Source organism: Clarias gariepinus, chromosome 8 (genome assembly GCF_024256425.1).
Source record: "Clarias gariepinus isolate MV-2021 ecotype Netherlands chromosome 8, CGAR_prim_01v2, whole genome shotgun sequence".
Taxonomy (NCBI): domain Eukaryota; kingdom Metazoa; phylum Chordata; class Actinopteri; order Siluriformes; family Clariidae; genus Clarias; species Clarias gariepinus.
Window position 1 is genome coordinate 10,097,249 of NC_071107.1, and position 114,419 is coordinate 10,211,667.

Consider the following 114,419-nt stretch of genomic DNA (forward strand, 5'->3'; position numbering starts at 1 on the left):
TCACCTGACATGTTTCAAGGACTGTTAACTGCTCTCCAAGGTGCTAAGGAATTTCTATGTCTGCATTACTGAGAACATCGTAATAGGATTTGGAAAGAGCAGGCGGGCTTTACAGAGGGTGGTGCCATCAGCTAAGCGCACCATCTTTGCTGAGGTCCCAGATCTGCACTCCATCTACAGCAAGTGGCGCAGGACCAAAGGATAGGAAGATAGTGAAAGACCTCAGCCATTCAAATAATGGAATTCTCTCTCTGTTGTGGTCAGGGAAGTCCTTCTAATCCCTGAAGGCCAACACAGCAAGAATGGCCAACTTACTGCAGGCTATTCAAACCCTGAACACTGATAACACCCTGTACCACTCGATTTGATCTCTCACACAACACACAAGTTTTACCCGATACGCATGAATATTTATTCATTACACAAGTGTAAGAAATTTACCACAACTACATCAGCCTAATGTTGCACACTTCTTATCTATTTGCACACATAAAATATGGACATATGGACATATTTGTATTTCATACTTTCTTTGCAATTGTATTCTTATTTAAATTTCCATGCATTGTATTACTTTTATTAGTTATCCTTGGTTCAAATTTTACTTTAATGCAATCCTCATATTTTGTTACATTTTACTTTAGTGTGGATTTATTTAACTGAATTGGTATTTTATTTCTTTTGGAGGAGATAGTCATAAAACGCATGTCATACTGTATGTGTTTGTCTTATTGAGGTCTTTTGGAGCCCATGTCTCAACAGGGCGAACCTGTGTTTTGGTGACACAAAAGGGGACACACAGTAAACAATATTAAGCAGTTGGTAATAAAGTTATGACAGATTAGTTCATAAGCATAAATATAGCACTGCCACACAATACTTTACTACCTGCAAGAAAACAACATCTATTGCACACATTTTGCACATTTGCACAAACAATGCTCAATTGCATACTTCAGACATTTTTAATTCATTCCATGTATTATTTGCATTTAATTTTCGTCTGTACAGATAGGTTTATATTTTTTACATATTTTGAAAACTTGCACATTTTGTTCTACTTTCTTATAGTTAAGATATTTATTTATTTATTGCCTATTTCTCGTTATTATTTCTTGTTAAACTTTTTTTTTTTATCTTTTGAGCTCACTGGCGGTCGTGTAAGCATTTCACTGCATATCGTACTGTGTATGAGTCAAATAAAAGTTAAAAAAAGTTTCAGGATTTCCCAGTGCTAGCTGTCTAGAGTAAAAATCACAAAATTTAAATCACTTGGAAAAAAATTATGTCAAATACAATAAATAGGGCATTACAACTAATTAAAGAACAATTTAAAACGTAAACTATTTTATATATTAAGTACAGTTAACTGTTGGAGGCCAGGTCTGGACAATGAATAACTTTACCTCTCTTTAATCTCCTTAATCACATCCTGTTCTAGATATCCATTCCATGAGGGAAACTTCAACAGTTCTGGTTGATAATAGACATACATTCCTTTTCGGGAGTAAACAAGGAAATTTGTCAAGACAACTGATTGGAAATGACTCAAACCGGTTACCAATCACAGCCTCGGATGTTACAAAGAGAATATGTCACGCATATTCTACCAATTTAATGAGGGTAATATATTTATCACATTTGGGTTCAATGCTATAAAGTGAGTGAATTGTGTGTACAATTATTTGTTTACTTTAAAATTCCAAACGCAGGAATGCAACAGATTAACAGATTACATACTATGCTGAAGAACTTCATAAAGAATATCCTACAGTACAATGAATTATACATTGCTGTTGCTGGAGACAAAAAAATCCTTTCACATAATTTATCACAACACACACTTCTTTGGTAAATATGAAACATACAAAAAAAGAGAAAACACTTAATCAAATTTCAGGAGCAGAACTAAAGCAAAAAGTTTTATCATCAAGTTATAACAAATGAAAGAATGTGACGGTGTTTGGGTGCAAATGCACACACACGCACTTATCTAGAGCAAATATTAATCCTAATCAATGATGCTAAATTTTTTGTCAAAGGTGTGAATTTATTGTCTAAACTAAGTGTATATCCTGTAGCTTTTCACAGGCCTGCATCTGCTCTTTTAGTTTAGCTTAAAAGAGTCAAGCATACATATATGGCGTGGTTACATTCAGATATCTCTGTAAACTTTTATTCATGCGGACTAAGAACTGAAACCATATGATGTCATTTCTATTTGTGTATAATGGGTCTTCATACAAAGCAGAATTTTATCAATGTCCAAAACTTTCATATTTTTTCACGAGTTCAGTAAATGTCTACATATTTTGAAGCAATTTTAAGCACATTTGCCAAGAATGATTATGTCTGGAATCGAAGGTGCAGACAGATACAGTTGCAGATATTTAAAAAGCATCCTGCAGACAAACTATATACAAAAATGCGGGGATAGGGAACAAGAACTGTGTGTGTGACTGTGGCAAGACTAAAAATGATACTAGGGCAAGCATGATAATATTCACAACAAACAGTAAAACAAACAGGCTAAAATATCATAAAAATAGCATCAATATTCCTTTTAATATTTTGTTACAGGGCAAAGCTAAAATCATACTGTATATAAAAATATAAACCAGCACCACCCTGTTACAAGGAAAACCGAATAAAAATAAAATAATTCAACATTTTCCAGATTCAGTAATTAGTTTGCTTAAACAAGTTGTAGGCAGAACACATTATTAAATTAAAATATAAATATATCTAATATAATCTCAAATAAATGTAATACTCATCCAAGGTTTAAAAATTGAGAACCATTTTTCACCTATGTGAAAAAATTGAAAAGGAAAATGTGATAAGCTAACATGTACAGTAGTGTAATGGACTGCACTTAACATAGGTCATAAAGTCAAGAAAAAAAGAGACAGGGAAAAAAAAGAACAAAGGAAAACACAACCCTACCTAGGAATAAATTCATTAATTAATTTATATATATTCTATGCAACTTCTCCTGTATAGGGTTGTGGGAAGCCTGGACCGTATACCAGGAGACTGGGCACAGGGGGCTAGTCTAAGGCAGGTCACACACACACACACGCACACATGCACACACACGGGAATTTGGAAATGCCGATTTACTTAATCAGCATGTCTTGACTGTGGGAGGAAACCCACCAAGCATGGGGAACAAACATAAACTCCATGCATACAGACCAGAGGTGGGATTTAAACCTTCGACTACGAAGGTGCGAGGCCACAGTGCTAACTGCTACGCCACCGAAGCACCTGCCAAAGATATTAGTGTTCCATCATATTTTGTGTAATTCTGTAGAACAAACATGAATAGTAAACTGTCATTGACTAAAGTGACTGTGTTTGGAATGGATCAAAGAGTCTAATGTGAATATGGGGGATGGAGGTAGAAAGACAAATTTTAACACAAAGCCAACATAGGTTAACTCTCTAACATCTTATCATAATAATGTCACATCTTACAGGCTATTTTTGGGTTGAGAGAGTGAATACGGTGTGCTACATTAGAAACCTTTTCATAAAGGGATAATAATTATAGACAGCTTTATTTCTTTAGTCTGTATTAAGGTGTATATGTGTATATATCGACTTTGCTATTGTATTACACTAATCACCCATAACATTATGACCACTGACAGGTAAACTGATCAACAATGACCCCGACTATACAGTACACCAGCAAACTAGTTACAAGATTATTGGCACCCACGATGCCCACAGGGACCTAATGCCATACCATCTTGTCCAATCCCACTGCTGAAAAAAGTCAATGCTGGCCACAGTAGAAAAAGCACCAAAACAATCAGTGCACCACAACCTGTCACTCACAGGGCTCAGCAGGGCTTTCAATCTGATCGAGGATCCATGGAATGCGCTGGACAAAGCTCTGCAGAGCTGCCCGGGTGGCACAATGTTATCCCAAAAATGAGGTGGTTATACTGTAATGTTAATGTTCTGGCTGATTGGTGTATATTAATTTCCACTTTTTGAGCTGAGTCAGTATTCTTGGTCACAGAAGCCTGGGACTGGGTGGGACACTGCCCTATTTACTGTTCTGGTGGAATAGCTAAGAAATATATGTTTTTTCCACAACTATATGGGTACTAAAATTAAGAGAAGGAATTTGATCATTTATGATTTTTGTGTAAATCTGACATGTGTCACATACTGCGAGGGAAGATTATCATTCATTAAAATACAGTTGTCGTAATACTGAGAGTCATCTCCAGTCAGCATAAAGATAGAAATATTTAAAAATTAACAGTCGTCATGTATTTACAAGTAAATTTTGATTCATTATAATTTGGAACATGACTTATTGTCCTTTGGTTTGTGGTATATAAGTCATGTTGCAGATTATCATTAGTCAAAGTTCAATTGTCTTTAACGTCATGTCATCAACATTCATCAGAAAAAAAATTAGACTTTCAAGATTACACTCATATGTTCACAACATGAGTCCATCACTACAAGTAAAACTAGAGGAGATGTGAAGACTGTGGTTTGTGCTTCAGACTAAAGTGACATGAGAAGAGAGTCCAGCTCCTTTTGTGCATCCTCGTCCTGTGGCAGACAACACAATAGCAGACAACAGAAAACAATTTGTTTTAAATTTGAGGCAGAAATATAGAACCGATATATACACAACCAGAAATATATAGACTGGACTGTATGCACTTTATTAACTCACTTCTTTAGTTACTGTTTTCATTTCAGATGCAGAATCACACATCATCTTGGCTTGGTTTCTCTTGCCCAGGTCTTTATAGCACTAAAAATCAACAAAGAAATACACATCACCATTGAGGGATCAAAAGCATTAAAAGCCACCTACATACATAGAGATGCGTATCTGTAATCGTTTACCTTTGCTAAAAACACATAATTGGATTTAGAGTACTTGGGACACATCTCCTCTGCCTGTAAAAGCAAGCACAACAAAAAAAGAGCATTAACAGAATCCTACTACATATTATTGAAGAGCTGATGATATGATTAAATCCTGTTGCTTTTGGAGCTTTGGACTGTTCATGCACAGATTCAGTATTTGCAAATCAGTGTTTTATTTTTCCTGTGTCTTGTTTTTGTTTGATAAGATAAAGCAGTGTAATAGTAATGGAAAAAAAACACACTTGCCTTAGCAGAGTTTAAGAGTTATAAACACCCTGAGGATATGGTGATTAACGAGACAAACCAATGCTTGCCCATTCATCAAAATAAACAATCACCTTATCTATATTTGCATCAATTTAACCATGGCACAAAAAGGAAATAGCAAAGCACTGAAGTGTGTTCCACCAATTAAACTTGAAATGTTTCCCTGATGCTTCAAATCACAGTCATTCAAACAATCAGTTAAGCCGTTAAAACGTTAGGTTTGTCCAACATACAGTACAACACTGCCTCTGTTGGCTGAAGAAAGACTGAAGCCGATCTTTATGGATGTTGATGAAAAGGATCTCCTCCTTTAGCCCAGTCTTACAAAGGATCTTCTCATTCAGACTGAGTCTTAAAAATAATCTTCTCATTCACTTCAGGTTTAAACAGACTGAGTAGCTGTGAGCAAGAATGATGGGATTAACTGACATTTCAAATGAATGGAGGCTGGTCTGCAACTTTTTTTTTTTTTTTTTTAAGTTACATTGGAAGAATATCACCCTGAACCTGTTTCTCGATGCTGAAGCTCTGTTTTTCTAGCTAACTACAGCCAAGGGATGTGGTATAACTCTACAGGACGTGCTTGTTAGAAAGTGAGACAGCTCCTGGCTTCCAGGCGAGATGCAACAAGTTGCAACACATGCTGCTTAAATAAAAATTGAAGGGAGAGATACACAAGATGAAGAAGAGTCATGCAAGTGAGAGTCCTGGCCAGGAGTGATTTTATTTCTTTATATAAACATATGAAATATGCGAACAAAGATTAAATCCTGTTAAATACCTGGGGTTTGTTCTTTAACTCGCTGCAGGCACAATTCAGGTGCAAATACCTACTCATCACTACACAAACAGGCCTCTGTACTCCTGCACAAGGCAGATGGTGGGAAGATCCAAAAATTCAACAAGCTACACTACTGAGACCAGGCTTTACTGTTAAATTGTTTTTTATAATGATGGCTTATGATTTTACATTTTAGTTCATTTTACATTATTAGTAAACAGCTTTTTAGCTGAATTTTAACAGCATTGCTCTGCTCTGTACATAAGCAGCTCTGTTTAGTGTATTTTACCCGTAGTTCATTATTTTTGTATTTTGTATATAATGGTATCCAAATATGATGACTGACTTTTTTATGCTTATTTTTTTTAACCATGCACAAACCTGCATTAAGTCTTAAGCAATAAGCCTCATCTTTAGGGTTGCAGAGTTTTTCCACTCTGAGACTGAGGCCTACCTTCAGGAAGTTCTGCAAGGCATCCTGGACTGTTGCGCTCGGAGGCTCTCCAAACAATGTAGCAGCAATTTTCCTTTCAATCCATGTACACTGGGCCACCTGCATGCGCACACACATGCACAGAAAGACATAAACACCCGTCCACATATACACAGAACATACACATGCATGGTTTGGAAGGAATTTACAACAGACTTTAATCAGATTTTTAAGATCACATTACAGGACTGTATGCCTGGAAGAGATGCCTATAGTACTGTATATTCTACTCTGTACATATGACAAGAAGGAGAGAGACAAGTTCGTAAGCAGAGAGAGAAGAGGAAAGGCAAGAGTTTAGGAGTGATAGTAGGGACTTTGAATGTGGGGACCATGACAGGGAAGGGAAGAGAGTTAGTTGATATGATGCAGAGAAGAAAGGTGGATATACTGTGTGTACAGGAGACCAGGTGGAAAGGTAGCAAGGCTAGAAGCTTAGGATCAGGGTTCAAATTGTTTTACCATGGTGTGGATAGGAAAAGAAATAGAGTAGGAGTTATCCTAAAAGAGGAGTTTGTAAGGAATGTTCTAGAGGTGAAGAGAGTATCAGATAGGGTGATGAGTCTGAAGCTGGAAATTGAAGGGATAATGTTCAATGTTGTTAGTGGTTATGCCCCACAGGTAGGATGTGAGTTAAAAGAGAAGGAGAAATTCTGGAGTGAGTTAGATGAAGTGATGCAGAGCATCCCCAGAGGTGAAAGAGTGGTGATTGGTGCAGACTGCAATGGACATGTTGGGGAAGGGAACAGAGGTGATGAAAATGTGATGGGCAGGTTTGGTCTTCAGGACAGGAATGTAGAAGGACAGATGGTGGTGGACTTTGCAAAGAGGATGGAAATGGCAGTAGTAAATACTTTCTTCCAGAAGAGGCAGGAACATAGGGTGACATATAAGAGTGGAGGCAGAAGCACTCAGGTCGACTACATCTTGTGTCGACGTTGTAACCTGAAAGAGATCAGTGACTGCAAAGTGTTGGTAGGGGAGAGTGTAGCCAGACAACACAGAATGGTGGTGTGTAAAATAACCCTGGTGGTGAGGAAGGCGAAGAGGACAAAGGCAGAGCAGAGGACAAAGTGGTGGAAGCTGAGAAAGGAAGAATGTTGTGAAGTCTTTAGGGAGGAGTTGAGACAGGCTATGGGTGGTCAGAAGGTGCTTTCAGTTGACTGGACAACTACAGCCAATGTGATCAGGGAGACAGGTAGGAGGGTACTTGGTGTATCATCAGGTAAGGGGAAAGTGGACAAGGAGACTTGGTGGTGGAATGAGGAAGTCCAGGAGTGTATACAGGGAAAGAGGCTAGCTAAGAAGAAGTGGGACACTGAGAGGACTGAAGAGAGTAGACAGGAATACAGGGAGATGCAGAGTAAGGTGAAGGTAGAGGTGGCAAAGGCCAAACAAAGAGCATATGAGGACTTGTATGCTAGGCTAGACAGTAAGGAGGGAGAGGGGGATCTGTACAGGTTGGCAAGGCAGAGAGATAGAAATGGGAAGGATGTGCAGCAGGTTAGAGTGATTAAAGATAGAGATGGAAATGTACTGACAGATGCCAGGAGGGTGATGGGAAGATGGAAGGAGTACTTTAAGGAGTTGATGAATGAGGAAAACGAAAGAGAACAAAGAGTAGAAGAGGTGACTGTTGTGGAACAGGAAGTAGCAAATATTGGTAGAAGTGAGGTGAGAAGGGCATTGAAGAGGATGAAGAGTGGAAAGGCTGTTGGTCCTGATGACATACCTGTGGAGGTATGGAAGTGCTTAGGAGAGGTGGCAGTAGAGTTTTTGACAAGTTTGTTTAACAAGATCTTGGAGAGTGAGAGGATTTCAGAGGAATGGAGGAGAAGTGTATTGGTGCCAATTTTTAAGAACAAGGGAGATGTGCAGAGCTGTGGCAATTATAGAGGTATAAAGCTAATGAGCCAGACAATGAAGCTGTGGGAAAGAGTAGTGGAAGCTAGGTTAAGGGCAGAGGTGAGCATTTGTGAGCAGCAATATGGTTTTATGCCTAGAAAGAGTACATCAGATGCAGTATTTGCTTTGAGGATGCTGGCGGAGAAGTACAGAGAAGGTAACAGGGAGTTGCATTGTGTCTTTTTAAATTTAGAGAAAGCGTATGACAGGGTGCCAAGAGAGGAGCTGTGGAATTGTATGAGTAAGTCTGGAGTGGCAGAGAAGTATGTTAGAGTGGTGCAGGACATGTATGAGAGCTGTAAGACAGTGGTAAGATGTGCTGTAGGTGTGACAGAAGAGTTTAAGGTGGAGGTGGGTCTGCATCAAGGATCGGCTCTAAGCCCCTTTTTGTTTGCTCTGGTGATGGACAGGATGACAGATGAGGTTAGACAGGAGTCCCCATGGACTATGATGTTTGCAGATGACATTGTGCTCTGTAGCGAGAGCAGGGAACAGGTGGAGGAAAATTTGGAGAGGTGGAGGTATGCTCTGGAAAGCAGAGGAATGAAGGTTAGCCGCAGCAAGACAGAATACATGTGTGTAAATGAGAGGGACCCAGGAGGATCAGTGAGGCTACAGGGAGCAGAGGTAAAGAAGGTGCAGGATTTTAAGTACTTGGGGTCAACGGTCCAGAGCAACGGAGAGTGTGGAAAGGAGGTGAAGAGGCGGGTACAGGCAGGTTGGAATGGGTGGAGAAAAGTGTCAGGTGTGTTGTGCGATAAAAGAGTATCAGCGAGAATGAAAGGAAAGGTGTACAGGACAGTGGTGAGACCAGCGATGCTCTACGGCTTAGAGACAGTGGCGCTGAAGAAAAGACAGGAGGCAGAGTTTGAGGTAGCAGAGCTGAAGATGTTGAGGTTCTCTTTGGGAGTGACAAGGATGGATAGGATTAAGAATGAGTTTATCAGAGGGACAACCCATGTTAGATGTTTTGGAGATAAAGTCAGAGAGGCCAGATTGAGGTGGTTTGGGCATGTTCAGAGGAGAGATTGTGAATATATCGGTAGAAGGATGCTAAGGTTGGAACTGCCAGGCAGGAGGTCTAGAGGAAGACCAAAGAGGAGATTTATGGATGCAGTGAGAGAGGACATGAAGTTAGTTGGTGTGAGAGAAGAGGATGCAGAGGATAGGGTTAGATGGAGGCAGATGATTCGCTGTGGCGACCCCTGAAAGGGAACAGCCGAAAGACAAAGAAGACATATGACAAGAAGGAAAAGTCATTTCTTATCTCTAATTGACATAGGAGTCCTTAGACAACACTTCAAATAATGCCAGTTTAAAAAAAAAGATCATTATTATATATTGTATTAAACAATACACAAGCATTATGCTGCAGCAAGATATACTATTAAAATAATAGAGAAACATATCTGCATAAGCTGAAGTGAATAAGAACAATTATAGAAATTAAAACATGGAAAACACTCATAGAAGCACAGCAGAAGCATATATTCATCAACACCAGAGACAGTAATAAAAACTTTTAAATATTTCAAACTCTGAACAATAAAACTGTTGCTTAAACAGAATTGCACATGCATGCACAAATACAAAGACACACACACAGACAGACAGACTAGGTTTAAGTTCATTTCCAGGAAAAATCCAGCGCTGGAACAGTTGTCTTTGTTCTCTGTAAGAAGGTGCAATACAAGGTGTACAGATGTATGTCAGGCTTAACACTAGAGCTTTGTGCAGCAATAATAATACTGTGCAAATTGGTGTTAGACATCAGTAATGACAAGTCATCTCCAGCTACTCCCCATATGCTTACTGGATTAAAAAAAAATCTGTACAGCCTTGTAAAATTGCAGGTTTTGATGATAAATCATGTCAGATCTTTTACCAACTTAAATGCAATAAGATGTGTAGACGCAAACAGAAATGTTTGTGAAAAATCAGAAAATGTATATTTTTAATAACCTGATTGTTTTTTTTAAATAACCTGGTTGTAAAATAGGACACACCCTTTTATAATGGGGCCTGTGTCTGTTCAAAATGAACAAATTACATTCAAAGCCATGTTTTAAAGTAATTATTATACATATGTAATTATTATACATTATGGTTAACTCAAAATAAAGATCAGCTGTTCTATCAGGATTTTCTGACTGCTGAAGCCATGGTCCAAAAGGAGTTATAAGGATGTATATACCCCCAAATCAGGACAGGGTTATGGGGGGCCAAATTGCATAGGACATTGTGAAGGCCATCATTAACAAGTGAAAAAAATAGGGAGCTACGATGACACTACCAAGACCAGGACATCCCTTCAAAATAGACAAAATTACAAAATGAAAAACTTGATAGGGTGGCAGGCTACAAGGAAACCTACTGCAGCATTAGAGGAAATACTGGATGATCTGCCATGTGCAGGACTGGTCATTCCCTTCATGTGACAACCTCTCAAATTCTTCACATGTCTGGACTATATTTGTTTAAGTGCATGGGGCCTGAAGTTACAATACTCACACAATGATTTGTCAAAGATTACATTTTGTCAATTATTAATAAATGACTTAATGTTGGAGAATATCTGCAAGACATGCTGGGTCTTGTTAATGCTCATAAGAGATGTAAACAGTCATTTGCTCTTGAGGTTAATAACACAAAAAGAAGCAGCTTATCATGTTAATAAAAAAAAAAAAAAGAGAAACCAAAACTGTGGTCCTGAAGACTGAAGAAAACCTACAAACTGTTACGAAGCACTGAAGCTGATAGACTCCTTTCTAAATATAGCATAACATTGTCTTACCAAAATCCTTTATCACATCAAAGATTATACATTTATCTTTGTTAATCATTTACTTTCTTCCTGGAACTCCCATAAGAGCTGCAAATACAAAAAAATAAATGCAGCCCTTCTGATTTCTAAATGCTTTGTCATTTTAAACAAAAATGATACTCAAAAGAGTGAATTTATTTCTAAAACCCAGGATATAAAATAGGAAGAAGTGGAAAAATCCTGTCCTGGCACCATAAAAAAAAATGAACAAAATGATCAAGTGGATAAACTGTCTTTACTCACAGCATAGCACCAGCGGCCCAGCAGGTAATAAGACAGCGGATCCTGTGGCTTCAGTTCAATGGCTATATCCAAATGATCCTGATATTTGGGAGAAACAAAGAAAGTACAAGAATTCATTACATTACATAACATAACATGACCTGTTAATTCTTGCTCTAAAGTACCAAAACAAAATGTTAATATTTAGGGAAGTATTAAACCACACACTCCGGCCTATAACTCAAATTCTATCTAGTTTTTACCGAGTCCTGTCCTGGCTTATTTGTCTCTGTGTCACTGTGCTTATAAAACATGTCTTTTTTTGTTATGCAATCCTCAACAAGTGATGCTTTTATGCGCATAGAACAGTGGTTTAGCAACCCAGAGCCTCAACTACTCAAAGTTAATCTGGTATAGTAGTAGTACAGTACTAGCAAAAAGGTAATTAAATGAATGTTTATTAGACTTACTTTGAAGAGATAGCCATTCTTTATTTTATTCTGGATAGATTCATATTCTGACAGAAGTCCACACAGAATAGCATACCTTGGGAAGCAAAAAGAAAAGGCAAATGCTTAGTAATCTCTCCCCCCACTTACATTCACACACAATCACTTATAAAGCAAATGACATTAATCGTAATGTTTCCTCACATGAAATGGCTATACACCATGAGTTTTTTTACTGCATAGCTTGAAAGAGCACGGCTGCCTAGTCAGAATTTGGCATACTGTACGTGTGCATGCACATGCTCAATAGCATGGTTATAGAACATTTTGAGAGGGAGGTATAAGGTGATCAAAGCTTTACCACCACAGCAAAGATTATCCTGCTGGTAGTCCCCTTCAAGCAGTACATCCTGAGCACAAACAGTTTTTAAACACAGGATCAAGAGATGAAAACACTGTCAGTCACAGAATTGGAGGTGGCAAGCATAGGGGACTCAATTTCTATGATTATACTTATGTGCACGTGTGTACATGTGAGAGAAAGAGTATTTGATGGCGGAGGTGGTCTTGTTGCAGAGCTCAGATTTCTGCAACGAGGGAAGGAAATCTTTTTTTGTTGGCAGAAAGCTCTGTTGGGGTAATTACTACAGCACTGTACTAACCTTTCTGATTCAATATCCCATTTCTGAAAACAGTAAAAACTAAATTGGTGTATCAACTGGGTTCAAGTTTAAAATGTTCAACTTGCAGCAAAATGTTGCAGAGTAGTTAAATGTCCTACTCAGAAATTGCATGCAGAAAATTATGATTTTTTTTAACAAGAGCTACATAAGTCATTGGCTCGGCTCACTTGGAACCTTGTCAGTATTACATGAGTTAGAGAAATTTGAAAAAAAGGGACTGTGATATAATTGATTCATTTACTTCCAAAGAAAACATTTAATAGTGTAGTGTCTCATTTTGGCACATCTCCTTTTACCTGTGATGATGCCAATGCGTAAATAATGATTATTATTATTCTTTTTAATAAACTGAAGTTCTAACATCTACCATGACAGACACTATAAAAGGTAACAGACACAGGTTTACAGAATTTGATTTGGCCAATCTAAAATCTAAGACACTAAGATCTGTCTTTATTTAAACCTAATTAAAATGCCTCTGCACATTACGGTAAGAAATTCTCAGCCATATTCTTAACTAAATGTGCAAGCGACTTCGCTCGCGTGGAATTTAATTTAAACACCATCTGCTGAATTTTTTAATTCACTTAAAATTTCTAAGGTGTGATCGCATTTATTAGTAGATTTTAACTGTACTGTATACACTTTTGAACCTATAAAAATAAAGAGACTAAAAAAAATGGCTGTATTTTCTAAACAATTAATGCAACATGTTAAACCACTAGAATTTAAGCCTACATTTTAATACCACCTTGATTGCTAAACGTTAAAGCCATTGTGGTGGTGTACAGAGGCAAAACTGCAAAAACCATCACTGTTTAAATACTTATGAACCTAACTTGTGAACACCTTTCCAAATGGAATAAGTAAGAAAAGACTGTGAATTAAATTTTAAGTCTGAGTTGCTTATTTAGAGTTATTTTCCTATATACTGTATAAGTTCCTACAGTATATGCTAACATACATCCCAACACACCCTTACACAAGCGCATGCTCATACTCAAGCTCCCATGAAAACACAGCACAAAAGGTACAGAGATCGACATGAACGACGAAGCGTGTGAACTAGTAATAAAAACGGATGAATGACACTGGAGTTGTTTCTGCCAACACGTTATGCAAGCCCGTATCCTTCAAGCCAGCAAGTGATAACAAAGGGGATTAAAAAAAATCTGGTGAATGGGGAGAGAAGGATTCATTACACATCTACTTCAAGAACAGAGAACCTCAGTTAGACATGCAGGAACGGTTTCTAACTCTTAACTTTCTGTGTACACAAGTCTTTCCCCGTACTGCCTGAGGCTCAACTTGCGCCAGCTCACACACAAGTAGGATCGAACACTTCCGTTCAATTACATACATTTGTGAGGGGACAAATATGTCATGCAAGTTGGTAGTCAGGTGTAGCACTAACACTATTTCCCTTCTTTTGAATGAAAATTTAAAGAGTCGTAAGTCACAATAAAGCATAATTAATAAAAGCTGCCCACAGCTAGGGCTCCTCTAAAGCTAAACATACACCATACACATGCAGACAAGATGTTAAAAACAAAAGAAAAAATTAATCTCCTATTACCCTTGAGGATTTTGAAGACTTCTTGTTAATCCTAGGCTAAGAAGGGAATGGAGGAGCGCAATGCCAAGGGAATTAGATGGACTAAATAAAGTTACAGGGATAAGAGAAAATTATTATAACTTATATTATAACTTTTCTAAAATACCAAGAGAGGATAATAATGAACATGCAATCATACAAATAATACATAAATCTCTCACACACAGTTGCTCCAGGACCAGCCAGTGCAAACCAGCACTCAGCACTGCCAATATCTTAAGGGCAGTACATGCAATGATAATCAAAATCATGTGCAATACAGAAAATCATGCAGATACAGGTGAAGATATTCAGTCAATGTTCACATTCCAAAAATAGAGAAAATGTGATCGCTGTGATCTCTATTGTCTTTGTCAGTATCTGCTGATCTCCTGTGATATTAACACACCAAATGTGCAAAATGGTTCTGTGTATTGCTCATTTAAGAGGTTAGAGGATAAAGGACATACTAGTTGAGCTAACTGGATACTATAACAAGTCGTCGGATAACCACTCTTTATAATCATGGTTAGCAGAAAAGCATCAGATTTCATAACACACTGAACCTTGATGCAGATAGAATACCTTGACAGAATATACCATCTGGTTTCACTTCCGTCATTAAAGAACAGGAACGTAAGGTGTGTACCTAATTTTTTATATAAAACAATCAGCCAAAACAACAATTCCACTGAGAGGTGAAGTGAACAGTGAATTACTGTTACTGTGGAGTAACAGTGATTATCTTGCTACAGTTGCACCTATCAAGGAGTGGAATATATCTGGCAAGAAGTGAACAGTCAGTTCTCAAAGTTAATTTGTTAAGAAGTAGAAAAAATGGGCAAGTATAAAACTCCATCTGACCTATGCGGTTTGACTTATGGTGAGACGCGGTGTTTGGCAATGCGAGCCACCGCGAGTGAGTGCCTGCCGTTCCGTGAGATTCTGCAGGGTCCGCGAGAAACATGTTTAATTTTTCATGCGGAAAGATAGGAAACGGTCACTATGCCAAAACTTGCTGTGAATTGCGATAAACTGCACTTATGGCCGCCGCGTAGGTGAGATAGGGGTACAGTATAAGGATGTAAGTGACTCTGACAAATGACTAAACGACTGGGTCAGAGGACCCCCAAAACAGCAGGTCTTGTGGGGTGTCCGGCGTATTTAGTGGTTAGTACCTACCCAAAAGTATGAGAAAGGACAACTGGTGAACAGGGTCATGAGCGCGTAAGCCTCATTGATGTGCATAGTGAGTAAAGGCTGGCTGCAGCATAAATTGCTGAAAATGTTGGCAAAGAGAAAAAGGTGCGTGACCCTGAACCATTGCGAAAAGCATCTACAATGGGCATGTGAGCATGGCACAATGGCAGAAGGTGGCCTGCTACAATGAATCACATTTTCTTTTACATCATGTGGACACCTTCATATATTCTGCTTACCTGAAAAAGAAATTGCACCAAGATGGACTATGGGGAAAAAGGCAAGCCAGCTTATGCAGTGTGATGTTTTGGACATTGTTTTGCTCAGAACGCTTGGGTCCTGCAATTCATGTGGATATACATTACTTTTTACCACTCACTAAAACAATATGTGCAAACCAAGAACAATACTTCATGGGAAGGGAATTTTCTAATGGCAGTGCCTTCTTTGAGCAAGATAATATGCCCTGCTACATTAAACAGATTATTCAGGAATGGTTTTAAAAACATGACCAAACTGAAGGCCTCTAAACTCTTCAGATCTCAATCCAAATGAGCATCTCTAAGATGTGCTAAAAAAAAGAAGTCTGATCCATAGAGCTCCAACCATACAACTTACAGAACTTGAGCAGCTAACAGCACACCTTCAGCGGTCTTGTAGAGCCCATGCAACAGGTCAGAGATGATTTTCTGGCACAAGAGGCACCTACACAATATTAGACATACTGATCTATTGATAATATTTCAATGATATACCTTTGTAATTAACAGTTTCTTTGAGTAGTGTTTAGTCAAAATATATAGACAAATACTATTAGAATGTCCACAAAACACCCTTAACACAGTTTCAATTACTACTAGACACAACATGAACACACGAAACATTAGGACAGCATGGAAACAAAAAGTTGTGGCATTTTTTCTAGGTGTATTAACTATAGTCACTATATTACCAATAGACATTTGTCTTTATGTGCTAAATGTCTTTGTCATCTGTAGGTTTTAAACAAACCACTAACCTCCTCCTGTCTCACCCTCAACAATGGATACACATTTAATCTAACATCTAATATAAAGCAATACATAATTCAATTAGGTCTATATTGGTAATTTTCTCAAGTTGGAATCTATTATTTTGGTCTTGAGAGTGACTAGGTTTAATCACTGTATTCTCTATATTCAGTTGGAGATTCCTATACATAAGAACTGGTCGGTTATTTAAGGTCAAACACAGCAACTGTTTCAGGATGAGATTCTTAATATCTAAACAATGCTTGGTGGAACGGCCACATCGAGAATGTCTCTGATTGCGTCTGAGCTCAAAAGGGCTCTTTGACAGAGGGAAGTGATGTTTTTTCCCCCGCCATTAGAATAAGTCCAGTAAAACAGAGGACTTTTGTATTAGAAAGAAATAAGCAAGGACTACAGTTTGTGGGTACAACAACTGGCTATGTGCCTTAGAAGCCCACAGTGTTACATATAACTGTATATAACTATATTGCAGAAAGACTACAACAGGTTCTATTTAATCAATAGTCAAGAAAAACTAATATGGACAAATTAAATTAAATTGGTGACTAGTTTCAGGGGAAAGACACAACAACAAAAAAAATTACTAGCTTCAATTTGCCTCATTAAAATTCTACAAGTTTCTGTAACTATATACTACATTATTTTAACACTCAACAGCACCAGCAACAACTGTGCAGAACACTGATTGAAAATAACCAATTGTAATAAAACTAAATTAACAAAGAATGCAAATTGCATAGTATACTAAACCAATAATATAAAAGAGTAAATACTATTGTTATAATAATGTCAGCCACAGATTGAAGTGAATACATTACAGCATTAACCCATTTGAACAAGAACTATTTATTGTACAACAGCTGAAGTATTCAGAATGGAGCAAAAAGGTTGGGGATTCACGAATGTATGGGCAAATACAAGACTTCATGATTTTGACCTAAATTGTCCTAATTTCCTGAGCCATTCTCTTTACTTTGCCAGGTACAAAACCACTTTCAAACAATTTGATTATACATCCAGCTGGTTTGCCATCTGTTAAATAAAAAAACATGTACCAGACCAAATCACACAGCAGCTCAAAATAAACATGAACTGGTCTATGTAACAGCTATTTACCACAACATTTAAGCAGGTTTTATTCTTAAATCTACCCTAATGTCTGTCACCTGCTTAAGCCTCTTGAGACGTGTGTTCATTGGAAAAATTGTTTCATTTGTTCAGCTGTGAGACCAAACAAACTGAATGATTTTATGTAACCCAAGTGTTCACAGACTCTGTTCATAAATTTGAAGAGGTGAATGCTCATGTCAAGACATGAGCAGGATTTGATGAAGGATGAGACATTTACAGCTTGCTTTCCAGAAACAGATATGTGCCTTCTGTTTTTATGTACGAGTGTGAGTCAAAATTATAATCTACACCCTGGCTGTAGAATATATTTTAATAAAATTTTAGTCATTTTTTGACATAATCCTCTTGTTTTTCAATACACTTGTCCATCTGCCAACAAGTTTTTATATTCCCTCAGTAAAAACGTTTTAGGCTGAGCTGCGAACCACAAAGGCACCGCTTTTTCATCAGAAGTGAATGTTCATCCTCCTAGAGCTGCTCAGGAGATCAAACAGGTGAAAGTCTGATGGAGCAAGATCAAGACTATAGAAAAAATGCTTCAAGACCTCAAAATGAAATTTTTGCAGAGTCTGAATAGTGTGGGCAGAGGTGTGCGGACGTGCATTGTAATGTAAGCTCACAACGCCTTTGGATAGCAGTCCTCTGCGTTTAATCCCAAGTTTAGGCCCCTGTCCACTGAGCCAAATTTGCTCTTCATCTAGACAGATGCAAAATCGTTACGAGCACTGGCGAGCTCGATAGAGCATGGTAACGGCTTACAGTCTCTTTTAGGCTCTGTATGAATTTTGGCATGTTCGTCTGCGTCGTTAATGTCGGGAGAAAATTTTGAGAATGTTCAACAATTTTGGCTGCCCCCTCCAGACATTAACGCTTTGTTAATGTTTTGGTATCGATTCATTGTGGGATATTTGAGCGCATTTATGGAGTCGATAAAAGTATTCATCTTCATGTTAAAGTCTGATACACAATAAAAACATTGTAATCTAAATTGTCTGTGGTTATAATCTAAATAATGTCTGATGGCAAATTTACCATAGAATTCTAATTCCTAAAATATATGAGGCATAGCTTTTCAGAAAAGCTTGGAGTGAAATTTTAAAAATAAGGGCATGGTTTTGCACGTACGCGCACGCGATGCCCCCACCACGCATACACCATGTCCTGCATGGCTCAAGGTCTGTATCTATGCATTGGGTTTAATCATACACAAAACAGTGCATCACTATTGATATTCACGGCAATTCATGGGATAACACTTTTATTGAAAGAGAATCCTCCAAAACATACTCAATAGTATGTGCAATGAATGACAGCTCTTTTCACTGTTCAGTGAAACATAAAGTGACATTAGGAATGAAACTACTAAGAAAAAGTAATAATAATAAAAATAATAATAATAATAATAGCCACAGCACTACTACTATTAATACTACTACAATTATTATTAATAATGATGAATAAAGAAAGTGCTGTCAACGCATGCCTGTCCAAACAAAAACTGCTTGAATGACGAAACAAATTAAAATCTTTAATATCAATGTAAAAATCTTGCCCAGAGAAACTGTCTCGTCACATAAATCCACACAAGGTGCCTCAGGGCTTTTTAAAAATTATTATTCAAATAATATTCATTATGCTTTTTTTGCTTCCTGTGTCCAGCATTTAATAATTATTTGACGACGAACGGCTGGAATGTGCTTGTGAATTTATGACTGAAATAAAGCTGTTTCACTTTGTTTAGCTTTGTGTATATTTTGTGTTTATTTTGTGCTGTTATTTTCTGATATCTATTATTTATGTTACATTTTGTCTGCTTTACAAAAGTTGTCACTCCTTGTGATCTAAGTATATTATGACTCTAATTAAGCTACTCATATTAGCACACACAGTTCATGTTGCATATACACACAATGGTCACAGAAATAACTTTAATCTAACAAGAGTAATAATAAATAGAAATTCTATCAATGTTAACCAATGAAAGTTAGACAGTGCTTTTTCAACCATGCTTCAACGGAATTATTTAAAAAAATAAACTCATGGAACAGGCCAAGACAAAGATGACGGTACTTTTAACTTAATAGTTTGTTGCACATCCTTTTGAGGCAATCACTGCAATCAAACGATTCCTGTAACTGTCAATGAGACTTCTGTACCTCTCAGCAGGTATTTTGGCCAATTCCTCATGAGCAAACTGCTCCAGTTTTTTCCAGTTTGAAGGGCGCCATTTTCCAGATGGCATGTTTCAGCTCCTTCCAAAGATGCTCAATGGAATTTGAGGTAATGGGCTCATAGAAGGCCATTTTAGAATAGTCCAATGTTTTTTTCTTTGACATTCCTGGGTGTTTTTAGCTGTGTGTTTTGGGTCGTTGTCCTGTTGCAAGACCCATGACCTGCAACTGAGACATAGCTTTCTGACACTGGCCAGCACATTTCTCTCTAGAATCACTTGATTGTCTTGAGATTTCATTGTACTCTGCACAGATTCAAGACACCCTGTGCCAGATGCAGCAAGGCAGCCCCAAAACATAACAGAGCTTCCTCCATGTTTCACAGTAGGGACAGTGTGTTCTTTTCTCGATATGCTTCATTTTTTCGTCTGTGAACATAGTGCTGATGTGCCTTGGCAAAAGGTTCCATTTTTGTCTCATCTGTCCATAGGACATTCTTCCAGAAGCTTTGTGGCTTGTCAACATGTAGTTTGGCACATTCCAGTCTGTTTTTTAATGATTTGTTTTCAACAATGATGTCCTCCTTGGTCGTCTCCCATGTAGTTCACTTTGGCTCAAACAACGACGAATGGTGCGATCTGACACTGATGTTCCTTAAGCATGAAGTTCACCTCGGATCTTTTCAGAAGTCTTTCTGGGCTCTTTTATTATCATTCGGATTATATGTCTCTTAGAATTGTCATCAATTTTCCTTCTGCGGCCACGTCCAGGGAGGTTGGCTACAATCCCAAGGATCTTAAATCTCTTATACCTTTAACCTGGCCTTTTCCTTTAACACGCTTGTTTATAATTTTCTTTCGAATCTCCTAAGACAACTCCTTTCTTCGCTTCCTCTGGTCTATGTTGAGTGTGGTGGTACACATCATGTCACCAAACAACACAGTTTCAGTCTTTTCTGGGGGTACCAAAATTTTTGTCTAGGCCTGTTCCATGAGTTTACTTTTTAAACAATTCCATTAATGCTTGGTTAAAAAGCAATGTCTGACTATATTGGTTAACATTCATAAAAATTTAATTTATTATTACTTTTGTCAGATTAAAGCTATTTCTGTGATTATTGTGTGTTTTTCTTTCATTGACCGAAGGGTACCAACAATATTGTCCATGTGTGTGTTTGTATGTGTGTGTATATATATATTACACATATACATACACATATATAAATATTTCATCCTTACACAAAGATTGACTCATGTCTTTCTTCCTGTCAATTTTAAAAACACAACATTTCCAAATATTTATATATATATATATATATATATATATATATAAAGAGAGAGAGAGAGAGATAGTGATACTGTAGGTCTTAGGTGTACTATTTATACCACTGCTCAAAAGTTTGGGATCACTTGCAAATTTCTTTGTTTTTGTTTAGTGATTTATTTTCAACATTTTACTACAATACTGGGAATTTCAAACTATTAAATACACATATGGAATTAGATAATTATGTAACAACAACAACAGTCAGTTGTTATTTTAACACACAGAGGTCAGCTTTTCTGGAATAGTTTTTGCAAGAACAGTAGTGTCAAGTGCATTTGCAAAACCCATCAAGCACCATGATGAAACTGGCTCTCATTTTCTTTAGTTTATTTAGATTTACCAGCCTTAGAAATCACCAACTTACTGCACGTAAGATTAGAGCCGTTATGTAGGAGAAACAACTTGAGACTTTAAAAGAAATTTAGCATATTTTGGATGCCTTCAGTCAGATATAAAAATTAGAAAAGACCATAAGGTAGTAGGTGTGTCCAAACATTTGACTCATAGTATACAGAATGTATATATTTTTCTCTTATCTTTAGGTATTGTCATTACAACATGGAATTTAATTTTCACACAACATTTTAGGACTCATGTGGTTAATAAAAAAAAAAACCCTCACTGGTCACACTGTGTAACGCTATATTTGCTAGGCCCTGGGATATATTTACCTTTATCTTTGCGTTGTATATTCTTTAAATTCTCAAAATTTATGCCTGCTTGCATCTTTATTAAGAAGAAAAATGCAATTCAGACCTAAAATATTACATCATACTCTTACATAACCTGGCCCACATGGAGCACTGTTATTGTTTAAAACAACTGACTGATGAAACAACACAACAAATCAACAGGATGAGGAAATGTCTTTTGTTCGATAGACTCAAATGTAAACACTTACCACTGATGGCTTTCAGCACACGTGGGGTTCACTGAAATGGCTAGTTCTCCAATTTGCTTTCCTGCAATGAAAGAATGATTAGTCCAATCTCAGAAATTCCTAAATGTTATGAGTTTAAACAAAAAGCAGGTAAATACTAAATATTATTGGCGATGCCTAAACAAAAACATCATTGTCAGAAAATGCTGGAATTGTGTATATTTATGCCAGTCTTCCTGTTCAGGTTGACTTGCACAGTATTGTTGGGAGAAAACTGTCACTGGATATTGTCACTATAGTTCTTCACATTCCTTTCCAATTCTTCAGGTAAATGGTAGACACAGGAAAGTAATGATTTACCAAGAATTAATCACACTCCTTCTAAATTTGGATGCAATCATAGAATGTAAATATACAAGAAATTTAGTCAAACTAAACTGATAAATTTACACTTAATTAAATTAGTTGCTTTATATTTAATTTGCGTTTGGCTAGGTTTTAAGTGGCCTACTACCACTTTTCTTTTTTTTTTTTAAGAGCTTATGCAAGTGCAATTAGGATTCAACCCAAGTTCTGGAAAAGGTGGGATGTTTTTTTTTTTTTGTTTTTTTTTTTTAATACAATTAAAACAAAAAGACTTCCAAATCACATGAGCCAATAATTTACTCAGAATAGAACATGAACATAATAAATGTTTAAACTAAGAAATGTAAAAATTTAATGCACAAAATAACCTAATTTCAAATTTGATGCCTGCTACAGGTCTGAAAAAAGTTGGGACAGGGGCATGTTTTCGATGGTGTAGCATCTGCTCTTCTTCTTAAAACAGTTTAAAGACGTCTGGGTATTGAGGTATACCATCAGAGATGCTGGCTTTTAAAACAAACGCTGACAACCTGCTGGAAGGTCTCCCCTTCTTTTTAGCCCGGAGAACATGGCATCTGTGATTTCCAACAAGAATGTCAAATTTGGACTCGTCTGAACATAGAACACTTTTCCACTTTAAAACAGTCCATTTTAAATGAGCCTCGTCCCACAGAACACATTTATATTTAAGCATTTGGCAAACGCTCTTATCCAGAGCGACTTACAGAAAGTGCTTTAAAGTTTACATCACTGGATAGATACTTACACTGGGTTAACTAGGTTAATAACTAAGTGCTATTTTTGTCTTTTTTTTTTTTTATCAGTCCAAGTACTGGAGAAAGAGATACGTCTTGAGTCTTCGTTTAAAGATCATCAAAATGTCTTGCTTTTTCAGCCAAAATGTCTTGCTTTTTGTTAGCCTCATCTCCAAATGATTATAGCCCCATAGAGTCCCTCTGCCAATGCAGTGATGAAATTAACAGTTGGATGTGCCAAAATTTTCTTCAGTTAAATAAGGAAAAATCAGTCATTGCATTTGGAAACAAAGATGAAGCTCTGAAGGTGAATGCATACCTTCACTGTAGGAGTCGGATAACTAAAAATCAAGTCAAGAATCTTGGGGTGATTCTGGAGACAGGCTTTAGTTTTAGCAGCCATGTCAAAGCAGTAACTAAATTAGCATACCATCATCTCAAAAACATTGCAAGAATTAGATGTTTTGTTTCCAATCAAGACTTGGAGATACTTGTCCATGCCTTTATCACCAGCAGGGTGGATTATTGTAATGGTCTCCTCACCGGCCTCCCCAAGAAGACCATTAGACAGCTGCAGCTCATCCAGAACGCTGCTGCAGGGATTCTGACCAGAACCAGAAAATCTGAGCACATCACATCAGCCCGCAGGTCCTTACACTGGCTTTCTGTAACATTTAGGATAGATTTTAAAGTACTTTTACTTGTTTATAAATCACTTAATGGCCTGGGACCTAAATACATTGCAGATATGCTCACTAAATATAAATCTAACAGACCACTCAGATCGTTAGGATCAAGTCAGTTAGAAATACCAAGGGTTCACACAAAACAAGGGGAGTCGGCTTTTACCTATTATGCTGCCCACAGTTGAAAAACACTAGTCACATTAGTCACATTTAAATCTAGACTTAAAACTCATCTGTTTAGCTGTGAATTAATTGAATGAGCACTGTGCTACGTCTGAACCGACTGCATTATTTTATGTTTACCTAATATTTTAAACTGTTTTAATTTTATTTTAAATTTTAATTAGTTTAAAAGTTTGACTGCAAACTGCTTTTATTTCTATTTTAAATCAAATTTAAACATTTTCTTTAAAAAGTTTTATTGCTATTATTTTCTATTACATTTTATGATTATTTTCTTTTCTTTTATGTAAAGCACTTTAAATTACCATTGTGTATGAAATGTGCTATACAAATAAACTTGCCTTGCCTTGGTTGTCCCTGTCCCAACTTTTTTTGAGACTTGTAGCAGGCATCAAATTTGAAATAAGCTCAGTGGGTAAAAGTGTAAACATTTCTCAGTTTAAACATTTATGTTCTCTATGTTTTATTGTAACTAAAATATTGGCTCATGTGATGTGAAAGTCTTTTAGTTTTTTTTGTTAAAATCTACATAACAGCACAACCTTTCCGGAATTCGAGTTGTAGATGCAAAATCATTGTTATTTAAATTAGGTATACTTCCAATTGTCTCATATTAAAGGAGAAAACAAATTGGGCAATGCTTATTAATGAAATTAAACACAAATATTCTGACCTAAATACCCTCGTTGTAATGAAAAAAAAAGTACATAGAAATACATAATAAAATCATATTAAGTTCAAATCCCAACCATTCCAGGTAAGCTGCATGTGCAAGTCCCTGAGCGAGGCCCTTAAACCTCAACTGCCCAGTTGCCTAAATAAGATGAACTGCAACCTCCTTTTAGCTGATAAAATTCACAAGTGACACAACCCTAGTAGCAACAAAAACAAGCAACAAGAAGCAGCTCATCCAGATATGTGGTGTAATTAAAAAACAAACAAACCTGGCACCTGGACCTCAGCCAGCAAAACACAGAAGACATGGTAACTGATTTTCATAAAAACATATCTGTCCATCACCCCATGAAAATCAACAACCAAACTCTCAAATAAGAAATAAACAAAATAATATAAAGTTTACCTGCAAATTTTTTTTCTACAAAAGATGCACAAAGTTAACATCGCTCAACAATGCTTTCTTTGTGCTACAAATCATTAAGGGCATATTAACCCGATCTATTGCTGTATGGTTCAGAACAACCTTCTCCTGCCTAAACACCAGACCATGAGGAACGAATGCAAAATGGAGCAGAAAGGATGAGAGGTCGAGTAGGTCAATTTAGGAGACGCATGACATGAGGGCCAAAGGAGTGGTAGAAAAATAATCATGGATTCCAGGACTTCCATTCAGATAACTAATATCGCTCCATCAGAACCATTACCACATGACATATGGCCATTTCATAATGCTGGTCAATGTTATTAACAAGCTTCAATAATCAATAAGCAAAATTTACCTGATGTTAGTATATCGTGCTGTTTTTGTATAGCAAGTGATTCTGATTTTTATACAGTATTTAGAAATGGAAAATTACCTTTTTCAGCATATATCTTCTTCTCTTGAGGATCTCCAGCCAGGTCATGAGCATCAGCATAGGCTCTGGTTAATCTCCACAGGTACTGAGATTTCTGATCATACTGATTTAGAAAACAACTTTAGTTGGTTTCTCATCAACAACTACAGTATATCAAATGCTTCACCTTATCTTTAGCCATGTAGTTTTAATTTAAGTCCTTGAACTACAGATAGTAGTACTGTAAGTGATCAACAATCAGTCCTATGGATGCAAAGCAAATGAAAAAAACAACCGTGCAGCATTAATATCCTGGATGGCTAAAACTGGGAACCTGGAGTCCAGCTAGTCAGACTCAATTCAAAACAAAATTTAAACTTGAAGGAAAATCTCTGTTTTAACATCACTGTAAAACTGAAGGCTCTAAAGCAGTAGTATTTCTTTTACCAGAGCCCTCGAATTTCTTTTTATGATTATTTTCTTCTCTTTTATGAAAAGCATTTTGAATTACCATTGTGTATAAAATGTGCTATACAAATAAACTTGCCTTGCCTAACAATGCTGAACAAAACCACATGAAATATGACACATTCGTCACAAATAACCTTAAGGCTTGAATCTATTGATTTGGTTTTAAATGAGATTTTCCTTTCTCTTTTTACAGAAAAATACATAGAATTAAAAGAGTTAGTACTAACTTTTTAACATGACTGTACATGGATTTAATGTTTTTCTAGTATAATAAAATAAAAGTTACCTAAATAAAGCAAGTAAGCAATTGGTACTCAATTACACTCACCACACAAACAAAATGGTCCAACAGGTTATGCACCTCGATGAACTTAATTCAACATAATCCTGATCATCAGATTTTGACCAGACTCGATGGTTATTTTGGGCTTCCAAGCAAACACTTTTTTTTAGAAAAAAGGTCGATTAAGTTACAAATCGTGCCTCTTTTGCACGGCAATTCATGTATCACCAAGGTGATAATTTTTAAATGTATACAAGTTTGCATTTGAGGTAGTAATATGTCGCAGTTTCTCTATAATCCCACAGGTGGTGAACTCTAAACTATTCACACATTCGCAAGCAGCACAGTATCTCGTGATACAAACAAATTTTTTCTTTAGAACAAACTTTAAGTTTGTTTAGAATTTGTTTAGAAAGTGCTCGCCCTATCATCCGGGGAGATCGCAGGTCCGATCCCCGGGTGATGCTGTAACCTCTCACAGCAGGAGGCCTTGAGAGAGCTAAACTGGCCGAGCTCTCTCAGCGGGGAGGGATGAGAGGTATTAGTGCTCCCACATTAATTGCACAGCTCACGCACGCGAAGGGAGCGGATAGTGCTGGCCTCCGAGTGTGTAACGCCGCCCCCAACGGTGTGTTAGCGAGCAGGACATTTGACTTGACAATTTATCCCTTTCAATGACTGTTTCCTGAGGTAATGTCAGTGCCATGCATACTTAAACATAAAGTATGCCTTAGTTCAAGTTGTTAGTAGTTTAGAACTTGTAAAATGTTGTTAGTAGTTTAGATGGTGTAAAATGTACACGCGTCATGCGTGCAACATGCAAATATTTTTGAAAATGGAAAGGGTTTCATATGTCAAAATGTGCTATAAAAGCAAGAGGTCGACTGGTGTCACGTGGTTCGGAGGAAACGCTTGACAGCCACAGGCCCTCCTGGCTGAATGGAGGTAAGTAGCCTTAATGTGGGAGCCCCCCCTAGTGACGGGAAGGGAATTAGACACGGCTAGATTGGGGAGAAAATCAGGAGAAAAAAAAAAAAGTTTATTTTGGGTTAAAACTTGGAACAAAAAGGATGGGTCATAATTTTATAGGAACTCTTTTAAGACACACATGACATCATTACCTGACCAGACTGGTGCTTTCATAAAAATGAGGGGAAAGTGCAACCAAGTTGCAGAATTTAAATCAGAATTTAAATTCTCAGAAAAGAATTTTCAAGAATTAACTAGGTTAATTATTTGGTCTTGGGGGCTTATGTAAAAATAAATAAGAGTTTTTGAGATCTACCTCTTCCTTCATCTCCAGCAGAGTCGACAAGCCTTCTTTCTTTTCAGCTCCGCTACATGCATGCAGCCCATCTGCTTTCTGTAAAAGAACTGTGAGCTCATCCAGGGGCTCTACGGCTTTGCGATCTTCTTCACTCTCATCCTCCTCTTCTGTGTCTGTCAGTGCTGTAATATACCTAAAATCACAAGAACATAAAAATAATATTAATAAAAGAATGCAAAGTACTGCAGAAGATCAACAGATGGCTGACAAATTACTTTTCACATCATGCGCTTAATGCCGAAAAAGATGAAGATGCAGCTTTGAGGCCAAATGCCAAACATAAGCATTCCTTGAGCAACCTTTAATTTCCTTTATGGGAGGTAAAGTATGAACATAAAGATTTGTACTTTTGAACAAGTGTCAACAGAGAGCAATCTGAACATTGATGTTTTCCTCAGTGTCACTCCCAATGAGCTTTGCAATTAATGTTTATATTGCTGTGCGCCAATGCCCGACAGTCAGGCATATTTCTAGCTTTCACTATAATCAACTTTTATAGGCTTGCAACCATAAGAAAATAAACATGATGCCTAACTTAATTTTGTTAAGCAGAAAAAATATGCTGCATGAGCCAACAAGGAGCAACCCAGAGTGTGTGAGTTTACTTTACTGTTAAATACATTTGTTTTTTTCTGCCTTATGTAATTTCTCTCCATAACTTCCAAAAAATAAGGGAACTGTAATGAAAATCAAGGTAGGAGAAATAATGTAATCTTGAAAGTGTTGTTATACAAGATCAGATAGATTTGGACTGAAACTGATTAGTGCTCAAAGTTTAGATGAAAACAGCCACAAGGTTTGTTTAAAGAGAACAGTGTGTTGGTTAATAGTTTATAGCAGACACCCTGGCCTGTTACGAGTGAACTGATATCTAAAGGCTAAATATCAAATGCAAAAAAAAATTAAAATAAATCATATGACTTGTTTGTTAGTCATTTAAAGTCATGCAAAGCCCATGTTAAATTTAACAGTCTGCAAAAAAAGCCTCTCGCGTTCCTGAGTACACCTTACATCAGTAGAAAGCAAGGTAAAAAAACAGCAATAATAACAGACTTGCAGAGCAATGAAAGACTTGAAGGAAGGGAAATTAAAAACATAAAAGAGAGCCATTAAACTTTGGCAGGAGCAATGGATGTTATCTGTGGTTCTGATGAGATGTGCTTGGGCGGGACATGCAAACAGAAGTTCCTCCAGGTATATATACACAACATGTTGAAACTTTGGTGCCTCATCGTTAAGCATGGCCATGATTTAAAAGGACAATCCTATGTCCCAAAGGTAAAAAAGAAAAAAAGGTTAAATGCTTTTTATGACACAGCGTCTGTTTATGACTAGTACTGGGAAATACACATTCTGAGCTACCTATTTAAAATTCCATTACAAAAGGAATTTAGGGGACTGCTAACCAACTTAATACACAAGGCTATGACTATTAGATTATACTAATACTGTAGTTCTGCGGTTCTGCCTGTCCCAAAAACCATGCTGTGATTACATCACACAATGCGGTGGCCAATTCATAAAAATGATTTCTCATGCCCTAGAACCATTCTTTTACAGTTTGAGTTCTGGAATATGCCCGTGTCATCAAGGAAGAAGAAATCCATAGACGTGATACCCTGGTCATTCAGTACATTCAGGTTGTCAGCCAGATTTGGCCAGAAGGTCAGCCAGATTTGGCCAGAAACTGATTAGCGTTTAAAGTTTGGATCTAAACATCCACTAGGTTTGTTTAAAAAAAACACTTGACAAAATGTTACTTCATGCACTTCCCATCTTACCCTGATGTGCCCATCACTCTATAATAGGGTAAATTTGGACTTATTATTTTGGACCACACCATTTTCTGTTGCTTTATAATTCAATCTTCTAAAGGAAGCCTTTTTAGCCTGACAAACAATTAGATTTCCTGTGAAGTTCTCAATATATTATTTGCCTGGAAATGTTCTTACTCTCACTAGTCAACAAAGCTGTGATGTCTACAGGACTTTATTCACGATAACACATTTTTTTATGATCACGTTTCTTCCACAATGTTTACAGTTCATCACAATCCTTTAAGGTTTTAATAACACTTTGGACAGAACTGTGGTGGAAATTATATTAACTCTGGAGACTTTAAATGGTATCAAAACAACAGTAGGGGTTTAATCAAACAGTGCTGATCTGTTACACACAGCAAAAAAAACTGTCTGCAAGAGAGTTAACCCCCTCCCCATCTCACAGTGCCTGATATATTCTAACGGAGCAGGTCATAGTGACATCTCACAAAACACAATGTTTAAGAAAACAACATAGCTGTTCCCTCGGGTGATGATAAGCAGGCGAGTGACTGCTGGCGCGGAGTCTCTGCCGACGTAGATAGATCAAGCCCTTTACTCCCCGTACATCTTGCAATAAACTTGCATGCACGCATTTTTCAAATCTGCAACTCTAACTTACCCATGATTATGTGGACTTTTCGTAAAACACACAGTTGATTCATATTTTTATACCACAGTCCTTAACCCAATTTCCATTAATTTTTGCAATCTTCTAAGTTGTTTTCTTTGTTTCTAAGGCCGAAATCCAATATTCTGCAAAAAACGGCCAGGATTCTACCCAGTCTTTCTTACTGAGTACATTTTTAGCTAGTTTTTTGGTATTGCTTCACTGATTGATACCTGGGATGCAAACTCCTATAATTTACAACATGTTCATAAATAAGGAACAAGAAATGGATTGATCAATAGTTAACATTGTGCTGCAGTAGAGTGTATATGAATTCTGAATGGAGGTATACTTTACACCCACTTAGCAGTTTTCAAAGCAGGGTTTGGGAAATGACCATAAAAAGGCTCTGTTGTGCTTTGAATTTATTTATTTATTCAAACCTCCACCATTTGACTCATTCATCAGCAAAGCCTGTTTAGCTTTCTTTGTCCTTGATACTGTTGCTTGTTCTCCTAAATTCCGAGAAATCACCACATTCCTGCTCCGCATCCCATGATACGCTACACAAGCCAGCCAAAAAAAAACAAAAAAAAACACTTCTGTTCACCATACTCTGATGCTAATAAGGTTCAACAGAGCACAATTGTCAAATAACCCTTAGTGCACTGATAACATAAATCAAACAAAACCTTTTCTCTCTTTATCCGAGGCTACCACATTTAACTTGAAATGAATGAATGTTTCTCTTAAAATCCCATAATTAACCATAATTAGTATGGTTGACCTTTTATGCAGATGCACATTACTGTGCAAAAGAAAAACATTACGTTAATGTGTGTGTAAAATGTGTGTGTAAAATTTTGTGTCCAAGTGTTTTGACCATTCTGTACTGTAAAAACATTTATCTGTTTAACGACAATGCAATGTCATATTTCCGCAAAATCCTTAAAAGGAGGCAAAAGCAAGTGTCCTTGTTAAAGAAGTTTTGCGACAGAGCAGTGTTTCCGCTAATGTGTGTGAAAGTCATCCTACACAGTAGCCCCTTCTCCTCTTCTCTTGGCTTACTTCAGCCATGATTCTTTTCAAAGGTGAAGTGTAGTTTAATTTTTTTTTTTTTTTTTTTACTTTATATTTTGTATTTATTATTTTTATATAAATATTTTTGGGTTGTGGAATGAATCATCTGAGTTTCTATTATTTCTTATGGGTGAATTCGCTTTAATATAAGAGTGATTTGATATACATGCAATCTTGGTGCGTCTGGTATGATCCATCATCTACCCTGGTACTGCATTTTCATTTGGTAGACATCCTTATCAACTTTTTTTTATCTGATTGTACATCTGAGCAGTTGAGAGTTAGGGGTCTTGCTTAAGGGCCCAATAGTGGCAACATGGTGGTGCTGGGGTTTGAACCTGGGACCTTCTAATCAGTTGTCCAACACAGAGCATATTGTGCAGACGCCCCCTGTTGGCAGCCACGTTGCCTGAGTCAGACATGGATGATGGCAACGAACAACAAGCAACAACTTGCCTGCTTCTTTTTTACCCCCACCTCCAACAAACTTTGTTCACCTTCTCTTCGTCAAGCTCTGTGTGTTCACGTCTGTCACCACCTCCAACAAACTTTGTTCACCTTCTCTTCGTCAAGCTCTGTGTGTTCACGTCTGTCACTCTCCCAGCGTGTTAAGTGACAATGCGCAGGGATCAATAACTCAGAAATGATGCAATGTTTCATCTGAATTGTTTTTTTAAATAAAGAAGCCTCTGACACTGATGTAAGAAAACAAAAAGGCCTCTTTTAAACTGAGAACCTGCCAAAACAAACACCCTATTTCCTGTCCAATAGGAGTTTCCTTTTGTTCCATCTTCTTGACTACGAGTGTCAACAATGATTTCCTATAAATGTCCTCATACTGAAAAAATGAGTGAAGTAAGCAAAAAAAAGAGGTTGCTATCAGTTATCTTTCGTCTAAAACATTTACTCCACCACTCTTTCAAGTGGAGCAGATTAGATTCCCCTTCTAATGACAGGTACAATAAAAGCAAACAGAAACAATATAGATATGTTGTGGGTGGCCAAGTTAAAAAGGGATTACTTAATGGAAGCATAACCTACAGATGTGAAAAGGAAGCAGAGTACATCATCAGCATAAACAATGACGACGGGGATAGATGAATGAGTCTAAACTTGGCAAACAGTTGTCTCTTGAACTCATGTATCATCCTGTCAGTTGCTGGGTCAACAAAACATAGTTCCAACCGACAGGATTAGTCCTATTTGAAACAAAGTTCCATCATACAGGAGCCCCCGCAATTATAAAAAAATGCATGATATTGACAGGATAATCAGATTCAGAGTTTAATTTCTGAATAATTTTGACCATCATTGCTTAGAATTTTCAATTATCTTTCCACATTAGTACTGCAATCAACATACACCCACTGTCAAGTTTATTAGTAACATCTTTATACCTGAAATGTTCATGCAGTTACCCTACCAGCCCATCATGGAGCAGCAATGCAATACAAATAGTCATGCAGATACAATTTAAAAGATTCACTTACTGTTTGCATCAAACATCAAAACGAAGAAAAGGTATAATCGCTGTGACTCTGAACATGATCTGAAAACTTGTCTTAGTATTTCCAAAAATTCTGATCTTCTGGAACTTTACACAACAAACAAGTTTACACATAACTATGTGGAAAAAACAAAAAAAACATTGAGTAAGCACCAGTTTTGTAGTTGGAAACACCTTGTTGATGGCCCAATATGTTCAAGCTGCCACAATGGCTGTAGTAACCAATAACTATTGATTACACCTGTTTGGAGGAAAAAAGCATCTCAGCAAGGACAGAACATCGAGCTTTGAGATGGGTGGGTTACAACGTCAGAAGACCACAACAGGTTTCACTTCTGCCAGCCAAAAACAGACTCACACAAACTTAAAACACTTGGTCTTTTTCCCTAACATTCAACTGCCCAGTCGAAGGCTTGGAAAATAAGCCTTCAAGAATTTTTTTAATTTTTTATTTGCCACATGTATGGCTGATTAGATATGTGCATGAATGTACAGGTGTTTCTAATAAAATGAACGGTGTCTGCGTATACACCACAAATACTATAACTCACAGTATTTTATTAACTGAAATCTTTTTTTTTTTTTTACACTGTGCCCAGAATGATTTAACAAGTCTGGACCTACATAAACAATATTTCTAAATCAACAGCTCTTAAGGATAAATTGCTCAAATGCGCTAGTTAAAATGTCCGTAAGCAACAAAAGACAGCTATGACGTGTGTGCTCGGCACAGTCAAAGGGATTACAAGTTAGTACATGATGTGGTAAATATAAGGCTCTGACAGCTTGTCAGCCCCCTGCAGTAATTAACTGGTCTGCACGCTCACAAGAACACAAGGGGAAGAAAAATCAGCAGTAAACAATCAACCCTGTGGAGAAATAAAAATATTTCTCAGGTCTCTGATCAGCTTGAGCTGGAAAAGGGGCATCCTCCAGGTCTGAAAAATAAACCCAAGGTGAACGTGCCATAACGTGTAGTTCCTCGAATGACTGGCTGCAAAAGTGTCTCAAAAAGTGAGTCAATCCCCATAAAGCCTCATATTAAAATGTCCAACTTTACAACAGAAGCAGACATTTGCAGCCTGGTACAAAACAGCTAAATTTCCCAATCATGACAAATGTACGTTTAATCAGTTAAAATTATATTAATCCATAAAATTACACATAACTGGGGGGGGGGGGGTTAGCTCCTGCCAAGATGGTGATGACCAGAGCTTCCACAAATAAGTTTCAAAAATGCTTTTCAGGAAACCTATAGGAGGCGTCACTATATAAACCTGAGCCACAACTGCAGTGATGAATTGCGATTTACTCAATTCATATTTTCTAATCAAAAAATAAGCAATAAAATATGATGGACCCTGATAGGGAAATGGAAAATTGGATATTGTCCAATAATAGCGCATCTGACAGTGTTTTACTCCTTTTTGTGCCATAGCTATTGGCTAACAAACATTTATTTGTTTGTTTATTCATTTAAGGTTTCTGACCAATCACAACAAAGCATCCAACAGCACTGTATATGTGGAAGCAAACACAAAATAATTGTTATTTAAAAGTATTCCTGCACATGGCCAAACAACACACGAAATTTGCACAGACTTTACGAACACATTCCTACACACAGTTATTCCATAAATTGTTGAAACAGACAGCAGGAGCAAATGCAAAAACCTTTCCAGCTGTATGAAACAACAATCCATTATTGGTGTTTAAAAAGCTAATCCTTAAAACAAAACGTGAATAAGAGTGAATAATTATGGGATTTGCTTTATATAGAAAAAGCAAATAGCAAAACTTGAAGGCAGTTACTGAGACTGGATCAAGCTTGCAGATGATTTTAAAATCTAATCCACTTTTTTGTCAGTACAGGTATTTGTCAACACGGGTATGTTACAAGCCTGATATGTACCAAAAACTAACATCCAAAGCAACCATCCCTTTTCTGTAGAGCAACAATACAGTCACTTGTCAGTTTATTCCACCCATGGAATTATCTAAATCAGCCAATACTCTGTACAATGCACAAAATGATGTAAATATGTCAAAAGCTTAGGTCAGTGTTTACATCAAACTTCAGAATGGGGGAAATGTGCGCTTAATGACTGTAATGGTCTCAGAAGGCTGCTTTTATTTATTTATACAACTTTAAAGTGCAAATGGTAGAAAATACATAGAACATCCATATAAATTGCAGTTCTTCAGGTAGAGATGTTTTGTTCATTTAATAGAATCTCCAATCTAGTTCAAACTAACAAGAAGTCTACAGTAAATCAAATAAACACTATTAACAACTATGATGAGCAGAAATGCATCTTGAAATGCTTAGAATTTTGAGGTAGATCGAGTAAAGTAAAAAACAACATCAGGTTTCACTCCTGTCAGCGAAGAACAGATGGTTTTGGTGGGTACTGGAAAACTGACCATTGCCAAAATATCAGTTAAGTTCTCAGAGCCTGTGTGTAATGAATCCTGAGATTTCTATTATAGTTTACAGATGGGCTGGTGTGATATACACACACCAGCCCATCTAGTACTAACATTAGTACCCTAACAATGTGATGTTTAATGTGAACATTAACTGACTTGATTTTATGCATTGTTTTGGTGCCACATGAGGGTGGTCAGCAAATGTATCTCTGTTAAATGATGTTTAGATTCTCTGAAAAATGACTACAGTATTTCCAGAGCAGTGCAACACTGTTTTTGCTTGCAAGTGGCGCAACCTAAGAAGTCTTAACCAGGATCAGTTGTGATACGGATTCCTGTAAAGGCCTGAAAGACTGGGAAAGCTGTGGAAATGGATGTAGGGATTAAAAGGGTGGATGCACCTGGGCTGGGTCTCTGCCAGCAACGGGGCCTCTGGAAGAGAAATTTCTTAATTTTCCTTAATGCCACAGAGCGCTAAAGAGATCTTTAATTGAAGTGGCTGCTAGACACACGTCTGACTTCTGTGCTGTTGCTGCTTCATAACGAAACTGTAAATGAAATATAGGTTTTAAAGGGTTAAATTAAAGGGGAGACATCATTTACTTCTAGGTGCTCATGCTTAGCAAAAGGTCTTGATTTGTCACCCTCTGCTGGGGAGAAAAAGATGACTGAAACTTCCTAATTGCTTTTGAATTGGATCTTCTTATACCTATAAATTAAATTTTGCTGCACCCATTATGTGTTACATTATCAATGAAGTGAACCCACACCAGATGCTGCCATGCAACTCCAAAGCATGTCTCTGTTTTCACCATGCTTGACCGACGTGCTCCTATGTTTTGGCCCTTCCATCACTTTGGTAGAGGTTAATGTTCTGGGGTTCTTTTCTTTATGAATTACTGCAAAGTCTTAATTGAGCAGTAGACTGTGATACCCCTGCCTTGTGCTTGTTCCTGATGTCACTGACTGTTTTTTTGGGGTTATTCTTAGCAGATCTGCCATCAGCTGCTGTTGCCATCCATCCAGATGTAAATATCAGGAAATAGAAGCTGAAATTCTATGATTCTTTGATTTGTTTGATCACACACCTTAATGTCTTTAGTGTCCGGGCAAAACAATTTAGCCTACCGATTCCAATACTTTCAGAGGAAACTGTATGAACACAGTGTAGACACATATATGTAATGCCTTCACTAAACAACTTCTAATACTTCTGTATGACTCTCATTATTACATACCATGCTTAATATACACACTTTGGTGGGGCTTTAGCATTTTATAATCACTCTCTGAGGAAACAACTTCCCCACCTAAAACCTATGAAGTTTCAGCGTTTAAAAGAGCAAATTAGGAAACAGAAGATGTGAGGAGTAGAAGAAGTTGAATCAGGTGAAGTCTCAACAAGCTCCTGCAATGTTCTCATTGCTGAGTATGCCGCCAAAATATCCTGCCTCTTCTATCTCTCTGAAACACACCCACACCCAAATACACAAACACAACACACACACACAAACACACACTCATCCTTTTCAAAGTGTTGGAACATTCCAAATTCAAGCAGTCATCATGCTACACACCTGTACTTCTTTCATTACTTTACACAGTGCTCTCAAAACTCCTTTCAGAACCTGTGTACAGATACATCTGACTACATGATCATATCTGTATGGGTGAAACATCTGCGGTGTCTTCTACTTTAGAGTCCACCTGTTTTTAGTTGGCTTAACAAGGATCCAAAAGAACAGTATTTAACACTATCATTTGCAGAATTGTATCTCCTGATATACATTTTAAAATGTGATTGTGTATTCTGAAACAGCCAGGATGATGGCATTTTGAAGGGCTTGACTGATTTAAACTCCCCACTTTGAATCCCTATAAATTATAAATAACTTGGAATGGATTACAAAAAAAAAAAAAAAAAAAAAGACATTAAAAACATTTTTCTATCTCTTCTTGGACATACTGGTGTATTGGTGTCCATAACACTAAGTGACAAAACCTAGGGCCAATAATGACATGAAACGGCACACAATGGAAAAAACAAGTGTCAAAATAAAACTTATTGAAAAATGGCTATGGAGTTGTTTAAAGCTAAACTTCCAGCTACAGTATTTTAAATTGAATGTGTGATGATTTTAAGCAGTGAGGAAGCTGCACTCTGGTAATAAAGGTGTAAAACTGATTGCCGTTTACAGAAGACTTCAAGCACAGTACTTTGATTAGACTACTAGCTGCAGTAAAAAAAATTCGGATTTAAAGAAGGCCGTTTCATGGCAATCCCAGTTGAGGTGGCTCAGAACCCACTGCAGTCGTCCTTGTGAACATTCAGCAAATGGAATGCCTGACCCTTGAAAATCAAAAGACAACTTCTGTTTTTTGGGGGATTAAACGAGATCTTGAGAGGCTGGTGTTTTAGACATGAAGCAGGTAGACCAATCTTGGCTCTAGCTTACTGAGAAAACTTTCTACTGTGGAAATAAAGGTAGCTTTTACTCTCATAACTGTTTTCTGTAATTCGGTGCAATCAGAAGTCCTGGTTATTTATTTTTTTTCTTGTCGTCCTTTTGAGAAATCGATTCTCTGGTTTATTTTATAGCAGATTTATTTCTGTTTGAGTGATGGGAATCTTTACACATATAAGTGTCATAAATAAGTATCCACATACTTCATTTTTAGCAAGTACTTCTATAATTGTATTGCTTTAAATGGGTCCCTGTCATTTCTGAAAGAAATGAAAAACTGTAATTAATATACATAGATTTTTCATACACTAATGCTCAATAACCATATACAGGGTTTCAGTTTTTTTTCCAAGATTTTTTAAATGTTCTAGGAAATCCACCTGGATAAATTCTCAATCTTTTATTGGATATAGTGAACCAATGCACAAGATACGAAAGCAGTGTGTGGTCTACTTCAAAGCATAACAACTATGGGTCAACATAAAGGAATAAAAGGGATTTTTTTTATGTACTAAATAGAGCCCTGGTTTAAGAACCATTACACACACTTGATCTTTCAGGTTTATAAACCATTTTTTCACCTAAAGCAAAATATGAAAAAAATGTTACACATAAATGCATGATTAAATAATACACCTTTCTCATAACATTTGACATTTCAAGATTGGCACATTATCAAAAAAGATCTGTTGTTTATGTTATTTTGTTCTGACATGCGATCAGGAAATTAGAGGTGAGGTTGTATGAGGCTGACTGTTCCTGCAGTACGAGATTATGCCAAGCGCACACACACTTACTTCTCACACCTCAGGCACTTTTACATACCTACTATTTGGCAGTGTGTGTGTGTGTGTGTGTGTGTGTGTGTGTGTGTGTGTGTGTGTGTGTGTGTGTGTGTGCATGCATGCATGAGAGCACAGAAGATGAAAGTGCAGATGAGTTGAAAATGAGAGAAACGTTTAATGTAAACAGTACTCTGATTCACAGAAAAAAGAGGGGAAGACTTAAGGCAATTCAGCACTTGTCCACAAGTTTCCTTACCTTCCTGGAACATTAGTCAAAGGAACAGCCATTGTAAACATTCACCGTTATAATGACTTCCAAAGACCTTCTGGTCCCAACACCATTAAAGTGCAATAAATAGACTAATTTTAAAATGTTCTTTGTGCCCTGGTATTAATAACATCTATATGCACTGTCAAATGTTTTCATACATCTAAGCCAAATAAATTTAATCCCAGTGAACATTCTCTGTCTGAACAGTTAGGATCACTACTTTTTTTTTTAAGAATGTGAAATTTCAGATTAATGGAAAAGAAAAATATTATTTCAGCTTTTATTTCTTTCCTTACATTTCACGTGGGTTAGAAGTTCACATATGCTTGTTGGTACTTGATAGCATTGCTTTTAAATTGTTTAACTTTGGTCAAAGTTTTTAGTTAGCCTTGCAAAAGTTGCTGGAATTTTCGCCTGTTCCTTATGACAGAACTGGTGTAACTGAGTCAGGTTTGCAGCCCTCCTTGCTCACAGTCCTGTCCTGGAAATATAACTTGGAAGTATGCCAATAAGGACAGTATTATCCTTTTGTAATCTGGCTGATTTCTTCAATATAACCACATACTCTACCTCCCTCATGATGCCATGTACACTGTAAAGTAACCAGTTTACAATGTTTTAGTTTACCAGGTTAGGATGGTGTTCTTCAGCTTGCAAGCCTTCCGCTTCTTTACTCCAGACAATGATGGATATTATGGCAAAACACCTAATTTTTTTTTATTCATTAGACCATATGAATGTAAATGTGCAGCTCTAGTCTGGCAGTGTCAGAGCCGTGGCTTCTTCCTTGCTGAGCAGCCTTTCAGGTTGTATCAATACAGCACTAATTTTACTGTGGATATAGATTCTTCTGTACCTGTTTCCTTCAGTGTTCTACACAGGGTCTTTTGCTGTTGTTTTAGGATTGATTTTTACATTTCATTTAAAGTTGCTCTCCTTCATTAAGTGGAATGATGGCTGTGTGGTACCATGGTGTCTATACTTGAGTGATATTGAAATTCTCTGAGGACTTGACTTGGCTGTAGTTGCTCGATAGTTCAGGACTGGAATTTCCTACAAGTCTACCCGAGTCTCCAATAACTACCCGGACTACATATTAACATCAATTAACATCAACTGTTGTATAGCTAAACTGGATAACACACCTAACACACAGTATGAATGCAGATTAATTCCTGCTTTCTGTTTCACCCAAATGAGGATGGGTTCCCTTCTTATTACCATCTCAGGGAGTTTTTCCTTGCCACTGTCGCCCGCGGCTTGCTCACCAAGGACAATCTGACCATTTTGATTCATACACACTCACATTCCATACAAACTTAATTAATTCTTTTGATTGTGTAAAGCTGCTTTGCGACAATGACAATTGTTAAAAGCGCTATACAAATAAAATAATATTGAATTCAATTGGATATTGTTTGTACAGAGTGACATAGTACTTTTATGTATTTGAAAAATGCTCCCAAGGATGAACCAGATTTGCGTAAGTCAACGTTTTTGTTCTTTTACTGGGGTCTTGGCTGATTTAAAGGCACAGCTGTTTAAAGGCACGGTCAAACTGAATTTATTTCAACCTTTGCCCCGCTGGAATTGTAATATATTAAATCATAAGTTAAATAATCTATCTGTAAACAATCACTGAAAAAAATGACTATGTCATGCATAAAGTAGATGTCCTAACCAGGTTGCCAAACATATAGTTTGTTAACAAAAAATGTGTGGAGTGCTTTAAAAAAAAATCTGTTTCAATTACTTTAACTTTTTTTTTTAAGTGTATTTAAACGTCTGATTTCAAATGTACTGTAGGTGTGCATAATACACTTATTCACACTCACTGGAGCTAGGCACTCACCCTCCTTCACTTTCTGCTTCTTCTGAGCTCTGCCGTTCTCCTCTGGCCGCTCCACTGCTTCTCTTCCTCCTTGTGGGTGTAGTTCTATTCAGTGGACTTGCCTTGCGACTGCGCCCAGTTAACTCATCTCTGATGTGGTCTTGCAGGTGTGGAAGAGCATTCTTTAAGGCCTTCACCTCCTCTTTTAGCTCTGACACACACTGAATCAGCGCGCCGAGCCGATCCAGGACCTCAGTCTGGCCTGCTTGCAGCACCACACCATCTCCAAGTTGATGTGCGCTTCTGCTGTTTGACAGATAATAGGTACTTGGCCCTGCCACCCTCACCGTGGCTCTCCGACTCTGGTACCAAAAAGCAGCCAAACTGATTCCTGCAGCACCAGCCAGAACTCCCAGAGCCAGGAGCTTGCCATCCTGAGCCATCCTACAAATATGAACAGATATAGTTGCTGTAGCAGTGAAACTTTAATACCCAAATTCATATAAAACTTCCAACAATGCTTAGGGATCAGGTTTTATGAGTCGACTTGCCAAAAATGTAAAGAGGCTCTTCATTGCTTGCTGACCCCCTTTTTTGCAATCTACCTACATAGACTACAACAAAACTCTTTAGCTTTTTCCTTACTGCATTTGTGGATAAGTCTTTTCCAGAATGTTTAGTCAAATATATCAGTTTATAGTTAAAGTAATGTACATTTTCCGGATTTACATGAATGTAACAACCACAAAAACCTCACAGTGTACCACTGTTTAGCTATAAGAATTGTTTTGTAATAAATATCTGCATGAAGAAACAAGGGAGGTAGTAATTGATCATCCACCTGTCAGCACAAGTAAAAGTATACAAAAGCTACACATCAGAACTACACTTTATACTATAATGGCAAGTTGAAAGCAACTGGGAAAACCCCTATCACCTTCATGGCACAAGCTATCATTTATCTTAAGGTAAAATGGTCAGGGCTGCCAGGAAGCCCTCATGTGCGTGTTTTCTTCTGGCGCTCCCTTTTAGTTATGCTGTCATAGTCGGTCTCCCAAAGTCCCTACTTGCACTCTGCACTATATATACTATCACCCTATACATACACCCTATACATTAAGTGACTGTGACCATACTAAAGTGTTCTCTCTCTCTGTCTGTCTAGCTACATATGTTGCTCCTAAGCTCAATTGGATCCAGACTCGATCTGCTCTCCAGACTATTCTGATTCATGAAACATTGAGCAGCCAACAAAAGTGGACTCCATATTAACTAAAACACCTCTCCTGTTATACTGAACGTCCACCCTATTAATACACAGTATGACTGCAAATTAATCCCTGCTATCTAAAATCACACAAATGAGCATGGGTTCCTTGTTGAGTTTGGATCCTCTCAAGGTGTCTTCCTATTGCCCTCTCAGGGAGTTTTTCCTTGTCACCTCTGCCCTCCGTACACATTTCCTCACAATTTACATTTGTATTTCCATTTTTTTCCCCCCTGATTCTGTAAAGCTGCTTTGTGACAAAAACCATTATTAAAAGTGCTATATGAGAGGATATCAAAAAGTTTTGCGATTCTGTTGTCCTTTCTCAGCTGCCTTAAAACCTGGCAGTAGAATTTGCTATTGACGGCCTGGACCCTTGGTACAAATTAACGATGGACAATGTCACATATTGTCAAAAAAGATGATGAGCATGCACTTGCTCAAGCTGCAGACCTGCCTCGCCTTTTTTGTTCATAGAGATGATGGGTTCTTCCACTGTAAAGACTGTTGTTTCTTCCTATGGTTGTATTCATACACCAAGTTTCATCACCAGTAATGATCCTTTACATAAATTACAGGTTCTCCACAGCATGCTGATGAAGTTCTCAGCAGACTGTGACGTGATGTTCCTTTAGCTTTTGGATCAGCAGCCTGGGGACAAACTTGGCAGCAACACGGGCACATGTTCAAATGACACAAGGATCGCCTGGACTGTTCTGTATGACACACTGGCAATGATGTGGATTGCTCCCCAACGATCATCATACACAAGTAGTGGAATGGTTTTGACATTTTCAGGGGTTGAGCTTGAAGGTCTTCCTGATCTCTCGTTGTCCTTCAGTGATGCTCTTCCACTTTTAAAGTGCACCTGCCAATCATAATGCCTTGAACGACTCATTGCAGCATCGCCATCAACTTTCCGAATGTCAAACATCTCTGTGGCAGATTTGCCGAGTTTCATGCAGAATTTCACGTTTGCACTTTGTTCTAACTTACTGTCTATGATAAAATAGCAGACGTGGTAACGCACGTGATCCGAATAGCACCAGTTGCACAGCTCCAGATGTACTCAGAACAATATCTTTTGGTACACTGACTTACGTATTAAGGCCGGTGCTCCCTGTGACTGTGCTGCCACCTGTTGATGTGTTACAAAACTAGTCTCGAAACCTTTTGATACCTCGGAAAAAATAAACTGAATTTAATTGAATTAATACGTTTTCATTTCACCTCATAACAATGTTCATAAAACACCATTCGCTCTTCCAAACTATTCCAGTTTAAATACATTACATGTTTTCTATAGTTATCAGGTTTTACCAAACAATGCAATAAGCACTATATATATATATATATATATATATATATATATATATACCAGCCACAATAAAAAAAGAGATGACCAGCTTTACTTGGATTTGTCACTTAAGTTTTGGGAAATTATTAAAGTATTACCAAGCTGTGCAGCAGTCAAATGTAGGTTTAATTCACAAGCACACCTTACAGGCTCGTCTGGTTTTAAAATAACACATAAAGAACATTTTTGTGTCATGCCCCGTGTCTCGTTTCGTAACATTATAATGAGTAAGGAAGAGCAGAGCTCCCTGAACACACCTCAAAATGCTGTCATTATCTTTAAAACCATCGTGCTAACTAGAACTAGATAGCTAACAAGCTACCAAAATGGCACTTAAAGACGTCAGGAATAATGTGACTAAAATGACAATTGAATATAGACATAACTCGTAAATTTAACGACACACTCACGACGTGTGTGTTTAAAAACAAAAACTGTTTACAAACACAGATTAATGCTTACTGCTAGGCAACTCTCCCGTGGTTGACGCTCCGCTGTGCAACATCAAAAACAGTCCTGACGGCGCAAGAACTTTCAGAACAAAGGTTCCGCAAAGTGAACGGCACATTTCTTCATTACATAAGCCATAATGTCTTAAACTACAGTATACGCTACATCCTTGTACAGTTATTATATAAATAAAATAATTTCTTTGTCAACGTATTCCCACTCTAACTCCCAAATTTACTGCCAAAACTGATCACTCACAGGTCTCCATATGAACATAATGAAACATTTTAGCCAAGCTAATATTATGATTTTTTAAAATATTAGCAATATTAGCTTGGCCTTATATTATAAATCAAGCTAATATTATGAAATTGATCTCTTTACAAACATTTTAGCCAAGCTAATATTATGAAATTCCTAATATTAGCAATATTAGCTTGGCTTATATTATAATTCAAGTTAATATTATGAAATTTATCTCTTTACAAACATTTTAGCCAAGCTAATATTATGAAATTCCTAATATTAGCAAGATTAGCTTGGCTTATATTATGCCTTAAGCTAATATTATAAAATTTATTTCTTTACAAATACTGCTATATGCCTATACAGCAGGGAGCCTTTTTCCATTCACACATCGTCTATACCACTTTGTCCTATATACAAGGTCGCAGGGGGCCAGCAGCCTATCCCAAAAGAGACTTAGGGCACGAAGCGGGGTACACCCTGGACGTACAGTAGTGCCAATCCATCGCAGGACACATACACATATGCAATTTGGGAACGGCAAATACCCTAATCTGCATGTCTTTGAAAACTGGAGTACCCGGAGGAAACCACCCAAGCTCGGGGAGAAAATGCAAAAACAGACAAATATCTAGAAGAACTTGATTATGCACTCACATTACTTACTCACTCACTCATCACCCATACTCTTTAACCTGTATACAGGGTCGCAGTGGACTAAAAACTATCCCAGAAGACTTACCCTGCCAATCCTTCGCAGGGCACACACACACGCACACACACACACACACACACACACACACACACTCATTAATAGGTTCAAGTTAATATTTGTAGGCCTACTTACTTTGGAGTCTAAATTCCTTCCTCTCAAGCTGGCAGTCATACAGACTAATATCTAGAAGAACTAGTAATACCTATAAAACTAAGGTAATACTGTACTGGGTTGTTCCCTGAGCCAGGTATGCAAATCATATGACTAATAATAATATACACTCACAGTAAAAAATGCAGCATTCTACTGTAGTCCCTGTATCCTCCCTGTTTTTTTATCTGGTTACCCAAAGAAAACAACTTTATAAGTGTTTACTAGATGATACTTGAAATAACATTCATTCGACCATGATTACAGATGATAATAGGCAAAACAAAAAGGCAAAGTTCATCACAGTCACTCATTAACTGGTGTGAGTGTAAGTCGGGTAAGGTTGACTAAAATGGTGGAGAAATAGTAAAAAAAGCAAATAAAAAATATGACGTAAATCAGAAAATAAAAGATAGATAAATGTTTAAAAAAACTCACTTGATTTAAGCAGAGGACTGTGGTTGTGTTGTGATATCTGTTATCCCTGAGCTGGTCAGTGTGCAGGACTATGGTTTATACAGTACATGTATAATCTGATCAACCTTGAACCATGCTGCCTTTTTCAGCAAGGCTGCTCTAACTCACGGTCAGATTCTGATGTTAACTCTTGGTGTTTAATATTAACTAAGGATGACCCTTTTTGAAGAAGATTTATATAGGACAGCATAAGGTGTTTAAAAGTTGTGGAATTAAAAGAGGGGAATGGACATATTTTAAGAAAAAGGTAACCTGACCATAAAACTATTCGTACTTTTATTTAAAAGACATACTGTATGTGAAAGCCTGAAATGACTGTAATTTTTAAAACAGTAACAATTATGGCTATGATTAAGTGGTATTGGGATTTTGATTGCATGTACAGTACGCCTGCGTTGGACTAGCACCATGTCTGGGTGTTTCCCCCCTCATGTCCCGAGTGCTCTGGTATTGGCTCCAGGCCTCCTCTGGCTCTGCCCATGTACAGGACAACCTATATAGAGAGTAAGACTGCATGTGTGTGAACATGGTGAAGATTAGACTTGTTCTGACCTAAAACACTGCCTTGATCTTATCACATGCCCTGTTAAATTGCATTGTCATTTATTTTAAAACCTGTAGACTGAGAACATTTGCAATCAATTGCATACCTTCGGATATCTACAATATATCTTTATACGCTGTACAGAAAATTATTTTTCTTTTAGAAACACAAGGAACATGTACTGTATGGTGCACAAAAACAATTTAAAGAAATATTTATTCTTATTGCTGAAAAAGCTTTCTGTTAAAAGTAGTTCATGTAACATGTATGAAATGAATTGCAGGTGTCAGACTTGAGTCTAATACCTAGTAAGTTTATCACTATGGTCTTGAGGGACAGGGAGTTGAATTGATTGCTATTAAAAAAAGACATTTTATTTTTTATATATCTGAGAGATATATCTAGATCTCATATATCTAGAGAGAGAGCTTGTTTATTGGACATTTCATGATATATTTCATATACATATACTCAACTGAATTGTGAAACTTTTGTGCACTGCAAATATATATTTTTAATTTAATTAATTTGTAATTACCAAGAAATTTAGTTACTTCAGGGAATTCTTCCTACAAAACCAGTAAGCTTTAGTATCGACTACAGTAGCTTATGACCACATGCTTAGTAATGAGTAGGTCCTCCTTTCAAAACAGTACTGCATTTTCTGTTCTGACACCTTTTTACTGGAAAGCATTAATATTTTCAGCAATTTGAGCTACCGTAGCTCTTCTATTAGGTCGGACTACACAGGCCAGCCTTCACCCCAATAAGCCTTGATCACCCATGACCCTGTCACCCTGTCACCGGTGCCTGGTCCAAGGTTTTCTGTCCTTGGACCACTTTTGATAGGACCTGAACACTGCAGACCAAGATCTGCAGTTTTGGAGTTGCTCTGACCCTTTTTTCTAGTCATTAAAAATTGGCCCTTGTCACAGTAATTACAGTTGCAATATCTCATTACAAAGGCACCTGGAATTTGGTTGGATATATTATGCAGCAAATGTGCAACAGGTGAAGTGTGCAACCAGCAACAAGGTGATGGGTGACCAAAGCTCACTGATACACACGGGGAGTAAAGACTGGCCCATGTAGTCTGACCCAAGGGAGCTATTGTAGTTCAAATTGCTGAAAAGATTAATGCTGGGGCTTATAAAAAGGTCTCAGAACAAATATTGCGTCAGTGTTTTGGTTACAGAACAGGGGACATACTCAGTATTAGGCAGGTGTTCATAATGTTATGGCAGATTGGTGTTTATAGGCAATATAGATAGGAGAAAACGTCCTTGTATGAAGGTGTTAAATGTAATCACTGTTCTCAATTACTTGATATGCGGTACAAAAGGACATTTGGGGTAAATTAACACTCACATAATGTTTAATGTTCGATCAGCCTATTAATTAGCCTCTTTTCCAGGGTTTGCCCTAAACCTGGTGGTCGGCCAGCCTGCCCGCAATCCCCCCCAAGCCCCCAATCACAAATTTGCCAGCACCGTGGGATTATGTGGATTGATGCACAATTTGAAATGCTGTGGCAGGTAACAGTACTGTAGATGGCGCTTGCTTATCTGATAATTCACAAACCTTCACTTATTTTGTTACTGGAATTTTGGAAAATTATTATAAACATCTAACATGTTTAAGAGTTTAAGCATACCACTGCCAGACACTGCTAAACTACAGAAATAACATACAAGCCAACCTACACAATGATCTTTAGAAGAGAATTTTTGAGAACATGGTCTTGTCTTGGACAGACCAGAAGGTATGAGAGGTGAGCTGCTCATTCTGTTTATTATAATATGTCTTTGGCTGCATTGTAATACTTTCATTACTGGAACTATAGCCAAAAGTTGTGCATGTAGACGTGTTGGGGGTCTGTTTATCGAAAATGTAACATTTTATTTTATTTCTGATCGAAAGAACAAAATTAACTAAATAACTCAAAAAAAAATTCATTTATGATGAATGAGATGCAAAGAACCAAGTCACTAAAATTATTTAAAATTCCCATCACTAGCTTCTGGGGGAGCACTGAATGGGTGTGTGTGGTGTGATTGTATTGTTTGGCTGATGAGTTAAAATATTCACAGTGTTTCTCCAGGATTGATTACTCCATCTTTAACAAAGTAAATAACAGTTGTGAATGCAACATAAATCAGTGTCACATTTATCTTTTAACATATGAACATATGGGTGAGAGCATAAGTTAAGAATTATATATAACCAGGCTACACACTCCTGAGGTGAAAGGATTAGTCTTGACTCTGAATTAAGGGTGGGTAATGTCCTAATACATTCTGAATAAAGAGAAGGAAAGTCCATGCCATTAGATGGAACAGGCAAAGAACAAAGGCATGCAGCCTTTATTGTCATCCTTTAATGGATATAATATTATGTGTGTATTAAAATAGGCTAGAAAAATACGTATGTTTGTAAAGGAAAAATACATAAATAAAATGGGCATGGCACGGAGAGAGAGATTGTCCAGGGCACCATACATAACCACAACTTAACATGCACTCTACTTCCGCATGAAGGGGGTTCACATTTACAGTAATGCACTGGCACATATTCATAGATAGGTATTATCTTACTACTGAATGGTTTAACATTATCTCATAAAAAAGGTGAGATAAGGAAAACGTAGCCCGCATGGTGGGGAGGGAGCTGCCATGGCGCCACTGTGATGGCTACGTGCAGTTTCTTCGACATCTACTGTCTTTCAGATCTCTGTATTGTTCCGAACCCACATGCTGAAAGCTCTGCATTTGGAAATCTATTGCTAGTAGACACACAAACAGCTAAAGGAGAAGAAGACTCTTCATGTTTTTGGGCTAACCCAGCAGCCAATCGAAGAGATGAAGCGATATCAGTCATGCAACCAGCCATGGCCTTGCTTTGTTAAGGGCAAAGCCTGTAAATTACACACTATCCTAAAAGTGTGTTTCAGCACAAAACACGCCATATACTGTACTCTGACTCATCTCATCTAGACACTCAAGAACTGAGAATGCATGAAAATCATCTGTTCTTATCACAACATCTGAAAAAGATCACAGCCCTTGAGTGTGAACAGAACGTCTTGATGAAATGATTATGACTGAATTATAACTGATTATGAATGATAATTCTTGCATAAAATAGAGGTGCTCTTGATGTAAATATAGAAAATAGTATCACAATACAGCTTGTTCAGTTCCAAGACATAAAATAAAAGTGAAAGTGATTTAAAAAAATCTTTGTGACAAATTAATATTGTTATACAGCCCAATGCAGGACTGCATAGATAAAGGCAGATATTTTTAACTTTACTAAAAAAAAAAAAAATAGTCCATGTTAACTTTTATTGCATAAGATTACAAAAAAGCATGAACGATGAGAGACATACTTTGAAGCAAAGATGCCTTTAATAATAATAGGTACATTCAAAAATAATTAGTATAAAAATTACCATACAATATTAAGTGAGACAACCTTTTTCCATTTTAAAACTGTAGACTTTGCTCAATTTTATAAATAAAATTAAATAAATGTAAAATAAAATTTTATAGCTTATAATGTGTACTAAACTGGAGTATGAATGTGGACTTCATTATGACTTTTGTCTAAAAAGTGGTGTTAAAAAACATTTCACATCTATTGTTATTGACGTCGTAGTGCAGAGTGTTTAACGCCAAATTACTCACTCACTCAGTCATCGTCTATGTCTCTTTATCCTGCATCCAAGGCCTGAAACCTGTTTCAGGAGACTTTGCGCATGAGGCAGGGTACACCCTGGACCAGGGTGCCATACTGATTTGTTTGTTGATTTTAAATTATCGACTTAGTGGGATGTGCTCTCTGTTGTTAAATGTTTGTGGAATGTTTGTAAAATGGTGGCTTAGTGGTTAGCATTGTTGCCTCGCACCTCCAGGGTCCAGGTTCGATTCCCAGCCAGGTTCAATTCCCGCCTTTATGTGCATGGAGTTTGCATGTTCTCGCATGCTTTGTGGGTTTCCTCCGGGTACTCCGATTTTCTCCCACAGTCCAAAAACATGAAGATCAGGCTGGCTGGCATTCCGGAACCCCTGGTGTGTGGGTGCATGTATGTGTGACCGGCGGTTGATTGGCGCCCTGTGCAGGGAGCCCTGGGTCTCCCGGGATAGGCTCCAGGCCCCACATAACCCTGTATACGTGCCCTGCCTCGTGCCCTAAGCCTCCTGGGATAGGCTCCAGGTCCCCGCGACCCTGAATACAGAATAAAGCGGTATAGAAGATGACTGAGTGAGTGAGTGTAACTATGTTGTCTGACATTATAATAATTGAGAAAGTGTCATGACTAACGCTGCAGTCATAGATAAACGAAATAGAGTGAAAAAAATAGGACTGAGCATGAAATCCTGTGGCACTCCAGTTTCGTCTGCAATCTTGACTGAAAGTACCATGAGGTGAGTAGAGATCTGATATGCCCAAACAGTTGTGGAGGGCTTTAGTAAATGAAGCTTGAATAAAGTTCCAGGGACTTAAGTTCAGTGAGCAGTTTAATGCTATGATATGATCCAAACTGATGGGGGTCTAGACCAGTAGGCATGCAGTCTTTGATATGTTAAAGACAATTTTTCAAAACATTTTTATTATGATCAGATTAAGCGCTACTGCGTGCCAGTCATTGTGGCATGTGACTGCAGATTCCTGAGTCACTGGGACTACATTAGCTATAATTGCTGTCATAGTTACAGTAGTCCTGCCGGAGTCCCTGCTTGCACTCTGCACTAAATGTACATTCACATTATACATTGTTTGAATGTGACCATACCTAACTGCCATGTCTCCTTCTCTTCTGCTCTCTTCTTTTCTCTCCCTCTCTCTCTTTCCCTCTCTACACATGTCGCTCCTTGAGTCTGGTTTCTCTCAAGGTTTCTTCCTACAGTATTACCATCTCAGGGAGTTTTTCCTTGCCACTTTCGCCGTCGTTCTTGGCTTGCTCATCAGAGCCGGTCTTATCATTGTAATTCATACACGTTCACATCTCATACCAACTTTAATAATTCTTTTGATTGTGTAAAGCTGCTTTGTGACAATGTCAACTGTTAAAAGCGCTATACAAATAAAATTGAATTGAATAGCGTAGTGCCTCCATCAATAAGCATTGATCCCACTTGTTTTGCATTTGGCAATTACTGTACTGTACGTCTTTTTTAAAACTACATAGTCTTTGGCTGATCTTTGGGAGCTTGCCCACAATCAACTCAATTTTACAAACATAATTCAAAAATTCAAACTCAGCAATTCCGAAAACTATGAGGTTTATACCCCTCTAATTCTTTTGTTTTTATTTTTTGGGACTAATTTATTATTCATTGATTATTTCACACCATTAGAATGGAATATATAGTAAATAACATTAGGAATGCATATCCTACCTGTTTAAAATTATTTACATTTATAATCAGAGCAACACAGAATTAATCCTCTTGTCTTCAGACAGTAGGGAACTGCAGGTATGCAGTATAATGCACACAAATGCATTGTTAGCGTTCTCTAGGGACCTTTAACATGCGACAAAAACATGAACGGCATTCATGATAAGCGCCTTGATAAGTTCTTGCCTTGATAAGTTCTTGATAAGATTGTCTGTGCTGATATTCCTCTGTGAACCATAGTAGAATGCACCTGTGCTATTTAGCGGTCAAGTAATTGCAACTCAGGAGCAACACTGCCCCCTAATTTATTATGATTAATAATATTGTTTGGAACTGTAGAAGTTGTTGTGTTGACAATTCAAGAGTTCTAGATCTATATAAAGTATGGATAGAATACTTAGGTTTATTGTATATATTCATGTAGGAGTGTATCATATAAGAAATGACTGGTGTAAATAGTTCAGTTATTTGAACTTTATATGATTAGAATAAAATGATTTTAGAAGGAAAATATCCTGTTAGGTAAAAAAATGTCTAAGAATTTTATTTAAAATAAATATAGAACCATGAATGAAGTAAAAATTACTAGTATGTGTTTAGATCTATATAGTATGTATGTATATCTTTGAATGATAATTTGATATTAAATGCATATCACTAAATATGCATTAAAACTTAAGAAACAAGTTTACAGTTATACATAACTGTCCTCACCATGACCCGGTGCTATTACAGTAGAGCTTGCATGCGAAGCCCTGGCTCCTACTGTACGTCACACCCTGCAGTGGACTTGCATACCATATCCAGATGATAAATATCAGGCTCAGACCATTCCAGCTGCTTGTTTTTGTGTCTGTGTAGGTGCATAACTCCTAATTTGTCTCTGACACGTACACATCTACAGCTGATTAGGATGTAATCAAGGATGTACATGACTGTCTTTTGCATGTAGTGGCAATTTCTCTCTGCTATTCACTGAATGTGGCTATAGTTTCTGTATTTTATAATAATATATTATAAATGTTGGTTGTGACCACCATTATAAGTGGGTCTGACTGTTCCTGAGGCAACCATTTTTTTCAGAGGGACTTTTTGGATTATCAAAATTAATATAAAATTCTAAGCTGCATGGTGACGTAGCGGTCAGAATTGTGGCCTCACACATCAAGGGTTCGATTGCCGTCTTGGGTCTGTGTGTGTGCCATTTTAATTAATTGTAACTGTAATATAGAATGTAAGTAGTATAGAAGGTGAGTGAATATTATGAATATTAAATTTTCCAACAGCTGATGCATTATTTAAGAAAACAACCAGGATTGAGATCAAATCTGAAAATTCACCCAAAAAAATCAGAATTTGTCAGTAATTTTTCTTTTTATTGATTTTCATGATATGATATATCTGATGGTATATTAAGCTTATGATTCATATTAATCAATACGATTTATTTAGTAATTAGTGTAAAAGTGATAAAAAAATATGTACAGTTACAGCACTGTAACTGGACCTGAACCTGTTAATGTTTAATAATTCTCTAAGTGAATTCTTTTTATTTCTTCCTTGCTAAAACCCAAAGAGCTATTTAAGTTATTTAGTGATACACAGAACAAAGAAAAAACTGAAAGTACTTTTATGAAAATATTTTGATAAAGAATCAAATGCTACAGTCAAGTTAAAATATGAATAAACAAGTCATAATTTCGATATCGGTCTTTTAAGCATTAGCTAACATGAAAATTGGTTTTGACAGTAGAATCATATCAATATGCAAAAATGTTAATGCAATAATTGTAATATACTATTAATATTAGACTGCTGTTGTCATTGTACATACTGTACTGGCAATAACAGTCACAAGTGTTGACAATAATACATACATGATAAAAATCAAGGAACTCACATGTTGTTGTCCCAGGAATTACAATTTTGCTTAAGAAGTTTAATCACGTGCTTACCCACTTAAACACTTCTCACCTAAATAATATACAACAGCCTAACAGATAGCTATGGGCACAATGTAACATATGCAAATGTCACAAAATATGGGAACTTTTTTGAAATACCTAAATAGAGTCTCTTTATAGTATAGGAGTCCCTTGGGAAATGCCTTTAAAACTTGATTAATGGGATTAAATAATAAACCTGGACTTTATCTAAAAAGCTACAGTAACTCAAATCACATTTTAAGTTCAGATGCAAATCATGACTTTTGGCACATATAGATGTTGACCAGCAGATGGCGCTTATGTTACTGTCATTCGAGCGTCACATTTCCCACCATTAATGGAGTGAAATGGTGCACGTGTTTCTGATCAGTAATCATAAACAACGAAATGTTTTTATATTTGTTTAAAATAATTTTATTTGTAATAATTAATTAATTTATTATTTTTATTTTAAATAATGATTAAATTTGATAGGAAAAAAACATACAGCACTCACTACTCCACTATGACTAGAATTTACCTTGAAATATAATAATTAAATAATATTGATCATTATTATTGCATTACTTTGTGAAAATGTTTGGCATTCACAACATTCACTACTATAAATTTTTTTTGGAATAGTCCATAAGTCACATGGATGGACATGACGCTGCATTTTATTTATTTTTATGATCTTCTATTTTTGACTGACAGTAACTTTGCCCAACTTATAATTGATTATAATTCATTCATTCATCATCTATACCACTTATACAGTACACAGTTGAAGACAGGAGACTTTGGGCACAAGGTGGGGCAGTGCACACACACATACACACACTAACTTTTTTATTCACACACTACAGGCAATTTGGGAACACCAATTATCTTTATCTGCATGTCTTTGGACTGTGGGAGGAAACTGGAGTACCCAGAGGAAACCCACCAAGCATGGGGAGAACATGCAAACTCTATGCATTTAGACCTAAAGCAGGAATCAAACCCATGACCCTGGAGGTGCAAGGCCACGGGTGCTAATCATCACACTGTGCCACTAATTATTTATATTTTATTTATAACATAAAATTATTATGAATAATACTACTGCTACTAATAATAATAAGACATATAATATTATTATACTCATTTTTAAAAAGACAATCAGTACACTGTTCTTGATGTCCTCATGTCAGTAGTATAGAAGCTAATTAACCATGACTCGTGCGTTTGCTAATCCTATAGTAAGAAAAAAAATCTCCAAATTATTCTCTTAGATACAATGCTGAAAATTATTTAAAAACGGTTTAAATGGCACGGTGACTAGATAGCACAGCAATCATGAAACAATCCACCAGGCTGAATATAACCATCTCATATGTGACCCTGTCCCTGAAAACAAAGCTAAAGCCATTTTGTTGTGAATCACTGTTTTCTACATAAAATCAATCTACATATAATGTTTTTGTAGAAAACATTGATTAACAAAAAAAACCCCACATGACTTTAGCTTGGGTTTCACAAGCAAAGACATATATAGTTTAAAAAATAACTGATCTTAGTGTCTTTTTTTGTATAAAATTATTTTTCTAATGATTGCTCCCTCGGCCTATATACTAGGTGTTAGACCTGATGGCAAAATATTGATTTTGTAAATTCTTTGTGTCTGGCATATCCTGTGATCACATCACTGTATGAATATGTATTCGTAAAAACTTTAACTATGCCTTCATTTCTCACAGCAAAAGTGTGTTCAGACTGTGATTGCACTAAACACTAGCTTTAGCAAACAGGGAAATATTTCTATGACTCATACATGTTAATGCAAAACCTTCAGTATGAAATCATGTCTAGCCAAGACATAAACAACATTATACGGCAACATGGTAATAATTAAAAATAAGCTTTTTAGTTTAACTAATTTTTGCATGCACAGTAAATGCGGTTTCTGATCCTGTAGACTGAATCATGCAACATCATGTCTCAAGCTGTTTCTGTAACGCCAACGAAGCGTCTCAAGCATTTGGAAGTTTTCATGCAAGCTTTTGAATGGCAGTTATCCAAATGAGGGGGAAAAAATGTATTTAGATTTATAAGCTAAAAAGAAATGTGTGCTGTGAAACAGAAGCTGTTGGCTTTAAATGATGTTACTTTTTGGAGGTGCAAAATGATCTCTTATTTGCATATCCTTAGGATTTTGGTTTTAGTTTTTTCCCCCCCTTAATTTATTAATATAAGCCTTACAACCAGAGCTGATGTCATGACCCATGAGCTAAGTTGCTGTTATATATAAACTGATCACCACTTTAGGACCAATTTGATTTGTCCTTCTGTGTGTGGGATTTAAATAGTTCTGGTTGGTTTAGGAGTGCACACTTACATGTGGGCACTTGCAGTGCTGCTCCATGCCGAGGCCAGAGGAGCCTGTTTCCTTATGCATGCCAGTGGTCAGCCTTCTGCCTACACACCCTCTGCTATTTCAGTCTCTCTCCCTCCCCTCTCTGCGACACCCCCCCACCCCCACCCCCACCATCTCTCCAGCTGCATTGGGCCTAATAGAGAAAGTACCGGGGCAGAACCCAAAAGAGAGAAGAAAATGGGGCATTCTACAAATTTCAAAAGTTAAAAATATAATATATATTTTTTTGTAAGCAGACAATACAGCCTTTCTCATACTGTGAACTGAAAATATAGGAAGAAAAACATGGAAAACATGAAAAGTTTCTCTGGTCAGGAAGTCGTACCTGGAGTAAAACAAGTCATGCAAAATAGAAACCAGTTCTGGGTACTTTATTGTTTTCAAGCTTCAAGGACAACATTTTAAAGCATCTGGTTTGTTTTATATGGACCTCAGCCACTGAATGAAATCAAAGGGAATGTAATATGTTTATATACATTTAAAGGAGCTTGATGGCTGGTAAAATGGCTGAACTTGGCATAGAATGTGTTTCATGGAGTGTTTTTGGGTAAGGCGAGAACACTTGCATAACACATGAAAATTCTTGCATGTGCTACAAGAGCCAGCATGGTAGTAGGACGAACTCAGATTGACCTGCTGTGCTTCTCGTTGCTTTTGATGGACACTAGACAAGCGGGAGGACACTTTCCCCGAGAACACTGAGAACTGTTTGTGTAATATCTCAATGCGTGCTCACATGATAACAAATGTGTGTATACTGTAGTATAGTGGACACACACATACACAAATATTAATACACTGCTATTCAAAAAAAAACAAATAAAATAATAATTAAAAAACACTTTTGTATTTTAGACATGCACATACACAGAGAGAGGGAGATCAGCTACCTTGTATGGAATCCAAGCTCTGGAATTTTGTTCTCCTTTAAAGTGCACAGACAAACTGGCCACTTTGGCTCCAGCATGACAGATAAGTGGACACAGCTGGACAGTGGGGATGAGTGGACATAGACTGTCTGATGATTTACTCCCAGCTCAGTGACAGGCTGAGGACCGAGGACCTGTCAACCTGACGCTTTCTCAAAGAGAAACTCAAACCACATGGACGTCTGGGAGATCCCCTTTCATCTGCCACATTTGAGGAACACACAAACCCACCAGGCAGATTCTTTTCCACGCCACATGGGCAAGGATCCTATTGCCAAAGTCGTGTTTTATATGTTACACCAGGATAGAGCACAATAGTCCTGGGGAGTGTGATAGACGGTGCTATTACTGTGATCTTTCTTTTACTATAATTCCATATATTCCGTATATTTGCCTCATATAAGTTTCAACAGCATGCTCTGAGATACATTGCACACATTGTACTGTACACTACCTAAACAAGTCGGGAAAAATTCACACACTTCAATATTTTTTGGATTGCATTTAGCTTTTATTATGGCCTGCATTTGATTTGGCATAGTCTTGACTACCTTCTGAAATGTCACAGCACTTTTTTCCATCCAAACTTGCATTTTCTTTGGCTGTGATCTTGTATTGATGATGAGAGAGTATAACCACTTCATAAAGTTTTCTCCACCACATCCCAAAGACTTCCAATGGGTTTGATGTCAGCACTTCTGTGGTGGTCAAGTCATAGGTCAAAATGATTCCTCATGCTCCCAGAACCACTCCTTCACAATCGGAGCCTGATTATTCTTGTCATTGTTGCACTGAAGTTTGCTATCACTGGAAAAGAAATAATCCTTACATGGGATAACCTGGCATTTCAGTACATTCAGGTAGACAGCTAATCTGAACCCTAGCAGACATGACATGAGGTCCAATCTTTATGCTTTCTATTAAATTGTCTCACTAACAAGTGGTTTTTCTTATTGCCACGCATCCTATGAGTTCTTGTCACATCGTGCATGCGGAAATGTGCTTACAGTACTTTACTCATTATTAAAGACTGATAAAGGACCACATTTCTTTCCTCCGCCCTGCATCCGGTCCACTTCAGTCTGCCTACCGGCCAAACCGCTCCACAGCAGATGCTCTTTCCTTTGCTCTCCACATGAGCCTTGCACATCTGGAGGATAAAAACACCCATGTAAAAATGCTGTGTGTCGATTTCAGTTCAGCGTTCAACACGATAATCCCCAGGAAACTGGTAAGCAAACTGAGCTCTGTGGGAATCAGTACTCCTTTGTACTGTATAACTGGCTACAAGACTTCCTCACAGACAGCCAACAGTCAGTGAGAGTGGAAAAGAAAACACCTCCAGTACCATCTTTACCTCTATAGGTTCTCCTCAAGGATGTGTCCTGAGCCCACTGTTGTTTACACTAATGACACATTACTGCAGCTCCGTATCTGCTACGGATCATATCATTAAGTATTCAGACGAAACAACAGTGGTGGGCTTATTAAGGACAAAAACATTGTGTCCCATAGAGAGAAGGTGAAGCAAATGGTGGACTGGTGTAGTAAACAACATTCTCATCCTGAACATCGTGAAAACCGAAGAGATGATCATCGACTTCAGGAGTTAGCAGCCCAGACACACACCACTTGTCATCAACAACAAAGCTGTGGAAATATCACCAGTCAGTACCACAAATTGGACAGATCACAGAACACATCAGCAACAGGTGAAATTGGCATAATATTGCTCGCACTTCCATTCGTCGGTTGAGGAGCACACCTCCCCCCTCCCATTCTAACCACTTTCTACCCTGGCACTATAGGAAGCGTGCTGACCAGTTGTATCTCCATCTGGTTTGGCAGCCATTCGGCCTCGGATAGGAAATCGATGCAGAGAGTAGTGAAGACAGTTCAGAAGATTATTGGGGTTTCTCTTCCATCTATCCAAGGAATTGGTCATAAAGGCTGTTTATCTAAATCCTGGAACGTTTTCAGAGACTCCACACATCCTCTTAACCAGATTCTCTAACAGCTTCATCTCTCAGGCCATCAGACTATTAAACTCACAGTAACCTCACCCTTGTCTCTCCATATACACAGCTTTTACTGTTTTTTGTGCAATATGTTAACATTAGTCTTTTGTGCAATATATTATTTTTAGTGTAGTGCAATATATATTTATTATATCCAGCAGGTTATTTACAGTACGGTGCAATATATTTTTCACCATATTTTCACTAGCCTGCTATATACAGTAGTTGATCAATCGGAATGGTTATTACCGTCGCGCTCACCGCCGCGTAAAAACGTCAGCGGCCAAAATAAATTAGTTGCATTTCAAAGTCATTCGTAAAATGGCCGCCAGGTGGCGCAAAGTGACATTTTCGCTCGTTGCCGTAAATACAACAGTGACCGTTATACAGCGTATCTCTGTATCTGTTTATTGTTATTTAAGTTCTGGATTATTTCAGGTACTTTAAACACATTGTTGGGTTGCTCATGTTGGCTCATATGAGATGTAGTTTACGAATGAACACCTGGTTGGGTTATTTTGACCCAACAACTGGTTTATTCATTATTCTTTCCTTTCTCCAAATATCAGCCTGCAGAATGTTTGAAATATTACTGTTATTGTGTCACAGGTGTAGTTTTAAGAGTTGTTTAGGCAGGAATGCGTGTGTATACAGCTCAAAACCTCCATAAGTTATTAAAGATAGCGGCTATTTAGAAAAAATGCCCAGTGATTTCGGAGCTTCAGGAAATCTCCCGGCGCTCTGCGCATAACACCGAGCCAACTCATGTCGGAAAGAATTTATAAACGGTTTCTAAACGTGGGCTATTGTTTTTTTTTACTTATAGTATTTGTTAATTTAATTTAAATGAGGTTTGGGCTCAGGACTTCAGAATCGTGATTCTACTCTTTAATTTACTCCATAGTTTTAATCAGCGCTCAGCCGCATGCATTAAGTTTTCCAGAGTGCACCGGCAGAAGTAGACTAATGATTATGAACGCGTTGGGAAAACAGCAAGCAGACTTTAAATAAACGTTTGCGTTCATTTTCTGACGCGCTCAAGTTCACCAAAAACAATACAGAGCAGCACAGCTTACAACACTTACAAAATCACAACGTTTTTTCGTTATTGTGAGTGCGCTTAAATAAAAGTTAAGTCTTATAAAGGCATGTAGTCTTATATAGTTTTATTATATAGTTTTTGCACATTAATCTGACACAGTTTTTTCAGCCTGTCACGGCGTGCGCCCAAATCAATATCGCTCCTCGCTCACTAGTTAGGCGGCCTCCCCTTCAGACATGCGAAGCAGCGGGACCGCAGAATTACACATGACTGGTGAGCTATCGTTACTATCGTTGCCCGGGCTTGCACTCCGCGCTAGAAAATACTCGGGGTTTGTTGGGCTACAGTGGATTTTACTACGCGCTGTGTATGCAGCGCGCGTGCAACAACGCGGAAGTGCGGCATGCAAGCAAGGCAAATGGAACGCGCCCCAGTAACTTCAAAGGAGCGAGAGGTGGGAGGGGGGAGCAGAGTCAGCGCGAGCAGACGGATGGCCATTGCACTCACACCGTGTAGTAAAATCCACCGTAACCCAACAAACCCCAATCATCACCAGCCGTGCCTTATTCCGTCATGTCATATGGGCATTATAAGCTTTGTATTGAAAACTTCTAACTAAAAAGTGGCAGCTGGCACGCCTTATTTTGTTAATAGTCTAAATAAAAACCCTCCGATTTAATTTCCTATAGTCTAACCAGCGCTCAACCGCACGCATAGTTTTCCCAAACGCGAGGAAGTTTTTGGTGCTAAATAATGTTTATGCAGTATAAGAATTCCCATTAATCCTGGGTTGTTCTTTTAGTGTCACTATAGTGCTTTACAATGCCAGACAACATTCAAATACAAATGATTCACCCTCCCCAGGTGTGAATCGGCTGTTCTCACCTATACATTCAGAGGAACTGAAATGCATTTCTCCCCACTTTAAAAACCTCTTGAATCTGAGGCTCTTCTGGAGACTTTCAGTGATTTCAATTTGTGTAATTTTAATCTCCTGGATTCTAGATTCTAAAGTTGACATTGTTACCTTTTTTAATCATTGGAATGGAAGAACTTATTTTCCTTATAATAGCATAAATTGCATTGTTTTCAGTCTATACACAATAATATTATTTGTTTTTTTTTGTTTTTTTTTTAACGGGTATGGGGGCTATCTTGGTTCATTAATCTCCGTGCCTGGTTTAGGTTTAGTATTCAGTGCGCATCTGTTATATTACAACTATCATAACACTCAAATACCTTTTAATGGGGGTTAAGTGACTGATGTGCCTAACATTTTTCAGCTGAGCCTTTGTTTCACTGAAAACGACCGCGACACCCCCCTCTCTCTCTCTCACACACACACACACACACACACACAGAGCCGAACAAATCATTAGCACGTCCCTCCCCCAAACAGCACAGACATTTACTTACACCTGAACTGAGTTGTTTGAGTAACATGGGTCGAACCCGTTACAAATCATAACAGTCTACTGCATTTCATTCTTATAATAACGCAAAAACACAAGCGGGGCTGAAAGACCGACATCTGCTGACGCAGTAGAACGTCCTAACACTGTTTTAATTTTATGGTCATTTATTTCAGTTAATAAATCTACTATAAATTTAAAGAACACAAGAAATAAGATGACATAAATCCATACACGCTTTTTTTCTAATTACAAGTGATAAAATCAAAAGGCTCACTGCCTCACTGGCTCACACATTTATTGTGCTTAAATTTGATCCTAATAAGATTTGATTTAATTTGAATTTTAGAACAGTGGTAGCTGGAACACCTAAAACAGATGCAGGATTATTTTTTTATAATCTAAATAAAAATGCTTTTTTAAACGTGGGCTATTGTTATTTACATGCAATATTTGTTAATTTAATTTAAATGGGGTTTGGTCTCCGGAATGTTGAGCATTAGGATCCTCTTCTTTACTTTCCTATGTAGAATCAGCGCTTAATCGCACGCATTAAGTTTTGTAAATTCGTTTAATGTTTAATAGTAAATAATGACCCCCGTTGCGCTGTACCACCGCTCGGAAAACCTTATGAAATACAAGTTTAGGACAATTATGATGATCTGCCACGGCGTGCGCGTGTGATGGGTGTACGCTCAAATCTACTATAACTACTCCCTCACTCCGTAGGCTCCCTGAATAGGCACCAAAGGGACGGGGCCGCTTATTTGTGCCGGCTGGCGATAATTAACGTTAATATGATCTCGGGCTTGCTCCGCATTATAAAAGCAAGGCGCGGAGGTTTGTCTGAGGTCTGGGAAGTACGTGATGTAATGGAGAATATGAAAGAAGCATGTCAGTGGGGAGATGTGACGCGGCCAGGCACTTTAAACAAGGACACTAGAATTCCGCCCTTTGATCTCCGCGCTGAGGACAGCGCGAGAAAGAGCTGCGCGAGCTCCCGCGGCATCTTCACTCCCGCACCGTGCCCGCCCTGGCAGCCCCGCTGCCGAAGAGGAAAAGGCTGCGAGGACGTTTGTGTTAAGTTTTTTTTACGTCAGCGAGGACTCGCGCCGGCCATCGACAGCGGGAGAAGCGCTGTCTCCGCGTGCTCAGTTCTGCCACTCCGCGCACCAACACTTATCGTCAGCTGTGTGCCCGCATGCCAGTGTGGCACAGCCCCCGGAACTGCACATGCACAACCTTTATCCCTTTCTTTCCTTTCTCCCTCCTTCGACACTTTCCTTCCCCATTTTACCTAAATAAATTACCCTCTTTCCCTAAGACCTCGCCTCGTGTCCGTGCTTTATGGTGCCGCCTGTGCAACATGGGTCGAACCCGTTACAGATCATAACAGTCTACTGCATTTCATTCTTATAATAACGCACAAACACAAGCGGGGCTGAATGACCGACATCAGCTGACGCAGTAGAACGTCCTGACAATGTTATAATTTTTATGGTCATTTATTTTAGTTAATAAATCTACTATAAATTTAAAGAACACAAGATATAAGACGACACAAAACCCTACACGCGTCTTTTCTAATTACACGTGATAAAATTTAAAGGCTCACTGTGTTAACATTTATTTTGTTTAAATTTGATCCTAATAAGATTTAATTTAATTTGAATTTTACATTTGTACTGTGATTTTAGTTCTGTGATTATGAATTTGTTTAACTACAATGTTTTACTTGATTTTATCCGCTACTACGTGCAGTTCTAAAACTCTGTGTCTCATTAATCCAGCAGAGAATGAACTAAGGCACGAGGCGTCAGTCTGTAGTTATATAGCGCCACTCAACGGTAAAAGCCAGCAAACGCACAAAGCCAAACGGTACCGCCGAGCGCGGCGACGGTAGGACCTACAGTCCGATTGATTAACCACTGTATTTTACTTATTAATCATTCCGCAACATATTCCCATTAGCTGTACAATCTATTTATTATTATATCAGCCTGTAATTTATTTATTTACTGTGCAATATATTATTTACTTTTTTACTGTGCAATTAATGTGAATTTTCTTTCTGCTGTTACAGATTTATGATGCAGCTCCACCAAGTGTTTAAGTGATCTCCAATTAGGCCATTCATTGCATTTCTTTTGACAGCTCAGCACTGTTCAGCACTGGTTTTAATAATGCATTGGACAGTTGTTAACCCAATTTTAGCAATCTCCCAACTTTCTTTTTCTTTTCTTAAGGTTTTTTGTACTGTATTTAAATCCAAATGATAATTTTTGTTTTGGCCAGGTAGTGTATACACAAATATACAAAAAGCCAAGGTGTTTGTGGCAAAAGGCATGATAAAAAATGAGATATACACAAAAAAATTAGATATACTATAGAATAAAGAATTTTACTGTGCTATAATGTATATGCGCCAAATAAAAGTTTAAAACTTCCAAAGTTTTCACAGATTAAAGTAAAAAAGTAAAAGCAAAGTAAATCACAGATTAATGTTCTAACATATTATCATTTCAATAGTAACAACTCATTCATAAATACTTGTATGGCAGATGCTACACAAAATCTAAGGCTAATAATACACTGATAAAATAATAAACTGATAAAAAAAAACGACCTTAAACAAGAACAAGAAACCTTAATCTTTGACATAGTAGAGCTTTATCTATAGAGATATTTATTTAACATTTATAGAAAGAGTCTTCATTCTCAGTGCTCTGTAGATTAGGAACAAGGCAAGGTCTTGAGAACAGAAGACCTTCTTGTTAACACTCACTCACTCATCATCTATACCACTTTATCCTGTATACAGGGTCGCAGAGGGCCTGCATCCTATCCAAGGTGACTTAGAGCACAATCCAGGGTACTTGTTAACATGATAACCTATATATATTTTTATATATAACTTGTTTATAATGCAAAAGACACTAAAAACATGTCTTGTGGGTGTCTCATGACTTTAAATAAAAGTACAAATGGGTAAAAGGTATGTCATATCATAAAATAATAATTTCCACTTTATGTTTTTATTCTTATATAAGTTGGATTACTTATACCTAATTAACAGATATATTTGTGTTGCAAGAAAAGAACAATACTTTGTTTTTGAGATTCCTAGGAATACAACTAATGGACAAATTTGTATAGTAATATTTAAGGCTACTAAATATTTACTGCACATTATAATAAAGTTCTAGGTTAGATTGATGAGTACCAAAAGTTGACTTTGCATTCACTGAAGTACCTGGTAGGGTTTAGGTATGAAAAAGAATAAGAGATAAATATAATTGCAAGCAACGATGAGTGGGCCCAAGCACTTAAGCCATCGCCACCCGGGCGCACCACACAACCTGTGTGCTTTTTGAGTAGGTTAAGACCTCAGTATGTTATTAGCCCATTATCGGCATAAGTTTTAATGTGACACTTTAAAAAAAACGATCACACTATGATGTCACTCAGTCTGATGTCACTGAACGTGATTTTACTCCTATTGAGCCTGTTACCATTATGTCATAATAACGGCAGTATACAATTATATATATAAGACTGCTCAAAAGTTTGGGATCACTTTCTAACTCCATGGTCTGTTCCTGATTTTTATTTGTTTCTACATTGTAAAGCAATGCTGAAGGCATATAAATATGCAATAATCTCCTCTGAACAGTTGATATTGAGATGCATCCGCTACTCATTACCTCTAAAGCCTTCATGACGGCTAATCTGAGGTGCTGCTCATTAGTGATTTTTGAAGCTGGTAACTTCTACTTTGCAGCAGAGGTAAGTTTTGGTCTTGCCTTCCCGGGAAGGTCTTAATGAGAGCCAGGTTCATCATAGTGCTTGATGCAAATGCACCTGACGATACTGTACTTGCAAGAACTATTACAGTAGAGAACAACGGACCTCCATGTCTTAAAATGACAACTGACTGTTGTTGTTGTTCGTAATAAATTAATTCCACATGTGTTATTTCATAGTTTTAAAATCCCTGTATTGTTGTAGATTGTAGAAAGAAATTCGCAAGGAAAACAAAACTTTTGAGGAGTAGTGTATAACTAAGAAAGTTATTAGCTACCTTTTGCCGTACATTTAGGACATCACCATGACTGAACCATTTGAAATATCTAAAATCGCTTCACAATTTTGCATCCTCAAAGAGCCTGGTTTGGTTGCAATCATATAAATTCCTTAGGAGAATATCAAAATCCATTGGTTTTTGTTTTTTTTTTAAAACAATCCAAAGGACTTAATCTCTTGTGAAGGCCCTGGGCCACATCCAGAGCCCAGACCCTCTGGTGTCCTAATGGCAGCAAAAAAATGCCCAGATGATTGAAAAAAAAAAAATAATAAATAAATAAAATCCTTAGAAAAACAATAGGGCCATCGCACACTATGACATCTGCACTCTGAGACGTCAAGACAATTATAGTGAGGCGATGATGTCATCACTATGACATCATAATGCTGAATTCATAGTGCTTAGGCCTAAACTCGTAAATTAACACTTATTTAAAATACCAAATTTAAAAATTATACAATGTAAAGTTTTTCATTTAATACCACAAACCTATGTAATTAGAATGCTAAACTTTTAACAGTACATACATAAATAGATAATGAAATGCCATTGTGAATCATCATATTAACAGATTCAAACTATGCACTTATTAAAAGCCATACTGGGAAGTGTGTGTTAGGTTGCTAGGAGAGAGATTGGTTGATGTGTGTGAGATGGAGGGAGGATAAAAATGATGAGACTGTGTTGATATGATGGCTTAGCTACTATCTGTGGTGCAGGCCACTGACTGGGACAATATGAGCAGAAAGGAGCATGTCAGGCACTAGGAATGCTGTGCTTGTAAATTCATAAACATTAGAAAGAATGCATTGACCACAACTGTTTTGCTCTTATGGAAGGAACTCAAACCGCAGCACTCAGGAGAACCAGAAAAACAAGTAATGATGGAGGCTATGATGGAGCAACATGCTAAAAATGATTCTAACGGTTGTTGTGGCAAGAAAACCTTCCATCTGTCAACAGCAGGACTTTAGGATAGTAGGAACTGATTTCATACTGTCTGAGCTTCCACAAATGGAAATGTCTAAGAGAGATGCATGTAGCTACTTGAATAATGAGTTCAAAATGGTTTAGGTTAAGCTGAGGGCAAATTTAATAGTCTGTTTCAGTTAAATCGCAAGGACTCTTGAAAATTACTATTGGGCTGCGTTGCCTGTGTACATAGTTGTCTAATAGTTTAGGTTAACATTACTCGGGAGACTCAACAAATTATTTAATATTAAAATTTCTGCTTGACAATGTGGTTTTCTGCAAGACAGTTACTAAAGAACAGATGACATGGGGTAGTGGTAGCTCAGGGGGTTAAGACTCTGGATTGCTTGTCAGAAGGTTGGTGGATCAAACCCCAGCTCCACCATGCTGCCACGGTTGGGCCCTTGAACAAGGCCCTTAACTCTGTTGACCTCAGGTGCACTGTATTATAGCTGATGCTGCGTTCTGACCCAATCCTCGTAAAAAAAGGGGGGGGCTGTGATATGTGAAGAAAGGAATTTCAAATTCAATTATTCAGTAATTAAAACATGCAGGCAAAGAACAACTTAAACTTTTATACTCCTCAATAAATCAAATTCGCAAGCCCTAGATATGCCCAACCCTAAACTTTTTAATCCCACAGACTGTACAATAGGGTAACTATCATAAAAATATCACCTTTTATTAAAAAAAAAAAAAAAAAACTTGATGTCTTATACACATAACTTTTAATGGTATTCTACGTATTTAAGTAAAAACCTTTTAAAAGTGTAAGCCATGTTTTTTTTTTCATTTCCTTTTTTACATGATAAATCCCTGAGAACTGCGATGCCTGGGTGATTCTTTTCTATAGACATATTTTTGATCCTCTTTCAATAATTGATGTAAAACATCTTGATAAATCTCTAAGTTTGAGAACTCTTTAAAAAATCAAGCTCAGAATTGACTGACAGCTGGCTGATTTCCTGTTAAGCAACTAATTGCCTGTGTGCTATGTTTGAACACACACTCATACATCTATGGGATTGGCCATACTATGGGATTAGACTTTTATAATGTTAAGATGGAGCTGAACGTCAGAAACAAAGTATGTGTTTTATCCTTTTACTTACTTGTGACACTTTAGTTGGGTAAGGTGATAACTGAGTAGTAGCCGCAGTGATATTAATCTCCAATTTCAAAGGCATATTTCAACACCTGGAACCACACCTTTGTGGATGCTTCGCAGGATGTCATGAAAACTTTTTATAATCCCCAGAGGGAAAATGAAAAGTTGTAAGTTAATTGTAAGGGTGCTGGTGCATGTTTAAATAGAATCATTCAGTAATTTAAGATTACTTTCCATAAATGGTGCCAATACTTAAAGAGGGCACTAAAAGCTTTTTGTTACCACTGGCACAGCATTTCCTCATAGAACAACAGTCGTTTCAGATATTGGAAGACTAATAACGGCACACTTGTTAGCATATTTATTTTGAAATTAGTATTGGATTGTGACATGGTGGTGTAGCATAGCAACCTTATTGCTCTGGAGTCCCTGGTTGTTTAGTCCTGAGCTTGGGTTGCTGTCTGCGTGCCATTTCAGTGCATGTTCTTCCTACATCCATCCCGGTTGTTCATCTTTAACATTTATTATTATTATTATTATTATTATTATTATTATTATCATTATTATTAAGTTAGACTGATGAGGCTGTGGGAATGCTGTATCACGATGATCCAGTGCCAAGGGCCCCACGGGGGGTGGGGGGGGGTGGCTTTGCATGTTCTCTAGGTGGGTGTCCTCCCACAGTCTAAGGACAGGCTGATTGTTCTAATTGGTGCTTTCAATGTGAGTGAGTCAGTTATTGTATGTATACATGCTTGTGCCAGTCCATACCCCATCCAGGGTGTACCCTGCCTGGCGCCCAGAGTCACCTGCTGTGGGTTAGGCTCCAAGCCTTCAACGACCCCCTACCGCATAAGTGGGATCATGACACAGGTTCTCAGGTTTCCTTCCACAACTATGCCTTAACTCTTATTGAAAGAGAGCATGTGATGAGAGGTGGATGCTTTTGTTAAAATATGTGCTAAAAAAACCTTTGACCCCATATGAAGAATGATACATCTCTCTGTACACGTCATACAGTCTATACTGATCCTTCTAAGCCAGTGGTTATCAACTGCAGTCCTGGAGGATCGATGCCGTGCACATTTTAGTGCTTTCCCAGCTCCTGAGTGTTTTATCAGCACACTTGATTTAACCAGGGAGCTATTTAACAGCCTTCTTGTAATTGAAGTGGAGCAGGGAAAACACGGAAATATGTAGGCCAGTGGTCCTGTGGGAATAAGGTTAAGAAGCACTGCTCTAAGCAGTAATTAACTATGCACTCAGAGAGATATTTAACTCTTGATAAGAGTGCAACATGGGTTTCAAAAGAAGAGTATTTTTTTATATTACAATGTGACACTGCTATGGATTATCTATGGAATGGAAGTGCGGTTGTATCATGATTGAGATCATGTATCGGAGTTTGTATGTCTAAATCTCTAAAGCAAAATTATCTTCATAGAGAGGAAGATGCATCATATATTCCAAGCACAAAGAAACTGACCATGTGTAATGTAAGCAAGGACGGAAGACTGGTTCATTTTAAAAGAATGCTAAAATTATTCAGGCTTGTAATAGCAGATCGTCAAATGTCTGGAGTCTTTTGTTCATCATATTTGATTTATGTGAGATTCTTTCGTCTACACATAAGTTCAGAGCAACTGCACACATTCCAAGCTAATTCCTCCATACACACTCAACTCCCCAGCATGTGTCATGTGTTTCTTCCACTCTGCACACACTTAGCGGGGCTCAATGCGACCCAAACCAAAGAATCTGTGATATGTACCCAACCACTGCGAGCACACACACACATACACACTCTAAAAAAAACTCATCAAGATAAATACAGTTTAATTGCAGGCTAATTAGAAAAAAAAAGCCTAGCCTTTGTGCTTACAGTACACTACACTCTTACAGATGTGCATTACATATCACATTTATTTCAAGCATATTCTGTGCCTCTAAATGAATGCTGATTTCAAATGCCATATTAGGACTTCATTTTCCCCACCATTGCAGCTTGTAAACATGTGTTACACAGATTACAAAGATACGGTTATCAACGATACTACGCTTCTTTTCCTGAGGCCGATCCTGGGGTTTTTGTGTTTATAAAATGTTGCATGGCATCTCAAATAATTCCCCCTCTGACGCCACAGACACAAAACAGATGGACATGACAGAAGCATATCAGGGTCTGTGCTTATTTTCCCCTCTTCTATCAGTCTGACCAATTCAGTAAAAATGACCACTCCGCAATTGAAAACATTTCCCACTTCAAAATGAGTTGATGTTATTGTTAGCCACATTAATTAGGACTTTCCTTTCCAGACTGTCTACATTCTCAAGAATAGGAACCATCAGGGTCTATCTGTAAGCAAGACTCTGGAAGGCTTTACTGATAATGAACTGTTAAGTCAAAGTTCAGATGAACCAGTCCAGTCTTGACTAGCAGACACGTTAGACAACTTGACTTTAGAGCTTTAGGATAATACCATTACTCTGGAACTAATAGAATAAATCTAAATATATAGTAGGTAAAAGCCTGGTGCAAGGTTGTCCTTGTAATAATTGTGGTGGACTCACTGCTGGAGGACTAATTGCTGAAAAGAACAAGAAATATGATAAAGATGGCCATTCATTCATTAACTTTCACTAATTGCTTCATCATCATCAGGGTCAAGGTGAAGCTATGTCATGAACCCTGGATGCAAGGCCTGAACGCATATACAGTATAATAGGACCCTGGTCCATCGCAGGACACCACACTAATTTAGAACCAGGGGAAATTGGTGTAATCAGTCTACAGATGGAGTAAACAAACAACAAAAAAAACAACAACCCAAAATCTAAAAACAAAGCAAAAGCGAAAAAACAAGAAAAAAAAAAAACCAGGAAATCCTTACAAACACAAGGAGAACATGAGATTATCTGTACATACAATCATGTAAATATGCACTACTGTCCTATCCATATTAAGATACTACCGTATCACTGTGCCCGTGACTTTATTTGCAGGGAATTGCAATTTAATTGCACTCTCATAGCAGCACATTTAAAAAAAAGTACAGCTCCATCTTTTGAATTGTGGAACTAAATTTTTTGTGTTATCGTGAAGTGCACGAAATGAATTGCACACTCACAAGCAAATAGCAAAAAAATGTACAGCGTCATCTGTTGAATTTTGCGATGAGCTATTAATTTTTTTAATAGATTTTTATGATATTAGGGCGCTTTCTATTTAAAATTCTAATTAGCATATCTTCTCTTCCTGTGGGCCCACTGCGATTAAACAAAGCCTATATGTTACCTCAAGCTTGGACAAATACACCTGTGAAAACCCCATTAAAACTCATTCAGTAGTATTTACGTGATGCATGCACAAACAAACAGACAAACAGACAGATGAAAATTCCAATAAAAAATTCTTAATGTGTTCTATTACTCATCTTACCCCCCCCCCCCAAAATATCCTGTGATATCTCACTATGTACTGACACGCCAACTTTACAGTTTTATTATAAATACAGTATATACAAGATGTATAATTTCGTATTTGATCCATGCTGTTCATTTTGTGTCTTGATGTACTTTATTTTCTGGTAATATAATTTTCAGAGCCCGCACTCATCAAATAAAAATGTACCACGTTTAGTGCACATTACAGTGTATTATGAAGTTTGAAACAAATTTTTGATTGATTCTAGTTATGTAGAGTATATGTGAGTATGCAAAGCATAATTTGTATGTCAGTGGATAGATATACAGTAATGCAGTTGACAGTGTAGGAAACATCAAAAAATCCCCAGTCAGCTGACATTTATTAAACCTATCTCTCGGTCTGTGGAATGCTATTTACTGACCATACTGATAAGAAGAGGAGGATTTTCCGGATTCCCAAAAGGGAGTGACAGACAATGTCCTCTTGAGGGGTCTTTTTTTATAAATAAATAATTAGGGATACACTGATAAAATCTACTGCGATACTTATGAATTCCATTGGAATTACAGTGGTGGAAATGGTAACACTTCATTTAACACACTCCTAAATTCTAGGTTCATAACTTTTATAATAAAGTAATGAAACATTTTAATGAAATTTTGGATGACTTCCAGCTATTATGTCACAGTAATAAGTAATTATTTAAAATTATAAAAAATAATTTTAATGTTGTTTTTAATATTGCATGGTCATTAGATACTATACAGTAGTAAGGCCACAAGCTAAGTTCCTTGTGCCCTTGAATTTTTAGCTTGTGTGTTACTTGAGCCCATATTTTGTGGAAACATTGCACTTAATACATTGTGTCCAGTTAATTATTTGGTATGGAAAAAAAATTATTCACCTTGGGAATATTCATGTTCCTATGTCGTGCTTAGGTTTGATCTAATAATATAATTCACCTTATTTCTCTGTGTTTCATTTATTAAAAAAAAAAAAAACACTTCTTTTGGTTATATATTCCTAACATCCACCTAAATTCATAACTATAATATGTAAAAGCACACAGTATTATAATGGGAAGGTATCACTTTAACCAGATTTTAATTTGAACAGTCTTCCAAACAGTAATTCCAGTAAGATGACTTAAAACACACAAGTTAACTTGCAGTTAGTGTTAGTTGGTGATGGAAACTCTTAGACACACATGCCTTTTAGAATCTCTTTATAAGGTGACCAGTGCTGTGTTTCTATATTAATCCCTTTCTGTATGCAGTCACTGTACTTGCTCAGTGGACTGTCTAATTAGAAATCTAATGTGAAGTCTAATCTAATCCAATTATGAATGTGTTTAAGCCAAGATGATATGAATTAGAAATATACAGGCTGCTATCCTGTTATTCATCTCAATTTAACCCTCTAGCAGTGAATCATTGGAATACAGCTGCTTTTCTTCTTAAAGAAACAAAGACATTGACTTTTACTGCCATAATGGAACATTTCACATCTGCTACTGATTTCTTTCATATCTCACATAAGCTATGGTTTCTGTGACTGCATTTAGGGTGAGGCTCCAGGTTTGACTCAAGGCTAAAATCTTACACTTCAGTACATGGCCAATAGTTTGTGGACACCTGAGAAATACATCTATATTTGGGCCTTCCACAAACAGTTGCACATCTGTATGGAATGTATTGTGTGTGTTTTTTTTTTGTAGCATTAAGTTAGTTAAGTTATGCCTTTATTTGTCACATATACATTACTGCACAGTCAAATTCTTTCTTCGCATATTCCAGGGCAACTGGGGTCAGAGCGCAGGGTCAGCCTGATACAGTGCCCTTGGAGTAGATGGGGTTAAGGGCCTTGCTCAAGGGCCCAACAGTGGCAACGAGGTGGAGCTGGGACTCAAACTGCCGACCTGCTAATCAGCAACTCAGTGTCTTAACTCTCTGAGCCACCACTACCCCTAATTTTTATTTCCCTTTACTGGAACAGCATGATACTGCCCCTGTACAGTACAAAAAGTGTGGTTCATAAAAACTTGGTGTGCCAAGGTTGGTGGGGAAAAATAAATGTCCAAATATAACCTACAAGCTATATTTACATGCCCTGTGCATAAATATGATTGTTTATTGTACTAGACTCCAGCGGTTTTTTTTTTCTTTTGCTTTTGTTCACGGCATAAGTATAAATTGGCTTGAGTTGCTCCCTTGGGTTGGCCTCATTGTGACTTCTTTTCTGTGGCTCTTCTGCCCTGTAGCATTTTCACTCTGTAATAAGGGCCAAGTGTGCTGCCTGTTCTCAGCAAATAAATAGCTGTGTTCTACAGCAGTCCTCCAGGGCAACTCTGATGTTGGTTCTCTGGGCCAACCGCAATCTGATTACAAGACAGAGGGGTCTGTGCAAGAGGTTACCAGAATTCTTCTAAGAAGTTTACTCCCTCCATAATTGGTCTTTTTCCTCTTGCCTAAGTACGTCAGATTCCATCAAGTACAGTAATAAGCAGAGCAATCATTCAATAATATATTCATAAAGAAAGGCTCCTCGCTGTCTTTACTTTGTCTTTTTTTATTATAACTAACCAAACGCAGCCTATTTCTTTCACGTCAAAGGGGTTCCAAAGTGTGCCGTCCATCGACCTGATTTAATTTAGGTGCATTACTTAAGTGCAACAGGAAAGCACTGCGCTCATGCCCGCTGTCAGCTGAAAATTTATTTGCTCATTAAGGGAGTGTGTTTCTGAGAAACCTTGGTAAAAACCACAGCTGGCATTTTCAAAGATTGAGTAAAACGATTTTAAACTAGATTTATGAAAAGCATAAGAAGACATTTTCCTAAAAATATGGGAATGTTTCAGGGTCTATTACAGTAAGAGCAGTACAATTCATCATACAGTATGAACTAAAACCTACAGACAGTGGTAGTATTTTTTCTACTGACTTAATTAGCTGAAAACTTGACACATTCTCTGTCATACTTATCGAGATGCCTCTTAGTAATACTCTATACTGTAAGTCTTGTCTCATCTCATCGTTTATACTGCTTTATCCTGTATACAGGGTCGCGGTGGGCCTGGAGCCTATCCCAGGAGACCCCGGGTACGAAGCGGGGTGCACCCTCGACAGGGTGCCAAATCATCACAGAGTGCTCACACATACACACACCTTTGGACTGTGAGAAAAAAACTGGAATACCCAAAGGAAACCCACCAAGCACAGGGAGAACATGCAAACTTCATGCACACAGGCCCAAGGTGGAAATCAAACCTATACCCTGGAGGTGCAAGGCAACAGTGCTAACCGACATGCCACCGTGCCACCACCGTGTACGTGGGATTTTTAGGTGGGGTACACTCTGATTTGCCGGTGAAAGAGTACCATGTTATCACTTTGCTGACTCAAGACAGAGAAGAAAAAGTGAAGAGCTGTGTATATGTAGCATGATTAGATTTCTCTCCAAACAGGTCACAGCTGGGTCAATGGTTTAAATTGTTTATAAAAAAAAATTCTTTCTAAATAATAACTTTATACCTGTTTGTGCATAATGTATTTACATGACAAAGAAACATTGCGTTAAATTTTTGTAAAGTGTGATTTTATTTGTGTATAACCGGGACTTGATCTCAGCTAGTCTTGGTCTTGGATTTCACGATGTTGGTCTTGACTACGAGTTAGCCTTTATGTATGTTTCCTTTCAAGTGTCATGGAGGGCTCATGCACTGTATCCGACATGTACCCTTACGAACAAAAAAATACAAACATCTTCAAAGAGTAAGAACTTTAATGACAAAATGTATCCATTATGTTTCAAACAAATCCTATTTGACAAAACTAGTCCCAATTAATCAAAAACAGGGATTTTAAGAAATTCCCAAATTTCCTCCACAACCAAATCAAAAAAGCACAGGCAAATAAACATCACAGCTGTTATGTACTCCTTTTCCATGGGACCAGTTTTACCACATGATAGCAAATAAATCCAACTCTTCAGCATGTACCTAAAATACATCTGAATAACAGCAGAAAACACAGACAGGCACTTTGGATTTTAGTGCCTATTGACATTCAGTGATCTGACCTCAGTAGGAGCCGTTAAGCAGATTTCAGGTTTCATCCTGGAAAGACAGGCTGCACAAAGTCCGGTTGTTCTCCCCGCTCTACGGAAAGGAAACTTTTTCGAAACTGGGAAAATCTAGTGCTTCCTTAGGCCACGTTTAGAAAACATGACATTTTAACGAATGAAAACACTCAGTGTCAGCCCGCGGATGACAGAGACATTCCTGGCTCCGGTTCACAAGTTGAAACAGTATTTTATTGTATCATTTTTAGCATTGCTCCAGATGAAGAGTTTCACAGGCTGAATTGAAACTATACTAAATAGTCCAAGTACAAGCAGCAAACCAGAAAAGGGCAGCATGTTTTCATCAGACAGTTCAATACTGTACTGTATACAGTAGAAGTGGAGAAGTTGTTCTGTTTGTGTAGCGGAAAACCGTAAACATATTTCTTGTGCCGTATTGTATGCGATTCCAAACCATGTGCTTTCCACATGCCTGCCTCAATGAGATCACTCTTCGCACATCCTCCCCCAAGGCCAAAACGCTTTTATTCAGAAAGCTGTTTAGATGTTTCCAAACGACGCCTGTTTTACTTAATTAGTGGGTGGCTCGGCTTTAGCCCACCAGTCGGAATAATCGGCGCTAAAGAAACACAGTCATCCCATTAGATGACTAAATGTGTTGCGGAGAAGCAGCTAAACGGATTATGAAGCGTCTGTGTGAGGAGTCAGTTGAAGGCAAGAGGAGATTTATATGCTTTTTTTATGATTGTCAGATGCTGGCGCTACAAGCACAGCATTTTAAACCAACCTGCAACAACACGTCAGAAGCTACCTGATCTTAAACGACCACTTGCTTATACACACACGCTGTGCCTCTGAGGCACATACACACATACTGGTTCTGGCACATAGGTAGACAGCGGCGTTTTCATCTTTCTCTCTCTCTCTCTTATTCCTCTCTTCCCACTTCCTGACGAGCAGCGATAGTTGCCAAGGTAACCTGTAATAAGGGGAAAGTGATGAGGCTTCAGCAAACCTGGTGTGCGTTGGTACTGGGAGCTCTGAGGAAGAGATATTTACAGCACTCGGGCACTTTAAACATGCTTGTCCTTTAAGAAAAACCACAGTAGAGGAGAGGCCATAACAAAAAAAAAAAAAAAAAACTAAAGCGATTCCCACAAGAGCAGCCCTGTGGTGTGCTGTCGTGCATGTTGTCTGAAGGGCAACTCAAGGAAAACAAATGTTTTCTGTTGTAATGAGAGCAGTAAGGCTGCACACATGGTTTAAATGGGCCCTGTTGTGCTCCATGTCATGTGTTCTCTGTGTGTGTGAGGGAAGTAGAAAGTATGAATGCAAGCATGGGAGGAAAAATTCCGAAACTCATTGATGTGTATCTAAATGTGTATTTGGAAAGGAAAACAAGACAGGGAGAGAGAGAGACTGATTGATAGCAAGAAATTCATACTTCTAATAGCAAGGGAGTGCATGCTTTCTGCTAGATTTACACTGAGGATTTAACTGTATGTATCTAAATGCAAAAGGGTGAAGAGGAGAGAGCTACAGGAAAAGACAAAGGGAGGATTGAGACTACTCCATAGACGGAGGGAGGGAAAGAAACGAGCAAGAGAACCATCATCTCTTAACAGGACCTTATCTCCAGCCACCTCCACACTCTCTCTTCACACAGATTCTCATGGATGGATGGAGCAACGATTTGATCAAGCTGAAAAACCACAGAAATAGAGAGGAAGCAAAGGGATTGCAAAGGGATATAGTGAGTAACAGAGAGAGAGAGAGAGAGAGAGAGAGACAGAGACAGGTGCTGTAGGAGGGGGAGCAGAAAGAAGAAGAAGGAGGAGATTTCTCCTTCAGCAGAACTGAGAAGAGAGAAGCCGCACACAGTTACGCAGAGGAATTCCTAAACAGCTGTCCGGCAGACCTACTGCCTGTGAAAAACGGACATCCAGGGATAATAGAAGGAAAAACAGGGTGAGAGACAAGGAAACCGCTGTAGACTACACTACGTAGAAAGAATTTGGAACAGTAAAATTTCACAAGGCAAGACACGACGTCTGGGGAAAGACCAGAGAGGTTCATCTTAAGAAGATAGATACACAGGTAAAAAAGAAATATCAGACTGGAAATGATTGAGTGACAGGAAATTCTGGCAATCTACAGTAGGCATAATCTGTAGGGCATTACTAAGATTGTTGTTGAATTATGCATCTGAGTTACCTAGTAAGCTATAAGAGGTATTAGTACTGTTAATTGTGCTGCACTGCTGAGTAGCATGAAATAATGCCTAGAGCTGATGTGTTATAAGTCTTTAGAAGCCATAATAAACAAAAGATTCCTTCTCATTCTGAGACTCAAGCAAAATCAATGGTGTTTCGGATTTTTGGTTAAGAGGAAAGACAATATGTGCAATAGATTATTCACTTTTTATTTCATACAGCACATGCCACACACATGCTTGCCTGTATTTGCTGCTCTGAGGAACTCAGTGTAAAGTGGAAGCAATGACACGCAAGTGCTAGATGGACAGAAGTAGTCAAGCATGTGCCCACAACGAGATCTGAGGCATAGCAAAAAAGCAACCTGATACTTTTCTGCAACTGCAGCAAACACATTCCCACTCGTTCGACACACTAACCGCAATAGCCGTCGAGCTGCTATTCAGCGGCAGCCAGGAGAACTTGGAGAGTTCTCCCAGCTGTTTTGACATCCCCTTCGTGTTTTTCAGTCCTCTCATTTCATCTCCGGCACGCGGTGGGCCAAAGACAACATGGGGGCTGAGAACAGAAGGGAGGTGGACAGCAGGGTAGAGAAGAAAATAAAGAAAAAGGGAATAACAGATGAGGCTGAAACAAGAAGAATACTCGCTCCACCCTGCCTGTCTCGAAAGACTCCGAACTTTCTAGCCCTCAGGCATCGAAAGGAAGCGCCTAGCCTGAAGTATAATTACAGCTCCCTTTATGTTACAAACTGGCAAGCCAAACTGGAGGAATGTTGAGAGAAGGTTGCCATTAGCCTATGTGCTATCAGCCTTTAATCTCTTTTATTACAGAGTGCAAAAGATGGGGTCTTCTGTCTATTTTGAACGTAGGAATTTTCAGGGTTAAGGGTCGGGCTGTAGAGACGGTTTGGTCACTCCAATGACATGCTTGTCATTCGTTTACTCAGAGACGTCAGCTGTATATGTCTAGCATAAGATCATCCCAGCGCCACAGTTGGACGGCTCTTAAATACAGCATCAGCAGCAACAACTGCCGAGTTCCAAGTAGCCACGACATTTTCAGCCAAAAAAGGCCAAGGCTAAAATAGGTCAGAGCGACACTCAGAGACAGCACTAAATTAACGGCTGTCCTCGAAATGCACCTCTGCATACAGTGAGCTTAAACTGCTGTATGTTATCATTACACTTGTTTAGATGACAGCATGCTCATATTCGCTCTAATAATAAACTCACCCACATTCCCCGGCCGTGATTTATTTACCAAGAACAAATTTGCGAGCTGACATAAGTCAACACGAGGACCATTTTGCTAGCCCCCATTAGGACCCCTCCTCCCTTTCTAAGCACCCATCTCCGCAATAAACATCACCCTCTTAGTAACTGGAGTGGATCCAGGCTTTGGCTCTCACTTAGCCAGCACAATCTGAGATACACTGATGACCTGCTGGCATGCAAGCCTTATGCTCCATTGTGGATGAGATAATACAGGACTGACACCTCTGAAAAGAAAGTGACAGAAAGGAAAGGTGAATGCATGGATGGATGGATGGAAGGGAAATGCATAGTCATATTTTGCAGTAGAAGACATGAGCCTGGCTTTGTGGGTGGCAGTGTGGCAGCTGCTAGTCTTGAAATATGTCCTGCTAGCGGTTTCTGACCAAATCTGACCTTAAGTCATGTTTATGAGGTCTTTTAGTCATATCCAGTTTTAATGACGTAATGATGCTATTATAATCCATGTCGACTAAAACAGCCACAATAGAAATGGTTGGTAACATATTAATGTTAATCAAATATTGTAACCAGCGTAAGGACCTATCCAGTGATGTAAACTTTAAAGCAATTTTGAAAGTCACTCTACCAACAGCCTAAATTTAAATATATTTATAAATTTAATGACCAAAATGTTTTTTTATTAAGCTTAAAATTTACTTTATTGAATTTTATAATAAAAGCAAAGATAAAAGTTAAAATTGAATGTAGACTTTTTTAAATTTTAGTATTTTTTTAAATCAATGAACTATTATTTTAGATATTATTTATTTAGATTACTGGAAATGGTATTTTATTATTTAGAAATATTTTATTATATCATTTATATATAATTTATTATATAACCTTAACACTTTTCAAAGGTTTATCACTTTAAAGCTTATTAAAGGCTTAAAAGTTCTTCAGTGGATGTTCATACAGTATATCTACGTATGTCTTCTTAGCAACATATAGAATTTTGACTTGAACAATCAATTGATAAATAATTTTTTTCTGTTGTATGTTCTACAGCTAATATTAAACGGTTCCTCAAACGAGCCAATCTGAAGAATCCTTAATGGTTCCAGATGTAGAGAGACTATGAATCTGAAACAGTAATGAATGATTATGTGGTTGTTTCTTTGTGGTTGGCAAATAAGGAACAAATCAGATATTCCAGTGCTGTACACATACAGTACATACAGTAATTACGTTGTTCCACCCTTGTGTGTTCTCGCCCTCCATTTGCCAATTCCATATCTTAAAATCTGGACAAGCTACAGATAGAGGACCAAGGACACAAGTTGCCTGTTCCTGGTCTCGATTTGTTTTGTTACTGTTTCTTTAAAAATGTGCTGTGAACTCCATCGGATATAAATCTTGTTGAATGTTTTCAGCCTTAAAATGTTAGAGCCAGGATTTCTTGAAGCGCTGACAGAATGTGTACTTATTTGTGAAATTCCTCATATGAAACTTGAGCGTCGAGTCATGCTTCCCTGCCAAAGTTTCAGATTTACTATGCATGACAAGTCTTGACATCAAATCCCACCTCAAAGCGTATTACTGTACTGTATTTACTGACATGCATCCATCATGGTATTTGCTAACTTCCGTCCTGCTTTAAAAAGCACCCCGCTCAGCTGTTAAGGGCATTCACGTTGAAGCTTGAGCCCTGACAATTTACTCATTAGAAATAACCCGAGTGTGGATTTTGTCTTTCAGCATGTGAGAGCTTATAAGAGATGATTCATCTAATAATGCTAATAGTTGTGATGACATTTTTTTTTGTCTCAGCACTGCAGAAAAAGCTCTCTCTTTGCTCTCTCTTTTCACACATACACACAAAGACTTAAACACACAAAGTTCCCATTAGAAAAGAATGTGGATGCTGATCACGGGTGGGGAGGGGGTGCTTGTGGCACGCGACAGGCCAGATTGTTGGTGTGAATCCAAATTGCTTCCTCGCTAGAGAGAGCGCATCTAGCCAAGGTCAAACTTCAGAGTTGCAAAAACATACTTGGAAGTTCAAGGGATTATTCCAGAGACAGATTAAGAAAGAGGATAGAGGTGAGTGACCAGACAGGGCGATGAAGAGTTTAGCTGATTGAGCGTTAACACTCCCAGTTTTCTTTTCCCTCCACATGTTTGTCTTTCACACAAACACATAAAACCTCTTCACCCACACTTTTCACAGTGCCATATAATATAATGACACTAATTTTAGGCTAGGACAGCGGGAATACCGACACACATTCATTACCGTATGCATACACATTCCTTATCCATCCATAAAGCTTAAGGGAATCTATATATAGCTCTCTGGATGCTAGTCAAGTGAGGTTCAGACTATTTGTGTTGAAACGCAGCAGCATCTAAAACTGTCTTTAACGACATGTGGACTCTTTACTGACTGGGCTGTGCGAAAGGAGCCACACACACACACACACACACAAATAGAGTAGGCTAAAAAGAACAATGGCACTCATTCAGCGCATGTAGGAAGGAATTGCAGTCATTGTCTAAGTACCATTCATTTTCCCTACACAATGCCACAAGTACTTTACACCACTCTAGTGTTAACCTTGATGCTGTGTACATGCACCATAAATTATTAGCATTCTGCCACAGTCCAGTCATGTATCCTTAGGAACTGGAACAACTGCTGTTTTGTAAACAGATTGGAATTTCTGCCGTTGTGCCTGTTTTGGCCGTTACTTCTTGTGTTCAGGGAAAAGTGACCACAGCACTTAAGTTTTAGTGTCTAGTTTCAGCCAAAACGCTTAATATAACTTTCATTCATGTGTAAGCAGACTAAAAACTGTATCAGTTATAGAAATGGCAAGATCTGCACAACATCCCTTTTTTTCAGCGATATCCGTCTATTCATAGCTCTAGGTGTTTTTCTGATTGAGGTCTTGGTTATAAGAAAAGTCCTGCGCTCTGCTGCTGCAGGAATGTGGATGTTTTTTCAGTCATGCTCACTGGTGTGGACTTGGCCCAGCCACTACTTTTGTGATAGCTTGCAGTCTGTCGGTGAGGGTCAGCGCTTAGAGGTTTTGCAAAAGTAAATATGTCTATAAATGGGAAAGTACTCCACCACTCTCTCTCTCTCTCTCTGTCTCACACTCACTCACCCTCTTCATCTAGAAATATATCCACACCAAAAGTTCTAAAACCTTATTGTTTTGGCATCTTGTCATTTACATACACACTAGATTCGCACATAGGAAGATCACAAATATCCGTTGCCTTTTTAGGCAAGATCACAAATATCTGTAAAGATACAGGCTTCCCTCTGTTTGCATGGCAGTAGGGTAGCTTTCTCTCCTGAGTCATTCTCACAATGATCCTTCTAAAGCTCCATCTCCTCTCTTAGACCAGTGTGGAATCCAGCTGGTCCATATTAGCACATACTAAACAGGAGCTGGACTGACTTTGAGCCAACGACAGCTTGGGCCCCTCACCATTCATGTTTTTCGAGTTGATATACTGATCTGAGATCAGAGGTATGATGAAGTCGGTTATGAGCTTTCCTTAGTGGCACACACTGTTCTTCCCCTCTCCATAGGATTTCATATAATTTAGTATGAGCTAATGTAATATCTTTGTCAGCAGTTTCATGACAAATATAATATATTATATATCAAATGGCTGAGATGGCTGATATATAAAGATATCACTCTGTGCAACGAGCATTACTTGAAAACTGAATGGAATGCGAAGTAAAACAATCGGCTCTGCGTATATAACACATTTCCTGTAAGACAGACTGTAAGTAAGAATGTTGTGACTGAACTCATAAAAAACACTATGAAACAGAATATTTACGTTTAAAAGTTTTCTAATTTGAACCCTCTCTGGTAAGGAAAATCAGTTGTTGGGTTACATGTACAGTATAACCCTTTCAGATCTTTCCTTGGAGAACCTACTGTACTGAATGGATCCAAATACTGTATGAAAAAGTGTATTTTTAATGTTATCCAAAAATAACTTAGCGTATAAGGAAATAGCATTAAATATACAATTGCAAAAATGAAGCTAAGCAATGTTGACAACATGTTAACAAAATCTTTATCTCTGTTTTTTCTTAGGTAAAAGTTTCCCATCTGGTCTTTTAGGAAGAAACCAGCCCATCATTTAGGCCTGAAGACTCCGATAGTGAACATCTACAATTATCAAGTGCCTGAGAATGTAACTCCTGTAATTTTCTGGGGAGAACTTGGATCAGCATCTGTTCTGAAACATAGGACCAGAGGTTTCTTTCTTTTTAACCTTCCTCCACGGATTTGACTCTTCTGAACATGCCAGCCAAAACTCCTATATACCTAAAATCCCACAACAGCAAGAAGGGGAAGAAGTGTCGCCTAAGAGACATCCTGTCCCCAGACATGATCAGTCCTCCACTAGGAGACTTCCGTCATACTGTTCACATTGGGAAAGGGGGTTTGTGTGACACCTTTGGTGACATGACCTTCCTTCAAGGCAAGTTTGAGCTGCTTCCTGGTAAGAGTGGCCTCGTTCGACAACAGTATGGTGGCCATGGCGAGTTCATGCGAGCAAACAGTGCATCAGACGCCTCGTATATCGAAACTCCTTCACCAATCCTGAAGAATGCGATCTCCCTTCCTACCATTGGTGGGTGCCAAGCACTGACCCTGCCTCATATCACTACCACCACATTACCCTTGTCCCAGGACCCACTGGATGACCCACCCACTCCACCTGGCTGTTCAGAGGTAACAGATGACCTGGAGATCCTGCAAATAGACAGCCTTCTCCAGTCCATAGCTATCTTTAGACGTGAACCCAGTCCTGTTCCAGAGGAGGTTACTGAGAAATCCTTATTTCCTTTTAACCATGTGGAGAAATCACTGGAAAGGAATACCCCCAGGTACACCTCTGGGAATGATGATAGTAAGAAGACATTAATGCCTATCTTTCTCAATGGCAATCACAATGAAAATGGCAACAGCAACAGAAGTAGCAACTGCAAAAACAACAGCATCAACAATAATGGATATAATGACATGAACAGTGGCATCTTTCATTATGAAAAAGAGCTGGCCAGCATGAATGGAGATTGGGAAAACCGAGATAGTGGTGTAGAGGAAGGACGCATTTGTGACTTGGACTTTGAGCTCTCGAAAAGCAAGAGTCTGTCTCAGGAGTCTGTGAACCCCAACAGTGGGTCACTGCTGTCTCTTGAATTGGACTTGGGCCCTTCTATCTTGGATGACATACTCAATATCATGGGTAAGCCTGAGTCTTGAACAATGCCTGTGAAAGAAGAAGGAAGAGAAAAGAAAGACTTGCCAGTCTACTTAAACACATACGAGTTTTGCATATTCAACCTTGGAAATGAACTAAAAAGGCAGCGCCTCTGTGATATTTCTCTCAGTATGTTTGTTTAACGGCAACGTTCTGCGCTTAACCAGTTTTGTTTCTCTTGTAGACAACAAGAGATGCATGCTTCATCAAAATTAGACAAGCTACACAGAGATATTTTTACCTTTCACTATCGAGTTTAATCTAGAAATAAAACTGTTTGGTGTGCACATCAGTTCCATTACAGGTGTAAATAAAAGCTGTACATTTTACTGTATACTGTTGCTCACTAATGCACAATGGTACATGTTCTGTTCTGATGATGTAATGATCTCTCTCTATGTGATGTACAGCTGCGTGAATTATCTCCCAACTTTGTCACAACTCCTCACCCCACCCCTCCCTGTACAGATATTATATTTATACTGACTCTTTTATGTATGCTACAAAAACATCAAAGCATATACAGTACATGTGTTTTTACTGTGTGAAGATACAATTATAAAATAAATAAGTAAATACTTTTTGATATGTCCCATTTGGTTATCTGTTCTATGATCGATGCATATAGATTGCATTATTATTTTCCTTTTCAAATTAAAAATGAATGTTACAGCAGTGCTGGCAAAGAGAACGTGGAGCCTACCCACCTTTTCCCTCAGCTCTGACATTCTTCTCATTCACCCAGAATGCCCTGCAGTGGGATCAGAGGTGGGCGAACAGTGCATCATTTCTACAGCAGCACGCCTGCACCATTTGTCTACAAGTTGCTTGGTCAGAAAGTAGAGAGGGTCTTTAGCATTCCATAAATTCCACTGAAGCAACAGAAGTGCATAGGACATAAATAAACATCCTGACAAAGAGTCACGAACTTTAGCTGAGGGTAGGATTGTAAAAGCTAATCGCGCGAAAGCAAACAGTTTTCCTTACAAAGGCTGAGATCTTTACTCGCTACTATAATTAAGAGCTGTTACAGAAGTAATGCTGAAAAATAAATGTTACAACCAAATAGGAATAATTAACATATATGCTCAAGTTGCTTGAAATTGTGGTTTTTCCTTGTTTTTAACTTATGATAGACATATTTATGATCAGCATAGAAATAAACTTTAGTTGTTTTCGCACATGTGAAACATCGGCATAATTATTATCATATTGCCAGGTGCTTGGATCTAAAATCCCATAAAGGGTTTATTTGTTTGTTAATTAATATTATTGTAATATCCAACATTTAATGTGACGTAACTAAAAAAGCAGACCTCAAATGCCTTTGATTTTTTAAAAGCAATTATTTAGTTTTGGTGCAGTCCAAAGTCTTCTGTGAATGAGAATAAAAAATATACAGGCAATATTCTTTGCCATGGCTCACTTTGATACATTCCATCTGATTGCTCCTGATGTTCTGGAACTGAAGTCATATGGTAACCATTACTTGTGTATTTTCCGCATTGCAATAAATTTTAGTGAACAGATGTGGCTTCAACTCCTTTATTTAAAAAAAAAAAAAAACACAGAGGGTGCCCAAACAAGGTGCATAATTAATGTATTTCTTGTACACTGTGTATAACATAGTAAACTATGTAGTGCACTATAGAGATTTCATGCCATTTACCTTAAAAGTCATTATAAGTATGACTTTGTAAATGATGGAAACCTTGTTACCTTGTTTGTGCCTGCAGTGATATGGCATTACAGGCTAATTACAGAATTTCTCAGTTCTGAGTTATGCTTTAAAGTATGTGCTCTTGACATATCTTTAGGATTTTCGCATTCTAGGCAGAGATAACCAGCCGCCGACTCCGGCATTAGAGCCCTCACAGTGGGGCAAGTGGGTGACGACTCGGCAGCATACTCGTTCAGCCAAAGCTAAGGCTAAGGCTAGCCCACCGGAGCACACCTCTTCTGCGCTTCACGTGTTTCCTCTCTTCAGTGATGCACCCGCTGAGAAACCTAAAAGAGCTCTGGTTATTGGAGACTCTATACTGAGACATGTGAAATTAGCCAGACCTTTAGGGGCGCCAGCGGCAGTGGATCTAGGGAGCCAGAGCACCAGACATAGCAGGTAATCTTGGGGCTCTAGGACAGCATAGGTTCTCATAGATACTGGTACATGCTGGAGCTAATGATATACGCCTTTGACAGTCAGAGGTTAGTAAGAATAACTTTTCATAGGTGTTTAAACTAGCAAAGGCGATGACGTAATATTCTCTGGTCCCATCCCAATGAGACGTGGTGACATAACTTACAGAAGGTTATGGTCGCTGAACCGCTGGATGTCCAGGTGGTGCTCCGAAAACAACGTGGGCTTCATAGACAATTGGAAGACCTTTGAGGGCAAAGCTGGCCTGTTAGGGCGGACGGTGTCCATCCCACTTGGGAAGGTGCTGCTCTCATTTCCTGTAGTATAGCTCACAGTCTCGGAAGAGGCCTAGTTAATCGGTGACAATTCAGAGCCCAGGCCAGGGAGCAGACAGACAGGCTAAACCAACCGTCTGCTAGCTGCATAGAGTCATCACTCAGGGTTCACTATATTGAGACTGTGTCCCCGAGCTAAAAACAAATTTAGAAAGACTCAGAATGTCTGTTTAAGTACCCTAATTAACAAAGATACCACAAACTCAGATCATACTGAATGCACAGCCGGCACCTCTATGCCGCATCTAAGCTCTCGCGTCTAAAGCAGTTATTGTTAATGAAATTATCACATATCAGAAATTTGATATACTCTGTTTAACAGAAACCTGCATTAAACAGGACGAGTATGTAGCTTTAAATGAAGCTAGTCCTCCTGGATACAACTACAGTACATACACCAGACTCGGTTAACTGGTAGAGGAGGAGGCGTCGCAGTTATTTACAATTATAAATTAACTATTATACAAAAACATGGACACAAATTAAATTCATTTGAAGTTCTCCAGAGTAACATAACAATTGTAGCTACAAATATGAAGTCAGCTCAGTCGATCCCAATAATCATCATTTACAGACCTCCAGGGCCGTACTCACTCACATTTCTTTGTGAATTTGCAGATTTCCTCTCAAACCTTGTTGTTTCTGTAGACAAAGGGTTAATTGCTGGAGATTTTAATATTCATTTTGAGAATCCAGAAGACCCTCTGCGTAGAGCATTTATGTCCATACTGGACTCGGTAGGAGTAAATCAGTGTGTAGTAGGACCCACTCATAAAGCAGGTCACACTTTAGATTTAGTAATATTATTCAGATTAAGGCTCCCTGTGAAATTTCCCATTGATTTTAAAATACTACTCTTGACATATAAAGCATTAAATGGTCTCGCGCCGCAGTACCTGAGCGAACTGCTAGAGTCTTACAATCCGCCACGCCTACTTCGATCAAAGGATGCAGGCTGCTTGTCAGTACCGCGTATTATGAAAACTACAGCAGGGGGCACAGCTTTTTCTTACAAAGCCCCAAAATTATGGAATAGTCTTCCAAATAAAGTTCGGGACTCAGACACAGTCTCAGTGTTTAAGTCCAGGCTAAAAACCTATTTATTTAGCCAAGCATTTTTATAAATAGATTTGCCATAGGTAAAGGAGCAGATCTGGGGGACTCATGGACGTAGAGTATTATGGTGAACTGGTATGTTTGGATGCTGTCTTCCTCACTCTCATTGATCACGCAGGTTTGCTGACGGTGAGGTGATTGTTTGCTTTACATGTCAGGAAGCCCTCATGTCTGTGTTTCCTTCTGGCTCTCCCTTTTAGTTATGCTGTTATAGTTAGTCCTGCCGGAGTCTCTGCTTGCACTCTACAGTTAATATACATTCACATTATACATTGTGTGACTGTGACCATACCTAACTGTTATGTCTCCTCTTCTGCTCTCCCCTCTTCTGTTCTCTCTCCCCCTCTCTCTCTTCCCTCTCTCTGTCGAGCTACACATGTCGTTCCTGAGCTGCCAGTGATCCAGACTCCCTCTGCCCTCCGGACCTGTCTGACCCATCCTGGTGCCCCGCTTCTGGTTGGAGATCTTGTCACATGGATGCCCCGTGTGTCTCTTTGGAATGCGTCTGGTGTCTAGGGATGGTTTTACTTTACCATAAAGATGGTTCTGGCCTCGACTGGTGTTGATAGCTGTTTCTCTGAGGACTTGACTTGGCTGCGTTTGCTCGATAGTTCACGATTGCAATTGTCTCTAATAACTACCTGGACTCCATATTTACATCAATTAACATTAACTGATATAGCTGAACTGCAAATTAATTCCTGCTCTCTGTTTCACCCAAATGAGGATGGGTTCCATGTTGAGTCTGGTTCCTCTTAAGGTTTCTTTCTATTACCATCTCAGGGAGTTTTTCCTTATCACTGTCGCCCGCGGCTTGCTCACCAGGGCCAATCTGATCATCTTGATTCATGCACACTTACATTCCATACAGACTTAAATAATTCTTTTGATTGTGTAAAGCTGCTTTGTGACAATGACAATTGTTAAAAGCGCTATACAAATAAAATTGAATAGGTGTGTATACTGTAAACATACTGTAGTTAAATTGAGTTAAATTTGGGTGTGGGTGCTAAGGCTTTAGGTTTTTGATTTGTGGATCTGAGAATCCAGGTTTAAGCCCCACAGTTGTTCGTTGCCACACCCTATACTAATAACCAGCCACTGCATTTATATAATATACACACACAGTGAGGTCAATAAGTATTTGATCACCCTGTGATTTTGCAAGTTCTCTTACTTAGAAATCATGGAGGGGTCTACAATTTTCAGCATGGGTGCATTTCCACTGTGAGAGACAGAATCTAAAAAGTAAAATCCGGAAATCACATTGTATGATTTTTAAACAATTTATTTGTGATTTACTGTGTCAAAAAAGATTTCTGACCCTCAAAGACCTGTTATTTTGATTTTAAATAGTCTATGTGCTTCTTACAAAGCCACTCCTTGGTTTTCTTAGCTGTGTGCTTTGGGTCATTGTCATGTTGGAAGACCCAGCCATTAACCATCTTTAATGCTCTGACTGAGGGAAGGAGGTTTTTGCCCAATATGTCACAATGCATGGCCCCGTTTATCCTCTCCTTAATACAGTGCAGTCGTCCTGTCCCCTGTGCAGAAAAACACCCCCAGAGCATGATGCTTCCAGCCCTATGCTTCACTGTAGGTATGGTATTATTGGAATGATACTCATCATTCTTCTTCCTCCAAACACGGCGAATGGAGTTAAGACCAAAAAGTTCTACTTTGGTCACATCTCACCACAGGACTTTCTCCCATGACTCCTCTGGATCATCCAGATGGACCCTGGAAAACTTTAGACAGGCCTGGACATGGGCTGACTTAAGCAGGGGAACTTTCCGTGCGATGCAAGATTTTAAACCATGACGTCTTACTCTTAGGCTAGTAGCCTAGGAAACGATGGTCTCAGCTCTCTTCACGGCATTGACCAGCTCCTCCCGTGTAGTTCTGGGCTGATTCTTCACCATTCTTAGCATCATTAATACCCCATGTATCTACTTAGACTTTGGCTGATTGTGGGGTGCACAGGTGTCTTTATGACGGCTAACGACCTCAAACAGGTGCTACTAATTTAGAATCATGAGCGGAGTGTAGCTGGATTATTTAAAAGCAAAATAACAGGTCTTAGAGGGTCAGAAATCTGGCTGATAAGCAAGTGATCAAATACTTATTTGACACAGTAATTTACAAATAAATTATTAAAAAATCATACATTGTGATTTCCAGATTTTTCTTTTTAGATTCTGTCTCGCTCAGTGGAAATGCACCTATGCTGAAAATTGTAGACCCCTCCATGATATATATCTATATCTATATATATACATATACAGTGGCTTGCAAAAGTATTTGGCCCCCTTGAACTTTTCCACATTTTCAAAAAGATCAAAAAGATGACGTCGCATAGACATCTCCACGACGTGTGTGTGCTATCTGGGTATATATATAGCTTTTAAATGAACACATTACCTAAACCTTTGAAGCAAAGGTCAAACAATGCTTTTCTTCACATTTCTTACTTGAGGGATTTTGAGGAATCATTCAAAAAAGGAGCCGTTTTGTAATGTTTCTCCTCAAATGCTAATGGCATAGACATTGTGCCAAAATCTGATCAGAGAAATCAGAGAATGCCAGTATGGTCCAAGCCTCTGTACTTTCATGGATAGTACTATTTTATGAAAAATAGCCTTGTTTTTGAAAGTCAAACACAAAATGCAGTACCACATTAAATACCCTGATTGTCTGCATTTCTAAGCCAAAAACATTAAAATCATAGACATAGATTTGCATAGCTGATATCTGACAATACAGAGGCTAACTGTTCCTCAGTAACTTACTAGCTGTTGTTGTTATGTACCGTAGTCAGACAAGTCTGGTATAGGGTAGAAGCTGATTTAGGCATTTATTTTATAAGAAATAATTGGTTACCAGGAAAAGTACGTATGAATGAAGCATAAGTAGTAAGCTGATTTAGCTAGAAACTGATCTTGACCTTTTAAACTGTCACTCAAATTACGTTTAAATGCTATGTATACTATGACGTAGCTAGCATAATGTTGCCTAGCATTATTGCAGCTAGCTATTTCACTTACCTAGGTTTGTAAGCAAATAGGAACACAATAATTATGTTTAATAAAATATTATATTTAAATAATAATAATAATAATAATATAATATGGTTTTTGAACCTAAATATACAAAAGCCCTTGTGTTGATTTCAGAAAAGCCAGAAATTCTTCACCAAATTCTTGTTTCTTTTATTAAAACAATGTGAGTTGACAATCATATTACCCAAGCAAAAGACCAGCTCAAATAATTCATGCCAAGCCAAATATTGCTATCATATTAAAGGTCATAATGAGTGTATGTAAACTTGTGCAGGTAGTGCTGATCATTAACAAACATACTCATATCACAGGTTCATATTTAAATAAAATATTAAATTTATTGATTGGTTTAGGTTGGCTGTTAAAGGTATATTTCTCCCTAAGAAATGATCACTATAAGCTCATGCAGCCTCTCTTTCATGTGTATCTACCAACTTTCAAAATAACGGCATGTCCATAAATTATGTTGATCTACATTGAATTACGTTATTTAAAAACAACCCTTTTTCATTTAAAAGTAAAAAAAATAAAAAATTAAAAAGCCAAGAACACTTGCACTTGTAGACATCAGTTTACTCATAGACTTTAAAAATATTTTCTTCTTCTATCCCTTCATGGCTTTGAGACTCAAAGGTGCAGCAATCTGGCAATGCTTACTGCCTGAAACATTCGCTAGGCAAAGCAGAAACAACAAAGCATTGAAGTTTGGCCTAACTTTCTTTTTCCATGCCCATGACTTATCTGTTATTACAGTCTACACTGAGTGGTCAGGAGGTGTGGACATGTTAGACAGTGGAAGAAGGTTTATTTATGCACCATTTAATATAAATCTGCTCCAGATTAATCCAAGCAAGCACAAGTGAACAGGACTAAAACTCCAATGAAAGATTTGTTTTTCTTCCAGGGCTTTATTTCTGTCCAGACTACGTGCTGTGTTTTATAGTGACTGCATTAGTCACGCAGAACAGATCCCAGTGATGAGTGGAAAACAGAGTCTACGCACCTTATAAATGAAACTGGTGAGATATAACTTAATTCAGTTTCTGTTGTATTATATATTAAAGAGGTGTCAGAGGTGTGATGACTTGATAGGAAGTCTGTCTATTATGTTCATTTTAATGTTTTATAAATAAATATTTTCTTTACTGTATGACATTGAACAATGTTTATTTTATAATTATGACAGCCAAAAAGAATGCATTTATTTAATACAACACCTTCTTACAGTCTGTGTAACATTTGCTTCATTTGCTTTTTTTTTTAGATCCTGTCAAGTGCACTTTTCCTTAATGTTCCATGGGAACCACTATTTGTGTGTGCAAACTAAAGGTGAAATTTAATACAATTTCAAGGTGAAAATGTTGTGTAGCACAGGCCTATAAATTATTTTTTTGCAAATTTATATGGGCAAAATGAAATGAGGCAGAGGAATGTATTGGCCAAAAGTTTGATTCGAACTTGCATAAAAAAAAAAAACTTTCTCATACTGTCTCATAATTTCTCTAATAAAGTTATGGTCTAAAGTTAAATCATACTGTACAAATGTCTGTTTTCAGCAGAACAATCCTTCATGCAGCACTATATGTCTCTCTCTCTCTCTCTCTTTCTGGACAGAAAGGGGTAGAATATATTAGGCAGTAAGTGAACAGTCTGTCAGTCAGATGGGTTTGGTCAAGGGCAAATTTATGTTGGCAAGAAAACTGGGTCAAAACATCTCTATAAGGCAGGGTCTGTGGGGTGTTCCCGGTAGGCAGGGGTTGGTACCTACCAAAAATAGTCCAAGAACATTTCCACATGCACAGTGTGATGAGAAATCACAAGATTGGAACTAAACATTTACGTGCCCAAGAAAACCACTTGTTAGTGGGGCTCATCAGCAAAAGGCTTTAGTTTTAAAGAGAGCATAAAGATTGGACTTCATAGCAATGGAAAAAGTGGTCTGTTGAGTCCAAACTCACCATATTGCAGAACAATGGGCATGTCAGGGTAAGAAGTTAAGCGCATAAAGCGACGCATCCATCATGCATATGGATGGCTACTTGGGAAGCAGTGTCGTGACCTGGGGTTGCTTCAGATGGACAGGTGGACAGTAGGTTTAGCATTGTTATGTGACAATAATATTAATTCAGCTGATGACCTAAATGTACTAGATGACCAGGTTATCACATCTATGGCTTCTTTCCTGATGACACAGGCACATTTCAGGGCAACAATGCTAAGATTTATCAAGCTCAAATTGTCATGGGAACATGAGGAAGATCTTAGCCAAAAATGATTTTAACTGTGAATAAATGTTGTGACATTGCATAAAGTCGTAGAAACAAATGCACATGATAGTCATAGCTATTGCAGAAAAAATTTAATATTAAAGTGCAAAATTTCTTTTCTTTGGCCACGCAGTGTATAAAATCCTTTGAATGGTTCACCCTGTATGGAGTAAGAGAACAGCCCCTTTTCTTTTCCTGGAACGTGGTGAAACTGTCAGTTTTCTGATGAATATGCTTTGGCCCAAGGTCCAGGATTGCCAAAGAAAGCAGAACTCAAACTGGGGGAACTGTCCCAGAGCAGGACTCAGAATAATGTTTAACAGTGCTGCGTTGATGTTGGTTCTCACCAATCTCCAGGACATCTCCCACAAACGGGATAGGAGCCTGGAGGCGAGTTTCACTGAGACATGTTCTAATTCCATGAAGAGGTGAATATGAGCCGGCATATTTCCATTTTCCTTCATGTTGCTGTTGAAGCGGCTGCTGAACAAAACCTACTGGCCCAAAGGGAAGGACAAAAGGAAGTGCAGCATACATGGCTCGGTATGAAAGAATGAATGTCATTTCCTATATAAAGAATTGTATAGAGATACATTTCTGAAAAGGGAATGGTGTTGGTTAACATGTGAATAAAGGAATTTTGGCAGGAGAGAGGCTTTTGCTAAAAGTTGCTGGATCTAGTATATCTATTCACTGCGCCAAGTCTGCAAACCAAGTCCCACTTGTGTAAATTATTTTGGGCTGAAAGAATGAAAGCGTTATGTGACTGCTCTTTTTTTTCTTTTTTTTATATAAAATGGTAGTAAGACAAGTTACTAAATTTCTTTTTCTTTTTTCAAACTGATTAAAAATTGCTATTAAATAAGTCTGGTTTGTCGATACAGTATAAAGAGAGGGATGAACACAAAGCCAAAAGCATGACATGAAAATAATCACACAAAAAGCTGCATGGTGATCCAGCTAATGAGAGTGAAACTGAATACTGATAGTGCTCATTGCTGTTTTTGTTGTTCCCATATAACCTGTATTTCTAGAAACATTGCTGCTGTTACTGCCAGTAGCTCAATCTGGTTTCCCATCACAGTTTCCAATCTGATGTCAAATCAGAGCCAGTGTGATAGAAAACAGATCAGATTGTGTGTATTCAGCAATCCAAAGTAGTAGTTCATTGCTAAACCCCAAGGAGAAACCTAATTCTGTTCCAGAGCATACACTCAAGAATCAAGGTGTCTTTGCTTTCTAAATTGGGTGTACTGGGAACGCTCTCCAAAAGGGAACATATTCTGCTGTGGGGTTCTAAACAGGAGGGTTTTCCCAAAGGGGTAAGTCAAGTAACAATTTAAACTGATAAATGTAACATTTTTCAAGTAAAAGCAAAGCAAATTTATTACAAAGGCAGATTTTCTTTCTACATTTATTTATGCCATTTTTTTATCCCATGTGATAAAACCTCATAAGCTCATCAAAATGTCATGACTGGTTCTTGTACCTTCAAGAAAGACTTGATGTTGTTTCTATGTCTCTTTTAGAGAGGGTTCCATGCAGAAATACTGTAAGCAGCTAAGAACCGAAGGACTTAAATGTTTTTTTTTTATTTTAATTATAAACTTTTATTGTCTATATAAGTTGCACTCTGGATGAAGCAATATTAAAAGCAGTAGCAATGAATAAAGTAAACAATTGAAATACTATTAAAAAAACATACACAAATGCACACACGCGTGCTTTACTAGGTTTACTAGTTAATTCAAGTCATCATGGGCAAAATGCTAAGGCTGAAATAATGTACGGGGCAAAACCTTGAGTCAAAAAACAGCATGGCTAATTTACATAAGCAAAAATAAATAAATTACTGCCATAACATCTTTATCCCACCTCCTATATCACTTTATCCTGTATACAGGGTTGTGGGTGGCCTGGAGCCTATCCCAAGATCCTTAGGGCATGACTACGGGCAATCTGGGAATTCCAAATCAATCTAACCTGTATGTCTTTGGACTGTGGGAGGAAACCAGAGTACTCCAAGCAACCCCAAAAAGCATGGGGAGAACCCCTACCTTGGAAGTGCAATGCGATAGGGCTAACCATTAAGCCACTGTGCCCATAACAATTGGTTTCCTATTTAAAGTCATTGTATGGAATAAATAGCAGTACTGACAGTACTAACATTTATATAAGATTAATAAATGAAAATAACTTAATTAATTTTTAATTAACTGTTTATTAAATAAAATTAATGCTAACCATAGCACTGTACAAAATGTATAATTATTTACACCAAAAAATCAAAATAATGGTTAAACACCTTCCAGAGGTTAATGTGGTTGAGGACAGATATTGTAGTTTTTAACTCCCCCCAGTCTCTGCTACACGGTCCTTGCCTGCCCTTCTCTCCCTGCTCTGTCCTGTCACTTCATCCTGATTCTCTTGAATTAATTATAAGAAGCATATAAATATCAGTGAGCAAAAATGCCTTTCCTTTAAAATTCTGTTCAACCCAGGAAAAAGACGAGTGAATATTGCATATTGTTAAGAATATGACCTGATTAAAACATAATAACATGCAACATTTCCCTCAATGCTCAAAAAAATGCTCAGAGAAATCCCTCGAAAAAACAAAGAGCTACATCTCAGACCATATAGGCCTCACTTAGAATGTTAAAAGTCCAAGTAATAATTTCCTTTATCAGTTTTACAGTCTCTAACATTGTGTGTCTCTTTACAACATTGCTTTAATCCTTTGAGGTTTTGGGGAATTCACTTATGCACAGAACATCAGTCAGTGATTCAGATCATTGTCTTGTTGCATGGCTCAATTTCAGTTTTAGCTTTAGCGTTTAGCTTTAGGTTTTACCTGTCAGATAGATGGCCTCAAATCTGCCTCTTAAATATACAGGGGGGTTCATGGTCAACTCAGTAACCGCAAGGTGCTCATGTCCTGTGGTATGGGTTCCTGCTGATATGCTGTTTGGTTTTTGCCTCAATTATGCTTCCATGTTTTTTTAGACAGAAGTGGCTTTCCCCTGGCAACCCTTCCAAACAAAATGTACTTTAGTCTTCTTCTAATTGTGCTATCATGGACTGGGCATATAAAGCCCTGCAAAACTTTATTTCTCCCCAGTGTGACGTTTTATATAAAAGTGTTGCACAGAAATATGACCACATTCAAGGTGATTTTATGCTCAGTTCCTCTAACACTGTCTAGATTTATTTCATGTCCATTTTTTAAAGTAAACATGCGTCAGACCACGTTAAAAATAATGTACCTTTCTGTTCCACTGCTTATGAGTTCAAGTGTATTTCAGATGTAAACACATTGCTGCATTTCTAGAGAGGATTGGACAATCTCTTAGAAGATCCATTAGGTATTATCTTACACTATCAATTATCCTTAACATTTTCATTTTAGAGCTAGATTTTTACATTTTCTATGAAAAGAAACATGGAATGAATTATTATAAATATGTAGACTCCAGGGGAATACTGCCACACTTTGCTTTTAGGTAGGATGACCCATTTGTTAAAAACATGCACAGATCATATTCTGTACAAATAAGAATCAAAGATATACACAACTTAGTGGTGAAGATACTGAAGATGAAGATACCTGGAAAATATTCAGACTTAGGTCAGCACTTCATTGTCACTATTATGGCTGTTAACCTCATTCACTTTCCACCATTTATGGCAAAGGTTTTGTTTCTTGCTTTCTGTCTTTCCCTTTCCATCTGCCGTAGGATCTCTGTCCTTCTCTGTGTTTTTCCTGGCCCTTTTTTCTCCATAGAACAGAGGGTCTTTGCCATTGTCATGTCTGCCATATTATAAGCCATCACAGTGCTGTCATGCAGATACAATTACATAATGTATAAAACAAGTTTCAAACATTTTCTCTGGTTCAGGTGTTCCTACAGTAGGGTGAGCAGGAGCAGCTGGCAGACTTTCCTTTTATGCTTTGTTTACAGTGAGCTTTCACACATTCATTCATTCTCTTACCGCTACCAAAGAAACAAGGTACTCAAGCGTAAACCTTTGTTTATGATACAGCACTGTGTATTCATATGGTTTAATGCTTTCATTCACTAATGAAAAGCGAAAAGCTTACTTCTCACCTTATAAGTGTCTAAGAAGCAGTTCCACACTGAGGCTCTGAGCAGTGCTTAAACCTTCCATTCCTTCTTAACCCTTTCGAGTTTGGTCTCTTTAAAGTAAGTAACTGATTTAAATGAATATAAAAAGAACATGAAACATGACATTTTGACACTGCAGTGTAAGTTGGATCTACAGTATATCATACATTATGTGTAATAAGTGTAATAAGTATGTATACACATACATAGGGTCAGGGGTAGTTCAGTGGTTAAGGCATTGGATTACGGTTCGGAAGATCCCAGGTTCAAACCCCACAACCACCAAGTTGCCACTGTTCGGCCCTTAAGGCCCTTAACCCTCAACTGCTCAGATGTATAATGAGATAAAAATGTAAGTCTGAAAAGAGCGTCTGCATGTGAAATGTAATGTAAATACAGTATAATGTGAATTACCTACAGGATCAAAGTAAAAATCCACTCTAAATGACTTGCATAAGCGGGATAGTTTGACCAGTTTATTGTGTGTTCAAGTCTGCGTTAATAATTTTAGCTTACATTATACATCACATCCCCTGGATCGTTGGTTCAATCCTGAGCTCAGGTTGCTATCTGTGTGGCGTTTCAATGCATGATCTTCCCAAAGCTGTATAGGCATTTTTACATTTAAAAAAAAACATACCAGTAGGTAGATTAGTTAAGATAAATCACCTTAGCTGAAAATGAATGAGTAAATATGTATGTGTGTGTAGTACACTAGTGTATATTCCTGCACATGTCCAGTAATTATTTAACTTCCCAAGAGGGGCTTTAGATCCACTGCAACCCCAATTTAATATTTCTGAAAAATGGGGAATGAGGAAAAAAATACTTGCCTTATTGTTTTTAGGTGCTAACAGCAAAGTGTAATCTTTTGATTACTTATGTTTGAGATGGTTGCTAACAATGTCTACATGGCAGGAGGGTTAGGTGAGGATGATTCCAATGGCCGCTGAGTGCTAGGGGACCCTAAAAATGCTACGGCAACTGAAAAGGAGTGGCTTTGTTAAGGTTAAAGACGCAGAATATTAGGTTTTCAAGGAGTTCAGAATCTCTTGTTCATCTGCCCATGTGACATTAATTCAGCACACAACTGCTAACTTCATACAGCAATAACAAAAAATACATCGCCACCCAAATCTTGATATCATGTAATGATACAATTTTTTATACTGTAAAATAGAAAAATGTGAACAGAACACCTACCAAGTACAGTGAAAATGACCCATTAACCGTGACCTTTTCCTGAGAGCTGCAAAGCTAACTTATGTACACGGTTTATTCTCCATGGACAGAGCTCTTGTCTCGAAAGGAAGTGGTTTATACAATATGCTATTAGGCTGGCTTCAGTCCTTGTCTTTCCCATGAAATTCAGATCACAAGCACAATACCGAGGCATTTACAGTACCACGGCCACCAGGGCCAACAGTCTATCAGCTCCACAAAGCTATCAGTACAGTATGTTTACAAAAATACAAAGTCCAGGCCATAGGCTTAATAATAACAATAAATAAATAAATAAATAAATAATAAATAAATAAATAAATCCAAACTGTTACTTGTACTGAAAAAAAGATTTTTGTATTAGTTTAAATTAACCTTTAAGAAGTATATGTGAATAATGAAGTATTTATGAACTAAAGCAATAAGGTCTTAAGTAAAGGCCTAAGTACATGGGTTTTTGGAAAGTGCTTCAGCTTGCAGCAACACTTCCTGGTAAAATTGTCATTTGTTTGACATTTGGTCTCTACATTTATTGACATTTTCTGCTATTGAATGTAATTAAAATTAGTTTGTATAACACTGCTTGTTGTAGACACCGTCACAAAACAGCTTTGCAGAAATCCTGTGTTTTTTCCTAACGAGCAACCAGAGCCCATAAATATTTTAATGCTTCATGACTGCATTTTTAATAAAGAATTGCTCAATTGGCTTTAGTCACCCTGCTTTTAAGAGTCATAAAATGCTTTTTCACAACTACAGGATATTTTTTCCACACTTCTGAGCTTTATCAACTGTTAACATCTGTCTTTTTGTTCATGTTAAAATGTGTCAACATAACCCATGTGAACATCTACAGCATGAAGAATGCATTTACTACAAGACACCAGTGGCGTTTTCTGTGAAGACTGTGGTCAATAAATCCTGACCTCACTAAAGACAAATGTCAACCCTGACCCTGACCCTGAGACCTCAGATGCGGTTAGGTATGCAGCTTGGTATGTCGAATAAAATGGAAGCATTGGTAGAAGGCACTTCATAGTAATCTATGACTAGGCATGTTTTTTTTCACCCTGATCAATTCCATGATAGTGAAGAAACATACAGTATCTATATACAGAAACATGTTACAGGTGCGTGCATGTCTTGTGTTATTACAGTATAATCAGCATCTCAGTAAAAGGTAGTAATCTCAATAAGTGAATCCTTAATGATAATCAAGTATCACATTCCCCATCACATGACTTGATAATGGTAATTTGGTTAAATACAATTTAATTTCAATATAATTTCATTATACCTTTAACAGTAATTTTCTACATTGTCACAAAACAGCATTACAGAGGCATTATATGTTTTTTTTTTTTTAATCTATAAGATCTGATACATAGTATGGTGTTTATGGCACAATTTTATAAAGATACGATGCAATTAAAAGTTCATTGACACAAATGTACAATACTTGTGCTTTTTTGCCATTAGTTTGATTCAATATGTAAAGAGCAACCATATATGCAGCAAAGTGCAAATGAAAGTTTTTTTTCAAAGACCAAGTAATATATATTGATCTTTTGTCTGCTATGCACATGCAGTACATCCACACCTGTGGCCAGTCTAACTAAAAGAATTTTTAGATGTAATTTACTAACTAGAGTGTAAACCTACTCTAAGATGTAAAGAACCCAAGAAACAGTTATCTACAAGGATTAACCGACACTAAGTGTTTCAGCACATTTGAGAGGCTGGAAAATTCCACACCTGTGAGTATCATGTTTCATTAGTTTTAAGGGTGGTCCAAATTTAATACTTTGAAGATCAGAAAGGTCTGTGGGTGGCATGAACCATGATTTAAGGCTTTACACCTAGCCAAGCCTAAAATTAAACCATAATTCTTGGTTAGATGCCAGTTGGGCACCCAGTCCAGGTAAACTGGTCAGTGCTTTTACATTCACTCATTTACACCTCATTATCATGGTGTTACATCTGCATAATTACATCTGTTTTTAACCTTTCTAGATCTATTGGAGAACTAATTCTTGACCATTTACAAGATCAGGCTTAGGTAAGACAAGGTCTGAAATATGCCTAATAGGTCAAAACTGTCATTTTAGTTCTTAATATGATACCCAAACACTGAAATGTCTTTAAAACATTTTAAAAAATACATTTGACAGCAAACTGAGATTCTCCAATTTTACAGTTTTTCTCAAATGAAGCAATAAGCACTGCAAACTTATTTGTGCCAAAATATTACCAATATATTTGAGTTACAGTATATCAATGTGATTTTTCAAAAAGGTTTAACTGAGCCTCTAGTTTTGATAGAATGGATAAATCAGCCTACAGTTGTATTTTTGGTCATTTAAGTAGGCAATTTAGTGTGATTTTGTAGTGAGTCACACACAAACAGTTGCAGTAAATTATATAAAGGACAAAATTGTTCAGTTTAGTTGCACATAAAACTTTGTTAATTCTAAAGTTTGTTGAAGATCATGAGAAGCATTATAAGTAATTCAAAAAGCATCATTAGCCTCCACATCTAAACACATCTACAGTAAACCACTTGTGGAAGCCACTGTGTTGACATCGTCTTTTGATTTACTGATCATGTGACAGAAAGAAACAATGTGATTGGAACATAAGGCTTAAAAATCAGGTAGCTACAGTATATCCTTGTTTGCTTAAATGTGGAAATGTATTGCTTCTAAAAAAGCTATATAGTGATTTCCAAGTTTCCAAAATTTTGTTATAGACATTCTATGTCAGCTGTGTCAACCTATGTGTGTCAGAGAATAATAATTTGCCAAAATGAGTAAAATCCGAAAATGGTGTATACTCAAGCAGCAGTCAATGAAGATTTGTCATACGTCTGGTTCATCTTTATTTAGAGCTCCTGGGTGGCAAATCTTGCACAAAAGTGTTTTAGCAGTAAGAAAACTAAAGTCTCTTAAAAAAAAAAGACGTAGGCCAATAGGGGAAGCAATTGCTACTGTTCATGTATCAATCTGACTGCTAGTCAAAACTGATTAGAGTGATTTAAAGATGTATTACAAACATATTTACTTTACTTCTGGAAATCCTTCCAAGCAAAACAAAGGAAAGAAAGGCTAAAATAAGTGGATTTTATTGAAAAACTATAAACTGTTCATTTGATGTGCCAGGTTTGATAAGTTACAGATGCTCTAATTACAGCAACACTGGATTTTTTTCATATCGTAGAAAAATATCCAAACTTTCAATACTTTTTCCACACAAGACATGACCACAACCTTCCTACTGTGATAGAAGCCAAGATCCAAGGAAGCAGATGAAAAACAAATTATTGCCAATTTGTTGATTTGTTTGTTTGATTGCAGTTGTTGCCAACAAGGATGGCACAACCAATTATTATAGGTTTAAGGGCAATTACTTTTTTACATAGGGCCAGGTTTGGACAGATTTCTTTCCCGTCTAATAAATGAAGTCATCATTTAAAAACTATGTTTTGTTTTTTCTCAGGTTATCTTTTGTGTTATATTAAAACTTGTTTGATGATCTGATTTTTTTATATGTAACAGATATGCCAAAAATAATTATCAGGAAGGAAGCATTTTTTTCATGCACTGTAGATAGATGTGAAGGTAACTGTCACTTTTTAAATTATTAATAAATTATTAAATTATTTTATCTTAGTTCATCTTATTATATTCCAACATTTCCAATCTTTAGGCTGGATCTTATTCACAGTAAGATTCCACTCTGAATAAGATGCTATTCTATTACAGGGCACATGCATTCACACAATCATCCACTCCTAGGGACAATTTAGCAAACCACCTACGTGCATATTTCTGTAGGTCAGGGTAAACTGAAGAAAAATGTAAAAAAAAAAAAAATTACTATTAGAAAATGTATGAGTTTTGTGCTTCATTAGCAGTAGCAAAGACTTTCTCTAGAAACAGAACTGGAAAAATGCTCTATTGAGCATTTCTTGCATGTTGAAGAATCTTTAAAATTTTCTGAATGCCTCCAAATTATATGCCTTTAACCAAATCTCATTTGTGTATTTGGTGCTATACATTTTGCTTTTGTGGGCAATCCTAAACTTTGATGGTAATCTGCCACCTAATGGTGTGATTTTAGTGCTTAAATATTACAGAGAATGGACCAAATGGAAAGTCGCTTTGATCTACAGTATATTCAGATTATTTGATTAACACTGCGTTTTCAAAGAATCTTGCCATTTTTGAAAGGTATAAATATGATTCGCCATGCTATCTGCACCTGTTGGATTGTTTTCTTGGTATTAAGGGCAGACAAAAAAAAACAGATCAGGAAATAGTCTTGAATGCTAGAACGCTTGTGGACTTTGCACGAGGGCTTTGTACTCTGTGAGCGATAAAGATCATAGAAGAGTTTTGATGACAATTGGAGGATTCATGAGTTACTCTGTGGTTGAACCCACGGGTTTTCTGAATCAGGTAATTGAACTTGTAGAGTTCTACAAAGAATCAACCTGCAGACAGCTGTGTCCTGTGCATGCTTTATGATACTATAAGCTGATACTCATTCATTGGATCAGTTATTTATCTGTCATGGTGCCAAGACATACGGTGCTCCTCTTTCTAAGCAGAGATGGACAAATCAGCACCAATCCTATACTGCCATATCATGACACGAGGAGGTTCATGGGCACTATGCACTGCAGTTATTTCTTTAAAAAAAAATGTATATAGCCATTTCCAGTGGGATGAGTATATCAAAGAGTTTATATCCAAACAGCCTTCCAGGGAGTCCCTGGTGAACTGGGTGCATCAATGATAATGGTAAATTTTCATATGGTCAACATGTGACTTTGTGTTATGGTCCCAGTAGTTATGTGCAAACGGTATCCAGATGTTAAAACAGTGGACCTGAAGGTTATCATAGAATACATGCAGTGACACCCATAAGTATTTGAATAGTGACACAATTTTAATATTTTTTCCTATTTACACCACCATAATGAATTTGAAATAAAGAAATCAATGTGTTATTGTAGCTTTAATTTAAGTTTAATGTGTTGTTCGCATTAATGTCTATGTTTTGCATTAACAGTTTAGGAATAACAGCCAGTCCCTCCATTGAGTTGAAGTATGCAGGCATAACTAGCATTGATGTTGCCATACACTACAACAACGCTTGTTATTAAAATTTAAACAAACCTGCTAGCGTATACTCACATAGCCAGATTAACAAAATGAATATTATGAAGTTATTTTGATTTAAAATAATATTTTAATAAAAACACACACTCTGCACTATGACCGCATAGAAGACATCAACAGTTTTCTGCATTAGAAAACTACATGGCCAAAAATACAATTATTTTCTAGGTCAAATAATACATACATTTTATAACTGAACCTGGTTTTTAGAATATGAGTACATACAGTATATGTGAGTGTATAGCTGCAAATGTGGACTATAGCACCACCTAGTGCCACTTACGAACCCACAAAAAAATAGGTACAGTAAGACCACAACATAGCACAGTCTCATTCTCATTTAAATAATGCATTTTCCCCTTTTTACCATTATGTTTCCTATTGTCTTCATCCTAACAGATAAATGCTCATTACAAACCCTATTAAATTTTTACACTGCATGAATTTAAGTAATTCTATAAAATAAATACCCATTCAGGAGTGAAAGAAAGAAACACAGATTGTAGTTGCTGTTTGTTTATCTTCCAAAAAAGGACTCACTAGTCCTTAATTAAATCCCAAGAGCCTGTTGAGTGACGTGTGTACAACAGTCATCACCTGCCCAGAAGAGCTTATTTAAATGTCTCAATGGACTTGTGCTACCCATCATTATTTATTTCTCCACACAAATCTGTTAAATGAAAGCCCATGTTTACTTTGTTAAACTTTACATACAGGTAGTGCAAATTGTAGGGTTATACCGGAGTTATATGGACAGTGCTGTTTACAGAATTTACCACCTAAAATGCACTACAGGTTTATGCACTGGAAAGGAGCTCTAAAAATGTTTAATAAGAAGACTTGATATCAGTATTCAGAGTGCCATACAGAAAGACGCTTTCACTCACACAACTTGACTTTGAAACTTATTAAACTCTAAACTCTATTGATCTTTTTGCCCTTGTGGCTGTGTTAGAATCAGAGAGGGATATTTACCATCTCTCCTTAATTATCTACGACCTGGATGCCTGAGTCCCAGGACATGGCCTGCATTTATAAATATGTATGGATCAATAAATTTAGCATAGGAAGAGTCTACTACACATACATTCAGATAGTGTGATTTGGCAAAAGCTAGACAGTTTTACTCTCAACCATAAACAAATGATATTTCTGCATTCTTAAAAACATGGTATGTACAAATATATCTCATATGTTGAATATGTTCAGTTATAGTATGTATATTCAGTCATGAGACACTTTGCTCACTTCAAGTTGTAAATGTCTCAGTTAAACTGAAGTCTTACATCTTGATCCATATCTGGTCATGTTTAACTGCATCATACTAATTGTACCTGCAACAGATCTGTGCAGCATGCAAAATGTGGAAAATAATTCTCACATCATTACATAATCTGTGAAAAATACTGCTAATTGGTCACATATCTTCTTCTTTCTCATGGCATTTGTCCCGCCTTGGTGCGGGGTCTGCTTTTCTGCTAAGTTTAAGAAGTGAAAAGTTTAACTTAGTGTTTGGTATATTAGTATTACTTTACTCATGGAGTAGTATACATGGAGTAAAATGCTTAAAACCTAACTACTACTGGTAAATCAGGGTTCTTTACACAGTCATGAATAAAAGCACACTGCAAAGCAATAGGTATTTACTGCAGGTAAATCATGGAAGGTCTTTCAAATCATAGTTTGTGCACTAATGTACAATGTGGGTAAGGACATTCATTGCATTTGGTAGAGGCCCTTATCAAAACCTGCCTACATTTTTATCTCATTATACATCTGAACAGTTCAGGGTTAGGGGCCTTACTCAAGGGGCCAACAGGAGCAACTTGTGGTGCTGGGGTTTGAACCTTTGACCTTTCGAACGGTAGTCCAATGCCCTAACCACTAAGTTACCTCTGCCCCATCATCTGGGGTATTCAGACCAGCACATATTCATTCCACTGACAAAAACTGCCTGCCGCTTACTAATTCATAGTTACTTATTATTCTTTGACTTCGAGTGAAACTGGCAGTTTCAAGTCCTCTCCTCAAAAAACATATGACTAAAATAGAATCTTCTTTCAGATATACACTACTGTGCAAAGGTCTTAGGCACCATATTATATGCTGTACCAATTTTGTTACATATGTTTATCATGTCTGCATAATTATGTACAAAATCATTCAGTATTTCCATATATAACTTAAAAATTAATAAATAAATAACATAACAGGAGAATATATGCATGGCTGTAAAGAAAAAAATATAGTACAAGACAGACCAGTTTTCAGATGGAAACAAAAAACCTAATGTATGCTCCTAATGTCCTAACTTACATTCTCCAGCAAGATCAGTAAAACCTAACAGCTGTTTTCTTATAAAACTGCACAAATCTGTCTGAAACTCCCCATTTTAAGCAATGAGTTTTCACTCCAAATATTGACTGTTTATTGTATTAATCTTTATTGCTCTTTATAGAAGTTTCTTTTATGCAGAAATGTTTTTAAATGCATTTTTTGCTTATGCCATATTTTTGTATGTGCCCAATACTTTTTCACAGTACTATAAGTAAACTAGCTGTTAGGTTTTACTGAGCTTGCTGGATAATATAAGTTCTCTTGGTTACTTTGTCACCTTTGTTTTTGTACATAATTATGCAGACATGATAAATATATATATATATATATATATATATATATATATATATATATGATGTTGAGTTGTTTCCTGAGTCGTTGGCGTTCCGTGTGCTTTAGGCTGAGGTTTAACATGGTATCAGAATCATAAAAAGAATGTGTGGTATTGTATGAGAAAGTCTGGAGTGCCAAAGAAGTATGTTAGAGTGGTGCAGGACATATATGAGAGCTGTCGGACAGTGGTGAGATGTGCTGTAGGTGTAATGAAAGAGTTCAAGGTGAAGATGGGCCTGCATCAAGGATTGGCTCTGAACCCCTTCTTGTTTGCTATGATGATGGACAGGATAACAGATGAGGTTAGACAGGAGCCTCCATGGACTATGATGTTTGCAGATGACATTGTGCTTTGTAGCGAGAGCAGGGAACAGGTGGAGTAAAATCTAGAGAGGTGGAGGTACGCTCTGGAAAGCAGAGGAATGAAGCATAGTCATAGCAAGACACAATACATGTGTGTGAATGAGAGGAACCCAAGTGGAATGTTGAAGAAGAAGAGTCATAAAAAGAATGAGAAGATTGTCTATTTGATCTGGCTATTAGCAATCTAGGTTTTGTGTATTGTAGCAGGACAAAAAAGTGGTTGAGTTTGTAATATGACCCATGGGTACAGTAGTTTTAAATAAATTGTGAGCAAAGGAACTGTAAGAGACTTGACTTGAGATTGCGGCAGCAAAGAATTGGTCCAAAGTAAAACAGCTGCACATATGATGGTAATTTGACTGTTTTCCCCCCTGTTTTTTTTTTTTTTAAAGAAACAAACACCAAATAAGGGCAAATTTTATATTTATTCTACAGTGGAGAGAACCAAGTACAAATAAATACTCTAATACAAATATTCTAATAAACATTTTTTTTTTATTAACTGAACCTTTGGTTCAGCAAAAAAAGTGTCAAAAAATAATGCAATCCGTGGCGTAAAACTTCGTTCACTTTTGGTATAATGGTATCATGATAATACTATTGATTAGATTTTGAATGCTTCCATGTTATGTTTTTCCTTGATCTTGTGTCTTAGTTCATGATGGAAGATCCTGCCAAACAATTCACAGCTAATAGACTAAACATTCCGAAGCCATTCGTGTGGATGTGATGATCCTGGAAAAAAATGATTGCAAACTGTTTAATCCCGGAGTAACTCCTGTTCCATGGCACATGGGTGAACTGACACAATGGGATGTTAAAAGGTGTTGCAACAGAGGTTGCTTTAGTACTCATTATTGGAATCTGAGACCACATTGCTCTCATCATCACTGGGTTGCGCAACCTCTCTCACCATGGCACGGTACTGATTCATTAGAAAGTGAAAGTCCATACAACATTGCTGTTAAACATTGTTAAACAACATTGGAAGGTCTTTATTTTGTATATGCATGTATATTTACAGTATATGCACCATTACATTCTTCTTTAAAGATCTTACATTGTGAAATAATACATTGCATTATTCACCAGTGTTCTCAATGTTCTCATTAAAAAATAGAAAAGAGACTCCCTGGTGTGTATTGACATACATACACACAAAATAATGACGACAACACCCAGACTGGTTTGTTAAAAGGTGTAAAAGATGTAGTTTTGTTCCATTTGGTTGTACATTAGCTCATTACCTTCGCATGTTGCCTGTAGCTCTGGGTTCAACAAATGTTTTAATGATTTTCACTGGAGTACAACATAAAAGTATTTGCAAGGAACCTTGGTTACGGAAACAGGGTTACACTGGGTAATTGGGTTACTGTTTCTCCCTTTCACACTCTCCCTCCCTGTACAGGGATGTGAGCCACTGAGCACATTACTATTCATTCACATGCTCGAGAGAGAAACAAGATCATTAAAGAAGCTCAGCTCCAACATAAATGTAGTGTGTGTATGTATAGTATACTGCTTTGCATATAATACACAGTAGATACAAGAACTATCACACTTATCACTGATACCTTTCTCCGGTGCTTAGGGTTGAATACGGAACAAATGATCACACATACAAGCTTAATGAAACAGAATGGACATACTGTACAGCTCACCAATATTTCACATTAAACTGTACTACAACACTTGTGTGTTCAACATTTAATTGCCTGTTTCACATCCGCACAGCTCCAGAGTGAATTTACAGCAGCCAGACAAGTTCACACCAAGTTCACTGATCAGTGAAACAATGTGTTTTAGTTTCAGTTCTCACCCCCTGGTAGCTGACCTCCTGCCTGACCCCCAGCAAACGTACCCATGACACAGTCTTCAGCTCTGCACATCTCCATTAGAGGTAAATGAGAAGACTGAACCCCCACTGACTCCCACATGCACGATGCTCTGCACATGTCATTATGACACTTAAATATTTAATTAGTGCTCAATCAGTGAGCAAACCTCTGTCATGGACAAACAAACCAAACAAACGTCTGGGTAAGAATAAATAGACAAATAGAAATACAAATAGAGCATTATTAGTGAAACATTCATTTTTTATTTCAACTACACTTTAGCTAAAATAAATGATAATTTCCGCACCAGTCTCTCTCTCTCTCTCTTTCTCTCTCTCTAAAAAAAATTTGAAATAGAAATAAACATCATGTAACATGTAACTGTTAAAAAGCACTTATAACTGAGATATCTTTATTAACTATAAATGTTCAGCATCAATAATTATAAAACTTTTTTATTAGTAATAATATTAGTCTTAGATTAAGTGGATCATCCGCCATACATATCTTCATTTATAAACTGTTGCTGTAGAACCTCACTTTATCCTTCTCTATACTGCTTCTCCTGTACAGGGTTGTGGGAAACCTGGAGCCTATCTCAGGGCACTCGGAACACTAAGCGGGGTTCACACTGGATGCCTGTAGGACACAAGCACACAGGACACACACACACACACACACACACACCTATACTGGTTTTTGTGAGTTATAAGGACTATAATGGCCAAACCAGTAGGGTGGTGGTTTAAGGGGACTCATCTTTCCCAATGCATTACAGAGATGATAACACTATCAAAAACATTCTTTTGATCTGCAGAAGAAGAATATAGCTTAGATTTTTGTTTACATATAACAAAACTCAAAATATGACAAGATGATATTTTGGTGGTACATAAGGACTTTCCCGCCTCCTCCTAAAAGTACACGCCACACACACACACACACACACACACACAAACTAACATACTACAGGCAATTTGACCCGAAATGAGGAACTCAAACCCCTGACCCTGGAGGTACAAGGCCACTGTGCTATCCATTATGCCACCACGCTGCCCACAATAGAAACAATAATGTATTAAAAACAATCTAATATTATACCTTATTTTAGATTTACAAATAACAAGAGACTTATATGGCGGTAATCTTGAATCTTAAAAAAGTAAACCGAAATAAAATTATGAAAAGTTTTCATTTTATTTATAATAAAGAAAAGTCATAGAAAAGTAGCCTCTGTATAATATAAGTGGTTTTGGGTGATTCAGTGAATTTGGCGATTATCTTTTTCAGTGTCACATGTTAGTATTGATTATTGGTGCTCTTATATTACATATTACTGTACTGTATATCTTGTACTCTAGTAATATATATATATATATATATATATATATATATATATATATATATATATATATTATGTATCTGTTATATATGTTATACCAGATGATATGAATGTCCATGACGTCACATGACACTGACAGAATTACCAGAGGCAAACACAAGCAATACCTGATACTAATTAAACATGTGGCCACATACTGTACTTCGGAATCAGAGTTTCATGTCATCATAAATAATCTGTCTTATTGAGCATTGAGCTAAAACTTCGTTATACCTGGATTTTATTATTTGCTCCAATTGCTCTGCAAACCAAAGTGTTTATAACATTCTATTTTTAATTCTGTATATAAGTTTAGGGTTTGGGTTTCATATGTCCAAGGTAAAAGGTAACATTCTCCTTATTCACCAAATAATGCACTCTGTTGGTCACACAGCAAAAGACAACACTCCCAGTGCCACAACACCGATATTGTGCAATATTCCACAAATATGAAGATATGGATGGTGCACATGCTGTGACAGAAAAGAAAAATCTTTTAATTTGTCTGATTATCCTAAGGTCTTAGCTTTGGCTTGCTTCTTACAAAAACTTGCTTCTTCCTTGTAATCTGCCCACACAAATTCTAAATGCCCAAGCGACTGTGACACTGAGGCTTTGCATTAGAACTCAAGGGCACAGAACTATTTTATTCAGCCTTTGATTTCCTTGGTGTTGGAGCTGTTATGATCCAATGTACAACAATACATTTTGTTTGATTTGGTACAGTTAAGTTTCAACAGTAATTTTATTCCTGTGCATAAATAATACTGTATTTAGAATCAGACTAAAGTCAGTTCACCAAAATACTGTAGGGATGTAAAGCAAGTGTTCCAAAGGTTCATCTCATAATCAACTCATCACCTATACTACTTTATCCTGTATACAGGGTCGCAGGGGCCTGGAGCCTATCCCAGGAGACTTATGGCACGAAGCAGTGTACACCCTGGATGGGGAACCAATCCATTGTAGGGCACACATTCCAGGCAATTTGGGAATGACAATTAAACTAATCTGCATGTCTTTGGACTGAGGGAGGAAACCGGGTTACTGGGGGAGGAAACTGGAGTACTGGGGGAAACCCACCAAACACAGGAAGACCATGCAACACAAATCGAACCTTGCCATGAATCAAACCTGGACCCTGGAGGTGCAAGGCCAACAGTGCTAACCATTACATCACTGTGCCACCCAAGGGTAAGGCTATAAAACCAAAATCGGGCTGTACTTAAATTTTATTTTTGCATATTTTCATCTTTAGGCAAAACAAACAAGCATCTAAAAAACATGTGCTTATTCAAATTGTGACCTATATCATTCATCTTACTGTTGACGTGGAAACACTCTCAAAATAACATTTTTTTGTCCTGCAATATTCTGAAAGAAAGTGTACAATAAGCACTGCCATGTACTGTAGATAGGTATCAGAATTTGTTTCCTGTTTATATCCATGATATGCTGATCCGTGTTTTGCTGATATTGTTGAATCTTATTAGTGTCATTTCATAGCAACAATAAATTAATGTAATTGAAATGAGTTTTATTTGCAACATATTATGTACTACTAAAAATAACAATTCTCTACATTTGGTATAATAACAGCAACACAAGTAAAATTAGGTCAGTCTGTGGATTTCTGCTGCAGTAAAATATTTTGCTCACGGCAAATTCATGTGCCAATCATTTTAACTCTTAATTGAGGTTTCAATGTTTCAATGAAATGTTTAAACCTTAATAATTAATTGAAGACTGACATAGTAACAGAGACCCATGTTAGGGAGCAGTGTACTGTTACACAGGCCTTACTACATACTCCTTGTATTTGGAAGACGTGCACCTGATATGCAATATCGCAGCCTGTGTAATTCAGACTACAAAATAATCATAAAACAATTTGACAAGACCAACCATAAGATGTTTTATTATTATTATTATTATTATCCCATCTTCTCGTCATGCAGTTATGATACACACACTATATTGCCAAAAGTATTCAATCGACTGGCTTCACACGCATATGAACTTGAGTAACATCCAATTCTTAATCCACAGGGTTATTATGATGTTGGCCCACCCTTTGGAGCTATAACAGCTTCAACTCTTCTGGGAAGGCTTTCCACAAGGTTTAGGAGTGTATTTATTTGACCATTTCTTTAGAAGCACATTTGTGAGATCAGACACTGATGTTGGACGAGAAGGCCTGGCTCCCAGTCTAGCTCTAATTCATCCCAAAGGTGTTCTATCAGGGTGAGGTCAGGACTCTGTGCAGGACTGACAAGTTCTTTCACACCAAACTCGCTCATATATATAATATATAGAGAGACCTATATTTTCCTATAGGCTATATTTTCATCATAGGTATATCTCAACTATGAGAGACAAAATAAGATAAGACAATTCAGAAAATTAGATTGTAGGATTTTTAAAGAGTTTATTTGCAAATTATGGTGGAAAATAAGTATTTAGTCACCTACAAAGAATCAAAATTTCTGACTCTCACAGACCTGTAACTTTCTCTTTAAAAGGGCTCCTCTGTCCTCCACTCGTTACCTAAATTAATGGCATCTGTTTGAACTCGTTATCAGTATAAAAGACACCTGTCCACAACTTCCAACAGTCACACTCCGATCTCGACTATGGCCAAGACCAAAGAGCTGTCAAAGGACACCAGAAACAAAATTGCAGACCTGCACCAGGCTGGGAAGGCTGAATCTGCAATAGGTAAGTAGCTTGGTGTGAAGAAATCAACTGTGGGAGCAATTATTAGAAAACCACTGATAATCTCCCTTGATCTGGGGCTCCATGCAAGATCTCACCCCATGAGGTCAAAATGATCACAAGAACTTTGAGCAAAAATCCCAGAACCACACAGGGGGACCTAGTAAATGACCTGCAGAAAGCTGGGACCAAAGTAACAAAGGCTACCATCAGGACACACTGCGCCGCCAGGGACTCAGATCCTGCAGTGCCAGACGTGTCCAGGAGCATTTGGATGAAACCAAAATAGAACTTTGTGTTTGGAGGAGAAAGAATGCTGAGTTGCATCCAAAGAACACCATCCCTACTGTGAAGCATGGGGGTGGAAACATTATGCTTTGGGGCTGTTTTTCTGCAAAGGGACCAGAACGGCTGATCTGTGTAAAGGAAAGAATGAATGGGGCCAAGTATCATGAGATTTTAAGTGACAACCTCCTTCTATCAGCAAGGGCATTGAAGATGAAACGTGGCTGGGTCCTTCAGCATGACAATGATCGGAAAACGAGGGAGTGGCTTCGTAAGAAGCATTTCAAGGTCCTGGAGTGGCCTAGACAGTCTCCAGATCTCAACCTCATAGAAAATCTTTGGAGGGAGTTGAAAGTCCGTGTTGCCTCAAAACATCACTGCTCTAGAGGAGATCTGCATGGAGGAATGGGCCAAAATACCAACAACAGTGTGTGAAAACCTAGTGAAGACTTACAGAAAATGTTTGACCTCTGTCATTGCCAACAAAGGGTATATAACAAAGTTATATATATATATATATATATATATATATATATATATATATATATATATATACACTGTATATAGGTATTCCCTCTATAAGTCACTAACAAATAAGAAACTAATGTCTGGTGTGCAAGATCTTGTGTGCAATAAAAAAAAAAATTTCTTTTCCCATTTCGTAACTCCTCAATCCATTTCAAATACAAACCAAAGGTGTGCTAAAGGTTATATGCAATACTAAAAGCTATTCCAGTAATATCCTGTGACATTAAAAGTCATGAGAAAAAAGGTCACCTAATTTGCAGCCACAGAATGTGTCAGTGTTTTCCATAAAACTGTCTTCGTGTATTATCATATCCATCACAGGGCCTCATTTGGGTGGTTGATGGACATCATAGTGGTGCAATACCAAGAGTTGGGATTTTTTTTGGTATTTTAACACTTCACCAACACTAGAGAGTAGTCTGTGAATCACAGTATTCAGCTAACAAAAGTGAACTTCTGTAGGAGGATTAACACACTTTTATACAGGAAAAAAAAATGGATTAGTATAATAGGAATTTCTAATATGATAATGTGAATCAGCAAGATTGGTGTGTCTAATAAATTGGCTGGCATAACACCCACTGAGATGCCATTATTAAGAAGTTTTCTTGCTGGACCAAGAATAATTCACCCTTCTTATAATGTGTCATCGGCAATGGTCCTTGCACACTGATGGATAAGTACAGTAAGGCTATATCTGATAAAAAAAGAAAATGAGTGTTGAAAGGAGGATGGTCAGTGTGAAGAATAAAGTAGTCACTAGGTGTATAACGAATGATTCAATTCCAGTGCTGGGAACACCATGTGGATTGTGGTTCGTCTGCTCCATCATTCCTGATGCAAATAATTAACTAAATATCACACACTGTATGAGCTTGGTGTGTGAGAGTAGAGAAAATACCTGAATTTCTACAATGTGAACAACTGAGCAGAATAAATATTAACAATTATGTATTAAAGTATACTTTTTCCAAATGTGAAAGTGTCTTTTTCTTGCAATGGATCATCATAAACTGTGTTATCTTTTTGTTAAAACTTGTTTTTATAAAACATTTTAATGCTCTATCCCACATAACCTGAATCAGTTTTATAAAATGGGACAGTATTGATCAGGTGATGTGGGACATTGATTTATGCTGTGCTTACATGACCTTGTACACAGGATAAAGCGGTATAAAGTGAGTAAAACTGGCAACAATATTCCAACTGACTACAGAGTTGGAAATTAATTTAATAATATATATTAAGAATGAATAGTAGCATTGCACTGCAGTATATTACAGCATTACACTGCAGTTCATTATTTAATAAACTATTAAATAACAGTTATACTGATCACATGATTAGTAGTTCATGAATGTGAATAAAATTAGGTATTGCCAAAATACTAACAATGTGTTATCTACTTTCCTTCTTATTATTCTAGTTAGGTACTGTAATATTCCACTTTTACATATTACATCTCCATTAAAGGAAAACACTCGCTCTTTCGTTCATTCTGTGTACCACCTATTCTGTTCAGGGTTGCAGGAGGCCTGGAACTCATCCTAAGGGATTTGGGGCACAAGGTGGGTTTTACCCTGGACAGGGTGCCAATCAGTCACAGTGCACAAGCACGAATACATTTACTCACACACTACAAGCAGTTTGAAAATGGCAATTAGCCTACTGTGCATATCTTTGGGAGGAAACCAGATAAACCGGAGAAAACTCACCCACTGGGAGAAAATGCGACTTCCACGCAGACAGACCCAAAGGTAGAAATCGAACCCCCAACCCCGGAGGTGTGAGACCTAGCCACTACGCAACATTGTCTTCCTAAAAGAAACATAATTTTAAAAATTTCAATTTATTTCAAAAATACTTAAGTAGATAATACTGTCTGAACATAATTAGTATTCATAATTAGAAATATTTATATTACCAAAATATGATTAATGGTTGTTATTCTAACTCTTAATGTGACATCTGCAATGAAAGAAAAGACCATTTTGAAAATGTACAATATAATTTGATTAGCATTAAAAACCATGATTGAAAATTCTAGGTGTAAACAAACTTGGCACTGAGTAGTAAACAATAAATACAATAAGATTGTGCAGTTACTGCAAAGTGGTAAAGTAATCTCTTAGGATGTCCCACATCATCTTCTGTTTAAATTGGTGCAGCTTATAAAACTCACTCTTC

The 114,419-nt window shown here is 37.5% G+C and overlaps 2 protein-coding genes across 4 annotated transcripts; one reads left to right on the forward strand and one right to left on the reverse strand.

Moving 5' to 3' along the window:
- Positions 1-3,867: 3,867 nt before the first annotated feature.
- On the reverse strand, positions 3,868-44,970 carry LOC128529333 (regulator of microtubule dynamics protein 2). Of its 3 annotated transcripts, none has more exons than XM_053502772.1 (11): positions 44,873-44,970; positions 40,271-40,693; positions 27,409-27,583; positions 25,391-25,493; positions 21,887-21,947; positions 11,871-11,946; positions 11,422-11,499; positions 6,411-6,509; positions 4,885-4,938; positions 4,709-4,789; positions 3,868-4,581 (listed from the first exon to the last, which is right to left on the reverse strand). In XM_053502772.1, exons 2-11 carry the CDS (start codon positions 40,690-40,692, stop codon positions 4,534-4,536), a joined length of 1,197 nt encoding a protein of 398 aa, XP_053358747.1. In that variant the 5' UTR covers position 40,693; positions 44,873-44,970; the 3' UTR covers positions 3,868-4,533. The 3 variants fall into 3 exon arrangements, with proteins under 3 accessions (XP_053358747.1, XP_053358749.1, XP_053358748.1); XM_053502774.1 differs by lacking the exon at positions 44,873-44,970 and adding an exon at positions 44,417-44,468; XM_053502773.1 differs by lacking the exon at positions 44,873-44,970 and adding an exon at positions 43,336-43,424.
- A 31,095-nt stretch (positions 44,971-76,065) lies between these two features.
- Positions 76,066-83,595, forward strand: cdc42ep3 (CDC42 effector protein (Rho GTPase binding) 3). Its single transcript, XM_053501480.1, has 2 exons — positions 76,066-76,370; positions 81,831-83,595. The coding sequence occupies exon 2, from the start codon at positions 82,041-82,043 to the stop codon at positions 83,007-83,009; it is 969 nt and encodes a 322-aa protein (XP_053357455.1). The 5' UTR covers positions 76,066-76,370; positions 81,831-82,040; the 3' UTR covers positions 83,010-83,595.
- Positions 83,596-114,419: the final 30,824 nt, after the last annotated feature.

What these genes read in the sequence shown, in the direction of transcription:
- LOC128529333 (XM_053502772.1), bottom strand. Translation starts at nt 40,692, where the DNA reads ATGGCTCAGGATGGCAAGCTCCTGGCTCTGGGAGTTCTGGCTGGTGCT. An exon ending in TGTGCTGAAAGCCATCAGTG is followed by an intron (nt 11,947 to 21,886) that starts GTAAGTGTTTAC and finishes TTGCTTCCCAAG; the next exon opens with GTATGCTATTCTGTGTGGAC. An exon ending in TGGGCCGCTGGTGCTATGCT is followed by an intron (nt 6,510 to 11,421) that starts GTGAGTAAAGAC and finishes GTGCGCATGCAG; the next exon opens with GTGGCCCAGTGTACATGGAT.
- cdc42ep3 (XM_053501480.1), top strand. Translation starts at nt 82,041, where the DNA reads ATGCCAGCCAAAACTCCTATATACCTAAAATCCCACAACAGCAAGAAG.